A 117,553-nucleotide genomic window follows, 5' to 3' on the forward strand; every position below is an offset into this window, starting at 1 on the left:
CTTTATTTCAGTGACACCCATGAAATACCTGTACTTTATATTTCTGCTCCCTAGATGGAGTACCTTACATTTATCGACGTTAAATTTCATCTGCCAGGTATCGGCCCAGTCACTAATTAAATCAAGATCCCGCTGTAGCTGCTGAGCCACTAATTCAGTATCTGCTACACCACCCACCTGCAAATTTCACCAGTTTACTGTATATATTGGTATCCATATCATTTATGTAAATTAGGAACAATAGTGGTCCTAAAATCGAACCCTGCGGTACCCCACTATGAACGCAAGCCCACTGTGACATTGTGCCTCTTATAACTACTCGCTGTTTCCTATCTGTTAACCAGTTATCAATCCAGGTCGCTACGGTACCTAAAATACCTGTCGCTTTGAGTTTAAGTAGGAGCCTCTTGTGGGGGACAACATCAAAAGCCTTTTGGAAATCTAAGTAGATGACATCATAGGCCTTCTTATCATCAACTTCCTGAGTAGCTTCCTCAAAAAACTCCAACAGATTTGTTAAACAGGATCTACCTCTTCTAAATCCATGCTGGCTATCCCGCAAAATGTTATTGGAGTCCAGGTAATCTATCATTTTCTCTTTGATTATAGCCTCCATAACTTTACCAGTTATACAAGTTAGACTGATTGGCCTATAGTTAGACAAATTACTTCTATCCCCTTTTTTGAAAATAGGCGTTATGAAGGCGTGCTTCCAATCAGAAGGTACCACACCTTCAGATAAGGATTTTTGAAACAGTAAAGTTAAGGGTCGGCAAATAATATCCCTCATCTCTTTTAACACAATAGGTAAGATGCCATCAGGACCCTGTGATTTATTTATTTTGAGCTTAAAATAGTGCGTGTCTGGGCCCTGTGATGGTGATTGGCACCTCAGTCTGGGATTTTCTCTGTCTTCTGTATCTGTAGCCTCCAGGATAGCCTCCGGACCCCCCGGCAACTCTGTATAGGATGAGGGGTGTCGGATGAATGGATTTTATTTATTTTGCTTGTACTTCAACAATTTCACACCTCTTTTCAGGACATACCTTACATTGAACCTCTGGAAGGGTGCAGAGCTGCTCTGATGCTACCACATTAGTTTCAGTTTAGTACAGCAGGCTACCTGACACTCAGCCCTGAGCAGATCCACATGTCAGCTATATGGAACCTGTACTCAACTCTCTGCAAATGCCACACAGAAAATGGGCATCCCTGGATTCTTGTAGACACATATATGATCTGGATTTGCAAAAACCTCACAATTAGCAATATCTTTATTTTTGTATTTCATCAATTAGTTAATGATGATGTGATGATGTTATGATAAATTACTGAACCATCAATCAACATATTTACATGTCATTAGGTTATATATACTTAAGGGTCACTTCATTGTGAAAAGTCCTACCAAGTAAAATCATGACACAAATATGTATATGTTAATCATTAGCTGACATATTAAGACAATATTGACTAGAGTGACCATATAATCCATGTAACTTTCAGGTAAGACAAGATTTGTAAACTACCATTTCAATTAAAAGGACCTGGATTTCAAGTATGCACTGAGTACTTGCCCTGTGCTGATTGATTAGTCTCCTATAATCATGCATGTGATTATATATAACTAATGTTAATGGGAAACAGCTGGATACGCATTTCAATCAAGGAAACAAACCAGTTAAAACACAAGAAGAACTGAATTAGTCAAGCACAGGAGCCCATCCATCCATCCATCCATTTTCCAAACCGCTTATCCTACTGGGTTGTGGGGAGTCCGGAGCCTATCCCAGAAGCAATGGGCATAAGGCAGGGAATAACCCAGGATGGGGGGCCAGCCCATCGCAGGGCACACTCACACACCATTCACCCACACATGCACACCTACGGGCAATTTAGCAACTCCAATTAGCTTCAGCATGTTTTTGGACCATGGGGGGAAACCGGAGTTCCCAGAGGACACCTCACAATGACATGGGGAGAACATGCAAACTCTGCACACATGTGATCCAGGCGGAGACTCGAAACCGGGTCCCACAGGTGTGAGGCAACAGTGCTAACCACTGCACCACCATGCACAGGAGCTATTCAATTTTAAAGAAGTCTGTAAAGCCTGAAGTAGCTCAAACTCTCTTCCCTGAGATTGATTATCTGCTCACCCTATATTAATTTACATCATGTACATCATGGAATTTACATGTCAATGAAATCACTCAAGTTTTTTATTGAATGAATGACGTTTATTGTAGAGTAGAAACCAACAGAACTTTCCTGCCACAAAAACTTTTACAAGCTACAACCATCAAATAGAAAGGAATTTGAGGCATCAAATGAAGGTAGCTAACATTAACCTTACATTAACATTTTCTATCCTGCAAATGAACTAAAGACTTTCGCTAATAAAGCTTATAATTACGTCAAAGAACAAAGAATTATTTCCGAAAGATATCTCAGAAAACAAAACCAAATAATCAAAACTACAGTAATTCATTAATCAAGTGAGCTAGTGGAAAACTTTAAGGAATAAAACCAATACATTTCTGTTAGTTTTGCCAGGTCCCCTGAAGTCCGTTATAAATGGATGAAGTCCATGAATAAACAGAGATCACTAGATATTGAGGCTGTTTTGTTCTGGCTTGTGAATATTGCAGAATTTGAAGCAATGCATATTTATATATGCTGCATTGTATTTGCATTTAATATAGATGTCTTATAGTCAGAACAAGTAATATATGTTTAAGGTTTTGCCTAAAACACTGTGTATTTGTTCTTCACAGCATACATTATTTTTCTCCCCATAGGACCTGGTGATACGGACCATGTTGGAGTGACTTAAGCACGTCTTGAACATGTTCTGAGTCAGGACCCCATTGATCTGGACTACCTAGAATTCATATACTTCCCGGAGATTGTGCTTTTCAGTGCCTTTTCCAACCAGATTGCTGTCCCAGAGCCTCTTGTTAATGCCCTGACTGACCTACTGAAACTGGTTGTAGAGGAAAAGCGAAACAGTTTGTGTTAGTCAGACATGGAGAAACTGGACGGCCAAGATTGGGAATGTCTGCAGATTGCAAGACACATTAGTTAGAAATAGGACTTCCTGTGCCATGCATTGCCAAAGTAATGGGTGTGTCCACACGTACCCTGTTCAGAAGAATGGCAGAATCAGACATCTCTGTCAGAGCAGAATGATTCAGCACATGTTCTGATGACGAACTCGACCACTGAAATAAAAAAGCACATGCCTCACGCTGGATACAGGCTAGTGAAGGGGAGCTTGCAGGCAAGAGGGCATCGGGTGCAATGGAACAGGGTGAGGGCTTCCATGCATCGTGTGGATATTCTTGGCATCCTCTCTCGCCTGATCCAGATAGGATGTGATGTGCGGCTGACATATTCAGTGCTCTCTGTTTCACATAAAACCATAAGCTGATATGGTGTGAAACATTTCTTTTTTTGTCTAATACAGTTTCCTGTTGATGAATTATATTTTGCATGATGTACTTTCCCTGTGACCGCAATAGGGACAAAACAGTTTGGGTCATGAATGAATGAAATCCCTTTAATATTATAAGCATAACAGTGCAGTCACATTCCAGGCATCCAGAGCAGCTTGAATTCGAGGCACAAACACATAGCGGCAACAGAAGAGGTGCATTGTGTTTGATAGGGCAAGAAAACCATCATCCACATGATCAGGAATTTAAATATGATAAAAATACAAGTAACTCCTGGGCTCATGCTTTTTTGTTGTATGTAATCATTAGTGTTGCTATTTGTATTATAATTTTATTATTTTTAAGCTAAGCCAATGAAAAATCTCGGTGCCAATTCCCTCCAATTGTAGGCTGTGTTACCATACCAGTTTCCCCTGAATAACACTGTCCCCGATAGGTCAGATCAAACACGCTGGGCAGCCTGCGTGCAAAACGCAACAATAAAATGGTGAATATGAATGGATTAACACAAGGAGTCTGAGACTGCCTGCCAATCTCCATAGAGTCACTGGTTTCGCAAACTGTAGATGCATGAGCTACAGTCACTGGACCTACTCCAGAGTATTCAGGGGGACAGCCAGGACAGGGCAACTGGACTCTCTGGAGTCGGCGATCCTGCCGGCTGGATCTGACAGAAATTTCGCCAAACCCTCAGAAACCTTGGATGGTGTAGGATCACACATGCACATATCACAAAGCTTAAATTCCAGGTGGCCTGAGACAAGGCCTACCCTGGTACGAGAAGGCACACATCGACCTAGGCCCCAAAGGGGGGTTTGTGACCCCACACACACAGATAACAAGGGAGGCCAGCACTCCAACTTTTATTGCTCAAAGTTTTAACGACCTACAGACAGCAGAGTGGACCCCAAGGACAGGGGCCCCTCGACTTGGCACACAACCCCCTCCGCAGACATCCTGCCTTACATACCACTCACCGAACAGACCAACACCCCAAAGTTTCTTTTAAGTTTGGCTTTTGTATATCTGTATATGTATTTACTCTTGACTACTAGTCTTAATATACAGATATGTACAGGTTATGTTCGAATGTGTCTTAACTTTTGGAGATTCTTTTTCTTTGTTTGACAAACCTTCTCCCCCCCCTTTTCTTTGCCACATTCCTCGGCAACCCTTATCTGATCTTTGTATTCTACCATGCCTATCTAAGGGTAAGATGTGCTTATGACATGAGAATATGTCATATAATGTCTGTATAAAGGGTAATATCTGTTGAGGTACAACCTAAACCACCTGTACCATATACTGGTGTGAGTAATAGAACATAACATAATAGCATAATATAAGTAATCATTAATTAATCATCACAGATGGTATTTGGTGTGAACCGCTAGGCTGGTACGGCATGTTTGGTATCAAACCGAAGGAAAATCACTCCAGTTTCCAAATCTGGTCAGTGGTTACCACAAAAGTGGACGTATCAAAAGTTACACCAGCCTAATGAAAATCACCATTACCAGAGAAGTCAGTCTGGTCATAAATCCCAAAAAGACTGATACCGACCCCATTCCGAAGCCCGCCAAATGGATGGTCAGCCATTGGTCCAGGACTCAAATTCCTGGTCACTCCTAATCACGAACCTTATGCTATAAAACATGGCACTTCAGAACAAAGAGCGGGGAGAAAAGGAGAAAAAGAGAAGAAAACGGAGAAACAAGCAGCGTTCTTAAAGCCCGTCGGTGAAGACCCAAAGAACTGCAACTCAGCCCAAGCTTCACCAGAAGAAAGAACTGGAGGGACTCCACTCCAACAACCGCCGCAAACACCGCGCCTCCCTGAGAGCCATCACCCATCAGCTCATCAGCCACTGCAACCAACTGCAAAGACCTCCCTCTTTCCTGCATCCAAGTAAACCAACTTCCTTTCCTTTCTAACAACCTAAACTGTCCTATTCACCTGCTATATTCCTTTAGGTTTATATTCCTACAAACTGCTTGCTTTGCAGAACAGTTTTCCCTTTTCAGGTTAATCATTTTAAATCTGGTCACTGCATTTTCATGATTACATCGTTCGTGTCTTTTCCGTTACTTCATGTTTATTGTTTGTTAGGTATAATGTCTGTTTTATGTTAGTTGTAGGAATAAATGCATGACTTTTTACACAACTTCAGCCTCCGTCATTGAGTGCTCACAATAGTCCCTGCCTCTGTGCGATCTGGCTACTACGCTCTGAAACCTCTAAACCCGCCTGAAATATCGCGAGACTCTCTCTCATCGGCCGTGAGGGGAGCTTCGCTACCGATCGTTTACATTACCTGGTGACGCAGCTCGCTGGACGAGCCTTCTAACCCAGGTTATTAAGCGATACTGGTTATTAATGAATCCCATTTAAGTCTCACATTAACAGATATCGGGGATTCGCAATTGAGTTTGGAGGAGCCGACCATTCGGCATAACAATTGGTTAATAATCAGCATTAAATAATAATTAATTAAAAGTTAATTAATTTCAAAACATATTGGTGGAGATATAAAAATTTACCTGAGCTAATAATTCCTACAATGGTCTACTTTTGAAATATATATATTACAAATCCTTTCTTACCTGAAAGTGTCCTCCCTGACATGGATTGTATGGTCACCCTGATTTACATGTCGGGGCGTCATGGTGGTGCAGTGGTTAGCACTGTTGCTACCTCTGGGTCCCAGAGTCTCCACCTGGATCACATGTGTGTGGAGTTTGCATGTTCTCCCCATGTCGTCCTGGGGTTTCCTCCGGGTACTCCGGTTTCCCCCCACAGTCCAAAGACATGCTGAGGCTAATTGGACTTGCTAAATTGCCCGGAGGAGTTCATGTGTGAGTGAAAGGTGTGTGAGTGTGCCCTGCGCTGGGCTGGCCCCCCATCCTGGGTTGTTCCCTGCCTCGTGCCCATTGCTTCCGGGATAGGCTCCGGACCCCCCGCGGATCAGTAGGATAAGCGGTTTGGAAAATGGATTAACATATACATATTTCTATCATGACTTTACTTGATAGGACTTTTCATAATGAAGTGACCCTTAAGTATATATAACCTAATGACATGTACATATGTTGATTAATGGTTCAGTAATTTATCATAAAATCATGACTACTTGATGTGGCACATCATCATTAACTTAATGATGTAATACATAAATAAAAATGTGGCTAATTGTGAGGTTTTAGCAAATCCAGATCATATGTGTGTCCACAAGAATCCAGGGATGCCCATTTTCTGTGTGGCAGTTGCAGAGAGTTGAGTACAGGTTCCATGTAGCTGACATGTGGATCTTCTCAGGGCTTGGTGTCATGTGGCCTGCTGTACTAAACTGAAACTAATGTGGTAGCATCAGAGCAGCTCTGCACCCTTCCAGAGGTTCAAGGTAAGGTATGTCCTGAAAAGAGGCGTGAAATTGTTGAAGTACAAGCAAAATAAATAAAATCCATTCATCCGACACCCCTCATCCTATACAGAGTTGCCGGGGGATCCGGAGGCTATCCTGGAGGCTACAGATACAGAAGACAGAGAACATCCCAGACTGAGGTACCAATCGCCATCACAGGGCCCAGACACACACTATTCACTAGCTCGTAACTCCAAGTAACCTCAGCATGTTTTGGATTGTGGGGGGAAATTGGAATACCCAGAGGAAACCTCACAATGACACGGGAAGAACATGCAAACTCCACACACATGGAACCCAGGTTCCAGAGGTGTTCAGAAACAGTGCTAACCACTGCACCAGCATGCCACCCATAGATGGATATAAATATTAAATAAATGTTCTTTATAGTACTGTTGCCTCACACCTCTGGGACCCGGGTTGGAGCCTCCGCCTGGGTTGCATGTGTGTGGAGTTTGCATGTTCTCCCCGTGTCGTCGTGGGGTTTCCTCCGGGTACTCCAGTTTCCCCACATAGTCCAAAGACATGCTGAGGCTAATTGGACTTGCTAAATTGCCCGTAGGAGTGCACGTGTGTGTGTGAATGGTGTGTGCATGTGCCCTGCGATGGGCTGGCCACCCATCCTGGGTTGTTCCCTGCCTCGTGCCCATTGCTTCCGGGATAGGCTCCGGACCCCCCGCGACCCAGTAGGATAAGCGGTTTGGAAAATGGATGGATGGATGGATGGATGTTCTTTATTTAGGATTTGCTGAAGCAGCATATTTTGTTAACCAGCTAGCTAGCAACTATATTGTGACTTTATTTGATAGCTATTTATTTCATGTTGATACCTCTGAGGGGGGGGCAAGGGGCCCTAAAGTAACTTTATGACTGGGGTCCCAAAAAGCAGAAGCCCGCCCCTGTCGATAGTAGGCTATTAAAAATCACTTAATTTGTAAAGTGAGTCATGAATGCATTAGTAGTTAACAATAGCACTTACTAATGATTATTTATACATAGTGTATTAGGTAATTAAGGTATATGCTTCAGTATTTACTAATGTTCTAACCATTAGTGAATGCATTAACTCATCATGACTCAACCATCAGTTCAACTATTAATATATGCCAATTTGTGTACCGGTATTGTAAAGTATTACCTGTTACCTTTGCGTCCTCTTAAATTCTTTTGTGTGTTATTAATTGTTTTGTGGTTCCTTATTGTTGTTTGTTTTGTTTTCTTAATGTGTTTTGTGCTTTTGGGGTCGATCCGTTTTTCAAAACAGAGATGCCATGTTCACAACAACTGGCCACAGAAGGCAATACACGTTGAGCTAATTAAAGGATTTAGTTATTATTCAGCTACCTATTTTACTTATTTTGTTTCTTCCACCAATCATAGTCATATTATTTTGAGTCCACCTAAGGACTTTGTGGCCACTGACCAAAATCCAACAAGGCTAGTAAGTATGAAACTTTTTTTCCACAACTTAGTTCCAATCAATCCTTCCACAAGTCACAACTCACAGCTGACATTGTTCTCTCTACAAAACTTACAGTGCAGACCAGCCAACTAGCTAAATTTATAGGTTTGGTTTAAGCTTAGCAGTACTGTAGGATAAACAAAACCGGAAAACTAGTGGAGTTTCAATCAGTCAATCAATCAATCAATTAGACTTTATTTATATAGCACTTTTCCTACACATACAATGCAACATAAAGTGCTTTACATAATAAAAACAATATCAACCCACCCTTGCTGCCACCCTCACCCAAAGTATATAAAATAAAGGGACAAGACACATGAAAGACAGTTATAAATAATGAAGTAAATAAACAAATCAATAGATAAATAATTAAATAATGATAGATAATAACAATAAACAATAGAGAAATCAAAACAGGAACTGACAATATAAACAGGAACTTAGGAAACGTTACCATGGATCTCAGAAATTTGCATGAGGAAACCCGAGAGGCGTAGTGAGTAAAATTATGAAGGGTGAGTTAATAAGAAGGAAAAGATAAAGTCATTACAGATGGATAAATATGATGAAGACAAATAAAGAAAAACTACAAGCAACTACAAAATAAAAGTATAAATGGTGGGATGTGAAAGGAGGATAAAAACAGACAGAGAACAGTAGGATAGAATAATAATAATAAATTAATAGATGAAAAGAGATGAGATGAGATGATCTGGGATAAAAAGGAATAAGTAATGTATTAAAAGAAAGATGATTTACAATATAAAATAAAACAAAATAAAATAAAAGAGGACATACCAAGTAATGAAATCGACAAATATATAAATAATTCTGTGTTGTAATCAATTTAGCTAACTACTCCCTGTGGCATGGAACACATCCCAGAAGTACACAACACATTAAGTAAATGCAAAAATTTCTGAAAAAATAAACCAATTAAGAAAACATAAAATAAAGACAACACAAAACATTGACAACACAGAAAAAAATTGTGAAAACATTACTGTTTCAGGTGTTATTGTTTTTCCTTTTTGTTTTCTAAATCTTTTGTTTTACTTTTTTGTGTTTTTTTTTTGCAGTTTTACTTTTTGCATTTCTGTAATATGCTGTGCTTTGCACCTCATGACCACCATACAAATATTTTACTCGGTTCTGTAGTTTCACAGCTAAAAATAAGGAAATTTATCCAATTTTTATACCTGTTTGTGCTGTCCAGGCTCACAAGTGGAAGCTATGGGTGCAAGGCAGGAAATAACCCAGGACGGGGCACCAACCCATTTCAGGGTGCATTCCTGTGTACACACATAAGGGTGACTCCAGTTCACCTCAGCATGTTTTTGGACTGTGAAGGAATCTAAAGAACCCAGATGATGACATAAGGAGAAAATGCACACATGGGGCCATAGCAGAAGCAGTGCTAACCACTACACCACTGTGCCCCCCACAGAAGGGTATTACATAATACAAATAAAATATATTAATAGATTCATAGAAGTTAAAATAATTTAATTGTTTGTTTACAATGATGCAAAAAATTTATACGAAAATATGTAGTTGATAATATGCTTCTGTTTTTCAGAATTACCCTCTAAATATAGAGGTAAAAAAACTCTTTGAATATGGAAAAATATTTTCTGGAGGAGACACCAGAAAAGGTTATTTTTACCGGCCTTCCAAAGGATGGCCTATACAAAATTAAGGGATATCAGGACATGCAGTACTGTGCAGTATGTAAGCAATTCTATAAGTTGTGATAAAATGTGTAATTTTATGGAATAAACTTAATTCATAACCTTTAATTTGAATCAATTAAATTTAACAAATGCAGGTTTTTAACATGACAGTTATTTTGTATCAATATAAATAGACAGTAAAGCAAGGAAGGTATTCATTCTGTTAATCACAATTTACATACATACACATCTACAGGTATACTATGTATATCTATTTTGACACCAGTACTTTGTTACTGGTAAAATGACTTTCAAAGAAGTTGTGGCCAGTAATAGGTGCAGGTTGCTTTTAACCGTATTTATTGATATCGATGCAAACTCACAGTAGAGCGCTACATTTTATTTCTTTTTGTGTTTATGTCATATCAAAAGCATGTTACTTTACAGCATTGAGAAGTGTACATATATTTCACAATGAACCAAAAATTGATTTTTTTTTTCATTTGCAGATTTTGTTATCATCTAAGGATGATCAACATTACTTCAGGTCTGAAAGTGATTACAAGAAGCTGTCGACGGTATATTTAAACAAATGTGTTTTACATATGGCATCAGGGACTGGAAATTCAGTAGAGCAGGTGAGTTCCAAAGCTTTGCAACCAAATCAACTGCTTCTAGCTCGCTGCCACTTTCACTGGTTTTGCTAGCATTTCGCGACATCCCTGAGTTGATATCTGCCAGGGAATACCATGTTCTTAAGGTAGTAGTGCTTAGAGGGATTTGATCCAAAGGTCCTTCTGCAAGAGAAGTTACAGTGTTTTTACAGTACATTGTCTCCCACTGTTTTATGTGTGTTTTACGAAGCGGAGGTGACAATGTCTCCAAGTCGATCTCCAAGTCATGTTGAAATTCCATTCCATGGGCAAATGTCATCTGAGACGTTTGTCGTTTTGTCAACACACATTCTGGTCCTTTTGCTCTTCGAGGGATATTAGTCTGTATGCTGGGACCGTTGTTATGACCCCACTTTGACCACAAGATGTACAGACAAACCTAACCTGCACTTCAAAATGTACAGGCAAATGCACTAAGAAGGTGAATGCACATACATTTACAGCAGCCCAACACACGATGGTTCCTTATAGAGCTTTGAAAGAAGTCATCAGCTCTTACAGTATGCCCAAAATCATTGTTTGAGGGTAAGGTAAGATAATATCAGATCAATGGCCTTTACTGGCAGGTATACAGTGCTGCATCATTTTCTCTTGAATCACCTTCGGCATCTATTTCAGCACTGCCCAATTCCCGTCCCGGTTTGCCAAATCAGTTTGTAGATTTCCCTGCTCAAACACAACTACCAAACCTGGCAATTCGCTGGTGAGCTGAACAGAGCAGGGAAATCTGCAAACTCTGTTGCAGACTGTCCCTCCAGGACTGAAATTGGGCAGCCCTGATCTATGTAAAAAGCAACAATTACACTAACAGTAACAACATCATTAGTAACAATAGAATCTAAGAAAAGAAAACATACCAGCAGACAAGATTATATTGTTGTATTTACAGATTGTCATCATAATGCTGGAATGTCATAACTAGAGTGTATATACAGTACATATAGCATATATATCACAAAAGTCAACAATATTGTTGGTTTATTTCTTCTTTTAAAAAAGTACAAGTTTATTATTTTTAAAGCCTATCGACTAGTTATAAGTTAACCCTGTTAAAATATTTAGTTTCTTGTTTAAAGGCACAATAATCAGCCATGAGAAAAGAGCACACTGCTGATTAATTTTCTCCTATTGAAACATGCCTAATTTGTTGTATTCAGTCTAATGAACCCTGGTACCTTCACATCCTTTTTAGTTCTGATTAATTCCAATTTTTTTGTAGTGCAAAGTGATTGTACTCCACGGAATCAGAGTTAATGGATCGCAGTTGGCCAGTTGAGTGTTGCTGTTTTTCTCTTTCAGTGGATTGCAACTCACAAAAAGTAAGCTGTAACACCCCAGGGCACTATGAGCTACCCTATCATCACAACCCCATAATATTTCTTAAAAAAAGAACTGAAATTCCACTGATGATGGCTTATAATGAAGAAACGGCAAAGCAAGGCTCCAGCACCATTGCATGTTTTTAAAGAGAAAATAAAAACTTTGTAAGGGAGTGAAAAAAGACAAGAACTCAATCGTTATCTAGTTTCTACCACAACCCCTCCCTACTGTGCTACATAAGCCTATTCACTCCTCTTCCCGCAATTGCTGGGTTTCACATTTCTCTCTTAGCTTTTCCCATGTGATTATGTTAAGATCCATCCACTCAAATTTTAATGTGAACCCTTAACTGTGCCTTGCTCTACCCCATTCCATGATATATTACAAGATTCAGTTGTTTAAGTTCTAACTCTGCACTGACATTTTACTCTCTGACAATGTGAATTAACAGCAATATCATATTAGATTTACAGAGGACTTCTCTGGACCACATTAAACTGAATGGATAAATAAAGAGGAATAAGACATGACTAGAACTCAGTCCACGGAATACATTTTTAAAAAATTGATAAAACATTCTGTGGACTTGAGTTTTGGACGTTAAACAAAAGTTCTTCGTTCGATTAGATGAGGATGGAGTAAATTTTGGGCCCCAATACGATAACATATGATGAGGAAGCCTGGCTTTAGGTCATTGGTGGTCTCATCTGCAAACTAACAAAAACTGGAAAGAGTTTTGGAAATTTACTCTTCAATTCTGAACTCCATAGACTCACATTACACTCTTAGGGCACATATTACTACTATATTAAGATCTAAAATTTTCCATTCTACACGTTGGGATTACATGGGCATGTTTGCACCGGCACTGGTCTGTATCAGATCACATTCAAATTCAAATTTCCCTCCATGATTTGTCTTCAGTCATTGAACAAAATCCATATTCACTTTTTTTTATGTTATTACACAACCATATAGTTAATGGTCTAATTAATGATGCCTTTCAGGGGTGCTAGGTACATGACTTATAATTAATAAAGTCCTCAATTGATTAATCAAAAAAGTAGTTGTTAGAATGTGTTATAGATTAGTGCACCTGCTTAATAAATGAATAAGGTTTTCCTTGACTCAATGCATGTAAATTAAATTTTGTCCCACAGCACTTCAATTTCATTCTTCATCATAACTATTATTTATATATTTTAACTACATAAAATATTAAATGGATGAAGCACTACTTTGCATTCAAAAAGTAAGGTGTAATCACGCCTGGAAAGTATTTTTTTTGAGGAATCTCTACAGTGGTTTCCAAAGAACACTCTGTTTGTCTATTTGTAAATGACTTGAAAGTGTAACATTTTTTTTTTTACCTGAAAGTTGCATTTTACAAAATCCCAGACTAATGAATTCCAATTTATAGCAGTCATGTGTCTAAATTCTATATTTTTTTAAAGAATGGAATCGATTACTAAACAATGAAGCCTTCCATTGGTCCAGGTTAATCTAAAAAGCTAAATGGTTGAGCAATCAAACAAGCTCAGTGTTTTCATGCAAGAATGAATGCTGGCATATGCAGGACTAGTGGGAAATGAATATATAACTGCTTGCGTCAAACGCAAAAAGATAGCAAATCGCCCTTGCTGAAGACAAAATAGAATCTGTTCGTCAGCCAGGGCAGTTTCTTGTCACAGGACATCGGTAAAACAAAACATTCATCAGAAACAAAAGGTCAGTGAGTCAGAGCTAATTACTTTCTTAAACAGAGCATCCTTGCTGCATCCAGAACATGGAAACCTGTTGCCACATACAAATGGGTTTTCCCTTTACAGAGAAATAACACAGTGTTTTGTTCACAAGTCTTCAAGTCATCACAGTCCGGTTTGGCACAAAATCTGCGAGGTCAGATGCCAACAGATTGGACCTCCTAACGTCAGAACAGAAACAGTGGTTCTGTATCCATCTGAGCCTTATTCAAATACTAGGTCCATGTGATTCTATTTTCAATGTGCAGGTACAGTTATGGGAAAATATAATACTGTTATTTTTATGTTTTATATATTAAAATATATTTACACTGAAGTGAAGCATACAGCCCGATATTCTTCGTAAAATTATACTGCTATGGAAAAATAAACAATGGCTGAATACCTTACCTTAGAGTTCTGAAAAAAAGGAAAAATATATATATAATTTGTTAATCCCCTAATGGACAGCCTTTAGGGAGAAAATAAATAAAGTGTAAAGAAGGCGCCCCCTAGTGGACGTAGTAGAGCCAGTAGACCAGGTTGAAGAAAGTGAAGGTGATGGGGAAGATCACCCTGGACCATTTGTCTATGGCGTTCACGTCCGTCAGGTCGGGGATCTTGACCTTGAGCTGGGACGCCCTGCGGCGTAGTTTGTTCTTCTTGTGGCCCAGCGGCTGGTCGACGGCCGGTCGCCCATACAGGTCCCGGCTGGCCATGGGCTTCCGGTACTGGATGCTGGCGCTGTCGTAGGAGAACATGGTGGCCCGTGGGTCCCCCAGACCCGCCAGCATCTCTGCGCCACTCACCTCATTGTGGATCCCAAGGTTGGTAAGCAGGATGTTGCCATGGGCATCCACCTGCCGGAACCAAAAAAGACTAATGTAATCTCAAGGTAATACTGGTCTTGGAAGCTAGAGTATTACATGTGTTTATTGGGCAAGAGCCTTTTTTGGGCCTTGTTCAATGGGCCAATGGTGAAATCTCCCATGGGATTTGAACAAGCAACCTTCTGATTACAGACACAACACCCTTATCTGCCAAGCCACACACCAAGGCCATTACAGTTATTGTTACTCATTTAACAAATTAAGTAGAAATAATATGCCCACATTGTAATATTTTGGTGAAGTATTTGTTTAGGAAAGTGCATTCGGACTGAGATGTTTTGAAATCATATATAAAACAGTTTTCCAGGGAAAGTTGCTGGCATTTGTGCTTAAAGATTATCACCCTTTTAGACTGTACTGACAAATACTGAAAATGTAAAATGCATCAATAGATATGTAAGTTTAATCTATTGAGGAAAACCACTTAAAATCAGTTTTTTAAATCCAACAATAACTGTATGCGATATAATTTCTCAGAAATTTTGGATTCTGTTGGATTTAAACATCAAAAAGTTGAAGTGTACTGTTCAACCAGTATAAGTCAAGATAATTCAACATTATGATTCAGTGCCTGTGTACGTTATTTATTATTATAAGTTCCAGAATACATTGCAGCAACATTTGCATTTATATCTGCTACCGTTATTGCTTTGGTCATAGTTAAAAGTGAACTGCTTCAGTAATACATTCTGTTTATGCAAGTCCTGATATGTTTTCATAGTTTTGTAGCAGGCAAAAGCTGGAGGTTAATATTATTATTATTATTTTACCGTGCTAGGAGAAAGAAGCCCATACCGGTAATTGAGTTAACAGTAAAAATACAAAGACAACTGAAGGACACTGTGGAGATCAGACACACACAGGCATATGAAACTTCTGCTGTTTAGAGGTTATCCAGACCCAAATAATAATAATAATAACAATAATAATAATAATAATAATAATAGGGGGCGGCATGGTGGTGCAGTGGTTAGCACTGTTGCCTCACACCTCTGGGACCCAGTATTATCATTTCACCAATTTCAGCAGCATCAACAACAACAATAATGATTTTTCAGCTAAATTGAATGCCAGATCACCAATTACTTGAAGACTTTCAAAACAGACCAGACTGGCCATTAACTCAGCCACATTAGTGTTTTCACTAGATGTTCTCGGAATGTTTTTTCCTTTTTCATTAACTGAGCCACATTAGTGTTTTTACTTTATCTTCTCAGATTCCTCCCCCCCCCCCCCCTTTTTTTAATCCAATCACGCAAAAGCTCACGCGACATTAATCAGCCAATCAGGCATAAGCAGATGGAGTTGCCTGTAGACCAACTGTTTTGTGCCATTTGCTACTTCAGCAATTTATGCTCTTCTATTTTTGGAACGTAAGTAGGCTATTTAGGGAAATTACTTAAAATTGTTATGGGTGCCAGAATGGCCTCACAATTCCTGCATTGTTTGATTCTTGTCCCAGGACTTGTGCTCAAACACAGTGCGAATGCATGTGTTTTATATAGATTGGTGTATCTAGTTTGCCTTTTCTGTGTAGCTGTGCAGCATATGATGGACTGGCATTGCCCCCAGTTTGTAGCCAGTTCTGGGCTTCCTGGGATCACCATGACTCTGCATTGGATGAGCACTTATGGAATTAAAATGGATGGATAATCTTGTCACTATTAACATTATCATTTAAAGAACAATTAGAGGCTCATGCACTTGCTTCACAGCAGCAAAGCGACCACATACTGGGAATGTGTCATATGATATTTATATATCGTGTATAAATAGACACTGGATTTGAGCTGAGAAGTTTTGACACTTCACCTTAACAAAGCCTAATCATTTGAGATAAACAATATCACAGCATTGACTATCAGCAATCTGGGTCAAGCCAAGTTCTCTTGCTGAATAAAAATAAATCCAACTACTGAATGCCATGAATATGCCAGCATTAAACTTAGAGGTTATTATCTAAAGGAGGAAAACACCAGATTAACATATATGTGCATTAAATATGACAATTTTTAGGCGTTTCAAAATTAATGACTGCTCCAATGATAACTTCCTTTCCTTGGAAGTGGAAACAAACAGCTAAATTCAGGGTCTGTGGTTAATCATAGAGGCTCTTGACCCGTTACATGGAAATGAGATTCTTCATTCCACCTGAGCTCTTCGGCACTTCATTAAACTTAATTCACATCCTTAATTGAACTAATGTAGCCTTTTCACAGAGACAGAGAAGTTGCAAACATTCGATCGCTCTGGAGTGGAGCTGGGGAGTCTTATATGACATATGGTTATTAAGAGGGAGACGCTTCCTAGCACCTGGGGTCATATAGCGACAAGCATTGTAGTAATCCAACAGTATCAAGCAGGGTAGTAATCCAACAGTATCAAGCGGGGTAGTAATCTACCAGTATCAAGTAGGGTAGTAATACAAAAGTATCAAGCGGGGTAGTAATACAACAGTATCAAGCGGGGTAGTAATCCAACAGTATCAAGTAGGGTAGTAATACAAAAGTATCAAGCGGGGTAGTAATACAACAGTATCAAGTAGGGTAGTAATACAAAAGTATCAAGCGGGGTAGTAATACAACAGTATCAAGCGGGGTAGTAATCCAACAGTATCAAGCGGGGTAGTAATACAAAAGTATCAAGCGGGGTAGTAATACAACAGTATCAAGCGGGGTAGTAATCCAACAGTATCAAGCGGGGTAGTAATACAAAAGTATCAAGCGGGGTAGTAATCCAACAGTATCAAGTAGGGTAGTAATACAAAAGTATCAAGCGGGGTAGTAATACAACAGTATCAAGCGGGGTAGTAATCCAACAGTATCAAGTAGGGTAGTAATACAAAAGTATCAAGCGGGGTAGTAATACAACAGTATCAAGCGGGGTAGTAATCCAACAGTATCAAGTAGGGTAGTAATACAAAAGTATCAAGCGGGGTAGTAATACAACAGTATCAAGCGGGGTAGTAATCCAACAGTATCAAGTAGGGTAGTAATACAACAGTATCAAGCGGGGTAGTAATACAACAGTATCAAGCGGGGTAGTAATCCAACAGTATCAAGTGGGGTAGTAATACAAAAGTATCAAGCAGGGTAGTAATACAACAGTATCAAGCGGGGTAGTAATACAACAGTATCAAGTGGGGTAGTAATACAAAAGTATCAAGCAGGGTAGTAATACAACAGTATCAAGTGGGGTAGTAATACAAATGTATCAAGCGGGGTAGTAATCCAACCGTAATCCTACACAGAGAAGAGATGCAAACTATAACTGGAATTCTACCATCACCATATCAAAAGAGACCTCAGAAAAGCTACACAGGTAATGGGGGGTGGGGGTCATATATGAACACATTCATTCACTTCATCAAGGCCACATTACAGGTCATATACAGTGCTTTTTAATTAGTAGCACCTTTACAATAACATTACAAAAACATTTCTGTTTAGTATTTGAGATTGACTACAATTGCAATTGATAGGAAAATGGCAAAAACAGAACTTAATGAGTCAGTCAAAAACTGACAATACTTAATACGAGGAAAATGTCTGTACAGAGGATATATGCAGATATGTTCAAAATTGCTTGTCAATGGACTTCTGTAATGAATCTAATGCATTTGCAAGATCTAATGCCAGATCTGAGTCTAGCCCTTCCTGGTTAATTCCCTTATGCTGAAGTGAAAATGGCTCTTTTATTTTGGATTCACTCCATCGTTTTCTTGAGCCCATATCCAATCGTAACCCTAAATAAAGTTCCCATTCCTACTTGGTCGGTAAAAGCCTGCAATAGAGGCGCCATGTTTAAATTTTAATTCAATGAAACAGTGGGACAGCAGTCCCTCTAGGATTTCCAAACCCACAGCATACCTTGAAAAGTTACCATAAGAAGATGCTCTTTTTTTCGAAAAGGCTTATTTTGTGTGCTGGTATCGTGTAAGCTTTAAAAGAAGTTCATAGCTAGACCTAGCTAGCTAGCAAGCACATATTTCAGAAATGATACTGTTTAAATTGCACTCCAGAAATATGATGAACAAAATAATGCTTACATTATCTCATGTCCACACCGTTCTCTCTCGCTGAAAAACTATGAACTATTTTTGCATATTTTGCATATTGCATAAATGCAATATTTTGCATTTATATTCACATCACATTAATAATGTTACTTTCTCCTATGTCATTCCCCTATTTTTATATTTCAAGTCTGCAAACTTGGCAAAGTTTCTAGGGAAATGGCCCCCACAATAGTGAAGAAGATGATGCACAATTACTCAGTACTGCCGCTTCAGCCAACAGGCTCCATGGGCTGAAAGATGAGTAATCTAAAGTAGAATTCCCCAATCAGGTCCCCAGGGACCTCCAGATGGTTCACGTTTTTGCCCCCTCCCAGGTCCCACCCATAGAGTACACATTTTTGCTTCCTGCCAAGAGCTGGAAGGCAGCAAAAACGTGGCGTGTCAGGGGGTCCTCGAGGACCGGGTTGGAAAACAATGATAAAAAGCAACTTACTGCCATAGGCTGACAAAAGCTAGGCAGCTACAGTATATGGGTATGACAAGAAACTGCTTCCCTTATAATGAGACTGCTAAACATGATTAATGCTTGGACTGCATTTCTGTTTGGAAAACTATTGCTTTTGCTGGCCCAAGTGCATATCTCTATACGTGACAGTTTTGCTGAAAGACATTATTCTATCTCTCTCACATTCAGGGTTGGCTGACTGCCCCTCTACCCAACAGTATAGTAGCTATAACAAGCAGTAGATATTAGCAGGGACAGCTTAAGTATACTTTTCTTTAGATCGCTGACTTTCTCTACCCATAACTTTAACCATTTAACTTAGCTTTAACTTACTTTAAAAGCCCCTTTCAGACCTGCACTGCCATCCTGAACTTTTCTAGAAATTGCCCAGAGGGGCTGTATACTAGACTTTAAATGGACTTCACTCTGCTAGCTCCCTAGTACAAAGTCTGGGTTATTTATGACCCAAAATGGAGCAGGGAGAATACTGGAGAATTCACTGTGGGCGAGTGGGTTTGTTGATGATGTTCATATTGGGCAGCTGGTGTAAAAATGGAAGAATACATACATCTGAGTGCAAAGAAGGGTCATGAAGAAGGCTAACTGAAGTGACAACAAGATTTGGGAACTTCTGTGAGTAGTACTGTAAAGAAAACACTGTGATTTCTGCAGCATACCGCAGCACCCGGAGTATTCCTAGTAGATGTGAATGGATCTGACACTGACATTTTCTGGTTTTGTGCCACATGTGTGAAGGGCAACTCTGGAAAATGGACCTGATTCTCTGGGCAATGTCCGGAGTTCATGCGTGAAAATGGCTTACGTTTGTCATTTTGAGTAAAGGATCAAGGGCTCTGCAATTCTTTACAAATTTTAAATGATTGAGTATAAAACTTGTTACATCTCATTTGCTGTTGTTGAGATTCTGTCCCTGATGCCTTGAGGTTTAGAAGAAACAAACATGTTAAGGTTTCACACCCACCATTGTCTTCACTGACCAACCTTCACTACACTGGCCGCTTGACCTTAGCCTTACAGACACCTGCAAAGAGCCACTGACACACATAGACACATAGCATCATTGTAGTACAAACTTACGTGTTAAAGACTAGGACACCGCTTAAGGAATGCAGTTTCATATATTGCATTTACAGTTCAAGGAGTTGCTTTTGTTCAAACAATTTTATTGGAATTATGCTTGAAATACAGTTGTTTTCCCTCTACGATCTCCTCTGAGTACATATGCAAAGCCATTTCTGAAAAGAAACTGTCAACAGTTAAGTAATTTGCTGTAGATTGCAATGAATTTTGACATTTTTCTCTAAGTTTTGCCAAACAATCACAATAATTACACCCTATCGCCATACTCTGAAATGTGTATGACTCTCAGTAATCAGTTATTATTTAAAATCCAAACGATTACTATAAAAATTGTAATTGCTTAAAAATGCCCAAAATATAAATCATGAATACAACACAAATACTGAATAAAAAAGCTTGCGCACCTGGACTTTGTTGGAGTCCAGTCTGCTCTTCTCATTGTTGGTCTTGGCTGCTTTCTCTGCAACTTTCTTCTGCAGGTGGGGGCCCCGACCAAAGAAGATGTAGTTGACGAAGGCGTACTCCAAGAGCGCCAAAAAGACGAAGACGAAACAGCCCATGAGGTAGATGTCGATGGCCTTCACATAAGGAATCTTGGGAAGGGTCTCACGGAGGTGAGTATTGATGGTAGTCATGGTCAGGACAGTTGTTATACCTGGTTCATGGGAAAAACAATGCAATGAGTTGTTTCTCTAAAGTCACTCTTACACGTAAGAGCTGTAGGTCGGTTATTGACCTCTCATGTGCTAGGATCTCTGTTATATCAGTGACGGACTTCATTTCACTGGATGTAGGAAGCCAGGCAATGGTTTATACAGTAATTAAATTTTCAGTGAAGTAAACTACGACTTATATGCAACGGAGAGTCTTTTAAAGATATACTGCACAAAAACGTAAAATAGACAGGTACATATATACTGAACAAAAATATAAACGCAACACTCTTGTTTCTGCTCCCATTTTTCATGAGATGGACTTAAAGACCTACAATTCATTCCAGATACACAATATTACCATTTCTCTCAAACATTTCTCACAAATCAGTCTAAATGTGTGATAGTGAGCACTTCTGCTTTGCTGAGATAATCCATCCCACCTCACAGGTGTGCCACATCAAGATGCTGATCTGACATCATGGGTAGTGCACAGGTGTACCTTATACTGCCCACAATAAAAGGCCACCCTGGAATGTGCAGTTTTGTCTCACAGCAAAATGCCACAGATGCCACAAGCATTGAGGGAGCGTGCAATTGGCATGCGGACAGCAGGAATGTCAACCAGATCTGTTGCTCGTGCATTGAATGTTCATTTCTCAACCATAAGCCGTCTCCAAAGGCGTTTCAGAGAATATGGCAGTACATCCAACCGGCCTCACAACCGCAGACCACGTGTAACCACACCAGCCCAGGACCTCCACATCCAGCAGGTTCACCTCCAAGATCGTCTGAGACCAGCCACTCAGACAGATAATGCACGGCCCCATGTTGCAAGGATCTGTACACAGTTCTTGGAAGCTGAAAATGTCCCAGTTCTTGCATGGCCAGCATACTCACCGGACATGTCACCCGTTGAGCATGTTTGGGATGTGCTTGACCGGCGTATACGACAGCGTGTACCAGTTCCCACTAATATCCAACAACTTCGCACAGCCATTGAAGAGGAGTGGACCAACATTCCACAGGCCACAATTGACAATCTGATAAACTCTATGCGAAGAAGATGTGTTGCATTGCATGAGGCAAATGGTGGTCACACCAGATACTGACCGGTTCTGAGTCCCCAGACCCCCAATAAAGCAAAAAACTGCACATTCCAGGGTGGCCTTTTATTGTGGGCAGTATAAGGTACACCTGTGCACTACCCATGATGTCAGATCAGCATCTTGATGTGGCACACCTGTGAGGTGGGATGGATTATCTCAGCAAAGCAGAAGTGCTCACTATCACACATTTAGACTGATTTGTGAGAAATGTTTGAGAGAAATGGTAATATTGTGTATCTGGAATGAATTGTAGATCTTTAAGTCCATCTCATGAAAAATGGGAGCAGAAACAAGAGTGTTGCGTTTATATTTTTGTTCAGTATAAGAACATAAGAACTATACAAACGAGAGGAGGCCATTCGGCCCATCAAGCTCGCTTGGGGAGAACTTAACTAATATCTCAGAGTTGTTAAAATCTTATCTAGCTCTGATTTAAAGGAACCCAAGGATTCAGCTTGCACTCCGTTATCAGGAAGACTATTCCATACTCTGACTACGCGCTGTGTAAAGAAGTGCTTACTTAAATCCAGTTTGAAATGTTCTCCCGCTAATTTCCACCTATGGCCACGAGTTCGTGTATTTCAACTAATGCTGAAGTAACTATTTGGTTGAACAGCATCCAAACCTGTTAGAATCTTATATACCTGGATCATGTCCCCCCTCAGTCTCCTTTGCTTGAGACTGAACAGATTTAGCTCAAGTAACCTTTCCTCGTATGACATTCCTCTAAGACCAGGAATCATTTTTGTGGCCCTACGCTGCACCTTTTCTAAGGCCACAATGTCCTTTTTAAGATATGGTGACCAAACCTGCACACAATATTCTAGGTGAGGTCTCACCAAGGAATTGTATAATCTTAGCATTACCTCCCTTGACTTATACTCCACACACCTGGAGATATACCCCAACATCCTATTGGCCTTTTTTATTGCTTCCCCATACTGGCGAGAATGGGACATGGAAGCATCAACATACACACCAAGGTCTTTTTCATGATCAGCTACCTTTATTTCAGTGGGACCCATAAAATACCTGTACTTTATATTTCTGCTCCCTACATGGAGTACCTTACATTTGTCTACGTTAAATTTCATCTGCCAGGTATCGGCCCAGTCACTAATTAAATCAAGATCCCGCTGTAGCTGCTGAGCCGCTAATTCAGTATCTGCTACACCACCCACCTTGGTGTCATCTGCAAATTTCACCAGTTTACTGTATATATTGGTATCTATATCATTTATGTAAATTAGAAACAATAGTGGTCCTAAAATCGAACCCTGCGGTACCCCACTATGGGCGCAGACCCACTGTGACATTGTGCTTCTTATATCTACTCGCTGTTTCCTATCTGTTAACCAGTTATCAATCCAGGTCGCTACGGTACCTAAAATACCTGTCGCTTTGAGTTTAAGTAGGAGCCTCTTGTGGGGGACAACATCAAAAGCCTTTTGGAAATCTAAGTAGATGACATCATAGGCCTTCTTATCATCAACTTCCTGAGTAGCTTCCTCAAAAAACTCCAACAGATTCGTTAAACAGGATCTACCTCTCCTAAATCCCTGCTGGCTATCCCGCAAAATGTTATTGGGGTCCAGGTAATCTACGATTTTCTCTTTGATTATAGCCTCCATAACTTTACCAGTTATACAAGTTAGACTGATTGGCCTATAGTTTGACAAATTACTTCTATCCCCTTTTTTGAAAATGGGCGTTATGTTGGCATGCTTCCAATCAGAAGGTACCACACCTTCAGATAAGGATTTTTGAAACAGTAAAGTTAACGGTCGGCAAATAATATCCCTCATCTCTTTTAACACTATAGGTAAGATGCCATCAGGGCCCTGTGATTTGTTTATTTTGAGCTTAGCTAGGCTTTGCAAAACATCAGCTTCAGTTATATATATATATATTAGTTATAGACGATGCTGGATCAGTAATAAGAACTGGTAAGTTACTAATGTCCTCAACAGTGAATACCCGTGCAAAACTATCATTGAACTAATTTACTATATCAATGTCGTTTACTATTATAAGACCCTTACTATCCTGCAGATTAGTAATTTCAGGTTTTAGAGCTCTTTTAGAGTTAAAAAACTGGAAGAAACTTTTAACGTCATCCTTAGCTTCCAATGCAATCATCCTTTCAACATTTCTTTTAGCTCGTCTAATATCATTTTTTCACTCAGCCTGTAGACTTAGATATTCCTGCTTTATTCTGTCATCATCAGTTATTTACCATTGCTGGAACAAAGCCCTTTTCCTCCTTACTTTATACTTTATTTCCCTAGTAAACCACCTAGGTTGCAATTTCCTAGATTTATTCTTGCTGGAAACAGGTATGAAGTCCTCTTGCACTTGCAATAATGTGCTTTTAAAAAATTCCCAGGCCTCTTCAACAGTTTTGTTATTTAACTCCATCCAGTTCACAGTTTCTAGTTTTAGTCTCATACACTTAAAGTCAGCCTTCCTAACATTATATATTTTTGATTTGGACTTAGCTCTTCGAACACTAAACTTAACCTCAAATTTGACCATGTTATGATCACTACTGTCAAGTGGTTCTAAAACGTCTAATTTACCAAACCTGTCCTGGTTATTAGAGAGAACAAGATCAAAAATGGCATCTCCCCTGGTAGGGGTGTTAACAAACTGAGTAAAAAAACAATCCTGTACTAATTCCACCATCTCCAGTTCATTTTCAGAAGAACAGATGTTGCTGTAGGATGGAAATAAATGGAAATAAGCACTGTTTTAACAGATAATAAGTTCAATCATGTGAGTGAATGGTGTGTGAGTGTGCCCTGCGATGGGCTGGCCCCCCATCCTGGGTTGTTCCCCGCCTTGTGCCCATTGCTTCCTGGATAGGCTCCGGACCCCCCGCGGCCCAGTAGGATAAGCAGTTTGGAAAATGGATGGATAAGTTTAATCAAAATTCATTAAAATGACCTGTATGACACCAATTACATCTTCACTTAATTAAACAAAGCAAGGAAAAAAAAGATTAAAAAACTTGGATAAAATGATTGTAGATCAGCTACAGGGAACTAAAGCAACACTAACAGTCAGGGACAGCAGCAGTAATAAAATGATATGATGTTTAATGAGTAACCTGCATATGTAAGATGAGCAGATACTGACCTTTAGCATCAGATCGTGAAATGAAAAAGTGTTTTTAATCAGTGCAAACAAAGCAGCAATGACCAAACTGCATATTCATTCCGGGAACAAGAAAATGCATAGCTGTGCATCGCACCTTCCACAGTGTGTCCCTAGCATATTGGAAGACTAAAGAGCAAAAATGTGTCCTAATACAACCTGAAAAAAACCACTGAGCTACAACAGAGAAAGGTTGTCATATATTACCCCTGTCGTATATGAATTATTTTGCATATTATAGTACCAGAAATGTGAGAAACATTATATTTCATAGTTAATGAGAAACATCCTCTGTGTTTATCCATAAAAACAGAATGGAGTGAGAATAAATGTTAGCTTGGGGGGAAAAAAAAGTCCAAACAAATTACAATAAGTGATGTTTTTAATGTATGTGTAAAAGTATGAGAAATATGAATATTATTGTCTTTGCATTATAAATAAAATAAATTCAGCTGCCAGATTCATAAACAGAGAGTAAATGCAGAAGGTCCCACAAACAGAGAATAACGATACCGCAAGTTTCTGCTGAAGTGCTGCACTCTCTTTAGCTTCTATCTGCTTCATTTTGTAACCATGTCTGCATTACATCACATTCAGATTCACATTAAGAAGTAAGCTTATTATGGAAAAAATGGCACATTAACACAAGAGGCAATAATAAAAACAGGACAACAACAAAAGAATGAACTTTGCTAAATCGCAATGCTTTTCATTATCAGCATGAGAAAGAACAGACTTTCTGTGACAAGAAACCTAAGTAAGCAGTATCCAGTATTGCATTCCTTACTGATTTAGCCTTTAGCGCCGACGCTGAGCAAAAATGAACTCGCATGAAATGCTATGTAGTCCTGTTTACACCACCAAAGTAATCTCTGCACTATTTGGTTTAAAGCAGAAGAACCAGCCCCGACCCCCCTAACTTTAGGGTTACTGGAATACTGGATTTATAACTAAAAGTCTCTGGCCCCTTTGCACTCCTGAGCAAAGCAAAGCGTGAAATCAGTGTCGCTTCAGTATAATAAACTGCTGTATAAGTGTGAAAAAATTAAAGAAAGCTACTGACGATCGCATCTCTGATCTGATTCTGCCCACTTGCGCATTTTGGTTCAGAAGTTAAAACCTTTCAAAAAGACATGGAGTAATGATATGCTACTGGATGTAGATAATGGCAGAATGTGTGTGTGTGCGTATGGGTGGGAGATCGCGTTACTGTATATTATGGAATAACAATATGAATAAAGGAGAATTGTAGTAAAAAAATGTACAAATTTGATGTTTAGGATGTAGTAATCAGGGGTACATAAAACTAGTGTACGCGACATTCGTAAGGGGAGTGAGAAATAGATCATGTGGTGCAAGGTTCCTTAAGTGGATTCCAGCAGGACTGTAATTTCTAGAGCTTCCAGAACTGAGACTTTATTCCGTTTATCTTCAAAGGTAATTACTCACCTGCCTCACTGAAGTACAGGCAAAATTAGTGGCGTATAAATGTAGCCTGTACTGGCTACCATGATGAGACAGTAACATGCAGTATGGTTCAGACCAGGGGTGTCAGAGGGGCATGGATACCATGAAAAATTCAGGGGGGTCCAAGGTACCACTTTCTCAGGGTCCCTGGGATGTCTAGTTACCTCGATCCCCTCGTTCAGCCTGTAAACTCCAGTATCTCTCAATAAAGTCAAATTACAGACAACTCGTACTTACAGACATCTCGTACTTACGAACATCTCGTACTTATGAACATCTCGTACTTACGAACATCTCGTACTTACGAACGGGCCACCATAAAGCCTATTAAAAATTCAGGTTAAATACAATATGCTTCATAATAGCGAAACACACACACTACATTGTGATGATCATGAAAATTTTGTGTGGCTTCAGAGGTCTGTTGGCTCGAGATACGGTACAGTACAATATATAGTTTGTTTTATCACTATTATTATATGCCATATTGTTATTTTAAGATGTTTTTGTGTATTGTGTGCTCCGTAAGTGTTTGATATGCACAGAGACAAACACTTGACTAAGTGACACTAAATAAGAACCATATTTACTTGTTCTGACTTACCTATAAATTCAACTTAAAGACAGACTTAGGAAACTGATCTCGTTCATCACCTGGGAATTGCTTGTAGCTGAATTTTATCTGAAATTTTAATCAATGAATAGGGCTGTCCAGACACAGCCCTTTGGTGAAATGGACAGGTGTGTGACAGTGACAGGACCGTACCCAAGGCCACTCGGGCTGCAGACGCGTCGTAGTTGATCCAGAAGGAGACCCAGGACAGGATGGTGATTAGGATGGAGGGCATGTAGGTCTGTAGGATGAAGTAACCGATATTCCTCTTCAGCTTGAAGCTCAGGGAGAGTCGGGGGTAGGATCCTGATGGATGATTTAAGACAAATGCAAAGAATCACCCATGGGAACTTCAGGAGGCTTTATGAAGTCTACAGGCACTTCTCCCAATGAATCTGTCATTTCTGAATTCATAATAATTCACATTCCAACTGTCACTATTTTGAATACGAGTTTAAAGCTCCACAGTCAAAACATTAAAAGGATTATATGCTCTCTGTTCAATTATCTATCATTTTATCTTTTATAAAATTTTATTTTATAATGAACTAACCTCCAGGGTATTCTCCATTTTTTCATAGCGTTTCAAAGGAGACGGTTTTTTGAGAATGACTTTGTTCCTCATGTGTGTTTTATTTCAGATACAGGTCTTGTACGCAGATCTCTTTATTTGTTCAATAATTTTATTCTTATAAACATGTCCTAACAGCGGAGAGGAGAGCACTGAAGCATTAATCAAGAGAATTATAACTAAGTCAAAACGTATACAATGGCCAGGCACTAATAACACCTCATTCACATTGTTCCCTGCCAAAACACTAGCACAAATTCTGATGAGATTTTATTAACTTATGATTGAAGACGCAACAGCATGCATTAATTCTTCAGGAAAACAAGCATCTCTGTGTGATACACAGAGGAACGCATTCTTTTTAACTGGGGTATTTCTGTTCCTATTGGGAGTCAGACGCACGAAACACGTCTCCAAAAATCTGTGACGAGATCAGGAGATCGAGAGATGCTGTGATGGGACACCAGCCCTCCTTTGCATGAAAAACCAAGCCGCTTCCTCAAGTCGATGCCTATGGGAAGCTTTTATAGTGTTTGTAAAGTACAGGAAGTATATTTAAATGTATAAGATCATTAAACATTGCACTTCAAGAGAAAAACAAAAGTAATGTTGTATAGAAAAGTACTGATGATGTCCCAGTGTTCCTGGTTGATCTGAATGCAGAACTTATGAAAATTATGATCAGGGGGGCGATGTCAAGTGGAGAATGAGGGTGTCCTCTGGCTCCACAAAGGTGATAAAGTATGACTGAACTCTCTTTTGGCCAGAGGAGGGATTGAATTAGCATTTATTGGAAAGCTGGTCAAAGTGGGGACTCACCACTGTCTCAGGCCTATCACATCTCAGGAGATCACCTTTTATAAGCAAAAATTCTCCCTCAACACAATATATAGGGTATCAAGGTGGCTGCATACTTCAAACAACAGTCCAGACGAAATTCAATTGAAGACATTGACGAGAACAAGCTGCCACATGTTCTGTGATGTTGCTGCCTTGTTCTATGTCGCGTCACAAAACTAGAACGTGCAGAACGGAACAGAGCCACATACCGAGCGCAAACAAACATATGCTCATTTGCAAATTCGGCCCGTGAAAAGCAGCTTGTCTGCACATCTTTGACATCCTGACGTGATCTGTCATATAAATACGGATAACTTTGCACAAAATTCAGTGATTCTTCCGTAAAAGGCATTCATAATTGCCTTTTGGTTTACCTTCCGGAACTTTGCTGAGAAGTCATGGACAGTAGAACATAAAAGTTTCTCCCAGGGGGCTTACACAGACAGTGACCACTGCCTGAAACTCACTGTTACAATATTGCTTAATAAGTATAGATTCCATTTTATTTCTTTTGGCCACCTTGGTGGGAGTGGGGGGGGGGGGGGGGGTTGTGGTGGCGGTAAAGAATTATCCTAGATTTGTACTTCTGCTGCTTGTGAATACTCGATATATGCCTACACTCTGTTACATAAATTAATTTTCTGCTCAATAAATCATTATTGTGATGAAATTACATTAGTCCAAGGCTTTGTAAGTGTATTACGTATAGAATTTATGCATGTAACTGTGTGTATATGTAAATATGTATAATATTATGTTCGAGTCTCCGCCTGGGTTACATGTGTGTGGAGTTCGCTTGTTCTGCCCATGTCATCATGGAGTTTCCTCTGGGTTCTCCGGTTTCCCCCCACAGTCCAAAAACATGCTGAGGCTAATTGGAGTTGCTAAATTGCCCATAGGTGTGCATGTGTGAGTGAATGGTGTGTGAGTGTGCCCTGCGATGGGCTGGCCCCCCATCCTGGGTTGCTCCCTGCCTCGTGCCCATTGCTGCCCATAGGCTACGTACCCCTCGCGACCCCGTAGGATAAGCAGCTTGGAAAATGGATGGATGGATGGATTATTATTGTTAATTATGAGAATCCCTGCTCCCTGTCAAATGCATGACTCAGTGCATTGAAGGTGCGGCTGCTTGTGACCCCTTCTGTCTTGTGTTTGAATCCCACCTCCTCTGTTTTCGTAGATTTTGTTCCCTTGTGTTTCAATTGAATCAGTTTTCTAGTCCCTGTGTTTTTCATTTGCATTCGGTTTTGGTTTTTTTTCTACCTGTCTGTTATTCCCCTAGTGTAGATTCTATTTCCTTCTTTCTGTCAGTCTTAGTTTTCCCCTCCCAGTTCCAGAGTTAATTAATTCCACCTGTTGGCTGTTCTTGTGTGTTCCCCTGATTGCTCATCGTCTTGCACCCTCCCCGATTGGATAATTGTCTGTCTCACTCCTGCTACCGTCCATTTCTGTTCCAACCTGCACTATGCCTCGTCCCCGGTCCAAACCTGCCCAGATCCTCGGTAAATCGTGAATGGACTGCATTTATATAGCGCTTTTCTACTCCTACGAGTACTCAAAGCTCTTTACATTTCATGCCTCACATTCACCCATCCACACACTCATTCACACACCGGTGGCGGAGGCTGCCATGCAAGGTGCCAACCTGCTCACTGGAAGCAATTTGGGGTTCAGTGTCTTGCTCAAGGACACTTTGATGGGGTCAGGAGGAAGCAGGGCTCGAACCTGCAACCCTCCAGTTGCCGAACGATAGCACTACCTCCTGCACCACCGTCTTCCCCATATATCTTTGACAGGTATATATTCTTACTCGAATAATGTAAGACCTGGACATCTACCTGTTGCAAAGACGACTTTCTTGGAGAGGGTCCTGTAGTTGATGATGGAGAACTGAGGCAGCTCGATGCTGTCCACTCCAGTGACGGAGCTGCCTCCCTGCCAGTAGAACTCAATGTCGTCTGTGGTGTAGCCATCTGAGTGAGGGAGACAAAGAGGGCAGGAGTACATTCTCCTGAAGGCAGGAATCATTCATCAGGACAGAAACTCAGCAGGGTGGGTGGGGGATTCTGTGCCCATTATCATTAAGTGGCCGATTCAGGTTCCAGGACTTACAGACTGAAGACAACAATGGCTTTGCTCTCACCTCCATGTGTGTGTATGTTTCACGTGAGAACATGATGGCACATGTGAAAAGAAGCATGTCAGTGTACCTTAACTCATATGTACACAGATGGGAAATAAAGCATCTTTTCACTATTTTTTCATCAAAAATTCTCAGTGGACTGAGTGTCTAGCCTCTGGATTATCTGACAATGCACTTTGAAGTTTGATCCCAGTATTCAACCCAATTTACTTAATTTTTCATGTTGTGGTGGGAGAAAAAAGACAGGAGGCAGTTGCTTAACCCGTGTAAGGGATGACCCCTCTTTTTAGTAGTAAAAAGGAAGAGCGAGAGGTAGATTCGGTTGCCGCCGAGATACCAAAAAAAAAAAAAAAAAACGCTGACCGGAAGTCAAACAAGCCTTCAGAATAAGAGCACATCTGCCCTGAGAATTCTGATCGCTAAGAACCCGCTACAATGTACTGCCATTCCAAACATGGCTGCTTCAGCGAACTCAGGCTAAATTATAAAGACATTACAACAGAATATACCAGCTCACAAACAGTGTGGGAAAAACAGCTGGGATCTAGTCTACGGGCTGGCCAATCCCCATGACCTCTGCACTGCAAACTTAGACATGCATAGGTCTGGGAAAACACAGAGTAAGTTGTTTTGAATTATAAATAATGTGGTGGTTTGGTTATACTCGGACAGATAGCGATATTCAGCAAGTCAGTATTGCAGCTCCTGTTGATATTTTGGAAAGGATACAAGGAAAATATATTATATGGATGCTGTTTCAGTATATTTCTATTTGCTCAGGCAATAAAAAGGACAGCATAAGTATACAAGCCGGATATCAATTATTCCCTAAAGCACTTTTAGATGAGCACTCTATTGTATCTGTTTAATAATGTAATTATGGTCCAGAGTGCAATTAGCAAGAGTTAATTGTGATTTCAATTTGAGACAGTAATATAAAACCATTGTTAATGTTCTTCATTATACTACTAACAAGAATTTTTAAGACATGAGAATTATAAAATCCTTTTATATTTGATATTAAAGTCAATTTAATATTGTTTGTCATACTGATATATAATAATGCAAATGGACTATGATTACTAGGTCAATCACAGAATATTCTGGAAATCTGTTGTCATTCTGATATCCTACTTTCCTAATGTTTTTTAATTAAATATGGCAAATGCCATTTATTGTGGACGTCACAAAAGAAATAAACAAACAAAAGCAACAGTTTCTGCAATACTTCCTCAAGATATTGTGTGTTGTTAGAGAACAATTTCTCCTCAAGGACCCCCATCTCTGGCCATTTGCTTTTTACATGTCTAATTTGTAACATTTGTAACATTTGTCTTATTTTTAACATTTGTAACATTTGTCTCATTTGTAACATTTGTAACATTTGTCTCATTTGTAACATTTGTAACATTTGAATTTTCCTTCATTATCCTTGTAGCTGATTATCATTATAGGATAATCCGAACTCTGTACTATTTTACCTATCATTTTTTGATGTTTCTATCAGAATCGCTTGTACTAGATTGCTAGAATTCATCCTGTATTTTGTCAGAAGACATTATTAATTGAGTTTATTTGGAAACACTGACAAAAATGTCACACCTATTAAAAGATGAAGTCAACAGTCCCTTGATTAAAAAAGTATAGTGGTGCAAAAAAGTAAAACCTACTCTGTTTTTAATATATGAATAAACTGTATTTGTATTTAAATGCTACATATTGCTTGGCATACTACATATTGATTGTCAATGATATGGATCGATGTGTGGTCACAGGTCTATGGATGTTTTAGCCATATACTGACATTTAGGATCCATCACATTTGACATTCTGTGTGGCTGCTACTGCGCTAATGATCGGAATCAAACCCAACAAGTATATTTCCCAATATTTTCCAAAATTCGGGAAGCCTTTGAGAGACTGTAGCAAGGAGTTTCTGCTCTATGCTGATGACCTCGTCTAGTTCACATAAAGGCTTCCTCACTACGAGGCCCTTAGCAGAATGAAAGGAGAGATGCATGATTTGACATCACTGTCTTACCATATGTGGGCACTGTGAGATGTGGAGAGGGGGGTTGAAAAGACAAAAGATAAATTGCTTCTTTTTTCTTTATTAAACAGTGGTTTGACTGTCTTTTTGAAAAGTCCCCCTCAACATTGCTGCAACTTACTAATAAAAACTAAAATTTACTTTAATGCAAATCGAAATAAATATTCTATCAAGTAAATAAAAATAATATAAATATCTATTAAGACATTTTAACGGAAATTAACATTTAGAAAATTGTGCCTGATCTATACTATAGTCACATTAGCAGCTTTCAGCCTCATATTAGACAAATATTGTCCGAAATAATACAAAGCATAACAACATAAATATCCATTATGGTGCAGCATTTAAAATGTGCTGTAATTGCATTCACATTAACAACTTCCAGCTTCGCATTAGGACGAACGCTTGCATGCGTATTGGCGCGGCTTCATCCACCCCTTTCCGAATGTTGCTCGGAAGAAACAGACAAGGTTTCCCGTACTGTATGCGTACCAAACTGAGAGACCATACCGAAAAATTTCAGTACGAACATATGTACCATCAGACTCCTAATAAATCTACAGTATGTATGTATATGTGTGTGTATCTATGTATGTATCTCCCAGCTTTTTTTCGATATAACTTGTCAATGTCTCTAATTTTTCTCCTCTTCTGCTCTGAAAAATGTTAAATAAGGGCAATGCCATCCATTAATAGTCCCTATAATAAGTGTGTAAAATTATTTTTTCAAGCAAAAGTCTTACATTTAGCTATGAATCTCTTGCGTAGTTTACAACCAGGAAGTAATACAACAGGATAAATGAAAAATCTTTGCTCATGCTATTGAGCTATATAAAAAAAACATACATGATAACAAAAGCAAATAAATTATAATGCATTATGACTTCAAAATTTACGCTAATGCATTAACTTTAACAGCCCGACAGGATTTTTTTACTAACCAGTGAGCTAAGGTTCAGTATATTGTTCTCACCCTTCATGTAAATTACTTGCCTTGGTGAGTAATCAAGCTTAATTTCCAGCCCTGATTATAATTCTAAAAGTATTTGACAGATGATTTTCAGATGTTACAGATACATTGCACGGGAAAAGATCTAGAACTGATCAAATTTCACACCAAAGTTGAAGCAGTGCCACATAGTAGTAGCAAAGGGAAGGGTGGCCACAGACACCGCTTTATTGTGATAACTCAAAAAGTATTTTTCAGATTTTTTTTTTAAACTTCACAGGAAGTGATTTTATTTAGAGATAAATCACACCACAATTAAGGTATCAACGTTTAACAGTAGCAAAGGGAAGCACAACCTCAGAAGACACTTGACCTAGTGAATGTGATAAGATCCACCAAGGACTATTTGATTACCAATTCACAAAACATTATTTAGATGAAGAGCTCCACCTGATTTCACTGTGAGACAAATCACACCAAAATTGAAGCAACAGTTCTACTGTAGGTAAGAGCAAAGGAAGGACAGGACAGCATAGTAACCCCCAAAGTATCAATTCCCATGAAGTTGTAATAGTGATGGTCTGGTACCTATTACATTTTAAGACAACTTGCACCAAATTTGAAGCAGGGTCACATGAACGAACAGACGCAGATACAGACTTGGAGAACCTGATTACATTGAGATAAGTCACACAAATGTGGGCTGTACACAAAGAATTTTTGGAGAGGTGAGGAAAGTGTGTAGGACTAAAGATTGTAGAGGATGAGGTGGATGGGAGAAATAAGGATTAAATGGGGGGGGGGGGGGGGGGGGGGTGGGTTGCGACTGGAGAATATATTGTTGTCATTCTGACAACATCTAGTCCTTTTGAACCTGATACAGAAGCATGTGCCCTAACTAACTTTACTTAAGCTTACATTTAATACTAGCAAAATGCTTTTGATAATTAAGTACTATTAATGTCAGATTCTTTTCCTTGAGTGTTTTTTCCAATAGTGACTAATAATTTTCCTATTAAGGTATCTAAACTTTTGGTTTTCAGGTACTCTACCACCACTGGAAGCTGAGGCTAACTGCATATAATTAAGAAGGAGGTTTATTCTGGAGGTTCAGAATGTGTCATATAAAAAATAAACATAAATTAAAGTAAATGTTAATAATGTATACATAGGCATAAATATAACGACATATTGTAATTCTCTTGTAGTATTTTCATGCATTAATTATTCATTCAGAAACACAAGGCTGAACACGGTGAGCCATTCCAATTTGTTACCCAAAATGCAATGCGGTCATTTGATGCTTTTATAAAAAAAAAAAAAAACGCATAAACCCAAATTATCTCAGTGGAATATTCCCGTGAATATTACGAATGGGCCTGGTGACAATCACAGTCTTTACTAGCCCATGCACTGATATCCAATTAGGTATGCTGCCTGCACTGAAGGCATTGCCGTCACAAATGCGAGACCAGAAACCACAATCACGGCGCAAAAGACCACAGGCGTCAACATGATAGCCTTAGATGCGCCTTGGTCCTTGTCTCAATTCTGCTAACAAGGAAACAAAAGGCTTCTCACGTGTGGAGGTAGAGAGCAACCTGAGAGTGTGTTAATCAGCAATGCACAGCAGGCATGCTGCGAGTCACAAATCACGTAAATCAGGGCACAGCACGTAAATCACTGATGACGCTGAACTCTCTCTCTCTCTGTATATATATATACACATACTATTAACACTACACCATCTATCCACCTACAGCGTAAGCATAAACAATGACCTTCAACCAGGTTTTTTTTCTTAATTTACACCATTCACTGTAAACTCTACATACTTTCGTGTGCGAAAATCCCAGGAAGGTGCTGGACCCATTGCGTGTGACATGTGATGGGGGTGGGGGGGGGGGTGGAGGAATCCACTGGTTACCAGCAGGGGTCGATCAGCACCATGCTTGGTTGACCACAAAAAGTGTCGACAGGACGCGGCTGGCAGCTACTAATTGCTGAAATCAGGGGGGAGGGAGGAGATAAATGGTAATGCAGTTAGCTTAGGCTCTGTCTGCCAGTGAAGCTAGACAACCTGGAGGACAACCGCCCCAAGGGGGCTACTGCCTCCTGGCCACCTATCCACACCAGCCTGCCCACCTGTTTGGGGGCGGGGGTGGGGCGATGAGTCACACAATTTAAATTTATCTATATTCCCTAAATAAACTTCCCACCTCTGAGGCGATTCTCTGTACCCTCGTCTCTCATGCTTCCTTCCTGGCCACACATTCCTGAAACGCTTCAATAAAATAAACAGGAACTGAAATACCCAAATACCATTTTCAAAGCCAATATTAGACTATCTTTGGTGGTGGAGACACATTGCAATATATTATGCTAGTAATACAGACGCTCCTCTACTTACGAATGAGTTGCATTCCGAATGGCCGATCATAACTTTAAATGTTCGTAAGTCGTTATTCAACATCATTGTAAGTGTATACGCAAGTACAAAGAACTAGGATGCCGGGAGTACGCACGCTACACTGCTGCGCGGTGGGAGTAGCGGCCAGAAGTCGTACTGGGCGGAATTGGCACGCAGAAAAAACAAATTATGTTGTGGACAGGAAACGGGAGCCCAATGAACACAATGTGGACTTACAGTCCTCTTCGTTCGTATGTATGAAAGTTTGGAGGTTGAATATTCTTAAGTAGAGGAACGTCTGTATTATGGTGTAGACAGAAACCGAGTAGCTTTCGGTCCTTCTTGCAAAGCTGTCACGCGTATTTTGAGCACTGTGTAGTAGCATACTAGGCCAGTTTTCAAGTTCAGCTTTTTGTAGGATGAAGGAGGAGGAAATCTGCTTTACACTCTGCGCTGAGGTTGCTGATGCTCTCATGGATGGCAGCTGATTTTATCTTGATGTTCGTGAAGCCACTGTCAGCAGCCAGTGTGTTTGGGGGAATTACCAACGTGAAATGTGGGAACATCGTGAGGGATCAGTGTTTGCACAGACACTTGTATCTGCTCCTATAAAATTGGCTCTTATCTCTTATATGATTATCCATCCATCCAAGATCCCAACTGGGGAAACCGGAGCCTACGCAGAAACCAACCCTGGGCACTCACCAACACACCACAGGGCAGACACACTTACAGGGCCAACTTAAAGTTGCCAATTGACCAATCCTGCACACTTTTAGACTGTGGAAGGGAACCAGACCCCCAGCAGAAACCCACACGAACACGGGGAGAGCATGCAGACTCCACACAGAAAGCTCCTACACCCGACCCAGGGACCAAACCCAGGACCTTTTTGCTGTGAGGCAGCAGCGCTAACCACTGCGCCACCCACATCACATGATTATGTAACGCAATAATCAAAAACAGTGATTCTCAAGAAAAGGCTTCCCATAACAGCAAGCATTGTGTGTCAAAGGTGTCTTTATGCATTAACATAAGCTATTACAGGTGCAAGAAAAACTATGGAAGACCTTCCCCAATTACTTGCCTGGTAACACTTTGCTTGACGAGGCACAAATACTTAGTAATAAATCAAGTATAAAGTACAAATATAATCACTACTTGAGATAAAACATGCATCTCGATTCATGAATGATGATCATGAGATCAGTATGTAACTAAGACTAAGTCTGTGGTTAATTAATACATAAGTAATAGCATAATACTATATCATTTGTGCCCCCTCAAGTAAAGCGGTCCTCATTATTTTAATAGAAATTGTTGAATATTAGCAAGTTATATTATCTGCTTACATTCAACTTTATATTTTTCAGAATCTGCTGAATGGAGTTCATGTATTAACTTACATATTACACTTTAGAGAACATTGATTGGATGAAAACGAAGCTAAACAAGAAGCTTTTGGGCACGATATGACAAACTGATTGGTGTCTAACACGTTTAGAGCCTAATTATTTTACAGACACTTCCCTCATGGTTTGGTGAACTGACTGCTTATACTTGGCTTTTGTGAAGACTGAGTTGCAGATGTCACATATGAATATCCAGCTATGCCTGTCAGTGAGCTCTGAATTGTGGCCACCGTTCCCCATAGCTTATACAGTACATATAATTTTGCCATTTTTTGTTACCAGTGTATGTGTATGTATTGGCCATCTCATAGGAGCAGATACATCTGTCTGGCCAAACACATACACAGTGAGGGGAAAAAAATATTTGACCCCCTGTTGAATTCCTAAGTTCACCCATTTATAAAGAAATGAGAAGTCTGTAATTTCAATGGCAGGTTTATTTTAACATCAGAAGACAGACGTTTAACAAAACAAACAAGAAAAAGTCATTATGTAAGAGATACAGATCAATTTGTCATTTATCTAGGGACATAATTATTTGATCCCCTACAACTCAGCAAGTACATTAGGTCAAGTACATGTACACTGACACAACACGAGTAGTACTTAATTAAGTATTAACAGATGCCAAGCCAGCATTCTCATTTAATGGCATTACGGTGATAAATAGCACTACGGTGTAGCAGGTCACTAACCTGTCTACATTTTCAACCTCATCACCATGGGAAATACCAAAGAGGACATTAAGGACATCAGAGACAAAATTGTTGACCTTCACAAAGGTGGAATGGGCTACATTACCATCAGCAAGCTGCTTGGTGAGAAAGTGACAACTGTTGGAGCAATTATCCTCAAATTTAAGAAAGACAATAACTGTCAATCACCCTCGGTCTGGGGCCCCAAGGAAGATCTCATCTCATACAGCATCTATGATCTTAAGAATGGTGAGGGCCAACCACAGAACTACATGGGAGGAGCTTGTTAATGATCTCAAAGCAGCAGGAACCTCAGTCACCAAGAAAACCATCGGTAACACATCCTGCCATTACAGTTTGAAATCCTGCAGTGCTCACTAAGTACCCCTGCTCAAGAGGGCCCATGTTCAGGCCCGTCTGAAGTATGCCAGTGGACACCTGAATAATTCCAATGAGGCTTGGAAGAATCTGATGTGGCCAGATGAGGCCAAAATTGAGCTGTTTGGCAACAATTCTACTCACCATGTTTGGAGGGAAAAGAATGCTGAATATAACTCCAGGAACACCATCCCTACCGTCAAACACAGAGGTGGAAGCACTATGCTTTGGGGGTGGTTCTCTGTCAAGGGTGCAGGACGGCTACACCGCATCGAAGGAAAGATGGACAGGGCCACGTACTGTAAAATCCTGTATGAGAACCTCCTACCTTCAGCCAGGACACTGAAAATGCATTGCGGGTGGGTTCCAGCAAGACAACAACCCTAAGTATATGGCCAAGGCATCAAAGGAGTGGTTCAAGAAGAAGTACATTTAGGTCATGGAGTACCCTAGCCGGCCTCTGGACATTAATCTCATAGAAAACCTATAGAGAGAACTCAAGCTTCATGGATCCAAGTGACAGCCCAAAAACCTTAGAGATCTGGAGTAGGTCTGCAAAGAGTGGTGACCTGGATGCAAACCTAGTGATCAACTACAGGAAAGGTCTGACAGCTGTGCTGGCAAACAATGGTTACTCCACCAAGTACTAAAGCATGAGTAATGGCTCCAAGGGATCAAATACTTATTTCCCTAGAAAAATGACAAATTGGTTTGAAACTGTCACATGATGATTTGTTCTTGCTGGTTTTGTTGATAATCTGTTTTCTCATTTCTTTATTAATGGGTCAACTTAAGAATTCGGCATGGGGTCAAATAATTACTCCCCTTACACTCTCTCTCTCTCTCTCTCTCTCTCTCTATATATATATATATATATATATACACACACATATATATACACACACACACACACACACACACACACATATATATATATATATATGCATATATGTATAACTGAATGTAGCAGCCACCAGTTTTCTCGAAGGCTTCAAAATAAAAGTCCATTCATTATGAAATTATGCCCTGTATGTATGGTCCAGTGAAGGAGTTGGAGGAAGAAAGTTACAGGTACCATGTGACCAAAAGATGGCTGGTTTGCCTGTTACCCTTCAGCAAGGTTTATAGCCTTATTTATATAAATGAAAAAGAAGTCTGTGCAAAGGGAATTTAAAATTGTCAGGGTGGACTGTGAGTCACGGGATAAAAGCATCCATCAATAATTCAAAAGTACTGGTATAACACACTACTTGGGCCAATATAATTCAATAATTCACCCAAGGAAAGTTTATTTGGGAGCAGTAGGGACGCACCATAGATGCATGCATTTGGTGAGGCATCTCATGATAAGCTTCCAAACGGAATGATAAGCTTCCAAACTGAAGCCTGATATTATCAGCATATCACAAAAAAAAAGTTTGGTTTAAGTCTGATTAAAGGCAGAGTTTGCTTTCAAACAGAGATGGGCAGCTTTAGTCTTCAGTCGGGCCATGAAATTTATTAACAGATATGATACGCCCAGGGGGCGGCATGGTGGTGCAGTGGTTAGCACTGTTGCCTCACACCTCTGGGTCCCAGAGTCTCCACCTGGATCACATGTGTGTGGAGTTTGCATGTTCTCCCCATGTTGTCGTGGGGTTTCCTCCGGGTACTCCGGTTTCCCCCCCACAGTCCAAAAACATGCTGAGGCTAATTGGAGTTACTAAATTGCCCGTAGGAGTGTATGTGTGAGTCGATGGTGTGTGAGTGTGCCCTGCGATGGGCTGGTCCCCCATCCTGGGTTGTTCCCTGCCTCGTGCCCATTGCTTCCAGGATAGGCTCCAGACCCCCCGCGACCCAGTAGGATAAGCGGTTTGCAAAATGGATGGATGGATGATACGCCCAGTCAGATTTGTCAAATGCAGAGGGTGTTGGCCCAGCACATGCAAGCAAATTATTTTGTTGTACATTTAGAACGGAACTCTACAGCTTTTTGTAGTTAGGCTGTAGAACATCTTAAATCAGCATAAAATATCACATGAATAATAATTCATAGACACACATAGGCCTAAATGTTAATAACAAACCAGCATATTGTTTGAAAATCCTGCCAAAATACTGTTTATCGCAGTACAATGTGAAAAACACACAAGGGAGAAGGAGTAAGCGCAATGTGAATTATATAAAATATACAAGCCGGGGTAGGATCGGACGGTATCTAATTTTGCTGCAATGATACCACCCATCGTCTCATTAGGAACATGCCCTGACATTGATAGACATGCATACAACCACGTGGGGGCCATACAAACTACTGAGCATGATTATGAATCACTGCAATGAAATTTATGGTTGGAATCAGGCCATCAAAACAGATTCCTAGACGTGGTTTGCCCTGCCTTGAAATAACAATGTGCGACAAGCCACGCCTCATTTATAAAACAGCACTCCTACGAGCGGAAAGCGTGTACAAAATCATTCGCTATTTTGACAACATGCGCACATGCGGTGAAAATGAGGAATGCGCTGGTATAAAACTAGCAAAACCACTTTGCGTAGAAATTATAGCCCCTCAATGTTTTACATTTCTGCCCGTAACTGTTTTTAGCTCCTCCTAGTGGTCAGGCAGCACGATATGCTAGCATTCATTTCAAAGTGTTTTTATTTAGTTAATTTATAAAAACAGACATTTAATATCTGTGTACTACTAGCAGACCGAAGTGGAGGGGGTCAGATGCGGTCGCCCAAATTCCAATACTATGACAGCAATGCTATGCAGCAGTGACTACAGAGATGGGAGAAATTATGCTTTGAAGCCTCGAGCAGATTGGATTATCTTGTGCTGTCAGTCAAAGACTGGTTCATATAAGTTCTCTTTTTTGCTTTATTCGTTCCCTAAGGGATAAACCCAACCCAATTTAGGAGGAGTTCAAACATTTTTTTCTCGTATTAATAGGTGTTTAAAAAGCTGCAGTGAAGAACTTGATAGTAGATCAGTGGTATAAGAGGGATGGGTGATCATTTTTAACGGGGACTATATAGTGAACAAAATGATACCCTTTACATTCCTATAATATAAAACAGTTCAGTTTTTAATGCATTACAGAAATTCTCCTTTCTTGGTGTTATTAAAATTGTTTAATACAAACACTTCTGGAAGACTTGATAAATAACCAGCAACCACTTCGCTATTTTTTGGTACAGTCGTTTGGACTTAACCGGGCAACGATAGGGTTACGAGCTGATAAATCTGCCGTAAGATGAAAATATCGTACGGCGAAAATGCATTTTACTACAGTAGAGTACACCTAAGCCAAGAACCATCATAGCCTAGCCTAGCTAGAACACCCACATTACCTTACTACTGTATTTATAATAAAGTGTTTAATATCTCATGTATCTTACTGAATACCCAGCATAAAGGAAAAATATAGTAGCGTGGACCACTGTAACCCTGGCAGCGTCTATAGTTTTTTTTTTCCACATTAAATAAGGCACCAAATGACTCAGCAGTCAGCCGAATGAGCCGAGATAACCAGGATGCTGACATTTAAGAGTCCATCAGCCTGCAGGGCGTGAGCATGTCTGACCAGTGGGTGAACCGGCCCCTATGCAGGGACACTGAAAAGTGTTTCTAAGACCATCTCAGAGGGACAAAGAAAGCAGCAAGCAGACATCATGCCCTGTGAACCGCAGGGGGACGGGGTGCAAACGGCAGTGACAGGCACCACTCACAGCTCTCGATCTCAAGGGTGCAGTTCTGCTCGTCCAGGGGGTATCTGCGGAGGTCCATCATGCAGGCGGCCGTGGTGGTGATCCTGCCAGAAAGGGGGAGGCTTGTCAATGAACCCCTCCTCAGGCGTCATGTAACGCTGCATGCAAACCGTAGCCTTGCTCAAGGCTTGGGACCTCTAACCAAGCCTTTTAACTTCACAATCCAAGAAGTAAACAGTTATGCAAGAAAGAGAATTAGGCCACAGTTATTCTTCTGCTCTATTGTGTAATGTTTTTAAGAGGCTACTGCAAATAAAAAAAAAACAGTATTAATCACTGGACTGTACACTCTACACATGATCATACTTTTAACATCCATATATTTTATTATTCATACTGTAATGTTATTTAGAGACACTCAAAGCATCTCCATCTGAATCCAGCATTAACCTCAGCAGTGTTTGGTCAGATACCACATTTATCTGCAAACTACTTAATTTCTTCTTTACCAGCACCGGCATCTCGAAAATTCTTCCCAGTGTGTCTGAGTTACAATTACAGCTAATGAAAGATTAACCAGAAGATATCAGCATTGCGTAATATGTGGCCCTTATGACCTGGGATCTCAAGTGAAGTGGTTTTATTTATATAATTTTATTCCTTATGTGTTAATAAAAAACAAAAAAGAACAAACTTGAAAAAATGGATGTGGCACACAACATCCTTATACTGTTCTGGTGAAAAGAATCACTCATCTTTAAGGCACAAGTGAATACACTCAGTAACAAAGAGAGTTAAGCATCCATATGTACAACAGAGATCTTATTATAATATCAGATGAAATGGACAATAGAGTTGGCAGTATGAGTACACTGTCGCCCAAAGTGAAGGGTCACCACATTCAGTTTAAGCTCTCAGGTGTGTCTGCAAGATCCCTTTCCACAATAAGCTCATCCTCAATGTCAACCTCATTATTAACATGCGTTGCAGGAACTCATACGCTTTTCTGATATTACCTCTGAATTCCATGTCCATTTACATAATGCAGGTCTCTAAATCTCACGAAGATGAACAAGCAATCAACATTCTGAGATGTATCTATTTGAGGAGTCTGAGGATCTAGGGAGGACAGTGTGGATCCACCACAACAAATTTCGCCAACAGCCCACCATGAAAATGCTCAGTATGCCAGATACCCGGTCCAGCACTGCTTCTCACACACATGGGTGACTGGTGTCGGAGAAGGAGAATATTGGGTAGTTCATGCTTAGGTGGGAGGGTCAGCATGCGTAGCAGGACAAAGAGTGTTGTTGCTTCCCTGAAATCTAATGAGAAAATGGAAGGAAACACTGGATACAGACATGAATATCTATCAGTAATGACTGGACAACAATCAACTTGGGAAAGAACACATTATTCATACGGGATACTTACTGGATCGTCAACTCAATACGTAAAACCACTTCATACTTGCCCATTAAATTGTCATTTTTAGATATGGAAAAGGTGCCAATCAATTAACTGCATCTGGTACGTACTGTATCTCCGAAGCCAGAGGTGAAATGTGCCCTTGTTCAGTACATACATCTGTCACATCTCCGCTCCACCACCCTGCTAGAATACTTCTGACTATAAGGGGAGGCAATTCCAGCCAGAAGTGTGCTGGTTTTTCTCCCTACTAATAACTTAATTAATTAGCCTTCGGTAAGCTGCTGATTGAAAATTAAAATTAGATCAAACTGATGCTGTTACTACAGCAATATTTTCCCCACTTTTGTTAAACCAAACATACATCCATCTATTTTCCACTGCTAATATGGGTCTGGCTCACGGGAGCAGCGGTCTGAGCAAATATTCCCATACCTCCTTCTCACCAGCCACCTCCTCCTGCTCCTCTGGGGGAATACAGAGGCATTCCCAAGTCAGCCGAGAGATATAATATCTCCAGCATGTCCTGGGTCTGCCCTGGGATCTCCTCCTGGCTAAACATGCCCAGAATGACTCCCCTGGGAGGAATACTAAAGGTATCCTAGCCAGATGCCCAAACTACCTAAGCTGGCTCTACTTTGAGCTCCTCCCAGATGCCAAAGATCCTCACCCTATTTCTAAGACTCAGTCCAGACACCCTCATTTCTGCTGCTTATATCCGCAACCTTATTCTTTAGGTCACTACCTGGACCTCGTGACCATAGGTGAGGTTTGGAATGTTGATCAATAGGTAAATCCATAGCATCACCTTTCGCCTCAGCTCTCTCTTCACCACAACAGACCCCTGCAATGTCTGTATAACTTCCATTCTTTCCTCACATAAACTCCTGAGATACTTGAACTCCTTTGCTTGAGGCAAGTAGCTCATCCCCAACCTGGTGAGGGCAATCCAGCCTTTGTCCAGTCAAGAACCATGGCCTCAGATTTGGAGGTGTTGATCCTCATCCAAACCACTTCAGACTTGGCTGCAAACCGCCCCACTTAATACTGGAGGTCAGAACTCTATGAAGCTAACAAGAACATATCATCTGTAAAAAGCAAAAGTAAGATCTTGAGGTCACCAAACCGGATCCCCAATGCTCCTTAGTTGCGGCTAGAAATTCTGTCCATAAAAATTATGAATAGAATTGGTGACAAAAGGTATGGAATGGGGCTTTGAGTAGATCCATACCTGCCTAGGGTCATGTCACTATGGGCAATTCCAGGGTGGAATAGAGCCCCTCTCCAGGAGTTCAGTTCCAGGGCCCATGAAGTATCTTGAGGTGGACCTGACAATATCTAGTAAGTATCTCTCTACCTCTCGCACCAGTACAGGCTCTGTTCCCACCAGAGAGGTCATATTCCATGTTCCTAAAGCCAGTTTAGGTATCCGAGGACTGGTCCCGCAAGGCCTCTTCTTTCGACCGATGCCCGATCCACAATGCACTCAGACCTTTATGGTTCCTCCTGCAGGTGGTGTTTCCACAGAAAAATGGTCCCCAATGGTTCGCCAGTGAATCCCAATCAGCAGATGACTGTCAGCCTCTCCCCGAGGCCTAGCTACAGGCTGGGGCTCAGGTATTCGAATCACCCTCAGTCTGGCCCCTCCCCAAGGACCTAAATGCCTTGGGAGACCCTAGCAGGGGACCATTGGGACACATAGACAATGCAAGGTGGCGATTCATGGAGAGGCTGAACCAAACATGTTATATAAGTATTTTAAAATGTTAAATATTATATAGCTATTAATAAAAGCAGTGAAAAACATATAATATAACAGAAAATGTTTTTAAGAATTCTGGGCTGGGACGCAATAAATGGTAAATTTAAATCAAGTGTGAATTCATGTGACTACACATTACATCTAATTAGGAATTAAATATAAGAAAATATTTTATTTGATTCCTTTATTGGATGATGGCAGGAATTTCTCAACTAACATAAACTTTGGAAAATGCTGAAAAATTGCATCAAGTGCTCATCTAATATATTTGGTGCAGGTTAAATTCTGCAAATTCAATCAGCCGACACCTAATCAAGGGTAATTAATTAAGATCTCAGTGGGGAAAAAACAAGGTATCTTCCAGGCTAAGAAGCTTGGAGCAGGCTGTCCCCGCTGCGGGGGAGTGAGAAGTGCCTGCAGATAATGTGTCTGACCTTGTCTCCTTTCAAGGTCACCAGGTTTCTGGCACCATGAGAAAAGCCCTGGGCTTCGTCATTCACAGGGTAGAACTGAACACCCCTGCAGTTAGTAGGCAGGAGTGGGTAAAAGTAGAGCCAGTATTTCTTAATATTCAAGGAGCAGGCATGCCCCCCCCCCAGCTAAAAATCATCCTTGAAGCTCAAACAGTGATAATTTTACTTTGATGTCAAAAACTAAATTGGGCAGTTAGGTGTCAGGGAATCTGCCAACCAGCACATTTCTCAAGCCCATTTAAAGGAATTTTTGTGGGGGACTGAAGTCGGGGTGATACAAAGTCATGGTTTCTTTAACGCACTCTGCTCTATTGTATAGTAATCATATAGTAATCATATACTGTAGTAATCAGTCTCTCCACCACACATAGACATACACATACACATTGAACTCTGGCTATAGAATTCGCTGAGCCGGGAAGGGGGGCTGCATGTCAGATATGCATTGAATTTCACTCTATCATATGAAACAAAATTCAGCTAGTCTTGCAATTTTAATTATTGTTTCTTTTGAAGATTATAAATATCCAATGTAAATTTACTGCCACTTACTTCAAAGTAATACTCTTGTCCAAGCAGAATAATTCCGATCCTCGTGTGTGCCACGCCCCCTGATTATCCACGTGTGGTTCCCCGATCTAGCCCAGCTGTGTCTGATTATATTCGCCCAGTCTTGTCTATTTCAGTCCATGTCTTGCCTTAGTTTTTGTCCGTCATTGATGTTAGTTGAGGTTAGATGTCTGTATTGTCGACCTATCCTACCCGTAGCTTCTTTCCCCTAATAAATCCCTGTTTTTCCCGACGTGCGGCTCCTTGCCTGCTTCCTGCCTGCTTGCCTGCCCGCGAATGCTGATAAGTACAAACCAGATATCTTACCCAGACATGTAGGCCATTGCAATGCTTTACAACAAGTGCGATGGAGTCAATGAGAATAGCAAAGTTCTTTAAACTGTGACACGGTGGCGTGATTGACTTCCATCACAAGTTAAATCTAGTAGTATTTTGTTAAAATAGATACAATAATGCAACACTGTAGATACAATACCAGAGCTTTCAGGAGGCAAAAGATACAGTTTAATGGAAAGAAACAGCCTAATGAAATAATCCTCATTCTAGAACAACAAGCCTCACCAACCCTCACATTAATTATTACTGTTTTACGTGTCGCATTGCTGTGACAGGTTGGCGCCTCATCTGGGGTTATTCCCTGCCTGGCATCCATGGCTTCTAAGATAGGCTCTACACATCCGCAACCCTGCACAGGACAAGCAGGTACATAAATTGGATGGATGGATGCATGTGCATGGATCCTACCTATATGAATATAATCCATCTCTATATTCTGATAGCCCGTTTTGCTAATATATATTTATCATAATCAAGTCTATTAGCATGTGGGGTGAATTATGGACAGGGAGATGATAAGAACTGGACAGATAAAGATCAGCAGATGCAAACAAGACACTGAGTGAAGAGCTTTATACCATTTAACTGGAGCATTGTTATTGTCGTGGTTTTTTCTCCTTCCCCGCCAAATCAGAAGTTAGAGGTCCGCTTGTGCAGTATCCAGAATTCAGTCTTTATTGCAACAAAGAAGTTACAACCAAGGCTGGACACGTAAAAGTGTGTCCAGTATTGTTTTACACCAATTTTTATACAAGTTCTTATCATTTAACAATATCTCTTCACTTAAGCATCATCATTCCTTCAGCCATTCACAATAATTGTTTTCCCTTAATCCACACCCCTAGGTGATAAGTTTGTCGATCATTTCTTTTACCGTTTGGTCTCTCGGCTGAACATAATGGTTGTGCGAGCAGCTCCACTTGGTTTTTAAAAAATGCTCAGCCGTGAACTTCTGGTGAACTCAGGCGAATCCCTGAGTAGAAAACCTAGGCAGTTTCAGCCTTTTACACATTGTCTAACTAAAAGGTTGATAATATATTTGTCCTTTAACATAGTGATAAAATATACGTTAATAAAAGTGAATATTCATAGATTCAGGACTAACATAAAGTAGCTAACAGAATCTCAGACTAACAAAAGGTGCAAATACATACTCGGTTGATTACATTATAATGTTTTACATTGTAATGATTACATCATGGATATTTGGCATACTTTTTAATAATATCATAATACTTGTATTCTACGTTATATAGTGCTAAATAATATTCCATATTATTCGCTCCTATATCTGTTTACAGTTTATGCTGATCATGCATGGTCATATTGCTGCCTGGCCTACACACAAATGATTTAGCGCAACACATCGGCAGGCTAAGCGCTGTCCTGTTAATTCAATGCTGCACAGATTCCCTCGACTTCTGAAATGCTAACTACGCTTGAGTCCAAGATATATACAGCTAGTGATTAGATACATGGGATTAGAGTAACAAGATCACGTTTCTTGTTATTTTCAAAGAAAGAGATTTAAAGTTAAGTACACACTATAATTCACACGACGTCATACTAGCTTTTATACCCACGAGGTTATGTCGCACATCCCGTGTAATCACCCTAAGACTGGTTCATCTTTGCCTGTCAGTCATTTTACGATTTTGTGGGGCTTCTAACTGGGACATCAATGGCCAAATTGCTGTGTATTACAGGGTCCCCCATGTCCCATGTCCCTGGGGCCACACCACTGTTTCCAGGCCCTGCAGAGTCACCCCATTCATTGGGGAGTGACTCACGGAACCTTGGTGTCACTGTTTCCTGTCTGGATGTGACTCCTCCAGTCTACGACTCCGGGCTTTTTTCTCTAGCTTGTGCAGACTTTCATTTTCATGATGCCAATGTAATACACTAAAAACACCAGGTGGTCTTATTCGCATGCGCCATAAGCTATAGGCCAAACCAGGCGCTACATTTGTGAAGGTCCTTCGAGACAATCTAAATATATCCTATTCTGGGTTGTGCATTATACACATAATAGTTTTAGCCAGCAGTTAATAATTCCCTGGCCTGTCAAGTGTGAATAATATCCAAACTCCCCAGGAGGCCGTGGGAACTGTGTGAGAAAAGAAGATTAAACTCGCAAAATGTCACAGTCACGTGTAAGTTATTTCTATCTCAGGGACAGTCACGCAGAATCTTAATCAGCCTGCCCTTTTATCACTTGAAGCACACTTACTGCACGTTTTGGATATCCAGGTATAAGATGGAGATAGTTTGCAGATTGTCAGGGTTGGGGTTAGGAGCAGGGGCTTGCAGTCTGGTCTGCTAGGCACATACAGTAGATACTCTCAAATATCCGATTAGGAGAGCGATCAGACGTCAACACTGGAATTCCAGAAATAAAAAAACTTCCACAGGACCGACAATCTGCCAAGTCACTTATCTTATTAAGGTAACTGTGACCTAGAGATTAACACAGTGGGACATCACACATAATATGTAATAAATGCTACAGATGTAATGCTAATCAGGGAGGATGTTGATGGAGTTTGGTGAAGTATCCCTTACAGTAGATCTCTTCTTTGAAGCAGATTTGTCCATATCCTATTATATTGAGTTCGGTAGTTAGACTTGTTGTTCTGGTTATATTTCTTAAATGGATTTTCACCCAACAATCACAGTTATTTCACGCAGCTTGGACAGTTTGCTTAAAATTCATCATTTATAATGCATTGACTCTGGCTTGCAATATTCTAGTTAGAACATCTCATTAACACTTTCTATGAATGCCAAATCTATAAGAATTTATGTCGCCTCACACCCGGGTTCGACTCTCCGCCGAGGTCACATGTGTGTGGAGTTTGCATGTTCTCCCCATGTCGTCGTGGGGTTTCCTCCGGGTACTCCGGTTTCCCCCCACAGTCCAAAGACATGCTGAGGCTAATTGGACTTGGTAAATTGCCCGTAGGTGTGCATGTGTGAGTGACTGGTGTGTGAGTGTGTCCTGCGATGGGCTGGCCCCCCATCCAGGGTTGTTCCCTGCCTCATGCCCATTGCTTCCGGGATAGGCTCCGGACCCCCCGCGACCCAGTAGGATAAGCGGTTTGGAAAATGGATGGATGAATGGATTATTGCTACTGTCATTATTATCGTTATTATTATTATCAATAATAACCCCATCTTGCTCTCCACGACTCTCAGTCACATACTGCATGTCGGTGGGAGGGAGCTTGGCAGTGAAGGGCAGCCTCCTGCAGTGGCCCCCATGGAGCTGGGAGCTACAGTAATGGTCTTGCTCAAGGGCCCACAGATGTGACTATTCTGCCGAGGCCAGTGGTGACCTTCTGATCACCGACACAGAGCCTTAACCCACTGAGCCACACAATGCCCCAAACATGGCTATACATATTTATAAAAAAGCATATCACGTTATAGCCATGTTTATTATGCATTATGAGTGATTTATGAAACTCTCATCTATAATGCACTACTGATACCTTCATAATGCAGTTCAAATCTTCTTTAATTCTTATACCAAGCATTACAATGCATTATACATGTTTCATGCTTTTGTCTGTTTTTGTATTTGAGTTTGGATCTGATGTGTTTTGGTGCACATTGTAAATCACACACTTGTCATTATTGGAACATCACTCTGTGCAAATTATGGGGTTTTTAGTTTGTATGTAGAACAGCATATGCACCCGAATGGATGGCATTTCATAAGAGTTTCACAGTGTGAGAAATTTAGTCTCCAATTTATCTAAACAGCATGTTTTTGGATTATGGAAGAAAGCCAAAGAACCTGGAAAGACAAGCGAAAACCGGAGGAACGCAGAAGCTGCACAATCAGAATCCAAGCCCAAGTCTTTGAGATGTGATCCAACAACCCCACTCACTGTGCGTCTGTGCAGCAAATCTGGAAAAATCTGTAATCGCTGTTCTTATCATCAAATAGGTTTGTCGTTTTTGCAACTAAACCACTGTTGACCCTGACACATGGGAAATCATGTTGTGAGTAAAATACAAACTATAAACTCTGAGAATGTGTAACACATATTATCATGAAAATGAAAGAAAACAGCTTGTAGCAAAGTCAACAACACTACTGCCAGGTAAAAGAGGAGAAATGTGAGGTGGTATTGAGACCAACTGTGCTTATATTGGTTGTTTCTTCCTGCTAACACGTCTATCACATTGTTATAAGAAGCAACAGTCTTAAAAGAATAATACCCTAATCCTGAAAAAATAGTGGAAATTGTCAGTATGTAACCTCTCTTTTGAATATCCAAGCTTTTCCTAGCAAACAGCACTAAACGACATTATTTCAGAGAGAAATGCTGGCCAGCTTATTTTCCACATGACAGCATCTCTCTGTTTCTTTTCCTTCCTATTTCACCTTTCTATTATAACACCTTTGATGTCATTTTGGTTGCTAAGCAGCCGAATCCCAACTAAGAAGAAGTGACCCTGGAGACTGAGGCTTGTGCATGTGTAGCTGGGTGCAGTTTCATTTAAGTGTTTACATGAGCAAGCCACTCTTTCCGTGTGTTTATGTGGCACTGCGTGTGCATCTTTCAGGCAGGCACTCATTGTGACTGCCTGTTATAGAATGACAGTCAGTTAGCTAAGCTGTCACATCTGTGGAAAAGTAAAGGGTGTTTATACTCTTTGACTAACAGACAGTCTGTAGCTGTTTGAGGGGGTAACGGATGACAGAAGAGGTGATTGTGGCAGTGGGGAGACATCGAAGCAGCCCTCATTTTCACGCCACTTGCATTTTTATCTATTAATGTGCCAAAGTAATTAATGACTGAATGTAATTACTTAATTAGGTAATGTGTTAACAACGCTTGAGGTGGGGTCGTTGATGGAGAAAGTGCTAAAAATAGACATATGTACATTTAACGTTTTTCAATATAGACAGCACGTTTGACCCTATGATGATGAATGTCTTTATCTCATCTCGCTTACCCCGCTTTTACCGTGGTGATAAAATACAGCTCTTTCTTCTGTTTCATAGTTTGACCCTTGGTTGCTTTCAGCATTTTCACTAAGTTTTGCTTGCATGTTTTTTTCCTCATTGATATTTTAGGTCTTATTTTGGCTTGAATTGAATATTAACTGCACTACATATAAATATTCACTTCTTCTGACCTTTGCGTTTTAGTTTTAATAACTTTGCAGCCTTTCCCTGTCTTTCTGGTCACCACAACGGACATGTCTGCACTTTTAAATAATGCTCCTTTGAATATTGAACGCTGACAATTGTCACAATCATTGCCTGAGAGCAAATAGAATTTGACATCCATCTCCCAGTCACTTATGCAGTACAAAGTTGCAGGGAGTGTATCCCAGGATGCAATTGGCAAAAGGCAGGGAACATCCTGGATGAGGCACAACTCTCTTATAGAGCAAACTGTCTCCCAACGGGACATTTAGTGATGCCAGTTAACCTTGCCGTGTGTGTTGAGACTGTAGAAGGAATCTGGAACCAACCTGGAGGAATCTAACACTAAACTAGCAGAGCACCCAAAATCTACAAGGAGGGGCAAATCAGACAGCCCCAAACTCCTTGGATATAAGAATGAAACACAGCTGTTGAATACATAATTGTGATTGATTAATTTGGCAATGCGCCTGAAGCAAACAAATCAAATATCTGAAAAAAGGAGCCAGATCAACCACAGGATATTTGGGAAAATACAATTAATGTCCTGAAATGGTCTAGACCATTCAGCAGAAAACCTCTGAACTGACCAAACAAGGACTGTATACAGTATATGATGAAGGATGCACCCTATCTAAAGGAGCTTCAGCTCCACTGCATAGATACACGGCAGAAAATGTAAAAGAATAATCCAGATGTGCTAAACTAGTAGACGCTTTTTCCATACAGACTTATTGCTGTTATTAAAGCAGAGTATGAGGTAGTGTTTGACTGAGGCTGCTGAATAGTCATATTACTGTTGGTCCCTTTAGAGGGGCCCTTAACCCCAAGTGGGTGCTGGATAAAAGGCAAAATGGTCCTGCGCTCTGAATAAAAGATTCATTGTCACATGCATTTCTGTGTGTGTGTCTCATAGGAGAGCAACACGGGCTATGCAAAGGTGACAATCTTGCATGCTTACTCCTCGTAATTATCTTTGACAATAAAGGAATTTTATTCCAACTAAAGGCATTAATCCAGTATTAAGCTGTATGGGTACACTTCCATGAAACTGAAAGGGTACACAAAGCTTCTTTATTGTATATAACAAAATAATTTTGTTCCTGTATGTGTTTAAAGCAATCCTGTGTGTAGATTTAGTACCTACTACAAAGCTCAACTATTTTCCATGCTTGGTTCTTTGAAGGTTGAGTAAAGGAATTGAGAAAGACTTACGCTAAGCAGTAAGCACTGAATATATGCTAGAATATAAGATTACAGACGCTCCTCTACTTACGAACTTTGAACTTACTAACTTTCAGACATACGAACTTACAGGACTGTAAGTCCAAACTGTGTTCATTGGGCTCCCGTTTTCTGTCCGCAACATCAATTTTTTTCTGCGCACCAATTCTGGGTAGTATGACTTCGGGCCGCTACTCCCGCCACGCAGCAGTGTAGCGTGCGTACTCCCAGCATCCTAGTTCTTTGTACTTGCGTATACACTTACAATGATGTTGAATAATGACTAACAAACATTTCAAGTTATGAATGCCCATTAGGAACGTATCTCACTCGTAAGTAGAGGAGCGTCTGTATTTTAATACCTGACAGATACTCAGTCAGCAACTTGTAAGTGTATATTGTAACAGGATATTTAGGCTTTGTGAAGAGGATACAGACTGATCTGAGACAATATGAGAAAATTCCCAAACGTCTGACAGAAAACGAGCAGCAAGCTGGTGTTGCTTGACAGGTGTCACCTTGTTCTCCCTTTTTGTTTGAATCAAGAGATGAGGGGGAGGGAGGACTTGTCCCCCTCCTATATTTAATTAGGTTTCATTCATCCCCAAATAAACAGACTTCTATATTTAAATTATTAAGTTGTGCCCCCCTTGGACGCTTTTCCACTGCCCCAAGTACCATACGTACTTTTCATATAGTACTTTCGGTACTTTCCCTTTTCCAATTACGTTCAGTAAAGTACCAGTACCAAAAGTTCCAGTACCAAAAAGTGCCAAACCAGCTGGGGTACTTCTTTGGTTCTTCAATACTTTGGGGTGGGACTTCAAAAGCTTGCGATTGATTATGCAAATATTTCAAAACTTTGAAAAGTGAAGCAAGGAACCAATACTTACGAGGCTATAGAGCTGGAAGTTGAACCACGTGTGCACGATGGTGTGTATATATGTATATTTATCTGTATATATCAAAAAAATAAGTCATGACGGTACATATATCAAACATAGGCAAGCTGCGTTGATAAACAGGAAGTGTATCCACAGGTTAAAGGTCATTGATACATGAACCTCTAGCATAGTAGTTGATAAACATCAGAAAAGGATGGCCACAAGAAGGATCAAATAACTGAATTTGCCTTATGACTCATTCGCTACAAAAACTGTATATAAACGGTATGTTTGTGAGCCACACAAAGTGGAAACTGCTTTTATCACAAAGATGCATAACATAGTGAAAAGCACACAAAACTGGCAGACTAGAGAAATGGGAAAAAGCAATATGATCTTTCACCCTTTTTCCTATTTCATGACGCAAACACACACACACACAGATTTGTAATTACTGTAAATGTTTGTGGAAACTCTACATTTTTTTTTTCTTCTTTTTTTGTGGGGAAAGTTAAAGTACTGCGCCAATCCACAATCACATCTGTAATGGTACAGATGGCCAAGAAGTCCAAAGATTGGTCTGCAAGCAGTTGTAATGACCGAGGAATATGAGGCAATTTTGCAGGACCTAGTGCATCCTATGGTGAAAAACTGCTCAATTGATGTCACCATTTTCTGAGATGGTAATGCCCCCATCCGTCCTGCAAGAGGCCTTCCATGAACTCCAGGGTGAAGACAAACCTCTCCTGTGGTCTCCACAATCATCAGATCTAATCATCGCTGAACCTTTAAAGGAAAGTTCTGGATCAGGAGATTTTCATCTCCTTAATTTCTTAAAGAGCTGGAGGCTTTTATTTTCAAAGAATTTCCAATATCCAACTACACGTGTTATAAACACATATACTGCATTCCAAGATGGACTAAAGCTGTTCTAAGGGCAAAAGAGGGCACCGCTTATCAGGCAAATGAGATTAGTATTCCTGTATATGCAAACATACCCTAATACTGAGTTGCAATTAGTATAATATTTAAGTTCCCAGTTTTATTATAAAAATGTTAACAGATTCTCAAAAGAGCCCCACATCTCTACCCTAGTGTAAGATACAGAACTTAAAAAGTACTGCTTCAGTAAACATACCATAATATACACTGAGGGTAGCTGTATTCAGGTAACAGCATACAGCACTGCATTATTCTTAAACATGCATGCGGAATAAAACAAAGAATGAAAATATGCTAGATAGGAAAAGCATTTTCTTTGAAAAGAGGTTGTTGACCTGCGACCATGAATAGGATCAGCAGTTACAGAGGATGGATGGATGGACAGGTTGGTCCTAAAAAAATAACTCTAGGACCAGAAGAGATACCTTTATATACATTGTTGCAGGGCTGTGCAGAGACTTTTCAAGTGGAAGTGCTCGACCAGTAAACTTAGCGAATCGGGGTAAATTGGTCAATCTTGCGTGATCATTGCTAATCGAAAACGGACAATTGGTAAAATCTGGCGACCTGGGGAATGGGTGGGGTGTCCCTCAGTAAAATCTGAAATGGGGTTTCTCTAGCGCTATATAATAATCATGTCTGTTTTCACATATACAGTACAAAAATATATGACTGGCACTCTCTCATTTGCGGAATAGGGCTGTTACCCTCTACTACATACCGTATGTGGATATAGGAAAAGGATCGATTGAACAAATTCGTCCACTTTATCTTACTCATGAGGAAAATACCCTTTTTTTGTAAAAAAAAAAACTGCAAGCCTTATGAGAGGATGAGAGGACAAAAAATAACACTTAAAAGTTTCTTGGAAAGCTAACAAAAAGAAGAAAAACAATAGGTGAGCTTACACTGAAAACATTTGTAAAACCCAGAGGACACGATAAAACAGAAAGGCAGGAAGATGATGCAATTATTTTGGTGAGGAGTCACATGCATTCTTCGTTCTTATATATTTAGAATGACTTTTGTTATTCATTATAATGACAAAGGACATGGGGTTCTTGCCATAGGCTCACCTGGGCAGATGAACCAGTGAAATAGTCTCGATGCATGTTATGTATCGTAAGCATGCATTTACATATAAAGCGAAAGCAGCATACCAGCTCTGTGCAGTTTTCATCCCAAAGGGCAAACACGCAGATTGTTACTCACATTGGCATATCCTTTATATCTGATTACTTTTTCCAACAGAAACAAATTCATCCAGTCTGTCCGAGGTAATGAAAATCATCTAATGACATCATGCTTTCAACTGTTCTGAGCTCAGTTTTTTGTGTAGATAACTGAGAATATTTGGTGGGAGCTGTGAATGAGGTCACCATGCCAGATCTTCACAGCATCCTGTAATCCAGTAACAGGAATGACCGGGGGGTTGCCAAGTCACATTTTCCGGAACTTTCTACCAAACCCCAGACAAGGTCTGCCGTAATACACGGAACAGCTAGCTAAGTTCTGTGCCAGTTCCAAAAATAAAATAAATAAATAAAACAGAATGAACAGAAATCATCATTGCATGGAAATACACCATAGCCTTCGCCTATTGACAATGCCATTGAATCTTGTCACGGCCATTAATTTTAATGGTGCCCTCACCAAGTAGGGATGCAAACATGCCCCTTCTAGCATGCATCAACCAAAAATAATCTGAGCAGATTATTAGCCTTAGATTTAAAACTTACATTTTAAAGGTTACGTGAGTCTTGACGAAAATCAGTGTTAAATACAAATATGAAATGTGCAAACAAATTGGACTCATTGCATTATACATTTTATTCAGCACATAATCAAATCAGTGTGCTAGCAGTTTCTTGATTCTCCATATTTGATTTTAGCTAGTATGTGCCAAGTAGTGTTGGCAGGAAGCAGAGCTGTGTTTTGAAAGCAAGCCTGGCCATATAGCAGTACAGTATCGTGTTATAAATGGTCACCCTGGCTGCGATTCAGTACTCAGCCACCCTCGCTTGTTGCTCTTAATGACATGCTGTGATTGCTGATTACATGGCGTGCTAATGCTCATTTAGTAGCGTGAGTCCTCCGGGGCTGCCTAGCAGAGATAAAGCAAAAACATCCCTGATTGACGGTGTGGTCTGCGGATTCTTCAGATTTTCAGTCTCCATGAAGAACCTCAGAAAACCTTCAAATCAATAGAAGCATGAAGATGTACAGCTTGTGAAAGCAGGCCGACTCCTCTTATCCCAGCGTTCACAGGCTTCTTCTATTGATTTGACACATTTCTCAGAAGGTTCATTCTCTCAAAACAACTGAAGCGGCAATTTGAGAACTTGACTTTGCAAAACATACTGTACATTCTGATTGATGTAATTCACTTTGTTAGCTTCGTCCCCTTTATATCTGTGTATTATGCACCATACAAACTTGTAGAAATTTAAATGCAATCCAATGTAGCAACATGCATATAACTGGAAATTTTCTTAGACTACAGATGACTCTAGGCTTTTCTCCCAGGGGAAGCAAGGTGAGAGAGCAAAACTACTGTCATTCATTCAGAAAAATTCATTTGCAAACACACACTCACACAGATTTGCAATTATATGTTTGTGGGGACTCTCCATTCATTTCTATGGGGGAAACTCTCGTCAACATGACAACCTTAACCCCTACCCAGCCCTAACCATAACCATAAGTAAGCAAACAAAAGACTTTGGGAGTTTTTACTGTCAAATGTCAAAATAACAGGATTTTATTACATTGTGGGGTCCATTTTGTCCCCACAATGTAATATAAACCTACTCTGCACACACACAGAAAAAAAATATTAATATAATTTTATTGAACTTAATATGTTAACATTTTAATCCTGTATGGGGTGCGATTGCAACCCATGCACCCCAGGTAAAATTGCTGGTAAAATGTCTTGGACTCAGAGAGTTAAGAACTCTCTTATAATCATGAGTGCATATGTGCTTATACCTGAAAGTATCAGATAATAAATAGATAAATATATGTTCATTAGGTTTGGCATCACTGGTATTCAGTTTAGGGACGGCATGGTGGTGCAGTGGTTTAACACTTTTACTTCACACCTTTGAACCCTGTACTCAAGTCCCCGCCATGACTGCGTGTGTGTGAAGCTTGCATGTTCTCCCTTGGGTGCTGAGGTGAATTGGAATTACTGCATTGCTGATAGGTGTGAGCGGTTGGCATCTCATCCTGGGCTGTTCTGTTCCTTGTCCCCATAGGCTCTGTACCCTTGTAACGCCCAATAGGATAAGCAGGTACTGAACATGAATGTTGTTCTTTTGAAGGTGCTGCCTATAAAGAGTGCCTTGTTTAATTATGAACTGGTGTTGTACATTCGTCCATGTTCTGTAACTGCTTGTCCTGTTTGGTGGCAGAGGGGCTGGAGACTATAGGCACAGCATCTCTCAGGAGTAGCCAGAGGAAGCACCCTGAGAGAACATGCAAAGTCCACACACATCAAGCCGTGGCAGAGGATTGAATGCCGGGTGTGGAGGGGTGAGGCGATGGCGCTAACCACTGCGCCAGCATACCAGCCCTGGGATTATTCAGGTTTGCAAAAGCATGGGCATTAACATAAAAAATAAATAAAATTAACATTTTGGAATGCTGGGATATGTGATTTGTGAGCATTGAACTTAGTGTGAAGTGTCAAATCAGCTGAGTAACCAGAAGTCAGAGTATTTATATCAAAGAGACCAAAAATAGCAGCCTTTGTCTTAACAGTAGTTTCCTTTCGTGGTATTTTTCTCTTACACAAACAAGTGGACTCGGCACGTAGCAGCTAGAATATTCCTTTCCTATAACAAGGCTGTTTGCGCTCATTCCACCTAGCTGCAAGGGGTTCCCGCCCACAGGACCCCAAGCCTTATCTCTGTCATTGATACTCTGAAGCAAATGATTCGCTATAGCTTTAATTAAATTTTACAGTCCGGCAATCGTGGATATCAGAGGAGTTACTATTAGCAATAGCTAGCACAGATTTTACAGGAATCAGATAAGAATCTTACCTGGACTCAGTTTAAAAAAATATATATCAAATTATTTTTCAGAATGTGTATGACAGCAAAATGTCTGGAAAACAGATTAATTCGAAAAGAGTAAAAGACATATAAAACATTTGAAACACTACCTGTCATTGTTGGGGTAGCACACAGAGCCATGATGGATCACAAACCTGGGATCTTCAGATCAGTTGGGGGGTGTGAGATATATCTTCACTGAATAGTACTGACTAAAACACACAATTATGACAGCTGCAGACTGTTATATGACTTTTCCGTGGATGAGAATCACATCGTTCAAAGGATAATTAAAAAACGGAACCCTGGCACTCAAGGCAGGCACGATTCTCTATAGGAGTCCTCATGAACGACCCACTTAATGCCCCTCCCATTCTGAAACACATCATTAGCATCCCCCAAACACACATTTGTAATGCTGCCAGAATGGAGCGATACACCGATACATAGAATAAATTGACATTTTTAGCTCTCAAATGCACAAACCTTTTGAAAGGGATGACATCTTTCACTACATGTACATTTATATCAATACAGGCAACTTGTCTTGCTGTTTAAATTACTCGCACATGAGAAAGTATGCTAAATTCACATTACAAGTGCATGTGTGGTCTCAGATTTCTATCATACTGCTATATTATATTGAATGACTATAGATTTTCTTGCTTAGAAATCGATTCTTTCTGTAAGTAGCTAAATACTAGGATACAAAATTAAATTTTTACAAATATTTTCTCCCAAAATATGTTATTTTTGACTTCGTTCCACTTAATTTTGTATGACACCTGCTATAGCTTGTGCCTTTCAATATGCCACAAGGTTACTCCATTTTCCATGTTCCTTCTGCCTTGTTAAGAGACAAACCTCCAGCCTCAATGTAGAAATAGATGAGCTAACAACGCAAACTGCAGAACACATAGCGGCTCATGAGATAAATATTTAAACGATCTTAAGCATAAGTGGCTAATACATCTCAATTCTGAGAGCTTATTTAAATTAGTCAATAGCCTCGGGGGCCCAATATCTGAAGAGAAGACAGCAGGGTACAAGTCAAGGCTCTGATGATGAAATAGGTCAGCAGACCTCAGACGTATGTTTAATCAAAGCTCATGGGAACATAATCTCACTTGCAGGTCCAGACCTGTTTGGATCTGCCTGTAAAGAAAAGGCTGACAATGCGAAAAATTAACATATGGAAAAAAGAGAGAAACTCTATTCTGCTACAAGTGTTCCACCCATCCATCTTCCATAATCACTTCTCCAGAACATGATTCCCAGGATGCACTGAGCAAAGCAGCAGGAATGCCCTGGACTGGATGCCACGTCCATCATTGGGCACCAGAGTTGGGTAATTCAGGTCTAGAGAATAAAGTCCAGACCAAGATTTTGTTTCAACCAACCAGTTGAGCATGAAGAGTCAGAGTACTGAACTGGTTGGTTGAAACAAAATCCCGGTCTGGACTTTTATTCTCTAGACCTGAATTACCCAACAGTGCTGGGCTCACACAAAATTACACAATGGGCAATTGAGAGACACTAATACATCTAACTACATGTGTTTCCCTGCCAAAGGAGATCTCTGCAGACCTTCCAGCCCTGCGCACTCGGGATTTTAAAACCCCGCAGGTAAAAGACTATACTGCCACCCAACTACACTGACCCTAAAATACATATATAACTCAAGAAAACTACATAACTTTTCATCTTTAATAATAATCGTTCCCATGGCATTTTTTACAGGATAGTATTTTTATTTGTCTGAAAGAAAGATCGCTCTTGCAGGAGCATCCACGCTAACGATGCGGGGGTGGTGTGTGGGTTAGTACTCTTTGTTGCAGATTAATTTCACCATTGGGCATTTAAATATGGGATGTTTTTATGGATAAAGCATCCACTAAAAAATGCAACATATATATAAAATTGTTGCATGTATACAGTAGTTCCAGCCGTGTTAGGTGTATGGAAAGGAGGATGCTCAAGTTATAGGATATTTATTCATCAATCCCTCTTCAGGTACTGCAATCCAGAACTATGGAAATTGTATAGCACTTGCTCCAATACTGCTTACACTTGTCCCTGGGTTTTTATTGGGAGCTTAGCCAAGCCACACTTATGCCAAGTTGACTCTTTGACAGCTCTATGTTTTGTAATGTGCTATTAGCCATCAATGGAAGCAAATGTTTGACAGTCATATACCAATAGTACTACATCTACCGGATGGGGGAGGATAGAATGAATGGATGTCACTCAACAAGAAAACAGTAGGACTCACCGGAGGCCATAGAGCACGGTGCCATCGGGGTGCAGCCGAATCATGCGGTTCTTTACTGTCACGCCATGCACAAAGGACTTCTTGTCATTGATGAAGTACGTATCCGGCACCCACAGCTGATCAGCCACACGGTTATCCAGGGTGAGGTTGAGAGGGATCCCCGTGTAGGATAGACGCTTGTCCCGCCATGACTGCTGGAAGTACATGGTGATGGTGTAATCCTGTGGAGATACATGTCATAAGCTATGGACTCAACAGGTTGGGTTCAAGGTCAAGGGAACATTTATACATTGGAAAGGCCTCTGTGGATATTCACAGTCAATACAGATGGGCAATAAACGCATCCATGCCTACTAGCTTACAGCATACATGGCGGACCTTCCTAATTATCTTTTTCAATACAGTTTTTTTATTTTCCAAATAAATAAGCTTGTTTGATATTTATTATATCAAATCATACAACATCAAACCGGTTCCTGTGCCGGCGATTCCCGCAGCACGCCCCGTGGTTCCTGTGCCGGCAGTGCTCGCAGTGGCCCCTGGGTTCCTGTGCCGTCGCTTCCCATTGCGCCCCCTGTGGTTCCCGACCAGGCGGTGAATGCTCCGTCCCCTGTGGTTCCTGCTCTGCCCCTCGTGGCTCCAGACCCTCCTGCTCTGCCCCCCGTGGTTCCAGACCGTCCAACTCCAGTTCACCAAGTTCCTGACCCTGTTCCCATGGCCCCTGTCCCCAAGGAGGACCCTGACTGTCGGACCATCGCTCCTCCTCCCTTAGTGGAGATGGAGGAGGAGCTTGAATAGGACCCCTCGGGGATCACCCTAACTACCCCAGTGACATCTCCTCCTTCACCAGCCCCGCATGGCAGGTCCCGGCTGGGTCCCTGCCTCTCTGTGTCCCGAAAAGTGAGGGGACAGGTACGTAGAGGTCGGGTCCCACCCGCCCAGCCCCCTGGCTCGCCCTCGTATCCCCTGGCTCAGCCGTTGCCTGCGGGTCCTCCGGCTCCTGCTTAGCGATCGCCTGCGGTTCCCTTGGCTTCTACTCGGCGGTCACCTGCGGGTCCCCCCGCTACGACTCGTCGGTCACCTATGTTCACCTGCCGCGGCTTCACCTCCCTCCTCACCCCCTCTAGAGTCCCCTCCATCTTTCTCCTTGCCCACTCTGTCTGTCCCTCTGCCTTCCTCCTCAATCCCTTCGGCATCCCCTCCGGCTACAGCCTTGCAGTCGCCGAGGGTCCCTCCTCCTCACGATCGCCCGTCGCACCTGCGGCTTCCGCTTTTCGCCAGCCAGGGTTCTCTCCAGCTCCCTCTTTGCCCCCGCCATTTTACTCCTTGACTCCTCCTTTTGTGCTCCCCGTGTTTGCTCCTCGTCACTCTCTTTCACCCGTGTTCACGCCTGGTCCCTTCGTTCCTCCCGTTGGTGTTTCCTCTGTATGTCATTTTTTGTTGCCCTTGTGTTTGTCTGCGTTCCCTGTGGTATGTCAGTTCTTGTCTGGTTCTATCATGAGCCACTTGTCCGATCCTCCTGTGTACCACGCCCCCCTCATTAACCCCGTGAGGATTCCCTGTCTTTACCAGCTGTTTCGAATTGTCTTCATTAGTTCTGTGTATTTAAGTCCACATAAGAGTATGTTTCCCTAGTTCTGTCATTGTATTGTTCTGCTGTTTGTTGCTCAGGCCCCTTCGTTTGCCCATTAAATCCCTTTATTTTACCCCCGTCTTTATCTCTTTTGCCTGCTTCCCCGGTCCGTGCCCTACAATCCATGACAATATATTTTAGGAAATGATATCTTTTTTTGCACCAAAATTGATTGCAAATAAATGGAAGAATGATTACATTTTGCCTATTGAATGTAAGAATTCAAAAAGTATTTGATGAAATCATTACCACCTCACAAAAAAAATTATATGGATGTAGATCTACACCTGATCGTTTTTTTGAGACAAATCACAGTATAATTGTCACAGCAGCACTAGGTGGCAACAAAGGAAGGCAAGGGCAGCTGTAGGAGACACTTGGTCATGTGAACCCAGTAACATCACTTCAAGCGATTTCACTGATGCAGACAAATTTCCAATGTCTGAATAAAATCATGAGTTTTAGCTAAAGTTGTGGCGCACTACTGTCATCTTGGTCATTTGGTGTAAAGCTGCCCCGCGCTACTCTCTATAGTCTTAGGTTCTGTAGGAACACAAACCTCTATCCTTCTGTGACTGCAGATGGTCTGCTCACGTGCTTTCACTTTGCTCACAGGCAGATCCGTTTCCTCTACATAGAAACATTTGGTTAATCTTTACTTAAAGCAATATAATGCACTATAGATACCTTCATAATGCATTATAATGGTCGTTATAAGAATTAACGATGCTTTGTACTGCATTATAAAAGTATTCATAGTGCATTAGAGTTGAGAGCCTCATAAAGCATTCATAATGCATAATAAACATGGTTATAATGAGTTATGCCTTTTTCTAAATATTTATAGACATGTTTATTATGCTTTATGAATGCACTATAATGTGTTATAAATGTGTTCATAGATTCTTATAGGCATTCATATAAAGTGTTACCAAGCATTCTAGTCTACTACCTGGCTAGTCTACTAGTCTGCCAAGGTGCAAGCACACCTGCTTGTTAAAGGGAAAAGGAAATGAGATATTTGTTTATAGCATGTTACGCCTCAAACTCACCCGTGACTAATTCTGAGACTTAGTACAACCTTTTTGGACCATGCGCCAGACGCTGTGACAATTTTTTTAACTAGCAAAAGTGGGTTGGTCACACCATAAGTGAACTTGTGCCATGCACTTCAGACTGTGCACTTCTGATCATTAAAATAGAGCCATATATGTTTAAAAAACACTAGAGTATTCCCTTAAATTGATGTTTTGCTTCAATGCAAACATTGCCTCACTGAGGAACAAAGGTGTATCAATACCTTATGTACAGATTATGGCTTGAAGCCAATAACAAATTATAACATAAAACACAGCGAAGGTACTGAGTGGGTGGTGTGAGCAAACAACTGAAAATCACATTATCTAAAATGTATTCAAAGCTCAGCATCAGCAATAACATCATGTCGAAATGCTAGTTTCTTTACGTGACTTCCTGTATACAGGCCTGTGTGTACCTTCTTCAGAAATGTTTTAACAGCAGTATGGAAACATTAAATATAAACAACTGCATGTTCCCTTTAGACTACAAATACAATACTGCTTTTCTCAAAATGTGCAATTCAACTTGCGAAATTCTACGTGCTTTTTTTGAGGACATTTTTTATAAATTTGTGATGTATCACGTTGTTTATGGTAAGGTTTGCGCGGAATGTTGTGGGCATGACAACATGTCTGGTCTTATTTTCTCTCTATTCTGTTCTCACCCAGTCACTGTATTTTCCCCCGAGCCTTTGCATTATTAAGTAAAGGCTAGCTAAGATCCAGAGATGGAAATTTCAGGTCCAGAAAGTAAAAATCCAGACCATGATGTACTTTCAACCAACCAGTTGAGCATAAAGAGTCACAGTCACAGAGTACTCAACTAGTCAGTTCAAACAAAACCTTGGTCTGGACTTTTTACTCTCTGGACCTGAAATTTCCGACTCTGCTGAGGTCTATGGAAGTATGGCCGAGTTACTCCGATCACTGGGGCAGTCAAATGCACTGAGAGAAAAATGCAGTATAGTTTCTTTTCTAGTGTCTGTTGTGCATATGACATGTGATCTCCAAGGCACAGACCAGCAGACAACATACACGGACGAGCGGAAAGCTGTGATTAATTTGAAAAATTGTAAACGCTGGCAAATATTGCGGAGCTCACATGATTTTCTGTTCATTTCTGCAATCACAGCATCACTAAATGCTAGAGGAACTGGTTAAAAGATCGGAGCTGGTTGTAAAAAAAATATAAATGACTTTCTTCTGCAGAAAGGTTCAGCTCCACATTAAATTATGAATGACTCTGAATGTCCATGAGTCTTTATCCAGGAGTTTGAGTCAAGTCTGATGTCAATTGGGAACATGGTGCCAATCAAGTCAGAAGTCTTTTTAAGTTTAACTCAATTAGGAGTCACCTACTGGATTGTCCATCTCTGAGTCAGGTGGTTTCATCTTTAGCGCGTTGATTGATTCCATCCATCCCTAGTTCCCTGCAATATGTATGGTTACCCACATTGTGCCTATTTCTCCTTGTAAAGGACCATCTTTCTCCTAAATAAGGGTTCTGTTCCCCGGTCAGCCAAGCTTAATATATATGTTCACCATTATGACCAGTGACAGTTAAAGAATATAGATAGAACTGGTGGTGGAGCCAGATGAAGAGGGTGGGTCATGCTGTAAGGATGCCACCTGGTCCCTGACATGTCCAGAGGGAGAGGGGCTCCGGGTAAGGTCTCTGACATGCTGCAGTGATTATATCTCCCAGCTGGCTTGGGAACGTCTCCCAGAAAAAACCAGAGTGTGTGGTTTGCGTGCAGGAAGTCGAATCTGACCTGCTTCACATACTGCTACAGGGACCCTCACAAGTAAAAGTGGAAAAAAGAAAATTACAGCGAAGGAAGAAGATGAAGGGTGTAGAAAAGAGGTTTCAGGCTAAATGCTTTCTCATGTGGTTCTGGGCAGAAGCACTGAATGCACTCTGTTATGCATTCTAGCTACTCCATCGCATCTAACAATAAATCAATCTGCTGAATGAACAAATACTGAGCTTTTGAAGCATTGTCTTCTTTAGCAGGCATCCTTTGAGACAAGCTTGCACTGACAGAGATGCTAAAAGAGACAAGAAATTGGATTAATTGCAATTACAGAAGATTTAATTATCAAAGACGGTTCTGCGTGTATCACTGAGTAGGAAATTACTGCATCAGTGCTGCATAACTAATGTGTTTTCTATCAGCAGGCTGCTAACAGTATCAGACTGTATCCTTTGAAGTCCTTCATCAGTTTAAGTTAATGTTCCCTGGTAATGTAAGCTGTCAGCAATATCAGATAAATTGAATTGAAGATGTTCATCATCTAACCTTTTAATGCCCTGACATGACTGTTATTGATTAATTAGAAAAGTCTTTCTGAGTAATAAAGGCCTAGCATGAACATTATGATGTACTTATAATAGAATACAGATAATAATTTATTATTAAAATTATGCATCAATAACACAGAAACCTACTTAATATTATGGCCGTAAAAATTACGAAATAATAATTCACAGTACAATAACATAAACTGAGCCTTAACCTGACTTTAATAACCTTTAATTTCGACCATCCCTGTAGAGACTGATCTCTTTAATTAAGGCTGTAGGCTACAGATTCCACAGGTAGGTTATTTTTCTTCTCGGGACGCTGCTCAGCATCAGAGGTTGGTAGATGGGTAGCTGGAAAGATTATTTATCTTAGTTGCAAATTATTTTAACAGATCTGTGACAAATGTTTATGTGAAGTGTTCAGATTTCGAGATTTACTTGTGAAATACTTTTCCACCTGTTTCCTGGATTGTGCTTAAAGGAAATATGCAATAAAAATATTTTTAAAAACAATATATAAGGATGAGTAAGAATAAAATAATAAATATGGCTATATAAATTAATTAAAATAAATTAGCTGAAAAAGAGACAATACAAATAGTGAGCAGAAGTGTGATGAAAGTCTGGCATGGTGTAAAGTGACTACAGTAGCATGTTAGCTGTAGGAGTCCTTAATCAATAAAATGAGCATAATACCAAACTCTAGAGATAATGTGTCAATTGTTTTTCTTGGTAAAAGGAACCATGAAACCATGAAACTTTGGATTACTTAATGGGTCATATTCATCCGGTGTAGAACTTGGATTAGATAGATAAGAAAATATTAAGATGGATAAGAAAAGATCTGATGGCTAAGAAAAGCTACCACAAAATGATAATGTCACGATCCGGAAATACTGGAGACGGCGATCGTGCGGGAAACAGGCAAGGGAAACCAGGTACGGGGAATAACGGGGTTTTATTGGAGTAACGGGGACTAGGGAACATCGGACAGGGACTAGCAAACATCCACAATGACGGACAAGGGTAACAGGCAAGACCAGGACTTAAAACAGGACAAGACTAAGCAAAGTAATCAGACAAGGCTGGAGACAATCAGGGACGCACACGCGGGTAATCAGGGGGTGTGGCACACACGAGGAGCCGACGAGCCGGGTCATGACAGAACCCCCCCCCAAAGGCGCGCTTCACCGGGCGCGCCAGGGAGGAGGCGACGAACGGGACACAGGAACCGGGACCGAGAAAAGAACAAAACTAACGAGAGACCGGAAACAGGACAGAGGCACAAAACATAGCGAGAGACAGAACGTAAGACACGACTCGACACAGGACCGGGAAAGCGGAGAGACAGACCAGGAAGGGAGAGACAGGAGGGACAGGCGGGACACTAGGAGCGGGAGTGCAAGGAGGGAACATCGGGAAACGAGGAGCAGGAAAGGGCGGAACAGACGGGCGAGTAACAAAAGCAGACGGGGCAAAGACATGAGGTACGAAGGCAGAGGCATAGGGCGAGAAGGAGGGGGTACCAAGGGGAGCCCGAGGGAGCCCCAGCGGGCGACGGGAGGCAGCCGGAGGGGCCGCAGGCGGCCGGGAGGCCGGAGCCGGAGGGGACCCCGGAGGGGCCGAGGAGACAGGGCGAGGGACCCGCGGAGGGGCCAGGGAGGGAGCAGGAGGGAGCACCGGGGAAGGGGACGAGGGAGTAGGAAGGGGCCAGGGCGAAGGCCCGGAGGAGGGGGGAGCCGCAGCAGGCGGCGACGTCCGGGAAAGGGCCGGAGGTAAGGGCCCCGCAGGCGACCGAGGAGCCGCCGTCGGGGAACCCCCAGGCGACCGACCAGGACCCAGAGAGGGGAGCGAGGCAGGGCGACGAGGCACCGGAGAGGGACCTGCAGGCGACAGCCGACCCGGAGGGCCAGGACCCGCAGGCGCCAACCGAGCCCCAGCGCAGGCGAGGGAGGGCGAGCCAGGGGGCAGGGCGGGCGGGACCCCAGCCCTGCGTCTGTGTCCCCTTCCCCTGCGGGACACAGACAAGCCGACCCTAGTTCGGGGTCGATCTCGCCGGGGCGAGGGACAAGGGGTTACGAGTTCTGTCCCCGAGGGGTCCCATTCCAGCTCCTCCACCTCCGAAGAGGGAGGAGCCAAGATGGAGTTGTCCAGGACCACCTCGGGGACTAGGACAGGGACTGGAGCTGCTGCAGGCGGAGGGGGGCGCCTCTGGAGCTGCTGCAGGCGGAGGGGGCGCCTCTGGAGCTGCTGCAGGCGGAGGGGGCGCCTCTGGAGCTGCTGCAGGCGGAGGGGGCGCCTCTGGAGCTGCTGCAGGCGGAGGGGGCGCCTCTGGAGCTGCTGCAGGCGGAGGGGGCGCCTCTGGAGCTGCTGCAGGCGGAGGGGGCGCCTCTGGAGCTGCTGCAGGCGGAGGGGGCGCCTCTGGAGCTGCTGCAGGCGGAGGGGGCGCCTCTGGAGCTGCTGCAGGCGGAGGGGGCGCCTCTGGAGCTGCTGCAGGCGGAGGGGGCGCCTCTGGAGCTGCTGCATGCCGCCGGGGCGCCGGGACAGGAACACGGTCAGGTCGCCGGGGCGCCGGGACAGGAACACGGTCAGGCCGCGGGGGGGGCGCCTGCCCGGGAACTGGAGCGCGGTCAGGAACTGGAGCGCGGTCAGGAACTGGAGCGCGGTCAGGAACTGGAGCGCGGTCAGGAACTGGAGCGCGGTCAGGAACTGGAGCGCGGTCAGGAACTGGAGCGCGGTCAGGAACTGGAGGTGGCTGCAGTGGGGGCGCCGGCCCGGGAGCTGCAGCAGGCGGCTGCAGAGGGGGCGCCTGCCCTGGAGCTGCAGCAGGTGGCTGCAGTGGGGGCGCCTGCCCGGGAGCTGCAGCAGGCGGCTGCAGTGGGGGCGCCTGCCCGGGAGCTGCAGCAGGCGGCTGCAGAGGGGGTGCCTCTGCAGGAACTGGAGCGCGGTCAGGAACTGGAGCGCGGTCAGGAACTGGAGCGCGGTCAGGAACTGGAGCGCGGTCAGGAACTGGAGGTGGCTGCAGTGGGGGCGCCGGCCCGGGAGCTGCAGCAGGCGGCTGCAGAGGGGGCGCCTGCCCTGGAGCTGCAGGTGGCTGCAGAGGGGGCACCTGCCCTGGAGCTGCAGCAGGTGGCTGCAGTGGGGGCGCCTGCCCGGGAGCTGCAGCAGGCGGCTGCAGAGGGGGCGCCTGCCCGGGAGCTGCAGCAGGCGGCTGCAGAGGGGGCGCCTGCCCGGGAGCTGCAGCAGGCGGCTGCAGAGGGGGTGCCTCTGCAGGAACTGGAGCACGGTCAGGAACTGGAGGCAGTGGGGGCGCCTGCCCTGGAGCTGCAGGCTGCTGCAGTGGGGGCGCCTGCCCTGGAGCTGCAGGCGGAGGGGGCGCTTCCGGAGCTCTCCGGAGCTTGATCAGCCTCCGGAGGTCCTCAGCCATCCTCTCCAGATCTGAATACGGGGATTCTGGAGTGAAAGAGGCGAAATCCTGCCCCAGTTGCACTGCGAGCTTTTCCCCCTCCGGAGGGCCCTGTGGGGCCGGTTCTCCCATCACCCTCCAATACAGTCCTTGGAGGGTGAAGTACCTGTCAGCGAGGATCATGGGTGGCGGCGGCAGCGAAGATGGCTGCGCAGGCGGCGGCGGCCGCCCGGGAACGGGGTCCGCCGGCAATGGCGGCCGCACGGGAGCGGTGTCCGCCGGCAATGGAGGCCGCACGGGAGCGGTGTCCGCCGGCAATGGCGGCCGCACGGGAGCGGTGTCCGCCGGCAATGGCGGCCGCACGGGAGCGGGGTCCGCCGGCAATGACGGAGGGAGGTCCTCCGTACGGGCGATCGCCGTTCTCCTCCGTCTCCCTCGCAGGCGCCTGGCGGTTGCGGGAGGCGGCGCGATGTCCGTAAAAACGGACGGTGGAAAAAAGGCTTCTGGCTCCGGGTAGTGGAAGGGCTCCTCGTCCTCGTCCTCACTTGAGAGCCAGTACTTCCACGCAGGATCGGGGACGCGTGTGGTCGGCCCCCGGGCTGGAGGTAGGGCAGGTACCTCCCTCTCGTCCTCCGCCGGAAGCCAAAGCCTGGAGAGCGAGCAGGCGCCGAGAGAGATCGGCTCTTGAGGGAGCCTCTTCCTTTCTCTCTGCTTCTTCTTTGGGTCCGTCATTCTGTCACGATCCGGAAATACTGGAGACGGCGATCGTGCGGGAAACAGGCAAGGGAAACCAGGTACGGGGAATAACGGGGTTTTATTGGAGTAACGGGGACTAGGGAACATCGGACAGGGACTAGCAAACATCCACAATGACGGACAAGGGTAACAGGCAAGACCAGGACTTAAAACAGGACAAGACTAAGCAAAGTAATCAGACAAGGCTGGAGACAATCAGGGACGCACACGCGGGTAATCAGGGGGTGTGGCACACACGAGGAGCCGACGAGCCGGGTCATGACAGATAAAGCCTAAATAACAGCAGATCATGTTGCATTACAATGGGATGCCTCCTTTATTAAGAACAAATACCTTTGCAAAAAGAAGTTTTTTACAAACCAATTTACCAGCCTAACTTTTTTCACGAACAAAATCCATATGTTTACACTAACGTATGTATGTAGGTGCACACTGTTCTCTCCGAAATGGTACTAATTAATTGATTTTATCGTTTGTAATATGTCTAGTTCACATGGATGTCTGATTAGCATGTCAATAGTATCACTGCATCCGTCGCACCTAAATGAACAGGTTTCCATCATTCATTTAATGGAAATCAATTCATGTTAACAGAGAGTGCATTCCTGGCAACTGGATTCAGTAGCTCCAGCATTACTTGTAACTTGTCTTATATTAACTAGTAACAAATTTTTTGTTCACTCACCTATGCAAAAAATGCGTCAGCTGCATGGAGTTCCAAGATATGTAAAAACTTCTACAGATCCCCCTGAAAATTTCAAATGAATTTTTATTTGGACTCTCATCCAATTCCCCTTCCCTCTGCCCCACCCCCCTAGCCATAAAACCATGCCACAAGAATTTCATTGTTATACAAATAACAATAAAACTTGAAACTTCGTTTATTGATTTTTGATTCAGTTTCTGCTTAGTGAACACCCTACCCTAACCCTAATCCTAATCCTAACCCTAACCCTTTCTCCTCCAGTTCTTTATGGTACACGGTGGAATGCATGGCTAACTAAAAGAGAGCCTGATGCAGCAAAGGAACTCGACGCTAATGTTTCGCCTCTCATTCTCCTGTTCCATGGCTTTTTCTGATCTGCATCTAGAACACCATCTTTGAAATGTCTGTACAAGAACATTACCCTAAATTTTAGTCTTCTGTAATACATACACATATATATATATATATATATATATATACTGCTTGCCAGCAATACACCACACGACAGCAGGGGGCGATCATCACCACGCATGCTGACAATAACCTTGATTGTTAGCCACAAGGAGTGCCAAGAGGATGTGGCAGGCAGGTGATAACTGCCCCAGCTCAGAGGGCAGGCAGTGTTCCCTTTCCTGGCTTAAAGCCCACACTAGAAAGAAGGTGAAAGAGAGAGGAAAAGGGCGAGCTGGCTATGCACATGTGCATATCAGAGGACGGCCACCCCGAGGGACTGCTGCCTTCTGACTGACCCTTCTGTATATTTTTCCCTTAATAACCTTTACCTCTGACAAGGTATTTGCCTGCACAGTAATTTCTCTCACCTCCGCACCCTCCACACTAACACCCATGTTATAGCTAACTGATTTCAGTCATACATTTATTGACAGCATAGCTTTCATTCGTCCTGATCAGCCACATACATAAAGGCTGCTCAGTCTCCTACTAACAGATCGCAGAAGTGAGCCCCGATTTCTTCATTTTGCATCCTTTGCCGTAGCTAAACATGGACAGAACACAAACGTTGGTGTATTGCTAGTTATCTGGGATATTTTAAGTCCTTTAATTAATATATCAGTGGCACTATAAAGAGAATCCATATGTCAAAGCATGTAAAAACCATCAATATTCAGGCGATATCCTCACACATCCCCATGTGATCATTTTTGTGTTTTATGTCATTTTTGCGTTCAGTCATTCATGTCCTCATTCCTCTTTCATACATTTTTCTTAAACCAAAAATGACTTTAAAACTAGCAAAACAAACCTTTACATTAAGAAAACTCACTGGAGACTTCTTGATCAGTTACAGTCCTTTAGATCTGTTTCAGAAAAGGATGTCAGAAACAATATGGTGACTGGGAGAAATATAAGACAGGTCAGTTCAGCTGTGATGTGCACCTCATGAATTTGCATTCAGTTATCTGGCATTTTGCAGCATACAGTCAGAGAGAAGATCATCATGGAATGAAATTTAGAGCTTCACTGGGATAAAAAGCCAAATGTTTCTGTGTGCTACAGGAGGCAATGAGATATTGGGCATCAGAGGAATTTTTCCCAATCCTAATAATTCCTATTCAAGGCCTAATAAAACACCAAAGGCTTATATGACCCTAGTTCCATCAAATCAAATATAGACTGAGGCTGGTGTCACCCAGTCAAAGCACCAGAATCGATTTCCCCTCCTGAATTATAACGAGTGTTGATTCCCCAAAAGGGGGACAAGAGCACAGCAATAACTCATCCATTATGACAGGAAAAAAAACTCAAGTGATTATAGCAATAACAGGCTATTCAATTAGGCTAATTGCCATAGACTTGCCAACACAAAAGTAACAATATAACAATAAGATGGTTACTGGTTCAAATCCCTATAGTTACACAAATGTGAGAATTGTACAAAAGTTAAAGAATAATGATTGGTTAATGAGGCAGTTACACTTCTTTGGAAGTGGTGTGTATATGTGTATATCTACATAGTGAACCCTTGCGACTGCACCCTTAAGCTAGCTATACAACGTACATAAATACTTAAGCACCCATGACCCGCTCAGGATAAGCAGGTGGAAAATGTACTAGATGGGAATACTTAAGTAAAGCACCTTTCAGATTAACCATGAAGATGCATTATATGCACCATAAGCGCGCTGTAACAAAAGGACTATTCATTCTGATTCATTCTTGATTTGAAATTTTGCTTTACATCTCTGACTACAAACGTAGGTGTAAATTGCCTGTAGAAAATGGTGAAAATGTGTGAAAGACAAGGACAAACCAATCAGAGGAAGATGAAGGCCCAGGTTTGATCTGCCAAATTAGCCACCTGAGGCCCAGAGAATGGCCAGCTGGCAGCTGTTCCTTCAGATCGGGTAGACGGCTGGGGTTAATTCCTGTTAATCACATGACATTGCTGCCCGGGTGCATGCGGGACTGTGAGTGTAACCAAATGGTGAATGGCACTCTGTAGCGAGCATTTCATACGGCTTGATGGAGCCACTGAGTGAACAGGGGCAAGTGGTAGAGTGCAGGTGTGTGTTTAAGCGTAATACACACACAAATGTTCGGAAACAGCGAGAATAGGTTGATCTGTTTGTGATAATTTAATTTGCTATGAGGTTTCAATTATGGAAGTGTTGATGCAATTCTTGGAAATTGCGCAGATTTGCTTTTCAGGAAAGTATAACTTTATAGTATAAAATTGTAAAATTTGTTTTTGTAAAAACAGTCCTTGACCAAAGCCCTTAACCCCCAATTGGCCTGGCAGATCTTGCCTTCTCAAATGTACACCTTTTTGGATAAAAAAAAAAGTCTAAATAAAAAGACATAGATAAGGAATGTAAACCAAAATGCAATATTGAATATTATGTAATATCTCATAATATAATAGCATTCGCTGTTCTCTAATACGATTCAGCGTTTTTGGACAATGCAAATACTGCCAATCAAACTAAATTTCACCTTAGTAGAAAGCAGAAATGGCCACAATCCTCCCAAATCACTGTTTTTATGTCCCATTCTTATGGGAGCGAGCAAAATTATGTCTCGTATTCAGGTGTGACTAACATCATACATCTCATTTAGATGACGCAGCCCCGCATAAGCATGCACTGAAATACAGAAACACACTTTTACTGAAAGGTCATAGCCGGAAAAAGCTGGCCGTGGCATTGTGCATTCATTCTGCCTTTCTGCTGACTTTCCTATTAAGGTAGATATGGATCTGGCTATGTGTGGGCACTGTGTGTGGGGACTATGTGACCCCCCCCCCCCCCCCCCGCCCCCCAAGGCTGTCCTGTTCTGCTTCCCTGCTTCGTCCTGCCTGACCCCGGACCCCCACCCCCTACCCTCAGCTCTCCCTACCCACGTCACAAGGCTGCATCACACATGACAGCAGGCCAAAAACACCTGAACATACTCTGTGATTCTCTTACTAAGGGCCGCATGCACAGAAACGTACAAATGTATGTTTGTATGCATAAACATCCGTAATACAAATACGTAAATGTGCACAAACGTCAAATTCGGAAGCACAATGTAATAAATGGCAAATAATGTCACACCTTACCGCAGTAAGTGATAAAGGTTATTATGTTTCTGAATGGGCATTTTCATCATAGAAGTTTATTACTTTATGTGCACTTACGACTTAAGAGCTGCTGCACATACACTGATGCTCAATCTACATACACATGCATAGACGTCACACAAAATGTGCAAGAACAAGTCCATGAAATCCAGGTTCATTATTAGAAATTCCTATGGTAAATATTTGAAGTGGCATACTTAATATACATACCATTATTATTATCACTTAAAATCATGAAATCATCAGTAGTAAGTGCAAATGATACATGTAAGTGTCCTTTAAAATAATAAGCATGATAAGTCTAAACTTTGTACAGTTATTTCAGGGTTGTAATTAGCAATATTTCTTATTTTTGAAGTCTGTATTAAAAATGACAAATTGCGAAAGCTGCCATGAGGTAAAAATATATAAATCAGCATACTTTATACTGTACTTTTATCATTTCTAACACAACCTCAGTTTATACTAATATTGCTCTGACTGAAATTTTGCCCAGACATAAATAATAACTTAGAATAAACTTTTTCAAAGAAATGTAAAGAACCTTGGGGGAACCATATGAGGACATGATTCTAAGTTTGAAATGCACTTCACGCCCAGAAAGAATGAAATAGGAAAAAGGTTATGGGTAAATAAAGAAGGAAAATACTAAGGAAAATACTAAGGAAAATACTAAGGAAAATACTAAGTCCTGTTTTTCTTTTGAACTGCCTCGTTCAGTCTCCAAAGGCAACCACAACACGACGGAGAAATGAACACATGCTAGCTGGCAGATAGCTGAAAGCCGGAATGCCCCTCCATCCCGTCTATGGTCGTTCTTAAGATTGATCCAAGCAATTGGGAGGAAGAGCCACCCAGCTCGCCTTGGCTCGGACAGGAAGCAGGAACGAGGCCCAGTGGAGTGCCAGGCAGCCTGAAATGTGTAGAATATGGCGAAGGAAATAGAGCAGAAGTATCAAAGGTGCCATCAAGAGATAAACGGATTTATGTCGCTCCTGAAATACAGCTGTGCCAACTAAGAAGACTTCCAGGACTATTCACGGAGTCCAGGAAGTCCTACCATACCATAGTGTGGTCAACAGGATGAAGGCCAAGACGGACTCAGTGGAACGTGTCTGTTCAACAGCACCTCCCCAAAACTCAGCGTCTGCCTGCCAACTATGAAAATGTCAGTGGACGACACTTAACTTTCTCACCGTGCATTCTATTCAATCCAATGTATTTTTATATACTGTAGCACCTTTCACAACAGAATTGCCCCAAGATGCTATGCATGGGTGGGTTGCGATACATTACTTATCATTAAGACAGAATAATACAGAAGAAAGAAAGAAAGAAAGAAAGAGAGAGAGAGCAAGAGAGAGAGAGAAAGAAAGAGAAACTAGTAATCATTTCTTCCGTTTTCTAAAAAGTTACTGATATCTGGTTGGATGGCTACATGAACTTCAGTTCCCAAACTTCTCCTCAGGGGCACCTCAGCCGTTCCATGATTTTGTTACATTTCACCAACAGCTCAATTAAACAATTAAATATATTGGTTTAAAAAGTCAGTGACAGATTGACTAGCTGTATGAGGTCTGCTAGTGGCCAAGTCAAAAAATACATGGCTGCACTGCAAATACTAGGATGATTTTAACAGAGGTTCTGAAATGGCTAAGCTGACACACTTTGACAGGCATAATATCATAGTTTTACACCAACACGAGGATAATCTAAACATTATTTTCTTTGCCTGCCGAAGACCTTGCACAGTACTGTATATCAGCTAATAAATAAATAAATGTTCATTAGGTTTGATGTCACTGATATTTGCTTTAGGGGTGACACAGTGGTGCAGCGGTTATCACTACTGCCTCACACCTCGGGGACCAGCGCTTCACCTATGGCTCCATGTGTGTGGAATTTGCAGCTTCTCCCAGTGTGGTTGTGGGGATTCCTTTGGGAATCCTGGTTTCCCTCCAGTACTCAATGAAGAGGTGTCCTGGACAGCAAATATCCCATCAATAGATAATGAAATGTATCAATACTGTTTGGATTTTCCATATCTCTCTCAAGTATACACAAGGCCATTGAGTTGCTGGTGAGTTCACACCCACTAAGCGGTGGCCTTGTCTATACTAGGGTGTTCTGTGTAACTCTATAGGCACTAAATACAAGCATCATTTGTTCCTCGGCACGGTGGGGTTCATTCCCTTCTGGCTTCTAATGGCCGCTTGTGGGATTTGGAACATAGCTGAACGAGCTCTTTGAACAGCAGGTTTAGGCTCCACCCCTGCCGGTCCTCCAGCCTGGAAGGACAATCCGGTCAAAGCTTCTGCCACCTATGGCACAGACAGCCAAGTCGGACATGGACGCAATGCGGCCGCATGGCCGGAGCCACCTGTCACAATTCCTCGAATGAAGCCAGTTGACATACTTTCTGTTTCCTTCATAAGAGGTCAAAGTCTTTCATAAATAAAATACTCTCAACTCTTTGAAAAATTATTTGTACCATGGCACTGCTGAATACATGAATCCAATTGGTCGGAAGGTGTTCAGTAATTTCCCCGTATTCAGCTGTAGTGCCAACTAGGAGAATCACAGTAGTGAATCAAAGCACGGTTATATTCTTTAATTCTAACTAATGTTACTAACCTCAAACTATAAAATCAAAGCAACCGCTATAAATCACTTGGACAACGCCAGTGCTTCAGGCTAAGGACCAGGACCTGTGGTCAGTGATTAATTGCCAAAATAATTTACTGATGAAATGAATTTATATTCCAGTCATACCTTGCAGTCTTGCAGGGGTGCCATAAAGGAAGTGAAAGTTAGGACATTTCCTAGGGCCCCTGAGTGACAGGAGCCATAAAAAATTTGGAATATAATTGGATTGGTCTGGGTTGGGGGCCAAATATGATATGCCGTCATGGGCCCTAAAATCTCTACTGGCAGCCCTGCAGTCCTATGTAAGCTGCCAAAACCAAATGACATGCAAGTCTGGTTTTAATAATCAATAAACACTATGAAAGTCGGGTTTTATCCATAACATGGATCCATTACAGTTAAAAACCAAGAGGTTCATGAATGAAACAATGGCTGAATCGATCAATCCATCTTTTATCTGTCGCTTATCTGGGGTTGAGTCACAAGCAACAGTCTAAGCAAGGATGTCCAGACCTCCCTCTCACCAGCCACCTCCTGCAGTTCCACCAGACGAATACCTAGGTGTTCTCATGCCAGTTGAGAGACATGATCTCTCCAGCATGTCCTGGGTCTGCCCTGAGGCCTCCTGCCCATTGGACATGCCCAAAACACATCCCCATGGAGGCGTCCAGGAGGCAACCTAAATACACAAGAAGGGGCCATCCCCAAACTGTTTCCACAATTATCCAAATTATCCAAAATGGCTTCAAATGCTGAAGAGTTCCTTTCAAAGAGGCCAAGCCAAACCCCTGAAAAACAACCCCACACCATAAGCCCCCCTCCACCAAACTTTACACTTGGCACAATGCAGTCAGGCAAGTACTGTTCCCCTGGTAACCACCAAACCCAGACTCGTTCATCGGATTGCCAGACAGAGAAGTGTGATTCGACACTCCAGAGCACACATCTCCACTGCTCTAGAGTCCAGTGGCAGCGTGCTTTACACCACTGCATCCGACGCTTTGCACTTGGTGATGTAAGGCTTGGATGCAGCTGCACGGCCATGGAATTCTGAGGCCACCAAACTGAAACCTCTCTGCCTCTTTGCTACATCTATTAATTCTACCCATAAAAGTTATGAACAGAATCTGTGACAAAGGCCAGCCCTGGCAGAGTCCAAAACCCAAGAGGAACGAGTCTGACTTACAACTGGCGATGCAAACCACATTCTCACTCTGTTTATATAAGGACCTGATGACACACAACAATGGAGCCCGTACCTCATACTTTTGAAGATCATTCCACAGGATCCCCAGAGGAACATGTTCATATGTCTTTTCCAAGTCCACAAAACATGCTTGGGCAAACACCCATGAACCCTCCAGTATCCTTGTGAGGGTGAAGAGCTGGTCCAGCATTCTGCGACCAGGACAGGATCCACATTGCTCCTTCTGGATACAAGGTTCCACGAATGGGTGAACGCTCCTCTCTAGTACCCCAGCATAAACCTTCCCAGGGAGGATGAGGAGTGTGATCCCCCTGAAGTTGGAACACATCCTCTGGTCCCCTTTCTTAAAGATTGGAACCACCACCCCAGATAATCTAAAGGCAATGTCGCCGCAATGTTGAAGAGGCATGTCAGCCAAGAAAGCCCAGCAGCATCAAGAGCTTTCAATCTCTCAGGCTGAATCTCATCCATCCCCAGAGCATTACTACCTAAGAGCTTTTTTGACTACTTCAGTGACCCCAGCGCTACAGCTAGGTAAGTCGCCCTCTGAGTATTCCTGCTCTACCTCCCCCAAGGAGGGTAGATCGTTGGGATTCAGGAGGTCCTTAAAATACACCTTCTACCGCTTGACTATACCCCTGTTTTAAGTCAACAGTTCTCCATCCCTGCTGTAGACCTCATGGGTAAAGCGCTGCTTCCCCCTCCTGAGTCACCTGATGGTTTTGCCAGAAACAGCACCAGCTCCACACTGCCTACTCAGCAATGCAGTCCTGGAACATGGCCCATTCAGGGTCCATGTCCCCTGGCTCCCTCGGTATGCAAGAGAGATTCTGCCGGAGGGTTGCGTTAAAGATCTCCAGAACAGGGGCCTCCACCAGATGCTCCCAGCATACTTCACTATGTGTATGTATCTACCAGGTTATCCAGCATCTTCCCCCACTTTCACGTAGTGATCAGTTGACAGCTCAGCTCCTCTCTTCTCTCGAGTATCCAAAACATGCAGATGCAGATCTGATTACAAAATCGATCGTTGAAATGTGGACTAGGGTGCTCTGGTGCCAAGTGAACGCCCTTATGTCTGAACATTATGGACAAACTGTGGTTAGCACAGAATTCTGACCTAATTCTCCAATAGAACAGTGGAGTCCCCAGAAGGGGCGCCTTCCAGCACCCCTTCAAAGATCTCCAAGAAACCTGGATACTCTAAACTGGTGTTCAGTGCATACACACAGACAATAATCAGAGCTCGCCCCCCCAAGTCAAAGTCAAAGGGAAGCGACCCTTTCATTCACCAGGGTAAACTCCAACACACTGGCACTGAACCCGGGGTACTATAAGTAGACCCACACCTGCCCAACATCTCTCACTGAGGGCAACTACAGACTGGAAAAGAGCTCAAGCCATGCGTTGAGGTGAGCCTAACAATATCTAGTTTCGCTCTACCTCTTGCACCAGCTAAAGCTCCTTTCACACCAGAAAGGTTATATTCAGTGAGCCAAGAGCCAGATTTAGTAGCTGACGATCAGTCCACTGAGGCCACTGCCTTCAACTGCCACCATACATTGCACCCAACCCCCACAGCTCTCCCTGCAGGTGATGAGCCCACAAAAGGGCAGATCCATGTTACCCCTTCAGGGTAACAGGAGTTTTTAAAATAAGGCAGGAGCTCACCTTTGAGCTCCTGCTCCAGTCCTGGTTCCAGGGTAAGGACCCAGTTTCCCCAATCCGTGCCGGATGACATCATCCATTACATTATTCATTTTACTTAGTCTGGCCGCTCACCTAGGATTAATTTGCCTTGGGAGACCCAACCAGGGGCAAATTCCCCCAGCAACACAGCTCCTAGGATCACAGAGGCAAACATATCCCACCATCACAATAAAGTCGCAATTCATGGAGGAAGCTAAATATATATAAACCTTAATTCTTTACTTCCACAGTCATCCATTTAAAAATGTATAATGGACAGCTAGCATTAGTCCACTTATACCACAGTTACTACACATTTGACTTGTATATTTACACTTAAAAACTGGCCTTTGGGCTGAGCAACAGGAAATTTCAAATTAACGACTGGTTTATGATCTTAGCTAAACATACAAAAACTAGCAAGTCATGGGCATGGCCATAATCCAGTTTCACCGAAAGAAAATACCGAAAGCAGCATACCATATTACTGTGATACTGTCCAAGTTAATACTACGGTAAAGTACTAGTCATTCTGTTAAAAAAATATGTTTGCGGTTCGTAATTGTGAAAACAACATCTTCAAGTAAATAGTAAGTAAAATTTGTAAACAATGTGCGTGGTAATCCTGGCTAAATGCAATTGAAAGTCTTACGTAACTCATTGAAATTTACTGAAAATAGATACAGCTCTGGGGGTGGCATGGTGGTGCAGTGGTTAGCACTGTAGCCTCACACCTCTGGGACACGGGTTCGAGTCTCCGCCTGGGTCACATGTGTGCGGATTTGCATGTTCTCCCCATGTCGTCGTGGGGTTTCCTCCGGGTACTCCAGTTTCCCCCCACAGTCCAAAAACATGCTGAGGTTAATTGGAGTTGCTAAATTGCCCGTAGGTGTGCATGTGTGAGTGTGGCCCCCCATCCTGGGTTGTTCCCTGCCTCATGCCCAATGCTTCCGGGATAGGCTCCAGACCCCCCGCGACCCAGTAGGATAAGTGGTTTGGAAAATGGATGGATGGCTAGATACAGCTCTGAAAAATTTAAATATCTTCATCTCCAATACCTTACTTACAGCTTAATTAAGGGAAGATTTACGTTAATCTATAACAAACTTTTATTAATTAATGTTATGGAATTACAACCACACAATTACCATTTCTTTGTTCACATTTAATGTTAAGATAATGAATATTTCATTTCAAGACTTCTGCCGGATATTTCAGTTGACTTTTTTTAGCTGACAGTGTTTGTGCTATTTTGCTATTACTTGCTAGTAGTTTTGGGGACGTCTCTGGCTTTATGTGATTTAAATTTGTCTCAGGTAAACCCAACTTGTACATGAGAAATATCTGCATGGGAGGGGCTACTCTTTTATAGATTAATCACTGTACACACAGCTGCTCTGCAGCTTGAAACCTGTTGGTGTACTATGAAGGTCACCATCTGAAAACCCTCTACATTCTTTCCAGGAACATGCCTTTTTTATTTAATTATCATTTCAGAAAACCACCTCTTAAAATCATTATTTCAGAATACCAAAGTTGACCAGCTTCTATGTCTATCTTTTGACATTTCTATCTTTCTTAGGGAATTGGTCACAGGTTTTGATGAAAATCTACACAATGTGTGTCTGGTTTACAGCATTGGTGCAGTACTGCAAAGGACCACAAAAACCATCTGTCCTATCACCTGATTCTGCCTCCTAAGGGTCTATCACATTTGATTCTGCTACATAATGGGTAGGATTCTAAGGTATATGCCATTAAACTGTGAATGACAAAAACACAACTGAGAAAAGTATAGATTTGGAGCTGCAGTTATTTCAGCTAGAATTATATGCTGACAATAGCTGTAATTACAAGCACCACACACGTTATAGTGCAGCGTGTAAGTATACGTCTCGCACGTAAGCATTCCCGTACAGATGCAGGCTTTGGTTCACGCACAAACCTCGAATCAAACAGAAACCTGCCACTGTCCCAAGCTAAAGAAGCAGAACAGCTGTGTCGAGCTGCTATTTCGAGCAACTGTCACCAGGCGTTAGAAGTCGTTAGAATGTCCCAATTAGCAGCGGGTACGTAATTCGCGGTGCTGGAGAACATGCTATCCCAGTGGGTTCCTAATCCACCTTCTCCCTCCGGATCCTTCATAGGTGGCGTGACCTGTGACTCTTTAAGCTAACTCCATCTTGCAGTAATAACACCACAGCCATCTCACAATGAAACAGCGCTTACTTTTGGTCTTTCTAATATATACTGTCACTTCTCATGCCTTTAAATATATAAAAAAGTTTTGTGAATGTTTATTTTTTTTTAGCTCTTTATTTTTGCTTTTTGCAATTACAGTACAAGAAAGAAAGGAAAAATGTACATGGGAAAAAGAAAAGATAACATACAATTGAGGGGGAGGGGGGTTACTGCATGTGACCTATGCCTATTGAATTAGCTTTACAACAACTGAAAGCCGAACTTCTTCTTGTACACAAACCATTTGGTCCATAATCTTGTATAGGACCCAGCTTTAGTCCTGAGGGAGTAAGTCAATTTTTCCATGCAGTGTATTTCCTCCACGATGACCCGCCACTGCTCTTAACTGGGGAGATCACATTTCGGCCAGTTCCTTGTAAGTGCCTTTTTGCATGCAAGTGCAATCAGAATTTTGAAGAGGTAAATACCCTCAGTTTGAAACATGGTGCTAGGTACCAGTCCTAGGAGCAATATCCTGGGATCCTTGGGAATCTTGATGAGGAATATCTCCTCCAAAGACTGAAGGATTCTGTCCTAGAATGGTTGTGGCGTCACACATGACATGAGAGTGACTGGCATGCATGTGCCCACATTGTCTCCAACATCGCTGCTGCACCCCCAATTGTTTACTTTTAATGTGAGGGCTGATAAAAAAGCGAATTAAGGTCTTCCGGCCAAATTAATGTAAAAAGTCGATAATGTAACAACTAGCCAATAATGTAAAAACCCATTACATTATCTGCATATCTGTTATTACGTTATTGGTTCAGAAAATGTATTACATTATTGCCCAATTGTTACATTATTGTCATGACCTGCTCGTACGATCCTCATGTTTGCCACGCCCCTTCATTAACCGAGTGTTCTACCCCGATTGTAACCAGCTGTTTTCTGTCAGTTTGAGTACTCGTGTTTATTTAGTCCGCGTTCAAGTCTGTTTCCCCAGTCCGGTCATTGATGTTGCTTTATCGTGTTGTGCGCTGTCTGTAATAAAACCCCGTTTTTTTTATTGCTCTGCACACGGTTACGACAATTATTGACTTTTATTACATTAAGACTGGAAAAATGGTCATGTTATTGGCAGTTATTATGCTATTGGCAGTTATTACATTATTGACTGCTACTAGAGAGTTTCTCAAGACTCACTTTTTGGGTCATTATCGTGTTATTTTATCTTGTATTTATTTACTTTATAAAATTCAGGCACTTACACCTGTATTTGTTATTGTGGTCTAAAATATGTCTCATGGGTCAATATCGTGGCATTCTTCATGATTTTGAGTGCTGTGGCAGGTTGAAAAGCATGTTTTTTGTCCCATACGCTAAACATATGCAAAGAAGAGCATTAAATATGAATGAAAAGCTATGTAGTGAAGTGCCAGTGCTGAAGGAGGGCTTCACCAGAATAGGGTTGGGATGCTCCCCTTTAATCAACTTTGTATGTGCTGCAGATGCAGCATTAGGATTCAACTCGATGCATGAAATGCTGCAGGGATCCCTGTTGCAGTCTGCAAAACTGCTGAAGACTGCATTTAGCTCTCGCATCCAACTCGAAGTTTGCCAGCAAAAGGACTCTTGGACATTTCCTGCTCTAATGACTCCTGTTATTGTTTACAAACAAGTCAGATCACAGGCCATAGTCCAAAACAGTTGGATTTCGCATTTTTTTTCTTGCTCCAAAAGAACACTGCAGTGGGCAGGAAAAAAATGTATTCAGTTTGCATTTATTTGCCAGAAGCTTTTGTCCAAAGCGACACACAAAAGAGGATCACAGAGCAGGGTCAGGCATTCCCAGGAGTGACTGGGGCTCCGGAACCTTTTTCAAGGGCCTAGCGGTGACATCACTTTGCCAGCCATGGGATTTGAACCCATGACCTTTGTATCGCACACACAGAGTCCTAAGCCACAGACCGAAACAACACCAAAAACAAATGCTTAATTTGTTAATTTTTATCGTACTGGCTTCTTTTTCTGTGCCGGCATGACTTTCCCTTGTGAGGCTGTAATCACCACCGCGTCTCTCTCACTCCACCGTGGGGAAGTGTGTCTCATCCCTCTCTTTACCAGCATTAACAAAATGTTAATTGTGCCGTTTCTTTACTGCAGCATGATTTACATTCATCACCACCGTTTCTTCGCTTATCTCCCCCTCCTGTCCGTACCAGGTTTATTGGAGACTCGTATCTCTGAGGCAGAGGAAAAACATGTTAATTATTTTAGGGGAGAAAAATAGGGTCTTTAGCAGAATAGCCTTTTTCCCAGACAGCAGCTGGAACCTGAGGTGCATCTATATGGGGAAGCTGCAGCAGTTGATGGTTTTGGGGTTAGGGGCAGGGGGACGGATGTGAGTTATATGAACCTCACTAACACTTGATCAATAGCAATCAAAAGCGAGACCCCCTTCGTCCGCCACTAACCTCTCCAGGCAGGAAAGCGGCCGCTCGATGCCTGCACCTACAATTTGGTCGCAGCAGGGCTGTGTCCAGGTTTCTATGCCTGCAATGTCGCCCACCCCATCGGCGACAGATGGGGAAAGAGGCCATGGCAATTCAATCCTGCTATTTCCACCACGAATGCTGGCAATTAACCTAGCACGTGTAATCCATAGACGAAAGGGAAAAAAGAGACGCAGAAGATAGAGGAATAAAAGGTCTTGACGAGTTATAGAGGGCAAAATCGGAAAGTCAGCGGCACAGTTAGGGCAGCTTTTTATGAGCTATAAATCTGTAATAGGAGTTTCTAAAATAAGGCCACTGACATCTCATCCAGGGCGTCCCCTGCCACGTGTCCTGTAGGTCCTGGAATAGGCTCCTAACTATCCCCGTACTGAACGAGAGGGTGTGAGCGACGGAAGAGTGATAGGTGATGGATGGATATATGAAATATTTTATGGTAGACAGGAAAATATCTTTTTTAACATATTTTACGACGTCTGGATATGATCGGAATTAGAGCGTTCAATCCCCGCTGAGTTGAAGATCCCGTTAACCCAAAAAAATCAGCCTTGAACAGATTTATTGTTTAGGTCCTTGACAATATAAGGTTCGGTTTTTGTTTCCTTCCCATTACTGCTTGCAGTAACAGTCCCCAGGTACCTGTGTTCCTGCCTCTGCTTCATACTGTTACGTTTGTTGTTTTGTGGGATAGTAAAAAAAAAAAAGACACTGAATGTGATCCTGAGAGTTCCGTGCCACATTAGTCTGAGACATGGAAATGCACTTATCCCCATCTGACTTCCGAAGGCAGACTCTATTCCAGCCTGTCCCTCCCTGCGTTGTTGCTAACAGTGCATGAACATCTGTTCAACCCTGATCATGACATAGTTGAAAGTGTAAAAAAAAAAAAAAAAAAAAAAAGCATTTTCTGGATAGAAAATATTCACAAGAAGAGAAAGGCGCTCAACCTAAAAAGAAATGAACGAAAACCTCCAACAACCTGACAGGCACAATCACACATTCAGATTCTCCAAAATCTGCACAGTTTGGAGGGAGATTCGACTATTTGATTGATTGATTGATTGATTGATTGATTGATTGATTGATTGATTGATCGATTGATTGAGAGTTAAAATGGGCCCTGGAGCATTTGTGACAAAATATGGTCCCCTGCATCAGTCCTGGGCCTTTGGAACAAACATGACATTTGTGGACACCAGAATCAGCAAGAGAGACGAATCTCTCCTCTCCCACTGAATGCTCTTTTGAGGAAGGAACAAGTACGGAAACCAAAGCCCATGGACCAGGGTTCCCCAATTCCAGTCCTGGAGGGCCAGTTTACAACACAGTTAGCAGATTTTCCTGCTAAAACACACCTACTAAAACCAGTAATTAGCTGATTAAGATGTGTTTGAGCAGGGAAATCCTCAAATTGTGTTGGATCCTGGCCCACCGGGTCCAGAATTGGGCAACCCTGCCGTAGTGTTTGGCCCAGAGGATATTACGGTACCCTTACTGTTAACAGGCCTTAAAAATCATCTTTACACAAAGCATTGTAATTGGAACATTGGATTTATAAGAAATTACAAGAACTGCAAATACCAAGACCAGTCTCTCCTGCTCTATAAATTAGCATATCTAAGCTGCCCATTGTGTCTGTTCGTATGTGTGTACCCTGCAATGACTTCACATCCTTGTTTTCTCTTTTAGAGACTTCTTTATAGGAACCACACAAACAACCTGAGTATATCCAGTTTGGACCTGTCCTGATTTGCAAGGTAAAAAGCCTGCCGGGGGATTCAGGAGCATCTCAAGCTGGTACAAGCTGGCATGATGTCGAAGTATCACAGCTATATCATAGATTTCATGTTAAAGGACTTGTATGCTTCTCTAATATACTGGTTCTCAGGAAAGTGCTTCTGGGAAGCTTCCTTTATCTTTCATTATCGAAATATCTGCCCTTTCGCCCTACATTATAGAACAATAAACAATAAAACGCTAATAGAAAACACGTTTTTATAAAATTCTAAAGGCATATACATAGGCAGTTCCTAGCTTAAGAACGTACAACCATGGGACAACTTGCTCTTATGAACGCATTGCTATAAAATCAATCATATCAAAAATTTGAGTTAAATACAATTGCTCGTAACAATGAACACAGAAGCTAATTTGTAATGTTTGGGTAAACGTTGCGCGACTACAGCGGTTTGCCGGCTTGAAGTACAGTACCAGATGTAATTATTTCTGTATAATTCTTATTCTTATTATGCACTGTATACTTCAATTATGTACTTATATACAGCAATTATTGACGGGTTGACTATGTTGTTTATGTTAAAATGACTGAGAGTTTGACTTCTAGTGCTTAACCAGTCACCCTTTCCCCAGTTTATGTCACAATAGTAGAAGCTGTTTGTGACGTATACTGCTCAGTTCCCGTCCAGCAGCAACATCAGAAGGACTCGTCACTGTTGTATGATCTCAGCCGAATGTCGATGGGGCTGTTGATCTGTGTTTCACATTTCAAAGAGCTCACTGTAGAAATCAGGCCGGTGGGGGGGCGGGGGGGTTATATCATAGGCTTTTCGTACCCGTGTCCGAGGTTCGTCTTCTCTGGCTTTGTACGAAGGCCCTCAGGATCGTTCTGTACTCTCTGATGCGGCTTAAAAGGGAATTTTAAATTGAAAACTTAAAGACTTTTTGAACTCCTTTTGACCATAGAAACCATCAATTTCTGCTCCACATCACGAGCTTAGACTGCATTATGAATACTAGTGTCTTCAGATAGTTTGGGAAGAAATGTCTAAATAACGTATTCATAATAAAATATAAGGATGTCTGAAAGGACATCAGCTTCAATGTCTCTTGGGCAGGACCAGGAAAGCTAGCGGATGGTCTGCAATCAGTCACACACTGTTTGTTTTCCTGACAATTGAGCTACATGGAGTTATAGACCATTAGCTTACCAGGCATCAGGCACACAACAACCCCCCCCCCCCCCACAAATGGTTAATAGTAAAAGTATTAAAAGTATTTTCAGTGACTAAATTACACTATACAGTTATAACGCTTCAATATTAAAGGGCCTTGAGAATAGCACTTAAATGTAGCAAAAGCACATCTAACTGCAGATACCGATAATCAATAAACCATACTGGTTACCGTCAATTGTAAAAATACAGAAGTGAGGAGAGCTGCTATACAATGTAATTCCATCAAAGTACCATAAAAATGTTTCAGAAGCTCTGGAAGTCATGCACTCCTGAAACTCAAGATGCAGTTGAGTCACAGTCAGTCAGATACCACAAGCTAAAAGCACTCAGTCTTGCTCCCCGACAGTAAAGCATGCCATTTTCAGTAAAACCGGACACAAAGTGGCAGTCTCTGAGCTGTCGGGGGGGGGGTTATAGGGATAGGGAGCTGGACTTTAGAGGTTGTGTGCTGAAATTCAAAGAGAGTCGAAAACGCACTTATAACGCAGTTTAATTTAATAAGGCCCTAGTGAAAAAGGAGACCCTCTGTTCTGCTAAAGAAAGAGTTAGCTTAGGAAAATAGCAGCAAACGCTAACAGGATGCAGGGCACATCAATATGAAAGGGCATTATTTGCTTCTCATAGCTTTCCAAAGTCACTGTTCAGGCAATTAGGGCTATTCCATAGAGGTTTTCTATAGGACACACTAGGCCACATGCTGTTCTTCCACCCCCCAATTCCTCATGGACCAAAGGGAGCGGATGGATACCGGAATAATGCAGATTCTTCTGATTTACGCGTGAAAAACTGGAGCATAAAGTAGAGGTTGACGGTAAGCAACGTGCCTACGACAAGATGTCCCTTGACTTGTTAGCCTTTTTGAAGCATGCAATAGGATTGAATACAAGCTACCAGGGCATTTTCTTAGATTAAATTAAAAATAAGTAAATAAATAAATTACAAGATCTACAATGCAGAGAGAAAATTGAAGGAGTCCTGATTTAAGCTTGGATCCTTCTTAAATCTCACTTGTATTTATTGTTGGTAGCGTCACGAAGATGCTGCTCCCGTTGCAGGTCGAAGAACGGTACCCTTCAGTGCTCCAAGTAGCAAGCTCTTACTTCTGACAAGGACAATGTATGACTTCATCGGGGAACAGAAACCAGAGGCAGCACATCCCTTCAAAGTAGGGGACACTGAGAGCTCTGTGGGTGGCTGCCGTCGATCTGAGCTTCAGAAGCAGGTCGCCGTGGACTGAACTCTGTACTTCAATTACTGTCCAGGCTCTGCACGGACTCTTTCTATCAAGGCTATTGAAACCTGGGCTGAAGACTCAGGTAGGGCTATGATTCCCAAAATTAGTTATAGTACAGTCCACTTCAATATCCCATGAGTCCTGAGGTAGCTGAGAGACCAGAAGAAGTACTGTATGCCTGCTTTAATAGCTCTTCTGACTGGCTTCTCTGAAAAAAGGATATGGCCCTTGCGCTTATTCCTATGTAATATCTTGGCCCGAATCACTTCCTCACTCCAGTGGGTGTCGAGTGACTTCAGTTGAGGTCACGCTGCAGGACACGGGACCGCCAAGGAAGCAGTGGTGAAAAAGCTGGTGGTAAACAGACGATGAGCAGGAGGTGGTCTGGAGGAGAACCCAGAAGGTGGCCCGGACGAGTCAGCAAACCTTAGCTGCCGCAACCAAACATACTCAGCTGACGTGAAGATACGCAGCTTTTCATGTATCTGTTATTGGCCTAGAACTACATAACCAGGAATACTTTGTGTTGTACATGAAGGAAAGAAATATGCCTGTAAATCTAAAGTCTTCATTCATACACACACAAAGCAAATGCTAAAAAGATTAGAAGAGGCACTCGTAAAAAAGTGCATGCAATAGGTTCTCTGCTATTTGATAGTGGATTTGACCTGCCTCAGTCATTAAAGCATCTCTGCCTTGCAGATGAGTTGGCAAGTTTTACCAATACTATCCCCCGCTACTTAATGAGTGATCCATTTAGAGAATCAGCAACTAAAAATTCTCTCTACATTCTAAAAACCACAAGATTGTCAGAATCACAGAGGAATGGTAACAGACCGGAAAAAAATAAGACCAAGCAAAGATTATACAATGTGATTTCATATGATAGAGTCTTTTATGGAATTTGGTCCAGACTACATATCCTCTTCTTCCCTCCATCCGAGCCATAAAAGCAGAGAAAGAATGAAGTCAAATAATGAAGTAAAAAAAGTCAGAGGTGGATAGTTCAGGGCCAGAAAGTAAATATCCAGACCAAGATTTTGTTTCAACCAACCGGTTGAGTACTCTGTGACTGCGACTCTTTATACTGAACTGGTTGGTTGAAATAAAATCTTGGTCTGGATTTTTACTTTGTGGACCTGAACTATCCACCTATGAAGAAAGTCAAAGGTCACCATGCAAGTGCAGCATCACTCCAAATGCACTTGTACAGACTCAGGGAGCCAGCTTACCTTGTCTTCAGAGATACTATTGTGATGCCTCAACACCAAAGAGATGGAACAAAGGGAGACTTCACAGCAGTGAGTGTCAGAGTGACAGATAGGTGTGCATTGACAGCTCGGGGGATTACCATCAAGTTTAGTAACCAGCAAGATAAGACATGAGATTTCAAGAGTGTTACTGTAAGTCTGTACTTCTATACTTTGGGGAGGTGACTCAAGGTAGAGATGGATGGGCATATATCAGTGGAGCATTTTGCAAACTAAATGGCAGCTGTAGAGTGAGAATAAAATGTAATTTTAATTATTTAATATAATTGCATATATGCATAAACAATTCATCAATTTGTATGTCCATGTTTTTTTTTTCAAACCCCTTCATGGTCAATTATTAATACCTAATTATGTATTATTTCCAATTAAATAAAATTTTGTATGCAAATATAAATATATATAATTACATATTTTAATAACGAAACTCACAAAATTATTTGTTCATTGTCATTTAATGTCCATAAAATCTACTTCACCGATACAATTACTTCCCAAAGGACATTCTGGCCTCTGAAAAATCAAAAATCCTTCAAAACCACCATCATTTGCAAGAAGTTTCCACCGTACTATAGAATACCGAGGTGAAGGACTCCAGGTGCTCAATAAAAGTGCAGCAGGTCCTATCCTGGTTTTATTTCTTCTATAGGACAGCCATGGTTGCTCTACGAAGCAGAAATACAGTACCAAAGTCACTGAGTTACCGAGCTTTGGTCCATGAATCCGGCCTCCCATTTTCAGACAGCCTTTGATATTTTTATTTCTTCTCACCGTGGCAGGGATACACTTATACTGCGAAGCCTAATAAATCCACATCCTGAGAGCGTGAACTTGCACATAGATCATCCCGTTAAATCAATGCGTCTGAACTGGGGCTGCTTTCTCAGGGGCGCCCGTCAGCTTTCGCTTTCTGTAATGCAGTCGATGAGCTTCGATCAGGGAAGAGGGAGGAAAAGAACTGTCATGTGGTGTGTCTCTTTCATCAGACGTGTGGTCAGGCTCCATAATACCCTCACTGCAACACAATTTCAGGATGCTAAAAATACCTTTTGTACTAAATTGCACATTTTTACTTCCCGTTTAGTTTTTATTTATATATGTGTATTTTTTGTGCCTTTTTTGTAAACTGTATGAACTGGATCCACATTATCGCAACTCACTGTTTATGTTTATATTGCTGAGATGACAATTAAGTTTACTTTTATGATTTATGATTACTATATATTTCAAGTCATGCGTCCATGGCAACATGGATAGACAAGACAGTCTGCTATCACAAAGACATTGATACTCAGATACTCAGAGATGCCGAGAAGCCTGTAGATCACAGATGCTTTTGTTCATAATGCCATATGAGTGCGAGAGAGCAAGGTCAGCCAGGATCTGGAGGAGTTCAGGTTAAGGGCCATTCTCACTGGCCCAATTGTGATACAATTCCTTTGCTGGCAGTTGAACCTGCAACCTTCTGGACGTTGGCACAAGGATGTTGCAAGCGATGACATCTAGATTAACTAAGGCAGTGCAAAGCATAGGGGGAGAAGATTAAGGACCTCGAGACCTTGATGGCAACGCACAGAAAATTTCAAATGTATGTATCATCTGGGTGCAAGAGTGAAATGATCCCTACAGAGCAATGACAAACATAATCCAGGTTAGTTAGTGAGAACATGAGCGAAGGTGAAAGAGCAGGCCTGATTTTCACAAGCTGAAAAACCTGCAGCAATCTTGATCATCATCAAGTCAACCAAATTAAATCTCAAACTATCACAGAATATAAACGAACAACAACTGTGTCTGAGGTACAGAATAGCTACAGTATTATAGTGTACTGAATTATACTGTTGCACCAAAAGAATCTTCTGACTAGAACAAAAATTGTGTGGTATTGAAACATTCAAAAATTTTGGCTTGAACAGGATAACACCAGGACATTAAAAAGCGATAAACTGGATGCTAGAATTGGGCTTGCATGCAGGACAACATAGAAGCCCAGGGATTAGGTTTCAAATCCCAACTCTACTAAGTTTGCATGTGGAGTTTGTATGTTATCCCTGTGTCATACTTGTTTCTTCCACATTCTACAGTTTCTCCCTGTAGTCCAAAGGCTGACATGTAGCTAATCTCTAACTCGTATTTCTAGTTCGCTTGTAGAGCAGTGTTTCTTGACCCGGTGCTTGGGAACCCCCAGACAGTGCATGTTTTTCTCCCTGCCAAACAGTTTTTGCTCCCTCCCAGCTCCCTACTGGTGTGGTTGAGTGAAGGAAACAAAAACATGGACTGGGGGTCCCTGAAAACTAATTTGAGAAACAATGCTCTTTAAGCAGATTAGAGACAACAATTAGGCACTACCTACATGTATATCTTTGGACAGCAGAGAGAACCTGGAAGAGTGAAAACCTGGTCCGGCTGGAGATCCCGAGCATCGGGTTGAGAAATGGAGCTGTAGAGTGTGTGCCTTGTGATGGACTGGCAGACTGTGGAGGTGTTTCCCAGCCTGGTCCTGCCGGGGATGGGCTCCAGGACCACTCCATGAGCAGCAGAGGTGGTTAGGAGAGAGATAGATGGCTTCTGTGGAGGAGGTAGTGATTGACTCTGTGGGTCGTGACTCTGTGGCTATGATCAGAAGGTCAGTGGTTTAAAGCCCATGACTAGCATTGGGGCCTTGAGCAAGGGACTCAAGATTATACTTGCTCCAGGGACTGGCTGACCGTGGGTTCTCAAAAAAACAAAGTATATCACTTTGGATAAAAGTGCCTGCTAATAAGTGAAATGTAAAGGAGAATAGGGATGGATTGGGAAACGAGACTCAGGCGAGCATCAAATTCATACTGTAAATTCATATCACAGTCTCAGCATTATCCCCTCTAGACTCATGACCTCAATGCTCATCCCTGAACTGGGGGAGGAGACAGCGATAGCATGATAGGCATTTTCTCCACAAGGAAATGAGGTCTGCTAGCCTTGCCATGATTAGCCTGTGCGTAACCAGCTACGTAATTGGGGCGGTGTGTAGCTATGGGGGGTTACGACCCTATACTTGGGATTTGAAGGTCACTGGTTCAAATCTTGTGCTGGCAGAGTTATTCCGGCATTGGGCTCTAGAGCCCCAACTGCTTCAGGCAAACTGCCTGACCCTGCTCTCCCAAATGTGTGTGGCTTTAGACAAAAGCATCTGCGAAATAAATGTAAATTCCCTTTGCTGCGGTCCAAGGAGGAGTTAAAGAGCCAGAAGCAATAGGAAGCAGAGGCTCATAAATCAATAAATACTCCCCTATTTATACTGGATTAGCTTTTATTTCTTGGAAAAGAAAAAAATAATAATCTCATTTTGAAATCACTTGAGAATAATCTAGTGATAATTACCAGTAGCAGGCTGCATAAACATATTAAAATGTGACCCCTTTATTAATAAGGGCCTCTTACGAAGAAAGTCGTTTTACACAAGTCAGTTTTGTGTGGCTTATTAAGTTTTTTTTTTCTTCTAAAGATGCCAGTAAATTGGACTTTTAATCCTGAAGCAACAAAGATGTTAAATTAATGGATGGTTTTGTATTGTATACAAAAGGCAGAAATGGGCAATGGGCAAATTTAGAGGACTTTGTGATTTCTGTCTGTCCACATGAAGTCCGTATTTATTTTCAGAGAATATATCTGAACTAAGAGGGAGGAGTATTCCATTAAAAAGTAAACAATCAAAGTGATATCAAAATGGAATCGATCTTTTACTTTGAGAAAGAGATGTCTATCATTAGCAGTTTCCACAGTAGATGTACAGCATTTTGAAAGGATATTTCAAAAATGAGATGGATACAAGGTAAACATGATCAAAAAGTGATTCAAACAATTGAAAATAACTAGGCAGCATAATACACAAGCCAAGATAATTCTCTGAAAGACCCCAGAGAGAACAGGTCACAAGTAAAAGACTCAGCTTGAGGGGAACAGTATGCCACAAAGCAGAGAGGACGCCAGCCACAAATCAAATTAATATCAGCCATGTGCAGAGGTTGGAGGCTGCTACAAATCCATTTAGCCTCAATATATTTATCTTAATATTACAAGTGGACACTAACAGCCGTTAATATCACACGTTCCAGGAATCAGTGCCTGACAGACTAGGTCTTTGTACCTTTCTAATTTCATTGCTACCACAGTCTTTCAAGGTACCTCAGCTTTTTTTGTCACATATGAATTAAAAATATGTGTTGAAGCTGCCGATTATGCCTTTTAAAATTTTTAAACTGATGATTTTTGTGTGCCTTGATTGGATGAGACAGGCCACTTAATCACTATCTCGTTTCCTGGAGCATGACGTCAGACATGAAGTCTTAATAGGTCTTACTGTTGATTTTAAAACATATGACTGATTTTGTTGATTGAATCTAATTGGCCAGAGCAGTTTAGATTAAATGCCTATTCGTATATGTGCAACAGTAGGGACAGTATTGGGATAGAGAACCATGGGGATTACATTTCCCAGTCCTGGCCAGGTTCAATTAGGTTGCTAGGACAAAACACCAGTCTGTGTTTGACTTTTCTGAAAGTCATCGGTGGAATGTAAATATGATCTCTAATCTTCAGAAATGTAAGATGGATCAATCCAGGGTGGGAGATAGAAGTATGTATCATGGTAGATTACGGATTTGTGTCCTGTGTCTGGGTTGGGAGAGAAATGGTACCACTTTCGGGCTTTTGAGAAGATCCCTGAACCTCAGCTGCTCCAAGGAGGCCAGCTGGCCTAACTCTCTAACCCTGCTAAACACATACAACAGAAATTCAAGTAACCCTTTAAGGCTGCAGTGAATTTCCTCAGGAGAATCCTGATAGAATGCTGTTTTAAAAGGGAAAATGACTTATGTGTAAATAGCCCAAATCAGGGGTGGGCAATCTTATCCGCAAAGGACCAGTGTGTATGCAGCTTTTTGGGATAACCTTTAGTTCAGCTGTTCAAACCCAGGTGTGAGGACTCTTCAGTCAAACAGTCCACCAATTAGCCATCTAATTAGGGAACTGCAAGAAAACTCGCAAACATACCAGCCCCTTAAGTATAGGATTGCCCACCCCTGGCTCAAATGTAAATGGCCAGTGATATGCCTGTGAGTCATGATGTATAATTTAGTAAACTTCAGTTAAGTTTTTATTAGTTTACAGGTTATGATACCATCCTGAGACAGAAATAAGCCTTTGAGTCAGGGAGCAACATGGTGGGAGTGAGATAAAGGATCGTACATGACGTTTCAGCATTTTCACCAGCGGCAAGGAGTACAACAGCTTATAGTCAGTCTAAGGGACAAATTTACTGTATGTGGGTTACAATGGCAGGCCTACATATCAGGAAAAACCCACTTTATTCATCTCCTATGGTAACCTGTCTCCACAGAACAATTGGGCTATTCGAGATTGCTCGTTCTCTATGATTAGTAGTTTGATGTATTTTGAGGGAGGGAGCTGTTGTCAGTCTTCGGTATGACATATGACTTAAATTAAAGCATACAGCAATGGCTACTAGACATACAGGGCTCTTGTATTTTATTAGTTTAGATGACAACCTGTTGCCTTGGGGGGCTCAGGGGGAAAATTCTGCTGTGTTGGGAATTATTTGATATCAAAGTCCAGTAAATACCTTATTTGTAGTGTTGCCAGGGAGGTCAGTGGTTTTCACAGCATGTCAACTAAAACAGTGCTTCTCAACTCGGTCCATGGGGGGGGGGGGGGGAGGGGGCAAGCCAATGAGACACTTCCGTAAAGTTTCACTCTACGCCAAGCAGCCTGTCGTGTTTAACCGCTTATGCAGGCAGCTTGAATTTTTGCAGCATTTTGTAGAGCAGATACAGAGGTAACAAGGTTTACAATATTAAGATTTCAGTGGCATTGCACGAAAATGGTACAAAACTACGCAAATCATTTGTTTTTAAAACAAGTAAATAACATAATAGAAAAAGCTGAGTTGCCCAATAAAGTTTAAAAACATACCAGTATTAGAAAAGAGTTTCAGATTAACTGCTCCTATTTACATTGAACTTGCCTAGTTACGAAGACAGCATTCCTGTTTATACCACGGCAAGCAGACCCATGGAAACATACTCACTGCCACAGCTTCACATGAGGGGACAGCAAGGCCCTCTGAACGGCTCTGTCATGCCATTATCACATGCATCTAATCTGCATCTTTTAATAATCAGATCCTTTTCCATTTTAATTGAAGTGCTTCTCATATGAAATCCGCCAAAAATCAACAAGAGCAACATTTTTGGGGAAACAGTTAATAATTAACCATGTTCCCAGTTTACTATTATAGACACCATGTGCACAGAAATGGCATTGGGGCTTGATTTTTTAATACTCGTCGTTGAGTCACTGACAGTCTTACGTAATGCCTTTTCTTTTCAATCTATCTAAATCCCCCCTCCCTTTTTACTCTGCAGATATCTCAATGTAGATGCCCGGTCCATGTGCAGTAACAATGTGCCTCACAATGGCTCAGTCCTCACCGGCTTCCCAGACCTAAGCGAACTTTACACATACAAAAATGCAGATTGCAGAGCTGTCCATAGTACTGAAACGCATTGACTCGTCGTAATCGGCAGATGGCGCCATCACTCGTGTTTAACACACACCCATCGTCTTATTAAACCTCATATGCACCTTACAAACGTGCAGCATTCCCAGAAAGAATCCTCCAACACTAAAAAGGCACGTAATTTATGAAGTTATGCAACAGCAGGCGGCGTCAGCAAAATACACGCACTTTGGCAGCATCACTGTGAATAAGTGAGACGTTTCCCTCATAATACATGTCACTGAAATCTATGCGCCGCTTTTGCTTGCACTGGTGTCATGCTGGTTTGCAGTTCACTCACCATATTGACTTCAGAGACCATGTCGATGCTAGCGATGTCTATGCTCATGCCAACGTCCACGGGAGCGCCTTAAAGAGACGCAAAATGCAAGTCAAGTATTAATTGATCACACATGACGGAGGAGTCACAGAGTCTAGGCAACTGGGAAATCGCCCCCCCCCTTCCTGCCCGCAATCTGCTCCCGTATCATTAATGGACAGACCCAGTAAGACAAATAGACAAGCATTTAAAAGAATGACAGTACCTCCAAAATCAGGCCTTAAGCGAATGTCATATCCTTTGAGCAGTTTGTCCACCGTCGCTTTCACGTATGACATGTTACTGGGCTCGTTTGCGCTGAGAAGGGAAATATATATATACATATGGAATGATTTTTAGGAAGAGCAAAGCAAACTGCAGCCCGTAAGAAAAAAAGACAGAGATGAGCCTATAAATGCGAGATCACAGATCCCAAAAAGATCTTACCTTTGCGCACAAGAGACCATGCCGACCGTGAGAAGAAGAGATAAAATCCCAAGGCGTCCTAGGTCCTGAACCGTCCACATCCCTAACTTTGATTAAAAGAAATGACTTTGACAGAAGAAGCAGGGAATGCAACTTAGTCCCGTTGAGCGCAATTATTCTGACAAGAGCAACGCATGCGCGCAGCTCCGCCAGCATCAAAACGCTGTTTGCCCCAAAACTGATTTCTCCCCTTCCAGCCAGAGAGGAAAAGGGGGGAGAAATAACTCTGCTTTCTACATAGGTCTTTTTTTTATTATTTTTGAGCGTTGGTGTTGCTGTTTGCACTGGGATCGCCGGGAATTCAGCTATTGAACCGGATCAATATGCCGGTCAGATCTTCCAGCCTTTTGGGTAAATTTGACGACGCAGCGGTGTCCGGATCGGCTTTGAATCGAGCAGGTTCCAGTTTAAGGTCTTAAGCAGGAGTGGCGTCTATCGTCGCTCCCAGTCCACCTTTAATCAGCGGTACAGGACATCCTGAAACACAAGCACGTTTCCCCGGCTGCGCATTTTCTCCCCCCACCCTGGTTTACCTGGAAGCCCTCTTATCTTCATTAAATGCACGCCACGGGTTAGCGATCAACTTAATTATTTGTTAGAGCTGGAAACAGAGAGAAAATAAAAAGGCATTTGAATTGAACGGGAAGAATGACAGCAGTTTAACAAGATGAAAAGAGCAACACGGTCCGGGAGAAAAACCGTCTGAAATGAGTTTGCTGTCAGTCTGAAGGCGGCTGGTTTCTAACACCTGTTTTGTTTAAGCGCTGAAATGCGTGTTTTACTACCTACATTAAATGTAATTGATTATTTTGGGAATATAAACAGTAGGTAAACGAACGGCGCTTTTAATCTCTTTATTTCGTGGTCAGTTAGCGCAAATGGCAATTAAGTGGTCAGTTGTTGGCGTGATACAACATGTCCACTATGGGTGTCCTGGAAGTACTATTGCCATATCCCGATTTGATGGCTTAATTACTGGTCAGGTCCCTTTCAGGGCTGTATGTTTATGCATGACAAAATTACTTAAGGCAAAAGTAAAAAAAAAAAAAGGACATACAAGGGCGAAGAAATATCCGAATATAAGAACTGTGACACTGTAATCAGTAATCTAGATAAGCTTCTGACCGATCAATAAATCTAATGCATTACACATACATTATGCTCTGTTATATATAACTAAGTCATTAGGTGCTACATTATACACACAAACACATAGATAAATGAAGGTAATGAATGGTTGCTTCTGGCTAACCCTGGTGCAATTGGATGTTAAAAACAGCCCAACAACCGAAGCTTGTCTCGTGGTTTATTCACCAGACAGATGTTTCCCTAATCCCCTCCGCACGGGGGCACGCAAACATACAGGATGCAAACACACAAGACGCAAACACACGATGTAAATACACGTGGCTGGCGGGTTTCCCGAAAGGTCTTCCGCAAACTTGAGACCTCTGGGAGACTGAGTGATTTTAAAAGCTCCAGATCTATTTTCTTGAAGCTGGAGTCTCTCTGACTCTCGAGAGTCCTGACTGGGTCGGTAAAGACGCAGTTCAGCAGTGTGTAGCGACTGGGATAGGCGTCCCTGCTGACAATGTATGCTGCCACTCTATAAGTTCTGTGCCATTAATGGGTGCGGGGATGTGCAGGTGAATTGGAAAGCAGCTTCTCTCCCACAGCCTTGGCAGAGACAAACCGTGCTTCCTCGCTTGCAGTTTGAAAACTGGGTTAATAATGTTATCACTCAGTCATTTAGATCACAGCTGAAAAGTCCCAGGCCTCAGAGCCCTTAAAACTGAAGGATTAATAATGCATATTAACCAGCACCAGATTTACCCCTGAAACAGCAGTGAATAACCATTCTATTTAATTGTTTTTCTAAAGCACTAAATTGCTAATTTTGTTCCAGACAATCAGTTTATGAGGATTAATTGGGCTATTGCTAAATAGTGACACTACAGATAATTACAAGAAATAGATCTCTGAAGAAAAGTATTATAAGTACAGTACAAAGTAGCACAAATTAGTATTCAACAAAGAATTAAAATATAGAATTAAATGATGGTCACTTCACCATTATATAAAATGGAGCTTTAAGGTCTTAAGTAATTTAAAGCCAGCTAATTGGCAATAGAGATCCATCCATCCATCCATTTTCCAAACCGCTTATCCTACTGGGTTGCGGGGGGTCCGGAGCCTATCCCAGAAGCAATGGGCATGAGGCAGGCAACAATCCAGGATGGGGGGGCCACTGCATCACAGGGCACACTCACACACCATTCACTCACAGCAATATAGATCATCGATGTGAATATTTAAAAGAATAAAATAATGTTCTAGCCAGTTCACTTATCTATAATCTCAGTCAGATTCAGTTGACAATGTATACATATTTAATTAATAAACTGGCATAAAACAAGAATAGAAATAAGAGCAATGACCTTAGTAAACCTTTTAAAGTTTGATTGCATTGTTGGCCACTTATCCGCCATTCGTCCTACAATAAGATAAATGATGGGCAAAATGGCAATAATGTAGAGACAAATATTTTATTAATTGCCATCAAACATCTACTTTGGTAATCATGCAGGACAAAGCTGTTATCATGTCTGTCAGCATGGGAAGTTCAGACTGACGTGTTTTATGTTCATTCAGAAAGTAAACTTAGACCCTTAACCTAACTTAAGCGATATGAATTTTTATATTTACAATGTTTGATTTCTCATTAATTTTAAACCCATCCATGGAATTGTTGATTACCTTCATTTTATTATTCAAACCCAAGGAAAGGCAATATTGTAAGCTCATCGCCTGTAATAGTTTTTTATAGTTTCAATTAATGACCAATTTACTACTGCTACAGTGTGTAAATTGATTTCAAATCTGTATCCTTTGACCAATACCTGCAGTCCACTGAAGATTCAGGATTCCCAGACTCCCCACTGTAACCCAAACATGAGTTGAACAAATTGATTTTAAAGATAGGGGAGACAAAGACTGTTAGATCAATGTCACTTTTAATTTGTTTATAAAAATGTTCTTCGATTTTAGCCTCAAAATCACCACTTGAGCTTAGAGTACTACGCAAAAAAACATCCAACTGCAATTTAGAGATTTTCATTCTCAGGTGGGGGGGGGGGGGGGGCACCTGATTCACGGAGAGCCGGCATGGGTGTGGGTATTTGGAATGACTTCTCTATCAGCCAATAAGAGTGGGTCCCCAGGACTGGAGTTGAGGATCACTGATTTATTTTTGGCTGATTGAGAGAGGTAAGGAGCTCACACTGGTTACAGCAGGTTGCCCCACCAATTGCACGATAAGCCACCTCAGGGATGAGAACCTGGGTGTAGCTGGTGCAGTGGGTGATACCCAGGGATGGACATAACTGGTACGCAAGTACGCAATTCACCTTTAAAAAAGATACGTGTGAAAATTGATTGCTGTAACAGCATGAATGCATATGTATTTTATGTGCATTTGCACCTATATGACAAGAAATTATCATGCATTTTAACCTTTATATTCTAATTCGTAGTTCATTTGCGGTTTAGAGGTTCAAATGCACGATAATTTCTTGTCATATCGGCGTAAATGCACATAAAATAAATACGCATTCACGTATCGCTTTTAAAGGTGTATGTTTGCTTGCGTACCAGTTAGGTCAATCCCTGGTGAGAGCTCAGCACCACACTAGTCCAATGGAACAGTATGAGTTTTTTTTCTAGCGGCTGGAGTGCCAATCCTGCCACCAACCCCCAAATTTCCCTGTATGTTAGAGGATCTGCTTGCAGGGCTAGATGTAGATTAATATAATACCCAGGACGGAGCAATTGCAGGTTAGGGGTAGGATCTTTCATGGCATTCACAGGATTCGAACCAACAACCTCTTGATTGTCAGGGAAAAGTCCCTAGCCTAAGAGCCACCAATCCGCCCCAGGTAATCCCAAATATCTGCACCCACACCACATCCGCACTCCATGCAACAGGTTCCCCACCCTTGTTCTAAAAGGCCTTCATGTCAAGGCCCGTGTTCAAGGGCCTAATGGTGAAATCACCCCAACCATGGGATCTCAATTGCCAGTCTTCTGCTAATAGGCACTGAATGGAGACCCGCAGAGTCACACACTGGGTGGGGGCAGAAGATGTGAGGAAACGTAATCCCCTTCTAAGGCACCAGCTCCAATAAGCTCATTTTCATTAACAGTCATGCAGTCAGGAACTCTTTGGGACATATATGGTGTACGTACATTCTGGACAAGAAGAACATTCTATTGGCTTATCGCTTATTTCAATGCTAGCAGTAACTGAGGTGCTCATCAAGCTAAGCCTCTGTGCCTGTGACCAGAAGGTTACCGATTCGAGCCCCAGTCACACGTCCATGGGTCCTTTAGCATGGCCCTTAACCCTCCAGTCCCCCAGATGTTGTAGCTGAGTAGTAATATATTACTCTCAACGGGGAAATTCTGCTTAATGTATTTAATCCATAACCTCTATACTTATATACGTTTAGATTTGCATTAACGCAGGATTATCATGTAAGGATTTTTAGCTAAGAATATAAAGAACATTATACGAACATGAAGGTGATATTTATAGGAATGCAACAATTCTGCGTGTCTTGGACCATTTACATGAAAAAGAGCTTTAAAACTGTATTCATGTTCAGTTCGTCGACTTGGTGTCACGATCGGGGGCAGGCAAAGCGGTGATCGTGCGGGTAGGCAGGTAAGGAACAGGCCGGCAAGCAGAAATCAGGGCAAAACTCAGGGTTTATTGTGGAACGGGGACTTGGAACAGGAAACAACAAGAATACCATCACCAAACCACAATGACGGACAAGGGAGACAAGCAAGACTAAGACTTAAATAGGACAAAACTGATCAAAGTAATCGGACACAGCTGGAGACGATCAGGGAAGCACACGCGGGTAATCAGGGGGCGTGGCACACACGAGGAGCGGACGAGCCGGGCATGACACTTGCAGTGGAGAAGATTGGACTTTGTGCCAGGTTGTAGAATAACTTGTTATGAGTGCCTAATTTACACCTGGGGTGTGATAATAAAGTAATGAAGAGAGGAAGATTGCTTTTGGGAAATCCAAACTCAGATTTCCAGATTTATTTTGTTGTTCGTCCATTCTCAAGCCATACTATGTCACTGCCGTCTGTACTGTGAACGTTAGTGATGACAAGCTTAAGCACGATAAGGCATGACAAAGCATGACATTATGGGTTCTGCTTTGTTCCATAAGCGGAACCACAAGGATCAACTCCTCCAACTGGTCTTCTGGGTGTACCGGCTGATATGTTATTCTTCAAACTTTGCGTCATCATATATTCATGAATAGTTATATATAAAATTGTCTTCTGCAAAGTATTTTTTTAAATCTCTACCTTTCGCAGCAGTGACTTTCAGGATGTAAATGCTATGGATTATCCTGCAGTACATTGATGAGCAGATTTCTTGAGTTGGACACGATGTCATAAATCTCTTTTAGTGCATCTATTGTTGGCAGCCAATCGGAGCATCGCTAGAGGTTAATGAAGGTTCTTTACTAAAGAGCTCTGACCAGGTGGGGGTTGGGTGTGAGAAAGCAGGGTTAGCCAGTTCGAGAACTAGTTTCACCAACAGTAAAATCACTCTCCCCACCACGATCTACATATCACAATCACTGCGTCTTAGACCAATCAGCCACAAAACACACCCTATCATTACTTTGGTCAACCCTGGGCTTGAACCGGAGTTCTGACAGCACATCAATTGAACTACCCAGTAGAAAAGAGCCAAGACAGATGAGATGAGATTTTAACAGGAATCTGCTTTCTGTATAGGTGACCGAAGGGGACGACCACCTGTATTTTGATGGGAACAATGGTTGCTTCATGACAGTATCTAAACAGAGCTGTTGCTAACACTATCTCTTGCATCACTCCATTTCTTGCATTTATACTGACCTATTTCAATTCTGTACTGTAGCATATTAGTAATGTTTTTACTTTTTTAAATGACATCTTTATAAACTTGTTTTTGAGAAGTGCTATATAATTTTTTTTTTTATTATTATTATCAAATAATAATATTAACTTCGGGGCGGAATGGTAGTGCAGTGGTTAGCACTGTTGCCTCACACCTCTGGGACCCGGGTTCGAGTCTCCACCTGGGTTACATGTGTGTGGAGTTTGCATGTTCTCCCCATGTCGTCGTTGGGTTTCCTCCGGGTACTCCGGTTTCCCCCCACAGTCCAAAGACATGTTGAGGCTAATTGGAGTTGCTAAATTGCCTGTATGAGTGCGTGGATGGTGTGTGAGTGTGCCATGCAATGGGCTGGCCCCCCATCCTGGGTTGTTCCCTGCCTCGAGCCCATTGCTTCCGGGATAGGCTCCGTACCCCCCGTGACCCAGTAGGATAAGTGGTTTAGAAAATGGATGGATGGATGGAATATTAACATCACAGTCTGAGAGTTATATAAGGTTTTGCAATTCAGCCTCACTCTAGTAAAGGAAATGGTTTGGAAAAAGCGGGGAAATGAGTAAATCCATCTTTCTTTGACATTATTTTGAATGAAGGTGGGGTAAAAAAAGAGTATCTAACGCTCTGAAAGCCAAAGTACAAATAGAGAAGCCCCAACTGGTTCAGTTTGCGTGACAATGCTCGTGTGTTGATGCGTATGGGTAGAGTGTAAATCTACAGGCCTTGCTGCCGGATAAGGTTAAGAAGGGAAGACTGACTGGCCCAAAAGCGGATCTTTCCCCGGCTGCATGTCGCTGGCAGATATCGTCACACCCCATAGCCAATACCACAGTTAATTTAGTTGGGGTGATGACAGCCATGGGGCTCCACTTTACCCCTGCTTGTAGTTGCTGGGTTGTGGTCATCAGCTGAAATGCTTAAATCATACATCCAATGAGAGGTACATAAAACTGAAGGCCAGCATTCACATTTTGGCCAGTACTAGCTTGACTTTGTGTAACTGTGCAGCACTGAAAGCGAAAGGAAAATCTATTTCTTCACATTGGCTTGCTGCAAAAGCTTCCTAAATCTGGGACGAAGTGCAGAGCAGGTGTCTGGGCCTAATTAGTGGGTTGTGCTGGGATTTTTCCCAGGTTTAATCGCTCCAGCTGTGGACTGTCTTCAAGATAAAAAGTCCTCTGGTTTTGCAGTAAAAGGTGGCGATTTGTTAACACTCCACAGAAAAGGCATTAATATTTAGATGTATTTTATAATTTATAAAAACCCTTTAGAAATATCACAAGTTCATTTAATCTTTGTGAGAAGGAAAAGAAACTCATTAAATTCTACTTGTTAGTTCAAAACATAAAAGTTTATAAACTACACAGGTGTATATATTGCATTTGTGTGTGTGGATTAGGTTTATATTACATTGTGGGGACAAAATGTCCCCCATAATGTGATAAAAACCTGTTTCCATTTTTCAGGTCCCCACAAAGATCTGAGAATGCAATCAAAAAACTAAAAACAGCAAAAGTCTCATATTTTGTTTGGTTACTTATGGTTAAGGTTAGAGCTGGGTAGAGGTTAAGGTCATCATATTAGGATTAGAGCTATCCCCATAGAAATGAAAGGAGAGTCCCCATAAAGGTATAATTATAAACCCCTCTGTGTGTGTGTGTGTGTGTATGTGTGTGTATGTGTGTGTACTGTATACACTCCAAGCTGCCTACAGAGGAGAGTGATTGAGTGTTATGTCACATGACCTGGCAACCTAAACACGGCAGAAATGGCTTTTCAGTTGTTTCACTGGAAGTGTTTAGCATATATGTTCCCTGCTCTGTGCCCATTGCTTCTGGGATAGGGTCCGGACCCCCCGCGACCCAGTAGGATAAGCAGTTTGGAAAATGGATGGATGGATGGATATATATGTATATATATATACACACACCTCAGCTTCTCAGAATGACACTTTGTACTTAAGTTTAGCTACACCACCACAAATGCCTTTTGTCAAATATCATCCCTACGTTAGTAAATGCTGCACTGCAAATGCTTGAAAAACCTAATTAGGCAATACAGTCACAAACATCCAAATGAGGAATCTCTCCCATTATTTCATTGACATTATTGATCTGTTCGGAGAAATCAGCTCCAGTTACCCTGCTGCTCACTTGAAATATTCATGGGGGAGGACGGGGTCACTCTGTCGGTCAGGAATTCATGCACCTCTCACCCGCACAGTTTAAACTCTGGCAAAAGTGTATCACATAATAGTTTGCGTGATTCAGTCATTCCAAAACTCATTCAGTCCTGTTTGTTGCAGTGTAAACATTGCAAAACAGAACTCTAAGCCTGTATCGATTTCATTTCCACACTGCTCAGAGGTCAGAGATCATATTTAGTTATTTCTTTGCCCTAAAGCTTTCTTTATTGCCTTGAAAGTGCAGATTCTCCTTATCAGATCACCCTTTTGTAATGCGATTTCCTTTCCAGAAGGTGGTGAGTGCTGCCTTGTTACCCGCAATGTTCGAAATGGCTTTATAATGAGTTCCACTATCACCAGAGCGAGATTCCTGAACCTAATTGAGTACTTACATTTGGCAAGAAAGCTAGACAAAAACTACTAACACACTAACCCACGACTAGCAAAGAGCTCATATAAAGTGTGGACAGAAAGTAAGGAAGACCTTGATTTTCTGCAGAAATTTGACTTGAGTCTGAATTCTAATTCATAAAAATGGAGAATGAAATTATTTCTCAAAATTATTGCACAAAAAAACTGAAAATGGAACAATGTCATGCAGAAAAGATAACTCACCTGAAACTCCGAAACCTGTATTAAGTTAATAATTGACCACTTCAAAACAAATTTAATATGATCCCAGAAAGAGCTGAAGCTCAAACCACTGAAATGTACATTTAACACAATAATTTTGAACTTCATTATTTTGCCTTAATTTTATTAACAATTTCTATTGTAGGTACATTTAATTGACAAAAACAAATAACTATCTAGAAGTTTAATAAATAGAACAACATCCCCTTAAAACCAGTATAATATAGTACTTTCTGTGCAGTACAGTACAAGAGGTACAGAAGATGTGAACCCACGAGGTTCAGAACACACAGTCTGTCTTCCTCTGGTATCACTTGCCTGCCATTTCCCTGGGATAATTCAGACTTTGACTCAGCATTGGCTTAGAAAGGGGGAGCATGAGACTCAAATGACCACTTCAGGATCCAAGATTGCATTTGTCACAAGGAGTCTGTCGGGAACATTCCGGCCTGCAAAGCCCTTTGCTGTTGCTGTAATCTAAAGAACCTCACAGCCTGCTTTGAAAGTGCTACTTATCCATTCCTGATTTTTCAGCCATTCTGAACAACATTCCGTCATTTGACTAAATTCAACCAATTAGTTGTCATATCATTTGTGTGTATGTCTATATATATATATATTCAGTCTAGACACCGAAAGGAATGATTGATAACACTGGACTAACATATTAAGAAATACAAAATAATTGAAGTAACAAATTCTTTGCTACTATATAAAAAGCAGAGTAAAATATCTAACGACTAAAGATGCTTTATATCCTGAATAACATTTTGTCTATCAGTGTAACTATAAATAAGAATCAAATTCAAATTTCCAGTATTTTCTTACATCTTGGAACATTATTGTCTTATACCTTAGTATGTCACCGAGATCACAATTCCTTGATATTAATTTATAGATATTATACAAAACTAATCTTTATTAATCTTTCAAGTCCCCCCCATGGATCCATGTACGCGATATTGCCAAAAGAATTGGGACACCTGCCTTTACACAAACATGAATTTTAATGACATCCCATTATTAATACATAGGCTTTAATACGGAGCTGCCCCACCCTTTGCACCTACAGTATAACAGCTTCAACTCATGTGGGAAGGCTGTCCACAAGGTTTCGGAATGTGTTTCTGGGAATCTTTGACCATTCTTCTATGAAACAATTTGTGAGGTCAGGCATTGATGTTGGACGAGAAGGCCAGGCTCGTAGTCTCCACTCTAATTCATCCCAAAGGTGTTCTATCAGGTTGAGGTCAGAGCTCTGTGCAGGCCAGTCAAGTTCCTCCACACCAGACTCACTCATCCATGTCCTTATGGACCTTGCTTTGTGCACTGGTGCACAGTCATGTTGGAACAGGAAGGGGCCATCCCCAAACTGCGCCCACAAAGTTGGGAGCATGAAATTGTCCAAAATGGCTTTGAGCACTGCAACATTAAGAGTTCCTTTCGCTGGAACTAAGGGTCCAAGCCCAACCCCTGAAAAACAAGCCCACACAATAACCCCCCCTCCACCAAACTTTACACTTGGCACAATGCAGTCAGGGAAGTACTGTTCTCTTGAAAACTGCCAAACCCAGACTCATGCCAGACAGAGACGCCTGATTTGTCACTCTAGAGAACCCATCTTCACTGCTCTAGAGTCCAGTGGCAGTGTGCTTTGCACCACTGCATCCAACAATTTGCATTGCAGTTGGAGATGTAAGGATTGGATGCAGCTGCTCAGCCATGGAATCCCATTCCAATAAGTTCTCTACACACTGTTCTTGAGCTAATCTGAAGGCCACATGAAGCTGGCAGGTCTGTAACTATTGACTCTGCAGACAGTTGGCGACTCCTGCACACTGTGCACCTCAGCATGCGTTTTTCCCGCTCTGTGATTTTACATGGCCTACCACTTCATGGCTGAGTTGCTGTTGTTACCAATTGCTTCCACTTTGTAATTATACCAGTAACAGTTGACCGTGGAATATTTAGTAGCAAGGAAATGTCAGAAATGGACTTATTGCACAGGCGGTATCCTATCACAGTACCACGCTTGAATTTATTGAGCTCCTGAGAGTGACCCATTCTTTCGCAAAATGTTTGTAGAAGCAGTCTGCATGCCTAGGTGCTTGATTTTATACAACTGTGGCTATGGAAGTGAATTCAATGATTTGGGGGGGGGGGGGGGGTGTCCCAATACTTTTGTCAATGTAGTGTATGTGGAGTTTGCATGTTCTCCCCATGTCATCGTGGGGTTTCTTCCAGGCTCTCCGGTTTCAGTCCAAAAACATACTGAGGTTAACTGGAGTTACCAAGTTTCCCGTAAGTGTGCATGTGTGAGTGAGTGGTGTGTTAGTGCGCCCTGCGATGGGTTGGTAGCCCATTGTTCCCATAGGCTCTGTGATGGGCTCCGGACCCCCCCCCCCCCCCCGGGACAAGAGGTTACAGAAAATGGATGGTTAGTGGGACACCTACTACAGAATGACATGGCAGTGCCTTATCTAAGAATGACAAGATCAGCGCTGAACTTTGGCTTCTCAACAACTGCTATAAGAAAATTGTGGTAAAATGTAACTCATACAGGGTATCATAGGGGAAACACATCACAGAAAAAATCTGAAGCCCTGACCCTCAGGGTGTAACGGAACAGAGCGACCTAGCAGCCCACCGTGCTCAAGATAAAAACCTCGGCAGTCTGAAATGGGCAGCTTTTGTGTTTGCTTCAGCCTACAACAAAGAGGTTTCTGGAAGAATGAAAAAAGAGGGCAGCGTGCAGCAAGCTCCCAGTGTTTTCTTGCACTCAGAATACTGAGACATAGTTTATTAACAGTCCAGTGAGACCAAAAGTCACTGTTTATTTTCCTTTAGCTAATAGATTTTTTTTTCCATTAAATCTTATTTGTATAGTGCATTTTCACACCATTACATTGTGTAGCGGGCCACACACACTCGTGGTGCAAGTAGAAACAAAGCAGGCTCCATTAACAGACAAATTCACATTTCACCGGATGCAAAAGCGAAAATCCAGAGGACATATGGAAGTTTTTGTCTAAGCAAGGAAGCGATGGTCCTTCTTCCAGTGGCAGAATGAGCGGTGGTCAGCTTCAGAGCTGTCTTCTGGAAAATAAAAGATTTAAAGGATTGTCCTTTTAGGGCAAACTTTGAATATGCAACTCCAGCAGATTGAGATACAAACTAAGAAATTCAACACGGTTCCTCTGAGGACGTAACATGCCTACGCGGCTGGCGAATATTCAGCGGAAATGGGGAAATCTGGCGCACAGCATGAGAAATATGGAGCGATGAAGTTAAATTCGCACCTCCCGCATCTGAGAGTTATTGCCATCTTACATGCTGAAGTACAGTAACAGCTACTGAATCCATACCTGCGGCCACCGTCACCTCAGTCCTCCTAACCATGTTAATTAGCACTGAAATGATCATCTTCATCTCCCACACACAAGAAATACCTGAGGTTACGTCGGAGACAGTACGCAGTACAGTACAGTAATTAATAATCATAATATTAATCAAAACATTGTTGGTCTGGATGATCTAAGAGGTTTTGTTGTCGTACTTGAAAAAGGCCAGCCCATCGCTGGGCACACTCACACACCATTCACTCACACACCATTCATGCCTATGGGCAATTTAGCAAGTCCAATTAGCGTCAGCATGTTTTTGGACTGTGGGGGGAAACCGGAGAACCCGGAGAAAACCCCATGACGACATGGAGAGAACATGCAAACTCCACACACACATGTAACCCAGGCGAAGACTCGAACCCGGGTCCCAGAGGTATGAGGCAACAGTACTAACCACTGCACCACCATGCCACCCCGTGTGTTAAGTTAGCTATTGAAAAACATCTGTTAAAGTCATCCCAGTATTTGCAGTAAGACCATCCTAGACACCATTGTATTTGCTGGTTCAACTAGCATACCCTGTTTGATTAATCAATAGCTCATCAAAATAGTTTAAATAATTAAATTAATTAAGTGAGCCTTTCGTGAAGTTTAATGAATACATGGAATGACTGGAGAGGTTTGGGAGTTGAAGCGGTGTCCTTCTAGCCATCCAACAAGTATCAGAAACCTTTTGGTCTATCTATCTATCTATCTATCTATCTATCTATCTATCTATCTATCTATCTATCTATCTATCTATCTATCTATCTATCTATCTATCTATCTGTCTGCTTGCATGTCTGTCTGTCTTTCTTTCTGTCTGTCTGTCTGCATGTATTTCTGTCTGCCTGTCTGTCTGCCTGTTTGCATGTTTGCCTGCATGTCATTCTGTCTGTCTGCATGTCTTTCTGTCTGCCTGTCTGCATGCCTGCCTGCATGTCATTCTGTCTGTCTGCATGTCTTTCTGTCTGCCTGTCTGCATGCCTGCCTGCATGTCTGTCTGTCTGCCTACATGTCTTTCTGTCTGCCTGCATTTCTGTCTGTCTGTCGTGTTACTCTTTCTTTGCATATATAAAATACAACAGAATAGTGATACTTTATTAATCCCCATAGGGAAATTCTCTTTTTAATTGCCCCATCTTTTTCTCCATGAGACACACATTCAAGTGAGAGTAAGCTTGGCAGTTACAGCACAGGGTCAGCCAGCATGTAAACGGTGACCTTCTGATTACAGGTTGTTACTTATTAGCAAATGTACACTCACTACCCAAATAAATATCTTTAACCATTTTCTTTGACCAAATTGGCCTCAAGTCAACTGCATTGTAAGTGTATATATAAATACACAGAGCTCAGTCGGGTTGAATGGTCTTTGCAGTTGACTACAAAAACCTGAATTAAGAGGAGTGAATGTTCAGATAAGAAAAGGAAAATCCCTTCCTCTCTGCCCACCCCCCCCCCCCCCCCCCAATTAAATCACAATGGACCACACTGTCAAAGTTTTCAGAAATACAGGTCTTTAAGGAAGAGGTCTGAAAGCAGAGAAAATGTTTAGCTAGGAGAAAATGTTACAGGTCTAAATTAGTCAACATGTCACCAAAATCCTGCCCTTTACACAGAGAGTTACTGCAAACAAATTTACAGCCTTAACTGTAGGTAGAGAACGCTCTGCACCTGGCGGAATAAACAGCGTTAAATGGTTTGTCACACTGCTGGAAGAGCAACAGCAAGGTCTTCATCTGAAGTCTGCAAGCAGAAAGAAAAGGAAAAAACAGAAGGTGTGGTGTCTTCTGCTTTCTGCATGTGCACAGTGCTCAGAAAGTCTTGGGATGCTTGCATAATTCAGTAAAAATATTGCAAATGTATTGGTTTTATAGCATAAAGCATTACTTTAATCTTTTGATTACAAAAATATATATCACATTAGAAACAACCAGTACCTGTAGTTTAAAATAATTGTAATAACAAATTGAAACTGAATTTATGGCTCAAAAAGAGCTATTCTAAGTTGAAAACTTAAGTGACAAGCAGTCTCATTGGACACTTTTTAATTAGTAACACCTTTACAATAACACCAATAACATTTGTGTTTAATATCCCTTTGGGAGCCAGCGATTACAAAGCAATTAATAGCAAGTGGCAAAAACAGAACTGGATGAGTCAGTAAAAAAAATTAAGACAATAAAAAGAAAAAGTCTTTACGATATGTTACAAATTGCTTGTCGGTGGATTTTTGTTTTGAAACGAAATTTGCTTACAGAACTAAACAAGCATCCCAAGTTCTCTGTGTGTGTGTGTGTGTGTGTGTGTGTGTGTGTGTGTGTGTGTGTGTGTGTGTGTGTGTGTGTGTGTGTGTGTGTGTGTGTGTGTGTGTGTGTGTGTGTGTGTGCGTGCGTGCGTGTGTGTGTATTGGGGCGGCATGGTGGTGCTGTGGTTAGCACTGTTGCCTCACACCTTTGGGACCTAGGTTCGAGTCTCCGCCTGGGTCACATGTGTGTGGAGTTTGCATGTTCTCCCCATGTCGTCGTGGTGTTTCCTCCAGGTACTCCAGTTTCCCCCCACAGTCCAAAGACATGCTGAGGCTGATTGGACTTGCTAAATTGCCCGTGAGTGTGAATGGTGTGTGAGTGAATGGTGTGTGAGTGTGCCCTGCGATGGGCTGGCCCCCCATCCTGGGTTGTTCCCTGCCTCGTGCCCAATGCTTCCGGGATAGGCTCTGGACCCCCCGTGACCCTGTAGGATAAGCGGTTTGGAAAATGGATGGATGGATATATATATATATATATATATATATATATATATATATATATATATGTTTCTCATCTGGTTCTTCAGTTCTTTGTTGCTGTCCCAGGGGGCACAGAGCGTCTCAGTGGGTGGTACTGTGGCTTTGCACCTCCACGCCTGATTCCTGGCCCTGAGCAGTTTGCATCTTCCCTGTGTGCTTGCATGACTATTATTCATATAGTCCAGTTTCCTCCTGCAGCCCAAAAGAGCATGTAGGTTAAGGGGCTCTGGTGTCTATGATTTGCATATAGTGTGTGAGTACATGTGCCTTGTGATGGACTCATGACTGCCTCATGACCTGTGACTCCTAGGACAGGATCCAGAACTTGCAAACTTAGCAAGAATATTCAATAAACAGAACAAACGATTTGTTGACAAACAAACAAACAAGCAGACAAACAATTGAATAAATCTTTGGCACACAGTGGCCATATCATTGCTTAAAAATAGTTTCAGACATTTTGAACTCACTGTAAGTAAAGGCAGAAAAACTGACTTAAATCCTTATAAACAGTGTGGATGTACTTCTTCCATTTTTCACTGGTTACACAAATCAATATTTACAGTTCTGGGATAAGCACTCCAGCTGCCATATTGTGCAATAGTGACAGGACGTGTTTGTGATGAAATAATGGGCTTACGGGCAGTTGGTGACTGTCGAAATGCTCCCCTTAGGCTATTCTGCTTTCCTGTGGGCTCGTCAGGCTAATAACGGTCAGGTGTGGGCGACCTTATCTGTCTCTAAGGCACGGTTCAATACACAACAGAAACAAGAAATGACCAGATATATCAGCTCAGAGTTTTTCCATCCCTAAAGAACGCTGCGAATTACCCTGAATACTTTATATCCAACTGGGTCTTCTTGGGCAGCTATATAATGTTCTGCTTGCTGTTAGTGTTGCTTTACAGGTGAAAAACGATTTGCATGACTATAAAAGCAGCACTCCAATTTTCCACACCCAATAACATCTGCGCCCTGCACAGATAATTATCCTTTTAACAAATCTGAGGGAAGATCAGGTGGCAGAGAACATGGTCAGTGATGGGTGAAAATCCAATGTACAATAAGAATTTGGATGCTATAATAAGTAACGATAATGTTCCTTTCTAGATCATTTTTAAAAAGCAAACATAGATATCTATAAAAGCAGCCAGAAATCATCTTGTGTTGTGTATCACATTGCATTTTTTACTTATGGTTGTTTGTTTATTTAAATATTTTGTTTGCCTGAATCCTTTATTATTTATAACCTTTTCCTTTTATTTATGGTATGACATTTCACTAAAACATTTACAATGTATATTCGAAAATTAAACAAAATTATGTGCAATATACTGTATGAGCAAGATGGCAAATTTAAGTAATAATCATCATGGAGTACATAATTGGTCGATCTAGCCCAGGGTTCCCCAAATCCGGTCGGCCCTTGAGGACCACAATCCGGCACAGTTTGCAGATGTCCCTGCTCAGACCCACGTACTACTACAGAGCAGGAAGTCAGCAAAGTGATTCCCCTGCTCTAAACAATTAACAAAATACATTCTGTGCAAAATGAAACAAAAATTCTGTGCATGATAGCAAATTTAAGCAATAATCATCATCTCTAGCAGATTTAAGTACGGGCAGCATGGGCAGGTAGCCAGGGCGGGATATTGCTGGGGGCTGAAGGGGTGCCCCCCCCCCCCCCCCCCCCCCCCCACACACACACACACACACACGAAATTGGCTATAACATTTGCACAATCGGCTTTCTATCACTCATTTTCACATCATGATAGTGATATAATGTCACCTTGTGCGTCGATTAAGCTTGTTGGACTAGGTGCCCAGATTCTGGTGAGTGAGCTAGGCAGGCTACCACTCATAAGTATGAGATGGGGGGGGGGGGGGGGGGAGCCCGAGATAGGGGGGGAGCAAGGAAATCTATCAAATAATGCACCACTAGCTTTGTACAGCACAAATGCAACTAGCAAAATCAGTTTCAAATTTTATAATTATTTATTTGTATCATTCCAAATGTCTTAATACAAATTACATTTAGTGCTCAATGGTGCTTTTTATGTTAGCAGGGTGGGCATGGGAGATAAACAAGCAATTTTGGTTGGGGGGGTTCACCCAGGGTGCCATACAAGCTTGAACCACCATTGATCATCATGGATCATGCAGGGTACATGATGTACCCTGGGCAGCCGGGAGCCCCTCCCAGCAGCACTATGCACGAGCCTGGGGAGCAGCCTGGGTGGGATGGCAGCCCACCATAGGGCAGAGGCACACAACATGCACCAGATGGCCTGACTGCACAAACTGAGAGGAAACCCCTGTGACATGGAGATGTACAGCTCAAACTGCACAGATAGAGAGCAGAGGCAGGATGCAAACTGCCAGCCCTGCGGGAGACAGGCAGCACTGCCCACTCAGCCACAGTGCCATGTTCATGCTACGTAAAGCCTTATGCAACAACACTATATTCATAAGCCATTCATAAGCCATTCATAAGCCATGCTAGGTATCCACTTCACCTCACTTTATTAACTTATCAAAGAAACATATATTTTTGTTATTAATATGTTTCTGATATATAACGTAAAACCTACTCTCGTTAATTTTGATGAGGTACTTCATTCATTCAAAGGCAGCCAACAATGAAAATATTAATAAATATATAACTATGTTTACTTTTTTGAACTGTGTGTACGATCTTTGCACTTTGTATGTTCATCTCTGCTCTCTGGCCCTTGCTGATGTAAGTATAAGAACCCCCCCCCCTTACAGTAAATGATAAACAAAGTTAATCTTATCTTATCTTGTCTTATCTTATCTTGTTTCTGACTAGCCTTGTCTGGCTGAGAATCCTCTAAACTGATGATCTGTCTATAACCAGGTGAAGAAAGACCACAAAACCTGAAATGGCAAAGATTCATGTATACATGCAGACCATAAGCATAATGATTCCAGGAAGGTGGATAAGGGGGAACTGGAGACGGTGAAAGATGGGGATAGGGGGTGTGGGTAAAGGTGCTGGTAAAAATGATCAATTGGACAGACTATCCATAGCCTCGCCCCTCTGTGTCGACATTTCCGGGAGATCAAACATCCTTCACAGGTGCCGAGAGACGCTGGCAATGTGTGGGAGACTTCAGGGAGAGCTGGGATGTCTGACATATGACTATAACCATTTGGCAGAGTAAAGATTCTGAATTCTGACTTCTATACTCTTCTATCTGAAAGTGAAAAGGAGACTACTAGGTTATCTAAGAGCCTGTAATGAGACTCACAGTGTTCTGATACATATGAAGAACACCTTGGTAAGACCCATTGGTGCAGACCCTCATTATCTACTCCAAAAACTAAGCACAGCTGTAAGAGCTCAGACAAGCTGAGAGCAGAACATCTGGAGCCTTGATTGAGGTATAGATGGTGAAGGAATGTCCCGACCAATAATGTGGGAGTACTGCGTGTGTTTTGGGAGGGTAGGCTGTTTGGGGCTAATTTTCCCAACTGATGTGAAACCAAACCTTACATAGAGTTCACTGGTGAGAAGCACTGGGATGACATCACCAGTTGGGTATCACCCTAGGTGACTGACAGGCCAGCCTGGAATGCAGGGTGTCTTACCACCCAGCTCATGAATTCCTGTGCTCAGGCAATTAAGGGAGATGTTCACATTCAGAATGAACTCTGCCTCTTAACTCATCGCCCTGTCTTCCCCTCTCCATTCCTCATAAATCACCCTTTTCATTCTTTAGAGCATGGTGACAAAGGAAACAGGACCTTGAGCCTGATAAGTGGAACATAAAAGCTGCAGCCTACAGCCAGCCCACATGTGTGTGTACCAATGAAAACCCCCCACAGTGTCTTGTCTTTCGAAACTTACAGTGTCAGTATCAGGCTGTGTTTGTCACCGATACTTCAAGCCCATTCCCCAGAGTTATTTCCTCACTTCCCACCGGCTGAAGCAGACAGTATTTGACAGTGCACAGTAATCATACCTAGCATGAATCTGAAAGCCTCACTTACTATGCAAAATGCACTGCTCCAGTGATTGCGATGGCTTTCTTTTTGGATCCATCTATAGGCCAAACAGGCAGTGCTAAGTGAAAGTATGTGTGAAAGTACGGCTTATCTCTGGTACCTAAAAGCTGTGCGAGCAGAGTACTCCATTAGTCACAGATGAGACTCTGCATTTTAAATGTGGTTAAGGAAAATGGATGGATGGATGGATGGATGGATGGATGGATGGATGGACAGATGGATGTTTTATCATACGAACGTCAGGAGTATTTATGGTTATTTAATGTGCTTTACTAACCATCAAACAATACCGGCATTAGCGATTATTCCAACACATTATGTGCAATATTTAAACACACAAACTAGCACCCATTGAAACGTAACCTATATTAATGGACAATTGATACAATACATGCTTGTATAATAAATCTTTTTTGGAAAAGATATTTAATTTACAAAATGAATCACATTAGTTTTGCATGATACACAATCATTTTGATACATCT

The 117,553-nt window shown here is 41.9% G+C and overlaps 1 protein-coding gene across 1 annotated transcript; it reads right to left on the reverse strand.

The window, feature by feature from the left end:
- Positions 1-13,001: 13,001 nt before the first annotated feature.
- Positions 13,002-98,559, reverse strand: LOC125721156 (gamma-aminobutyric acid receptor subunit beta-1-like). The gene is made up of 9 exons (XM_048997182.1): positions 98,038-98,559; positions 97,817-97,908; positions 97,573-97,640; positions 61,526-61,746; positions 42,431-42,513; positions 30,515-30,649; positions 27,419-27,571; positions 20,672-20,922; positions 13,002-14,613 (listed from the first exon to the last, which is right to left on the reverse strand). The coding sequence occupies exons 1-9, from the start codon at positions 98,115-98,117 to the stop codon at positions 14,266-14,268; spliced, it is 1,431 nt and encodes a 476-aa protein (XP_048853139.1). The 5' UTR covers positions 98,118-98,559; the 3' UTR covers positions 13,002-14,265.
- Positions 98,560-117,553: the final 18,994 nt, after the last annotated feature.

The sequence above is a fragment of the Brienomyrus brachyistius genome, unplaced genomic scaffold, assembly GCF_023856365.1.
Source record: "Brienomyrus brachyistius isolate T26 unplaced genomic scaffold, BBRACH_0.4 scaffold32, whole genome shotgun sequence".
NCBI classification, from domain to species: Eukaryota; Metazoa; Chordata; class Actinopteri; order Osteoglossiformes; family Mormyridae; genus Brienomyrus; species Brienomyrus brachyistius.

Excerpts from the sequence above, each read along its gene's own strand:
- LOC125721156 (XM_048997182.1), bottom strand. The coding sequence starts at position 98,117 with ATGTGGACGGTTCAGGACCTAGGACGCCTTGGGATTTTATCTCTTCTT. Across the intron at positions 42,514-61,525 it reads ACCGTGCTCTATGGCCTCCG|GATCACCACCACGGCCGCCT; the intron begins GTGAGTCCTACT and ends CCTTTCTGGCAG. Across the intron at positions 27,572-30,514 it reads GAAAGTCGTCTTTGCAACAG|GATCCTACCCCCGACTCTCC; the intron begins GTAGATGTCCAG and ends ATCATCCATCAG.